Here is a 116,007-nt window from a genome sequence, read left to right on the forward strand (position 1 = left end):
TGTTTTGCTCAGTGGATAGAGCGTTGGCCTGCAGACTGAAGGGTCCCTGGTTCGATTCTGGTCAAGGGCACAGGCCCGGAATTTTGGGCTCGATCCCCAGTGGGGGGCCTGCAGGAGGCAGCCGATCAATGATTCTCTATCATCATTGGTGTCTCTATCTCTCTCTCCCTCCCACTTCTTGTCTGAAATCAATAAAAATATATTTAAAAAACAAACAAACATAAATTTCCAACTTGGTCTTGGGGGCAAAAAATATCTAAGACCTCATCCTTGATTCCTTCACCTGAAATCCAAGCACCTAAGCTGCTTTCTACCTCTTAGCTTCACCTTCCTCCCCACCCCCTCACCCCCCATTCCAGAGGAGACAGGGGGGCATGAAGGTTGAAGATGAGGAGTTTGCTGCCCCAGGGTTGCTGGGGCATAGGAATATCCAGCTCCAGGGGATGGCCGTGGTCCTTATCCTTAGTCTCTGCAGAGATTCTGCTTCTCATCCTTCTAAAATGCGCCGCCCCCAACCCCCGCCCCCACAACAGTATGAAAAGTCTTCCTACCTGCAGCAGAACACTCTGGGCCTGGTTGGGGGATCTTCTTGACTCTGCCCTCTGGCAGGGCAGGGGTTAATGGTGAATTACAACATATCTCTGGGCTGAGTCACCTCCCACTGCCACTCCCCCCAGTTCCCCTGATGTTTTATAAAGAGGACCAGAGGCTAGAAAGTGCCAAGAACTGGAGGCAGGAGTGCCCCTGCCCCCCATCCTTGCTCTCTCAGGCTCCCAGAAATTTCAGGGCAGGGGCCACAGTCAGCCTCTGGAGCTCCTGTGTGGTGGGACCATGAACTGGCGGCTGCTGTGGCTGGGCTTCCTACTTCCCATGACAGTCACAGGCCGGGCCCTGGGGCCTGCAGAGAAGGAGGCAGCAGTGGTGAGTCCCCTGGGCAAGAGGGACCGCAGTCAGGGGAGGAATTAGGGTGCTGTTCCATGTCCCATCCAAGCCTCCCTCCTGACCGCAACCTGCCTGCCTTTCCCTTCCTTCCTCGACTCCATGATCTATCCATGCCCATCTTCCTCTCCTCCCTCTTATTCCACCGGAGCCCCTTTCCTTTCATCTTCCACGTCTGTCCCCTCCTATCCACATGGTTCTGTTAGGTCACTTAGAGGCTTTACCCTGAGACTAGCCCCCTCTTTTACCCCGCTAACCCCTGCCTCTGTCATAGGATTACCTTTTGCAATATGGGTACCTACAGAAGCCCCTAGAAGGACCTGATAACTTCAGGCTAGAAGATATCATGGAGGCTCTGAGGTGAGAGATCATAAAGCGCATGCGTCAGGGTTGAGGTTGCAAGGCCTTTCCCTCTTCTTGTCCCTTCCTCTCCCTAAACCCACCTCTGCCTGGCCCAAATCCATGCTGGGATCTAGGGAATGGGTGGTCATGACTGTGAGGGTGGTGGGCACGGGGTGCGATGGGGATTCAAAGATGAGCAGCAGCCATTGCATCTTCTGAGGCTCTGAACACTCCTTTGGAGGCTCCACATGGTATTCAAATACTGACATTGAGTCGCATCCCAGAGTAAGTATAATTTATATGTAAAAGTATGAATTGAGTTGAGTTGGGTTTGAGTTGTTGACATGCTGTTGCCTTTTTGTAGACATTTAATTCATCATTCATTTCTATTTTGAAGTTTTCTTTTTATGTTTTGGATCCAATGGATCATTTTTTTCTTTTTGGTCTCACATCTGTTCACAATCCCTTGAAAAGCCATGGTGCCTGCAGTGCCTGATGGATGAAGTTGCCTCAGAGCAGGCTGGGCTGGGAGTGGTATCCAGCCAGGAGGGGAGAAGTCTGAGAGAGGACAGGTCCTCAGGTGGGAGCAGTGGTGGGAGAGTCTTCAGAGCAGGGGATCAGGACATGCACGCAGAGCAAGTTAGATTGCAGTGGTGGGGTGAGGGGAAGGTTACACCAAGGAGAACCTTACCCGAATAAGAGCCTGGAGATGGGGAGGTAAGGTTGGAATATTGCCATAACTCCAGAGCAAAGAGAAAGTCCAATTTATGGCAACTGGACACGGGAGTGAACCCATCAGCTTCAGAGATTCTCGGCTATCACTTTGGGCGGTACGGAGCCAAAGAGCTTTCCTCAGACCCCCAGTCATTCCAGATTCCACTACCTTGCTGGACCTACCCTTCTCCCTCTTTTCAGAGCTTTTCAGGAAGCGTCTGAGCTTCCAGTCTCAGGTCAGCTGGATGAAGCCACAAGGGCCCGCATGAGTCAGCCCCGTTGTGGGCTGGAGGACCCCTTCAATCAGAAGACCCTTAAATATCTGCTGCTGGGTGAGGCCTGAGCCTGGGAAAGGGGGGATAGGCAGAGGTGGCACGGACAGCCTGGACTAGCTCAGTGCTGAATGGGTGGTCGCTTGATTGACCATCACATGGCTGGAGGGTTGTTACATAGCTTTGCTGAGTGAATGCACAAAGTCAGCAGAGCTCTCTGGTTGGCAGAAGGATTTGTGTTTCTAATCTATTTCATGGTCCAATAACCAGGCCGCTGGAGAAAGAAGCACCTGACCTTCCGCATCTTGAACCTGCCTTCCACGCTCCCACCCCACACGGCCCGTGGAGCACTGCTTCAAGCCTTCCAGTACTGGAGCAGTGTGGCCCCCCTGACCTTCCGGGAGGTGAAGGCTGGCTGGGCTGACATCCGCCTCTCCTTTCATGGCCGCCAAAGCCCGTACTGCTCCAATACCTTTGATGGGCCTGGTAGGTACCAGCTCTTGGCTCTCACCAAACAGACCTCTGAGATTTTCTCTGTCCCCTTGAGCCATGGACTCTGGAACCTTAATGTTTAGGCTGATCCCTGTGCCCATCTACCCCTACACTCTCTAACCACCTTCTAACATCCCCTTGGGGAGCAGCTGGACCCTGCTCAAGGCACAACCCAGAGAGGACGGGGCCAGAGGAGAGAGTGGTGGGGGGGTAACTTAACAGAGTGATGGGCATCCCTGTAAGAACTGGGTGGCGACGAGGGAATCCGAAAGAAGAGAGCGAGGTATCCAAGAGACAGTGACCAAAGATGGGGGATTTTATGGGAATGGAGTAATTGGAGTTTATTACAGGAGCTCTGACCTCTTTCCTATCCACCTTTTGCCTTTGTCCAGGGAGGGTCCTGGCGCATGCCGACATTCCAGAGCTGGGCAGCGTGCACTTTGATGAAGATGAGCACTGGACTGAGAGGACCTACCAGGGCGTGAACCTTCGCATCATTGCGGCCCACGAACTGGGCCATGCCCTGGGGCTTGGGCACTCCCGATATACCCAAGCCCTCATGGCCCCTGTCTACTCTGGCTACCGGCCCCACTTCAAGCTGCACCCTGATGATGTGGCAGGGATCCAGGCTCTCTATGGTAGTCCCTCCCCTAGTGATCAGGAGGGTCAATCTGATAAGCATCTTCAGGTGTGAAGAGGCAGTTCTAAGCTCCATTGAGGGAAATGGCTTAGCTTATTTCTCTTCCTCCCGCCCAGTTGTTCAGACTTCTATTTTCAGGGACTGTTTTTCTGACACTTGCACATCTAATCTTGCTTTGGGGCCTGTCTCCCCTCAGACCCATTCTTGGGGATGAAGAATGAATATTCCAACAAACCTCCTTCCTCCTAAACCAGTGATGGCAAACCTTTTGAGCTCGGCGTGTCAGCATTTTGAAAAACCCTAACTTAACTCTGGTGCAGTGTTACATGTAGAAATGTTTTGATATTTGCAACCATAGTAAAACAAAGACTTATATTTTTGATATTTATTTTATATATTTAAATGCCATTTAACAAAGAAAAATCAACCAAACAAATGAGTTCGCGTGTCACCTCTGACACGCGTGTCATCGGTTCGCCATCACTGTCCTAAACCAAAACATGTCTCCTGCTAACATCAATATGATCTTGCCTCCCACCAAGGGAAACTCTCTAGGATTCCCTTTCCCCACCTCTATGGGGCCTCTGAGCCAAACTTACAGAGGAGTGAGGAGGTCAGGAGTTAGAGTTCTCTCTCTGAGCAGCATTACATTACCTTGCAGGCAAGAAGAACCCTGAGACAGAGGATGAGGAAGAAGTGACAGAACTCATTGTACCCCAAGTGCCCACAGAACCCAGTCCTATGCCAGATCCCTGCAGTGGTGAACTGGATGCCATAATGTTGGGTGAGGCCCTTCCCTTCCAGGCTATAGGCAAGCAGTGAGGACAGCCTGCTGACCTTGAGACCTGGACAAATGGGAATGACGTAGGATCACTGCAGGAGCAGGCAGGAGTTAGTGGTCATAGAAAGAGGCATGTGGCATGGGGAGGGGGGGGGGGGAGGGTCCAGAGCTAAATTAAAGATGGGCCAGGTAGGCATTTACCTCAGTTGCTGTAAGAGCCACATCTGGAAATACAGCAAGATGGAGAAAACTGTATTAACTGGATGTCTATTAGAGAAGGTATTATACCTGCATGGAAGAATAACTTGGAAGCCACTGGGGTGGAAAGTGAGGTCCCCCAAGGGGGAGCAGTTATCTGCAAGGTTTTAGTTTTGCTAAGCGGACCAGACCTCAATTGCTCTGAACAACAAAGGAGAGGCTGAACTCTGGGTCCTCTTTCTCTGTCTCCTTAATCTTACTGAACTAAAGTTGGATGAATTTTTGAGGAATCAGGCTGTGGGAGAAGGGAAAATTATCAGCCTGCCTGAGGTGGCCGTCTTTTTAATTTGTTGACACACCTTTGCTCTCAGGGCCCCGTGGGAAGACCTATGCCTTCAAGGGGAGCTACGTGTGGACTGTGACAGACTCAGGGCTGGGTCCCTTATTCCAAGCATCTGCTCTTTGGGAGGGACTCCCAGGAAACCTGGATGCTGCCGTCTACTCTCCTCGGACACAATGGATTTACTTCTTTAAGGGTAAAGGGACTAGTTTATGTGTCGTACCTGAGAGGGCCTACCATCAAAGAAGCCATAAAGGGGAGGGAGCGGTGAGAAGTTTCTGAGAGGGTGCAAAGGAGGAACCAAAACTACCAGCTGAAGACGGAGGTGACTTGTATGTTCTTGTATGTTCTCAGGAGACAAGGTGTGGCGCTACGTCAATTTCAAGTTATCTCCTGGCTTCCCCAAGAAGCTGAATAGGGTAGCACCCAACCTGGATGCAGCTCTCTATTGGCCAGTCAACCAAAAGGTGTTCCTCTTTAAGGTACATACTTCAAATCAAGGGCAAATCCCTTCTTAGGATGGGTGGGCTACTTCACACGGAGAAGCTAAGACTTGTTTCTAAAGGGAGTTTTGTAGCTGCTGTGGACAGAGGGTAGGTATCTGGGGTCCCTAAGCTGTCTGCTCATGCTCCTCTTTTCCTTACCTACCCCATGCCTAGGGCTCCGGATACTGGCAGTGGGATGAGCTGGCCCGAACTGACTTCAGCCACTACCCCAAACCCATCAAGAGGTTGTTTACAGGAGTGCCAGACCAGCTCTCAGCTGCTATGAGTTGGCGGGATGGCCACGTCTACTTCTTCAAGGGCAAACAGTATTGGCAGCTCAACCGGCAGCTTCGAGTAGCGAAGGGCTATCCCAGAGATATCGCCCACAACTGGATGCACTGTCGTCCCCCAATCCCAGACACTACCCCATCAGGTGGAGACACCACTCCCTTAGCCACAGGCCCTGACCACTCAGTCACAGGAACAACCTTGGGTACCACTTCCTTGTCCATAGATATCACCTTGAACTCTGACCACTCACCCAGAGACACAATCCCTGGCAACGTCATCCCCCCAGAGGCCTAAGGCCTCAACCAAATATCTCCTCACTGGACTGCAGGTGCTGCCGCAGGGACATGGACCATAGACCTCAGACCTCTAAATGTCCCAGCTCTAACCTCCATTCCCCTGTGCTCTGGGTCAGCCCCCAACTCTATCCATTTCTTCTCATCCTAGATAGCACTTCTAACTGCGTTACCTACTCTCTGGAAAACAGTGGTAGAGAGGAGGTGTCAATCAGGCCTGACAGGAGGCAACAGCTGGGAAGCTGAATACTTGGGTCCTGTTCTTCCTAGATGGAGTGCAAAAAAACAACAGCAGCATGGCCAGTAAAATGAGCAAGGGTTTTGGAATCCTTGAGCATAACATTGGCTGCTTTATGACTTAAGCAAGTTAGTTAACCTTGCTGAGCTTCAGAGTTCCCATCTGCAAAATAAGGTTAATACCAATCCTGCAGGGTTGTTGCATTAAATGGAATACTATATGTGAAGTGCCTGACAGTGTCCGGCACATTTGTGCTTAATAAAGGCTAACTCCATGTTCATAAGAGAGGACTGAACAACTCTTCCTCTGGCTGTGTGTGTGTGTGCGTGTGTGTGCGTAGCTCCTACAGTAGTCCAGTCTGCTAAGGGAATCCTTATCAGATTTTTGGTGGACAGAGAACTTGTCAGCATGGCTACCTCTTTGCTTTGGGATGCAAAGAAACAAAAGAGCAGCAACAACAGAGGCCAGACTCCCTGATTCAGTGTTTAATTAATGCCACTTTATTCACATGTTCTTCCTCCCTCTCATCATAGCCTTGCCGCCTAGGAGAGGGATATATCTTCCTCCACGATATCTTCCTTCATGCCGTCGGGGGAATCAGGGAACTGACTTTGAGGGGGAGAGTCAGAGTGGGGAGAGTTAGAATGGACTAGTGGCTGGGACAAAGTTCTGGTTAAGGAAGAAATGAGCATCACCTACAAAGAAAGGCAGAGAAGGCACTTGTCTCCCATCCAGCCCCGCAGACCGGCTCCTTTGGGCAAAGGGCAGCACTCCGGCATGTGGGCCAAGGCTCCCTCCTGGAGCAAGAAGCCAGCTTCTGGGAGAGGCGGGGGCTGAGCCAGGCACCGCCCATGCCCTCCCCACATCAAGAAGAGACAGGGAAGCACCACGGAGGACAATACCCCCCCTGAGGTAGGAGAAGGGGGCTGAGCCTATGGGGCCTGGGGGGAAAGGCTAATCAGGAATCCAACTACCCCCGAATGAGGAGCCTGGGGATTGGGGGACCCTGGAGCTCCTCTGTGCCCTTCTCCCCATCAAAAGCTATCAAGTGCCCAGCCAGTGTGGCTCTGTGGTTAAGCATCAACCTATGAACCAAGAGGTGGCTGGTTTGATTTCAGGTCAGGGCACATGCCCCAACTGTGGGCTTGATTCCCGGTAGGGGGTGTGCAGAAGGCAGCCGATTGATGCTTCTCTCTCATCGATGTTTCTATCTCACCATGCCTTCTCCATTCCTCTCTCTCTAAAAATCAATAAAGACACGTTAAAAAAAAAACAACTATCAAGTGCTTTAGGAGGCTTCCTGATTTTCTACAGTTCCTACAGAAACAAAACCCCTTATTTTACCATTTTGTGGCACACTGAAGCCGGTATATAAAAGGCTATCTGGGTAAGCCCCCCCCCCCCTTGACTTGGAGGGAATTAGGGAGTCAGTTACTTTAGGGAGCAGGGCACCTCTATTATTGGACAGACGTAGCTACTCATACGTCCATTCCTCTCCCCTCCCCAAGATTCCTCTGTATCTGTCTCTGAAACCTATCCCTACAGATCTGGTCTAGGTTGGAGCACAGATTCCATCCCCAGGTCTAAGAGGTGGGGAAGTCTGTGTGTGAGTCCTGTGGGCTCAGGTCCTGCCCACCTAGTGCTCCCAGGCCCTTGCTAGCGGTATGGGGTATCAGTGGAGGTTTAGGGTCAGGTCTGGGTGGAACCAGAAGGTGTGGTGAGGGGTATAGTGGAACCATAGTCAGAATCCAGGTCCAGGATGGTGTGGGGGGCTGTGGCCTGGCTGCCTGGTCCCAGTTGGCGATCTCGAAGGCTCTGGAGATAACTCTGGAGGGGCGCAGGGCAGAGAGGACAGAAGGAAGGGCCTGGGTCAGTCCCCGTCCCACCCTGACTATCCCATGTGCCCTCTGCCCCAGCCCCCAGGATGCCCCCTCCCCACCACTCACTGGAGCCAGACTGTCCGCAGGGCTCCGGGCGTTGGTGGGGAGCTGCCTCCGGTAGCTGCCCTCACAGAGCCCCACCCCATGGGGGGTCCGGCGCCACTTGGCCTCTTGCTGACGGATCCGAAGAAGTTGGAGATGCCTTCGCTGGTGGCTCAAGACCACTGCTTGGGAGGGGGCGATACAGACTGAGGGGGGCCTCTTTAGACCCCAAATCCCACCCCCAAACACACTCACTCTCTAGAGAAATCCATTTGATCTTGTTCTGGCTCTATCAAACCTTGTGTCCCCCTCATCCCCTCCTTCCCCCAGTTCTTCTAAAAGAAACTCTTCTTTGGAGTCTTCCTACTCTCTTCCTCCTGGACTTTCCTGAGATCTTCATTATCTTCCATAAACTGCCTCCAATAAACAACTTTCCCATTCCCCCTGACAATTTTCCTTCTCATTCCTACCCAGACTTTTGGCTCCTCCAATTCTAACTTCCTTTCAACGTCCTGCCCCATTCTCCTCTCTCCTCTCAAGTGTACTTCCCCCCTTCCCCTCCTCAAGTCCGGGACTTGGGGACATGAGAAGGCACAGGCTGGCTGCTTCTGTACCATGGCACTAACTCACCATTGGCGTGGCCTCCATGTTCCTCATCCATGAGCTTCCACTGGGCCAGGGCCCCAAGGGCCCCCAGGGCCGGCCAAGTCCCCAGCAAGACCCAGCTATACCAGCAGAGAGGAGGCAAGGCCGGAAGTGCCTGCAAGCGTTGGCCCAGCCGACTGCCCAGTGCCAGCCCTTCCAGGAAATAGTCAGCACAGGCCACCAGCACCGCAGCACCCAGCAGGGCTGTGCCCAGAATGGTGAATGGACGTGGCCACCGAAGCGTGAACAGGGCTCCCAGCAGTGCCAGCCCCACTAGCCCCCCAGCCGGTACCCAGGCTGAAGGCGGTTGGTAGATGGGTTCGGTGCCCAGCAGGGCCCCGGCGCCCAGGGTTAGGCCTAGCAGGAGACCAGTCAGGAAGAGCCCAACACTGCGAACCAGCATGGTGACCAGGCCGCAGAGGAGTCCGATGCCCAGCGCAATGCCCGCGCTCACCTCCAGGCTCAGCTGTGTCTCTAGCACTCGCTCCTTGTGGCATAGCAGAAAGATCACCAGAGCTCCTGATAGCAGGCCGGAGAGAAACATCACTGCCTTGAAGCAGCGGTACCCTGGGAAGGGAGGCAGGAGGCACTGAGAGGCAGGAAGGGCTGAGGGGAGTCCACAGGGATGACTGCTGGTGAGCAGAAGAGCAGAAGACAGGAGCAGCACACCCAGGGATCTCAAGGCAAGAGGCAGAAAGGAATAATATCAGGGAGGGCAGAGACTTCTCGGAAACTGTGAGGGGATGGGAGGGAAAGAAGGAGATAAGATGGCTGCATTGAGGGGAGTAAGTATAGAAAAAAGGTCTAGTCCTTCCAGGAATGGTAGATGGGAAGAAATCAGCCTAGGCTGATTCAGGTTACTGGGGAAGGGTGAAGAAGCCTTAAGCATGGATGATAATTTGGGAATGGAGTTTTGAGGTAGAAGGCACGGGGAAGGCAGGCGAGAGTGCCAGGGGTCACAGCTGGAGGGCATGGGGGGCAGATAAATAACAAGAGCTGGCAAGAGCAGCATGGGCACACTGAAGGTAGGCATTGCCTGACAGTGTACTAGAGGTAGCCCAGGAGCAAAGGAGAAAGTTAACAGCATCCTTGAGGGGGACAGCCTTGGGCAGCTGCCCCCCAGAACCGTGGCTCTGCCCTCACCGAAGCAGCAGTAGATGATTCCAAAGCAGCAGCAAAGAGCACACACCAGGGCAGGTGCCAGTTCAGGATTGTCCTGGGGTTCCAAGACACATCTTGGGTCTGGAGGCTCTGGGAGTTGTTGATTAAAGGGCCTGGGGTCAGAGGTCATGGCCAGGGGCAGCAAAGCTTCCTCCATGGCAGGAAGAGAAGGTGGTCACAGAGGGGGAGGTCAGTGTCAGCTCCTCTCATCCATCCATGAATGTCTCGAGGGGTTTGGGAAACCTGCAAGGGAGTAGGGGGCAGCAACTCAGGTGCCCATGAATTTTGAGGACTTTGTACCTCTATTTCATTTGAAGAAAGCCCAATTTCCGGAGGGAGCATGGCCCTATTGGGGTAACTAAAAAAAACTTACAGGATTGGGTCGAGGGGAGCCAGCTGGCTCTTCACCACCCTCTGCAACAAGGACACTAACTAAAACGTAAATGAAAATCTTATAAGGGGATGAACCTTTTTTTGCCCCCTAACTTTCCAGGGTGGGATGGGAGGAGTAGGAAGTCCTAAGATCTGTGGCGGGAGGAGTCCAGGGGCACTAATGGGACTACAGCAACCTGTTCCAGCTGCAAAAAGAAAGCTTGCCCCCACCTGCAGCTGGGACTCAGTATGACCACACTGGACTAGGAAGGGTGGGGTTGATAAAAGGGGGAGAAGGAGCAGAAAGAGGAGAGAAGGGTGGGGTCTCTGGACGGGCTGCTCCAACCCCAGGGGAGAGGGGGGAGTGGCAGGAACCAAAAAAGTTTGGGGCAAGGAATCCACATTTGCCATGGTTTCAAGCCTCTGCTTCTTGGGAGATGGAGCTTTTGGGGGAGGGGCCTCCGGCCCGTCCAGCCCCAAGGACCCCCATGGAATTAGCAGGCCCCTGGCCCACGATCGGTTCTGGTAGCCTCCTGCTCCTCCCCTCAGGGCACTGGGACTTGTCCTGTCCCTCCCTTTCCCCAGGCGATTGGGGGCTGACAGTGGGACTTGAACTCGGTTCCTGCGAGGAGCACACGAAGGAGGGGCTGGCATGGGGGCACTGTGGGAGTGGGGTGGGTGGGTGCAGCCACATCCCTCCAGCTGTCTCCTTCTGGACATCACGGTCCTAACAGGCTGGAGGGTTGGTTTGGGGAATCCCTGGGGTTCCTCTCCTCAATTCTCTTGGAAGCCTAGGGACCCCAAACAAGGAGAGGTTTGGGAGGGGGTGTTCACTACTCACCACCCTGCCAGGCTGAGGAGAGGAAGGGGGTAGAAGTGCTTCCCTAGACCCCCAGCTGCATCCCTGCCCGGAGGTCCTAGGTGTCCGGGCGGCTGTCGGGCGTCGGCACCCCCAAGGCCACTCAGTTCGTTGCCCCCTAAACTCTTGCAAGTCGTAGCCCAAGCCCCGTGAACTAAAAGCAGCCAGCTTGGGGGGGTGGGGGTGGAGGAAGGGGACAGGGCGGGGGTGACATCACGGGGCGGGCCCCTCCAACTCTTCCCCTTGTGTGTGGGGGGAACACAGTTTGCCTGCTGCTTGAGGCTGGGAGCGGAGACCCCCCCACCCACCATAGCAGGGAAGGGTCCTGGGTGCACAGGAGGTTTGCGGAAAAGTCTCTGAATACTTGGGCGGTGACTCGACAATGGGAAGCTTTCAGAGCCCCAGGTGGGGTCTCGGCGCCCCCCTCGCTTTGCCTTGGTTTCTCCCACTTCCCAGAGAATTGGAGTATTGTCTTCTGGAGGGCCGGGTGGTCGGGACTGGGGATTTGGGGCCGAGGCTCTCGCTGCTCTGGGGCCGCCGGCGAGGGGTGCATGGGTGGCCGAGCTGGCGGAGTAAGGCGAAGTCTGAAAGGAGGGCTAACGAGAGAGGCGTGTGCAAAGGAAGGGACCGACAGAGCGGGGACCCGAGCCGGGTCAGCGTGGGGGAGGGTCGCTGTCTGCGTCCGCCGAACGGCTCGGTATGCAAATGAGATGCAAAGCAGCCCGCGGCGGAGTGCAGGGGTTTTGGCTCTCCGCTCAGGGCCTGCTACGCGCGTGGCCTCGGACCCCGCTCCGTGAGGGGGCCTGGAGCTGCGTCCAGAGGGGCGGGTCCGGGCCGTGATAGCTGCAGTTATACGGGGCGGTTCGCCAGCTGGGTCAGAAGCCGGGGAGGCCGAGGGTTGCTGGGAAAGAAGGGGCAGTGCTAGGGGGACCAGGGCGGGGGCTGGCCCGGGGTGTCTTCTCTTGGAGAGAACATGATACAAAGGAGCCTCTGTCCTCAGCCAGCAAGGAAGGGGTCAGGGCGGTGGCCCCTCTATGCTCCCTAGTTTTGTCTGCAAGGGAAACAAACTATGGCTCAGAGGCTGTCCTCTATCTCCCAGTCTCGGAAAAGCCCACAAATCCAGCCAGAGGGACCCTAAGAATCTGTCCCCAGACCGCAGGCGCTGCTGCAGCACCCACTTGCTTCGCTTCCAGGGGTGCAACTTGCAGGGATTCTACTTCAGCACACGGAGGGCCGCAGCAGAGGGCCCTTTAAGGGGCGGCACCCGCGCTCGCCCAGGACCGCCTCCTGATTTGACACACGGCTCGCTAGACTGGCTCGCGCTTCAGCCAACCGCTTTCTCTTTTCCTTCTTGTCGCTTCCGTGGTGACCCCGGAAGTGAAAGTAGGCGGAGGTCGGCGTTTGCGGCGGGGACGGAAGGCGGAAGCAGAGCTTGAGCGGGAGGCGGAGCCGGGGGAGCCGCTCTCTCAGCTCCCCTGGCTCTGGGCCCAGCAGCTCGAGGGGGAGGAGTTACCGCCGCTCTTCGGTACGTTACCTTCTCCCCGTCTGCCCAGGCTCAGGGTTCCCTGGTTGTCTGTCTTAGGGGCAACCCCAAGCTCCGCCTCCAGGTTTTCTTTAAGGGCCGCAGGGTCCCCACCCTTTTCAGGCAGCCTACAGCCCTCCCTTCCGATCGTTTCTCCGTTTTTCCCTAGAGTGATCCCAGGACCACACCCTTTGCAGTACCTCCCTCTTTTCCGGATTCAGAGCTGTAGCTTTCGGGGAGAGAAGAAAAACTTAGGTGGAGTTGGAGGGAGGGGGCAGGGAGTGGTGTTGTGGTTTAAGTAGTATTGGCTTATTGCTAGAGGTAATAAATGCCCCCAAAGAACTTGGGAAGGCAAGGGAGGTGGATGCATTCTATATACTATGTATAGTCTCAATTTAACCCCTTTCTTGGACCTATCCTTGACCCAACTTGATACTTTGTTACAGGCATTAGAACTTACAATGATGGCTGTGACCTAAAATCTTCAGGAAGCCAGGGGGTCATGGCCCAGAAGCACCCCGGAGAAAGACAGTCGTGTGGAGCCCACCACAGTGGTGGTGCCTCGCTCGGGACTTTAGGACCCTCTCTGGACCCTGAAATACTTTCATTCTCAGGACTCAGGGACTCAGCGAGGCCTGCTCCAAATGGTACCCGCTGCCTCACAAAGCACTCTAGCCCTAAGTACACACAGCCCCCAAACCCAGCCCACTGGTCGGATCCAAGCCATGGCCCCCCAAGGGGTCCAGGACCCCCTAGAAATGGAGAGGACCCTGATCAGAGTGAGGCATCTTCAGAAGAAGAGTCAGGAGTGGATCAGGAACTCTCAAGAGAGAATGAGGCTGGGCACCAGGAGGATGAAAACCCTTCTTTTCTTTCCATTCCATCTGCTTGCACCTGCCAGGGAACCCCTGGAATCCCTGAAGAGCCTTACTCCGGGGGAGGAGATCACTCTTCTAGCAACTTCTGCCACCATTGTATGTCTCCAGCTTTAGGAGAACATGAAGAGTTGGAAGAGGAATATGATGATGAGGAGCCCAAGTTCCCCAGTGATTTTTCTCGTGTGCCCAGTGGAAAGAAACCTCCACCCCGGAGACAGCGGCACCGTGTTGCAGCCAAGGACGATACCTGGGAGGGTGGACGCAGGGACCCCAGGTCCCCTGGTCGACATCGGCTGGGCCGGAAACGAAGTCAGGCAGATAAGCGCAGAGGCTTGGGATTATGGGGAGCAGAAGAACTGTGTCAGCTCGGACAAGCAGGCTTCTGGTGGCTGATCGAACTGCTGGTATTGGTGGGAGAGTATGTGGAAAGTTGTGGCCATCTCATCTATGCATGCAGGCAGCTGAAAGGCAGTGATTTGGACCTTTTTCGAGTCTGGGCAGGAGTCTGGGCAGGGCGACTGGGTGGCTGGGCCCAGGTAATGTTCCAGTTTCTGAACCAGGGGTTTTGCTATGGGGCAGGGCTATTCACCCGTTTTCTTCGGCTACTGGGTGCTTTGCTGCTTCTGGCTCTGGCCCTCTTGTTGGGCTGTCTGCAGGTGGCCTGGCAGTTTCTTGTGAGACTGGGTGACCGGTTAGGCTGGAGGGCTAAAGTCACCTGGCTCTTCTCTTGGCTGGATTCTCCCACCTTGCAGCGTTGTCTGATTGTGCTGAGAGAGAGCAGGCCATGGCAGCAGATGGTGAGAATGGTTCAGTGGGGTTGGCTGGAGTTGCCTGGGGTCAAACAGAGGACTAACGGACAAGAGAATGCGCCTGTAGCTAGTGGTCGCTATTACCAGCCTGAAGAGGAAGTGACTCGACTCTTGACCATGGCTGGGGTTCCTGAAGATGAGCTAAACCCTTTCCACGTCTTGGGGGTTGAAGCCACAGCATCAGATGTTGAAATGAAGAAGGCCTATAGGCAGTTGGCAGTAATGGTGAGTATCCTTCCCCCCCCCCCCCCCCCGTTTCCTATCCATCTTGAGCCTATATTTTATTTCCTAATTTTAGGGAGAGTAGAATAAAGGGAAGGCAGAGAAGAAAATCAACTTTAAGCTGAAGAGTAACTTTAATTCTTAGAAAAGAGTCATAAGAACTTTTTTATTTTTAAATATGTTTTTATTGATTTCAGATAGAGGGAGAGAGCTATAGAAACCTCAGTGATGAGAGAGAATCATCAATCGGCTGCCTCCTGCATGCCCCCAACTGAGGGTCGAGCCCACAACCCAGGCATGTGCCCTGAACGGAATCAAACTGTGATCTCCTGGTTCATAGGTCGATGATCAACCCCTGAGCCACACCAGCTGGGTGAGATTCTTTTCCTTAATGAAAAGAAATGAATTGGTATATCAGGCAATGTTGGACTCACTCACTTTGAAATGCTGAGTTGAAGTCCCTCTGCCAGGGTGGAGAAGAGGTCTATTCAGAAAACTTGTCAGTTCCTCTCCCTGAACAAATGAGGGGTGTTTCTGAATATAGGGAAATTCAACCATCTGTCCCAGAATGGCAAGTGTGGACCTAGTATGGGACAGTTCGGGGAGTGCTTGTGAGTGATTATTCCAGGACCAGGTGAAAGAAAAGCTATTTCAAGACCAGCAACCCAGCCTGACCGGCGTGGCTCAGTGGTTGAGCGTCGCCTATGAACCAGGAGGTCACGGTTCAATTCCCAGTCAGGGCACATGCCCGGGTTGTGGGCTTGATCCCCAGTGTGGGGCGTGCAGGAGGCAGCTGATCCATGATTCTCTCTCATCATCGATGTTTCTATCTCTTCCCCTCCCTTCCTTCCTGAACTCAATAAAAATATCTTTAAAAAAAAGACCAGCAACCCGGAGTGGGAAAGGGAAGGAAAATGGAATAAAAATCAGAAATATGTGCAAATGTATGTCATATATGAAAATATGGCCTTAGCTGGTTTGGCTCAGTGGATAGAGCGTTGGCCTGCGGACTGAAGGGTCCCAGGTTTGATTCCAGTCAAGGGCATGTACCTTGGTTGCGGGCACATCCCCAGTAGGGGGTGTGCAGGAGGCAGCTTATCGATGTTTCTCTCTATCCGTCTTCCTCTCTGTAAAAAATCAATAAAATATATTTAAAAAATAAATAAAAAAAGGAAAAGAAAATATGGTTGCTTTTATTAATAAAAAGTGAGTGGGAGTTGTGATACACCACATGCTTGAGGGAAATGATTTAATATAAGTATGCAATCAAATTGCTATTAGAAGTTAATATTAGATTTCTATTTTTAGATGATTCTATTTCTGTACAAGTGAAACTATATTATGAATATAAATAATGTGTGTAAATTGCACAGGTGGCCTGTTTGACCGAATGTATGTAACTAGATTGGTACAATATCACAGTGTGCAGATTACTTCAACAGTTGCATGACACCAAAGGAATGGGCAACCATGGTTTCCATTAACCATTCAGGGCACAATAAAGTACCAGTCCTGCAACTTACAAGAGGACTAAATTAATTTGGTGGGAAATGCATGCCCCTTAGTTGATAGCCTGGGATATTCTTAGAGTGGGGAACAAGTGCTTACATTCAAATAGTTACTAATAGTAGAGCTCTTTTCTCACCTTCATGTCTTTTTTAGCAGATATCCTCGTTTGTGGAATATCAGTCTCCCAAAAAAATATCATTTTCAACTTACTTCTTTGGAGTAGAGATGATGTTAAGTTACCCAGTCCTCAATACCCTGCCTCACACCCCAGAAATCCCCCTTGTTTTCCATCAGTGTGTCAGTGAGGTTCTTTTATAGAATCTCTCACTGCCCTTATTAGGCCCTAGAGCAGTGGTTCTCAACCTTCTGGCCCTTTAAATACAGTTCCTCATGTTGTGACCCAACCATAAAATTATTTTCGTTGCTACTTCATCACTGTAATGTTGCTACTGTTATGAATCGTAATGTAAATATCTGATATGCAGGATGGTCTTAGGCGACCCCTGTGAAAGGGTCGTTCAACCGCCAAAGGGGTCGCCACCCACAGGTTGAGAACCGCTGCCCTAGAGTGACCATGATTACAAGGCTGTTCAATAAGCCTGGGAATATGGGAGATTTAACAGCATTCTGCTTATTTGGCATCAGTCAAGAGACCAGCTTTATCTCTGTATTTTGGAGGAATGAGGATGGGAATCATAAGCAGTAGGAAGAGAAGTTATTGTTTGTCTTGGAGAAAGGTTGAAAAGGGAATAAAAAGCCTGTATCATAATATGCTATTTCATTTCTGGGACAGAAAGGCAAACTATTGTAGGAAGTTTTGAGTAGATATGAGAATTTTCTAGTTAGAAAAGTGAGAATGTAACATCTTTGGAACTCTTATTTTATAACTGACAATAAAGTTTAAATGTGAGGAATTAGTATATATGTGCCAGGTAGGGTGACCAACCATCCCTGTTTGCCTGAGATTGAGGGCTTTCCTGAGACATGAACTTCACTGCTAAAACTGGAACAATCCCAGGTGCACTGGGATGGTGGATCACCCTAGTACAGATTCTGTGATGTATTCTTCACATGTATTCTCATTTAATACTCCCAACAATCTATGATAGATAAAATATTCTAGGTCATGTAGCTAATAGTGACAGAGCTGTGACTTGAACAGAGGTCTCTCTCCAGAGCCAGAGCAATTATTAAGCTATATTGAGAGGAGAAAATGGCGGCCAAATAGGCAGACGTGTCCTGCGCTTGTCCTGGAGCATTCAGTGGTTCTCAACCTGGGCTGCACATTAGAATCACCTGGGAATCTTTTCAAAAATCCTGATTTCCGGGCCTCATCCTCCGGAAATTCTGTTTCTTTGTTACTAATGTTGTAGCCCCAGCCCATAACAAAAAACAGAATTTCGGGAGGATGAGGCCCAGAAATCAGGATTTTAAAAAGATTTCCAGGTGATTTTAATGTGCAGCCAAGGTTGAGAACCACTGACATAGAAGCAACTAGCCGGGTGCGGTGGCGCGCGCCTGTAGTCCCAGCTACTCGGGAGGCTGAGGCTGGAGGATCGCTTGAGCCCAGGAGCTCTGGGCTGTAGTGCGCTATGCCAATCGGGTGTCCGCACCAAGTTCGGCATCAATATGGTGACCTCCCGGGAGCGTGGGGGGGGGGGGGGGGACGGGACACCAGGTTGCCTAAGGAGGGGTGAACCGGCCCAGGTCGGAGACAGAGCAGGTCAAAGCTCCCCTGCTGATCAGTAGTGGGATGGCTCCTGTGAATAGCCACTGCACTCCAGCCTGGGCAACATAGCGAGACCCCGTCTCTAGGGAAAAAAAAAAGGAAGAAGCAACTAAGTTGGAGAGCCAGAATTGGTGAATTAGACACAGCTGATGAGACAGCAGCCAAGAGGGGCAGAGGACGCCTGAAGAACTGTAGGATCAGGGATCTGGGCTGGAGAGAGACATGCGACCACCAGGCTGAGGGTCAGGAGGAAGCTGCACTGCACCAAGACCATGTCCCTTGGGGACAGGCGTAACATCCGACTGTGGAAAGAAGTCCACAGGGCTGCTGGCGGTTGGGGAATCTAGATCTAAGTCCACGGCAGAGAGAGGCTGCACCCAGAAAGGTGGCATGAAGAGCTGCCCAAGCAGCGTGATTCCGGGGATGGGGGCAGGGTAGAGAAACTCACAGTCTCTTGAATGTTTTGCCTTTGTTTGTCTTCAATAAAACCAGTTCATAGGACCTTTCAATTACAAACAGTCACCTGAGGCTGCGATGCAGGTAGAGGTGATTTGTGGGGCCTGGGGAGAGGCTGTGAGGAAAGCAGAGCAGGAGAGGTGACCAGGAATCTGGCACTGAGACATTTGTGACCTTCCAAACCATTTTTCTCCTGAAGAGCCAGCTCCTGCCAGCAGCCTCAAGACAGCTAATAATGCCACACCTGGCCCACATCTGGAGTTTTCCCAAGGAAACAAAGACTCTGAATAGCCCCAAAGAGCCCTCAGGGACTGGGTTGAAGAGGGGCCAATCAGTTCCGGAAAGCAATACAGCATCACCCCCACGTAAAGCCTATCAGAAACAGGAACAAGACAGGGATGCCCACTTTCATCACTCCTGTTCAACACAGTACTGGAAGTGCTAGCCATAGCAATCAGACAAGAAGAAGAAATAAAGGGCACCCAAATTGGAAAAGAAGAAGTAAAACTGTCATTATTTGCAGATGATACAATATTACACATAGAAAACCCTAAAGATTCCATCAAAAAACTACTAGACTTGCCCTAACCTGTTTGGCTCAGTGGATAGAGCATTGGACTGCAGACTGAAGGGTCCCAGGTTCGATTCCGGTCAAGGGCATGTACCTTGGTTGTGGGCACATTCCCAGTAGGGGGTGTGCAGGAGGCAGCTGATCGATGTTTCTCTCTCATCGATGTTTATAACTTTCTATCCCTCTCCCTCCCTGTAAAAAATCAATAAAATATATTTAAAAAAACCCAAACAAACTACTAGACTTAATAAATGAATTTGGCAATGTAGCAGGATACAAAATTAACATCCAGAAATCTATGGGGTTTTTTAATACACCAATAATGAACTCACAGAAAGAGAAACAAACGAAAAGAAATCCCATTTACCATTGCAACAAAAAAATTAAGATACCTAGGAATAAACTTACCTAAGGAGTTAAAAGACCTGTACTCGGAAAACTACAGGATATTGAAAAAAGAGATAGAGGAAGATATAAACAAATGGAGAATATACCGTGTTCATGGATTGGTAGAATCAACATCATTAAAATGTCCATACTAACCAAAGCAATTCATAGCTTCAATGCAATCCCCATTAACATACCAATTTTTCACAGACCTGGAACAAACTCTCCAAAAATTCATCTGGAATAAAAAAAGACCCTGAATACCTGCAGCAATCCTGAGAAAGAATAACAAAGTTGGAGGGATCACAATGCCAGATATTAAGCTATATTTCAAAGCCACTGTTCTCAAAACTGCCTGGTACTGGCACAAGAACAGACATATAGACCAATGGAACAGAACAGAGAACTCAGAAATTGACCCAAGCCGTTATGCTCAATATTTGACAAAGGAGACAAGAGCATACAATGGATTCAAGGCACTCTCTTTAATAAATGGTGCTGGGAAATTTGGACAGATAAATGCAAAAAAATGAAACTAGACACCAACTTACACCATACACAAAAATAAACTCAAAGTGGACAAAGGACATAAAGGTAAGACAGGAAACCATAAAAATCTTAGAAGAATCCATAGGCAGCAAAATATAAGAAATATGTTGTAGCAATATCTGCCGATACAATTCCTAGGACAATGGAAACTGAAGATAAATGTTTGGTGTGTGCAACAGGAAATATTTCACTTTCAGAGAACAAGAAAAATAGGTTTAGTTGCATTACACTTATTAATTTGTGCAGTTATTCAGTGTCTGGTAAATTAATGTTCAAGAAAAAATATTAATTTTTATTAAAATGTTCAAATTTTATGTTAACAGTTACTCATTTATTTCAGCCCTTTGTATTCAGCATGTTTCTATGAAAATTGAAGCTTCTGTGTGTTTTTTTGTGGCCCACATAAACTTAAACCTTGTTTATTTGGCCCATGTTAGCCTTTGAGTTTGACATGCTTGTCCTAAATAGACATATTTCTAAAGTGCACATACAGAAGGCCAAGAGACATGAAAACATGCTCAAAGTCACTAATCATCTGAGAGATGCAAGTCAAAACGACAATGAGGTACCATCTCACACCTGTCAGAATAGCTATCCTCAACAAATCAACGAACAAGTGCTGGCGAGGATGTAGAGAAAAAGGAACCCTTGCGCACTGCTGGTGGGAATGCAGACTGTGCAGCCTCTGTGGAAAACAGTGTGGATTTTCCTCCAAAAATTAAAAATGGAACTCCCTTTTGATTCAGTAATCCCACTCCTAGAATATATCCCAAGAAATCAGAAACACCAATGAGGATATATGCACCCCTATGTTCATAGCAGCACAATTTACAATAGCTAAGATTTGGAAACAGCCTAAGTGCCCATCAGCAGATGAGTGGACTAAAAAACTGTGGTACATCTACACAATGGAATTATCACACTGCTGTAAAAAAGAACTCTTAATCATTTGAAACAGGATGAATGGACCTAGAGAGCATTATGCTAAGCGAAATAAGTCAGTTGGAGAAAGATAAATATCACATGATCTCACTCATTTGTGGAATATAATGAACAACATAAACTGATGAACAAAAATAGATGCAGAGTCATAGAAGCATCGAACAGACTGTCAAACCTCAGAGGGAAGGTAGGGGAGGACGGGTAAGAGATCAACCAAAGGACTTATATGCATGCATATAAGCATAACCAATGGACACAGACAGTAGCAGGGTGAGGTTATGTGCTGGGGGGTGGGAGCGGCTGGGGAGAGGTCAATGGGGGAAAAAGGAGACATGTAATATATTAAACAATAAAGAATTTAACTTTTTTTAAAAAACTATATTGACTCTCCAAAAGGGAGTGAAAAAGAGCCATTTGACATGATTTGTATGTGTGTGTGTGTGTGTGTGTTTTAATAGTTTATTGACTTTTTTTAGAGAGGAAGGGAGAAAGAGAGCAAGAAACATCAATGTGACAGCTAACATTGATCAGCTGCCTCCTGCATGCTGCCTACTGGGTATTGAGCCCACAACCCTGGCATGTGCCCTTGACCAGGAATTGAATCAGCAACTTTTTGGTGCATGGGATGATACCCAACCACACTGGCCAGGGCTATCACTTAACATAAGGTTTTGACCCAAGATGGGGAGAGGTTTGGAATGGATTTGTGATGAATTCTCTTTGTTTTGGTAGGTTCATCCTGACAAAAATCATCATCCCCGGGCTGAGGAGGCCTTCAAGGTTTTGCGGGCAGCTTGGGACATTGTCAGCAATCCTGAAAGGCGAAAGGAGTATGAGATGTAAGTTGGAGCTAGGAAATTGTCAGGTGGCGTAAATGAATAATCTTCAATAGCAGAGGTCCCTAGAGTTGCGGGTGAATGCCCTCTCAGGTGGAGAAAATTGCTTGTCTTTCTAGTAGGCAAAAGGCCTTTAAGAGGCCAACAGATCTGTCTCCTTTTATAGCTTGTTCAATACCCTCTGATTTATAAAGCCTTTCTTCTCTTAGGAAACGAATGGCAGAGAATGAGCTGAGCCGGTCAGTGAATGAGTTTCTGTCCAAGCTGCAGGATGACCTCAAAGAGGCGATGAATACTATGATGTGCAGTCGATGCCAGGGAAAGCACAGGTATGAAATAGGAATGTAACAGCCACAGTTTAGGGCAGTGATGGTGAACCTTTGGAGCTCGGCATGTCAGCATTTTGAAAAACCCTAACTTAACTCTGGTGCCGTGTCACATATAGAAATTTTTTGATATTTGCAACCATAGTAAAACAAAGATTTATATTTTTGATATTTATTTTATATATTTAAATGCCATTTAACAAAGAAAAATCAACCAAAAAAATGAGTTCGTGTGTCACCTCTGACAGGCGTGTCATAGGTTCGCCATCACTGGCTTAGGGTTTAGGAAGCCAAAGACCTTCTTTGTATTATTGGTAGTTGTGGGATAGAAATGGTGAGTAAAAGAACTCTTGGGTTTCCACTTCTGTCATATTGTAAAGAGATTGGGGATTCTAATTAGTAAGAAAAAAAAAAAAGACAGTCCAGTGGGTGTGGCTCAGTGCTTGAGCATTGACCTATGAACCAGGAGGTCATGGTTCAATTCCTGGTCAGGGCACATGCCTGGGTTGCGGGCTTGATCCTGTATGGGGCGTGCAGGAGGCAGCCAATTAACGATTCTTTCTCATCAGTGATGTTTCTCTCTCTCCCTTCCTCTCTGAAATCAATAAAAATATATATTTTTTAAAAGACATTTTTTACCTTTAAGATAGAAGATTGAGAGAAGGGTGTGCATAGGCATATGTAATAACACATAATAATGAGACTACAGAAATGTCACAGGCTTGACAAATTATTAAGGAATTGCCCTTCTGTTGGGTTGCAGGAGGTTTGAAATGGACCGGGAACCTAAGAGTGCCAGATACTGTGCTGAGTGTAATAGGCTGCATCCTGCTGAAGAAGGAGACTTTTGGGCAGAGTCAAGTATGTTGGGTCTCAAGATCACCTACTTTGCACTGATGGATGGAAAGGTGTATGACATCACAGGTACACTTCTGTTCTGTAGAAATACAGGCTCATATATGCTTATATGATGTATTAGCTAATTCTTTCTCATGTGTGCAGAGTGGGCTGGATGTCAGCGAGTAGGAATCTCCCCAGATACTCATAGAGTCCCCTATCACATCTCATTTGGTTCTCGGATACCAGGCACCAGTGGGCGACAGAGGTAGGTGGTATTTCTTTCAATAATCTATCCACTATTCTAGTTCTGAATATGGTGCTTAGGACACCTAGATGTCTCACCCTTTAAGAAGTTTGGTAGCCAAACCGGTTTGGCTCAGTGGATAGAGCGTCTGCCTGCGGACTGAAAGGTCCCAGGTTCGATTCCGGTCAAGGGCACGTACCTCGGTTGCGGGCACATCCCCAGTGGGAGGTGTGCAGGAGGCGGCTGGTTGATGTTTCTCTCTCATCGATGTTTCTAACTCTCTATCCCTCTCCCTTCCTCTCTGTAAGAAATAAAATATAAAAAAAAAAAGAAAAAGAAAAAAAAAAAGAAGTTTGGTAACTGACTCAACATATCTTTAACATAGTTACCTGTGTTTGACTTTGAATCTCTCTTGCCTCATTATTCTTCTGTTTTCCTTTCAGAGCCACTCCAGATGCCCCTCCTGCTGACCTTCAGGATTTCTTGAACCGGATCTTTCAAGTACCCCCGGGACAGATGTCCAATGGGAACTTCTTTGCAGCTCACCCTGGCCCTGGGGCCACCGGAGCTTCCAAGCCCAACAGCACAGTACCCAAGGGAGAAGCCAAACCGAAGAGGCGGAAGAAAGTGAGGAGGCCCTTCCAACGTTGACACTTGTTTTCTTCTTTCCTCAAATCAATGTCAGGGAGTCAAAAGGGCTGTGTACAGCATAGGATGGAGTTTGATTTATTTTTAAATATTTTAAAAAGGGAAACTTTTAAGCTCAAATTGTTCACTCAGTACTTGTAGGAAGCCCCAGAACCACTCTCCCTCCTCCACCGGTACCCAGGAACTGAATCTGGTCTTCTGACAATACCAAAGAAATAGGGGGTGGCTACAGCAAAGAACCTAGGGCATGGACCTGGGCAGGACAGTATCTCCCAGAGGAGTGTGGGAACTGGGTATTTCCCTAGGGTCTGTATGCCTTTGTCTTGTCTTTTGCTTCTACAGCAGATGACTTTCCCTCCTCTTTTTAAACTATGAGTCTATCTTATTTCTTGACCCAGTTCAGGGCTCCCTCCTGAATATACTAGTTAGCCCAATACTAGTTAAAAGACAGAACAAGAAAGCATGTAACTCTAATTATAGGAGATAGAGTTCAGAGAGTGGGAACTCTGAATTTTTTCTGTCACCTTGTGGGTAACTGTCCAACTTCATGCTTGTTTCTGCAGGGATGGCCAAACTAATAATTTTAAAAAAATCAGACTCATGCCCTCTGCCCTTGGGTGAGGGGAAAGAATAAAGGGGTTCCTGGGAGGCCCCTTATGATCCAAGGGTTTGTATTTTTTTAAGTTTGTTGATATTTGTATGTACATAACTATTTAAAGCCAGGGGATTATCTTTCTATAAATATGTAACTGGCAACCTGTTTCTTCCCTCTCTTCTTTGCCTTTATAGATAGTGTCCTTTTTCTCATTTGAAAATCCTTTCTCTGAGTGTTAGCTGGGAGTGAAGGGCACCTCCTGAACCGAAGGAGAGGGGATAAAAAGTACCTTAGAAAAGTTTTGTGTATTAAGTCACTGTTCCATCTTTCTTCCCCAGCCTTATGAGGACATCTCCCTACCCTCCCTGCTGACCAAAGAGTAGCCATATCTGAAAAAAAAAAATGACCTTTATTATGAGGGAAATACACAGCAAAACAGAGCTGGAGGTAGTGGGGGTGGAAGACATGGGAAAACCAAACAAGCTGCCCAAACATGGCCTCCTGTGGAGGAGAGTGATTTGTCCCTTACCTCATCTGCCTTTCCCGATTCAAAGAAGCCTGCTAGCAGGGCTACTCCCAGGGAGCCCCATTTTCCAACCAGTTCTCATCCTGGGAGTTTTGGAACAGTTGTATAGTTCTCAGGCTTCCAAGAAAAGGAAGACAGTATGGAGAAGGGAAAGATGTTACAGCCTTTTGTTCCAATGTTGTCCCCAGTCCCATCTCTCAGTATTTATTGATGCCAAAGAGACGAACCCCATGGAATTGGGGCAATTTAGGCAGCAGTACGCTGAGCAATGAGGTTGTGTTGATGAGGAAGTGAGCAGCATCATACTTGGTGTAGAAGCTGGCTAGGAGGTAGCTGGGAAGAAAAGAAATAAGTTGAGTGAAGCTGGCCTTTCCAGTGACTTTCTCTTCTATTTTAAATGACCAGTTTTATTGCATGTAGTCCTAGGATATTTGAAAATATCCTAGAGGTCAGGGAGATAATCAGCACCTTTAACTGGAGATTTGTATGTTAGTTTGTGTGTTTAATAATTGTTAATGACATGTGGCAAATGACAGCTGAAGCAGTTTCAGCCTGTATCACTGTTAAGTCCTCTGTGCTTCCACTCCCCAAGGCCAGTTTTCACAGATTTACATCAGTTCTGCCTTAATTTATTCACATCTTTTGGAAATGTAAAATCATTTGGTTTTACTTGGTTTTCTCAGTCCCATCTCCGTTCTCCTATCACCAAGGAGGCAGCAAGGAATGCTTGATTATTGCTTTCTACTTTTTACTGCACTCCCTAGATTTAGACCTAGTATACCATAATATCTTTAAAGGGTCCAAGTGATTAGTCTGCTTTTTTTAAGTTCCTCTGTGGGCCTCTGTACCTGGCATTTGGAGCATTTCCCATATCTCCCACTGGACTCACAGTACAATAGGAGAGATGCTGAGGAATTTGCGGGAAGAGGTAAATTGGAGCCCGTAGTCCATCTGTTCCCAGTGTGTCAGTAGCCGAGCCTTTCCTTGGTCAGGGGTCTCAAAGGGTGTCCCTTTCACCGTATGTAGGAAGACATACATGGCCTGGGAGGAGAAAAGGGAGCAGTTTGAAGGGGCAGCCTATGGTCCTTTAGCCCAAAGATTAAGATCCCCAAAGGAAGGCATATCCCCAAATAATTGGGGATTTTATTTTGTTTGGGAAAGGCCTGGGGTGGGTATAGGGTGTGTTTAGCGCTCACCAAGTTATGGATGACGTTGGTCAGGGTCCAGACAACAGGAATGCTGAAGAAGGGGATGCTGAGTAGCACCACATGCAGGAGTCCTACCAAGATGATGTAGGCCAGCCAGATGCCCCGGCTATTCATCACTCGAGTGTTGGGGTTTACTTCGCTGTGTGCTACTCCCACATTCATCCTACCACAGTGGCGGATCAGGCAGGAGTCCACCTGTATTTCCTCTCAACCCCTCTTTGATTTTTTTGCCCCCACATTGTCTCCTGAATAGCTCAAATCCCCTGAACTGTAGTGGGAATGAAAGAACATCCCCAAAGAAAAACTGAAGACTTGGGAGGTAAAATACTTAAAAGGCAAAAAGAGTACTCTCTACATCTTAGAGACACATGGTAATCTTTGATTCTTATACTTCAGCTTGAAGGAGTAAATCTAGGCTTGGGCACCTACTTAAAGGAGCAAGGGAAACAAGTATTTCACTTTATTTCCTGAAGTTGTTAATAAGGAAGCCTGAAGAGGTTACATACACCCATAATTCCAGAAGCAGGTAATGGGAAACAAGGATTCACTAAGGAGGCAGGAGGGGGTAAAGCTACTTCCAATCCTCACCTTTACTCTGGGGCTTGCCCGACCTCTCATCCCCGTGGCATGTAGGCAGCCAACATCCCAATTCCTCCTCTCAAGCGTGGGGCATTGGGAGAATTTACCCAGGGTTTTGGGTTGAGCTAGGAAGGAACCTAAGTTTGGCGCCTCCAGTTGGAGCCCTAACCTCAAATCCAAAGGCGGCTCAGATCGTCTGAACTTGGCTCCTTAAAATCGTGCTAAAGTTGATGTCCAGTTAGGAAGCAGCTCTTGCCCGCCCCTCTCTACCTAAAATTCGCTAAACCCTAATACTGAACCTGCCCGATGCTTTTCCCAGCTTCCATCTCTCGTACGTCGGCTCCCCTCTGGTTCTCTCTCGGTATTTAACTCACCGCCGCTCCAACCCCCGCCGCCGCTTTCGCCTCCCATCACGGTTTGCCTCCCACCATTTTTGCCGGGCACCCCTTTCCAGTCTCCCGTAAACCCCTACCTGCAAGCTTCAGAAGCTGATCGGCGAGGGGCGCAGCTCTCCCTTCTATACCTGTGGTCTCCAGGAAGCAGCCGCCCACGCTTATCTGCTGTCTCCCTATTGGTGAAACAGGGTTAGCGCTGCCGCCATCCATTGGCTGGGGGGTGTGCAATGAAGACGCCCAATTGGTCTCCATTTCCGTCGTTTGGAAGGCGCAGAACCCGCCCCTCTCCCTGCCCCACCTTTTGAGAGGTGGGGAAAGCTGGCTGGAGGAGTGAGAGGACGGCAGCTATTGACTAATGGGAAGAGTTGATGGTGTGAGGTGATAGTAAGAGTAGCGGTGATTGGTTGACCCTGCGCCTGGGCGGGAGCTGCTGGAAGCGGAGGCTGCGAGTGGGGGCCTAGTGGAGTGGAGGGGTAACAAGATGGCGGCAGAGACGGTGGAGCTGCATAAACTGAAGGTACTGTGAAGGAGGGCAGGGGCTGACTTAGACTTTTTCTGGGGACTGAATTCTGGGAGTGGCTTGTGCCCTTTCCGAGGTGCTCTTCTTGTAGGCTTTTCCACTTTTTACCGGCTCCCTCCTTAGTTCTTCCTCACTACGCCTGTCCTAATTTCCCATGCTCCTCACGGTTTTATTGTATCTGTATTGTTTTTTCGGCTCTCTGCTTCATTGTTGTGTCGTCCGTCATTTCTCCACCGGGTTGTGTAAGTGCCTACAACCAGTTCTCTCCTCATTTCTCGTCAGAGCTGCATTACGTCAGTGGTCCCACCTCTCTGCCCCATGCCGCACCGTGCACCCCTTTTTCTTCCCTGGGTTGATGCTTTCCTCTCCATTGTCCCAAGCTGATTCCCGTTAGGATATGTTGGCATCTTTATTTCTACCTATTTAGGTCTCAAAGTGATCCAGAAAATCCACTTTTTTTTTAGATGGGGTTACGCCCCCCCGGGGGGGTGCGCCTTTGAAACCTGAGGAGGGGCTTAGAATACTGGTCTCCCCATAGAAACCTGGGGTTTAGGAGATCTTTAGAGGTAGAAAAGGCACAGGTAGCTCGGATTTAAAAGTTTCTCTCACGTGGTTCTCCCCCGGCCAACAACCCCCCTCGCCGCTCCCTACCTACTGCCAGACAGACAGCTCGCTTGGAGCTGTAATGTTTTGGAAAAACATTTTCAAGGTTAGGGTTATCTCTGTCCCATTTCATGTCGCGGATGGACCTTGCATCTCTGGGTATCACCACTTGGTGACACTCTCAATCACCTGTTCTAAGATGTGCCTTGGCTATCTTGGTAGTCTTATCGCATTTATTTTCCTGGAAGAAAAGAGTAATTTCTTTTAGGGTAAATTATGAGAATACCTTGATTAGTTGACCGTTTGTGGTTTCGCAAGTAGTTTTTCCATTAAATGTTTTGGTCACATCATCCTGGGAATCTTGGACAAACCAGACTGACTTAGCTGAAAACTAATCCTTTAAAGCTTGTTTAGCTTATAAACAAACAAAAGTAAGGAGAGTTAAGGGTAGGGAGAGGTCCTTTTAGTCACTTTTTAGTTGACATTGATTAGCTTTTTTTGTGAAAGCTGATAGATTTCTTACTCTTGGATTCTGAACTGTACTAGTGGGTCTGTGTTATTCTGGAGTTACTGTTAACTTGGTACTGAAGTGTGTAGATTATATCTGTGGTTTCATATTCCCACAAGTAAGACAAATTGAGCAACCACTTCCATTATATGTACACTTATGTAAATTGTGGTACCATACTGTTATGTATGTGATAAAACACACAGAAAAGGAATGTTTCAGTAAATGAGATAAAAGGAAATATGAATAGAAGGTAAAATATTTTCTTCCTATTAGTCCCATTTTGAAACCCCTGGAGTAAGGTACCAGCCTTGTGACTTACCTTCATGGATTTGGTTTTGTGTATGGAGTTCCTCCTTCCATAGAAGCTGTATTTGTTTGGACCATATTAACTTTTATTTTGATTGGATAATGTCCTCTGACCTGATTTCAGGTATTAAGAGATCATGAGGCACCCCTGACAGCCTAAAAAGTAAAAAGGATTCACTCTTTTAATCACATTTGCTTGTCTTTGCTTTTTCTCTAGAGCACTTCTTAACCTTTTGGAGGTCACAGATATCTTTGAAACTCTGATGAAAGGTATGGACCCTCTCCCCAGAAAAAGGCATGTACACATACTTTGCATGCGATTTGAGGGGCTTCATAAAATTACCATGTAGCCCTGAGGAGTCCATGGACCTCTGGTTAAGAACCCATGCCTTTAATTCTGACTTCTAGGACAGTTAATGTTTGGTTCCACTGTTGATCTTGATGGAGTAATCCTGGCTTGGGTTGACTTAGGGCAGTGGTCGGCAAACTCATTAGTCAACAGAGCCAAATATCAACAGTACAACGGTTGAAATGTCTTTGAGAGCCAAATTTTTTAAACTTAAACTATATAGGTAGGTACATTGTTATTAACTTAATTAGGGTACTCCTAAGGCTTAGGAAGAGCCACATTCAAGGGGCCAAAGAGCCGCATGTGGCTCACGAGCCGCAGTTTGCCAACCATGGACTTAGGGTTATATCTTTTTTCTTAGTCTTTCCATTTTTTAAAGAAATTTAGATGGGGCCCTCAGAGGAAAGGAACAAGCTTTAATATAGGAAGGAAGAATATCTGGATTGGTAGGTAAGTCCACATCACCTGCAGAATTCTAAAGATTTTGTAGAAATGCCATCTGAATTCATTTATAGAGACTGAATTGTGGGTGAAAATGCTTTGAACTGTAATAGTACCAAATTTCCAATCAATGGTGAGAAAAGAGACTACTGCAGAGGAGAGAATGAGAAGGGTCTACAAGTGCAAGAGTGTTGAAAAAGTCAGAGGTAATTTTGAAGCATAAAGTGCATATATGTTAGTGGCTTAAGATTGTAAAGGGAACTAGATGAATTGTGTGACTACAGTGGTAGATTGAAGTGATAATGAAAAGGGCCTTTTAAGTTGCGTATGGCATTTGGTTTTTGTCATGTAGGCAGAAAGTGGGGAGTCTTTGGAAATTTTTAAAGAAGGAGCTGATGTGATGCATGTGTGTTCTTTTGGCAGTGTGGAGGATGAGATCTGAGAGGGAGAAATTTCACCAGTTACATTTTTATTATTCACTCCCCTGCTAAAACCTTTTACCTTTATACCTGCCAATTTTCCAGCTTAGTTTCTCACACTCCAACCACAGTGGCTTTATTTTATTTCATTCCTCAGAATGAACGTGTTCATTAAGTGCTAACATTTAACAATAGCATTTACTATGTGGCAATCACTGGTCAAAGCTGTTTACATACATTAACTGATTTAGTTTGCACAATAACTCTGGAAAGGAAATGCCTCTGTTATCCCCATTTAAAAAAAATGTTTTTATTTATTTGAGAGAGAGAGAAAGGGTGAGGAAAAGAGAGAGAGAAACATCCACGGCTGCCTCCTGCAGGCCTCCTCACTGGGGATCAAGCCTACAACTCTGGCACGTGCCCTGATCAGGAATCGAACTAGCAACCTCTTGGTGAAGGTGTGTGGGACAATGCTCAACCAACTGAACCACACCTGCCAGGGCTATTTTAAAATCAGGAAAACATGGAAGCTTAGAGAAATTAATTGAATAACTTGCCCTAGGTTCCACAGCTAATGAATGGTGGATCAAATCCAGGCAGTTTATCTCCAAAATTTATGTTCTTAATCGCTGTGCACCACTACCTCTCTTTACCTCAGAACCCAGAATCTTTACACATGCTTTTTGCTGTGGTGCTGCTGCCACTCCCTGTTCCCCACATCTTCATTTAATTAACTGCTAGTTGCCTTTCAGTAGTCAAACATCATTTATCCAAGGAACCCTTAGGTGTAGGATAGGTTCTCTCTACCCACACATCGACAGACTACTTTTTAAATGCCTTCATAAGACTGTACTTTTTTAAAAAGTTAATCAGTTAAGTATTATGTATATGATCATTGATTGCCTTGTTTCCTTACTAGGTTGTAAGCTTTATGTGGACAAAAACTCTATCCGTTTTGCTTATGACTATTTCCCTATACCTAAACTAATGGTTTACATGCAGGGGGTACCCAGTAACTATTTGTTAAGTGAATAAATTTAGTAAGACCTGAAATAAGGTAGTGGCTACTTGGAAAGGAACAAATTTAAAAGAAATTTGGGATATAAAATTGTAAGTATTTATAGATCAGTTAGATGTGGGAGGAATGAAAGATGACTCCAAGATTTGAGTAGTGATAGCTTTAGTCTAGTTTGGGAAGAAGAGAAGAAGCCAGTTTTGTGCAATAGAGAAGATAAGTTCACTTTTGGGCTTAAGTGTCTTTGAGACATGCACTTGGAGATGTTTGGTAATCATAAAAAAACAAAATAAAGAAGAAGAAAAAATACATGCTCTGGCTGAAGCTTCTAAGTGTTTAGAATGTCAGCCTTCCATTCCGGGTCAAGGGCATGTACCTGGGTTTTGGGTTTGCTCCCTGCTCCGAGTCGGGTGCGTGTGTGGTAGGCAACCAGTTGATGTGTCTCTCTCACATTGATCTTTCTCTCTTTCTCTCTCTCTCTCCCTCCCTTCTTCCCTCCCTCCCTCCCTCCCTTCCACTCTCTGAAAAGCAATGGAAAAAAATACCTTCGTGTGAGGATTAACAAAAAAAAAGGGAGAGAGATGCCTGGTAATCAGTTGGAAATGTGAGTCTCCTGCTCAAGAGTTGAAAGCTGATAATAAAGGTTTGGGACTTACTCAAAAAAATATTTATGGGTGCCTACCATATGCCAGCTCACATAGGTACTGGAGATAGAGTAATGAACAAAGTAGACAAAATTCTTCCTGTTGTGGAGTTTATGTTTTGCTGGGGAAGGCACAATAAAGTAAAATGTATAGTGTCAAATAGTAGTAAAGTCTGTAGTGAAAAATAGGAAAGAAGGATAGGAAGTACAGTGAGAAGAAGGGTATTGTAATTTATAATAGGGTGACTAGGGAAGGCCTCATTGAGAATATGATGTTTAAGCAGAGACTTGAAGGAGTGAGCCTTGTGCATAGTGTAAGAGGACCTTATAGGTGATTGTTAGGATCTGGCTTATACTCTTAGAGATAGGAAACCAATAGAAGATTTTTGAAGAGAGGAATGACATGTTCTGACTTAAATGTTCAAAAAATCACTGACTACCTTGTTAATAAACTATAATAAGATGCAGGGACTGTAGAATTTTTACAATAATCTGTATTTAAAAAGACCAGAAGGGATTAGATCCTAGATATATTTTGAAGGTAGAGCTGACTGGATTTGCCAGTGATTTGATTCTGGGAAGTGAGAAAACCTTTGATACAAGTGGGATGAGAAGGCCAAAGAAGGAATCTTAGTGAATATTGGTATTGACAGGTTGAGTGGAAGAAGAGCTAGCAAGGAGGCTGATGAGGAGAGGTAAGAGGAAAATGGAGAGTGATAGAGCATGTACATGAGAGCAATGTCAGCATCTTGGTAGTTAAGATTGAGCTTAAATCAGAGAGACCTGAGCTCCACTATTTTCTAGCTATATGATTTTTTTAAAAATTATTAAATCTCTTTAAGCCTCATTTTCTTTATAAAATAAGATCATAATACCAACTACTTATGTTTGCTGTAAGGATTAAATAAGGAAATAATATTCAAAGTTTAGCCCTTAGTCCAGTGATGGCGAACCTTTTGAGCTCAGTGTGTCAGCATTTTGAAAAACCCTAACTTAACTCTGGTGCCGTGTCACATATAGAAATTTTTTGATATTTGCAACCATAGTAAAACAGAGACTTATATTTTTGATATTTATTTTATATATTTAAATGCCATTTAATAAAGAAAAATCAACCAAAAAAATGAGTTCACGTGTCACCTCTGACACGCGTGTCATAGGTTCGCCATCACTGCCTTAGTCTGTCATGTATTAGTACTTAAAAATAAATATGAGTTCCTGTTGTATGAAATGTTATAAGTGATATGAAATGTCTCTGCCCTCAAAGAGTTTACAAACCATATCAAGAGATAACAGATGAAAAAGATTTGGATCAAGATTAGTAAACAGAAGAAATCACAGGGCAATAAATGATTAATGGTAAATGTGTTATTTGAGCTATTGATTGGTCTTTTCTCTGGAGGTTGATAGAATGGAAAATGCCTTATTGATACTGAAAAATATATAAATTAATCTTTGAATAGGTCATTTATGTACAAGTTCACAATTCTAAAGGTACAAAAAGGTATATGGTAGTGTTTCCTTCCTACACTTGTCCTCAACAAGCTTCTTCTCAGTATTAATTTATTTGTTTCTTGTCCAGGCATCTTGTGTATATACATCACATGGAATGGGGTGTGTGTATGTGCATTATTTTTTTACATTAACATTAAAGTTAGTATCCTGTATAAAGTGTTCTATAACTTGGTTTTTAAAAGTAGTCTTATTGAGATACAATTCACATACCATACAGTTCACTCAATATCCTTTGCTTTTTAAAATGTTTTAAAGTCAATTGCATATAAAAATGGGTAAGATATGATATTATGAGTTATCTCCTAGTGTATGAGCAGAACCCACCATGTAATAACTAAAATAATACAATATGTAAAAACTAGAGGCCTGGTGCACAAAAATTTGTGCATTCAGGGGGGGTCCCTCAGCCCAGCCTGTGCCCTCTCGCACTCTGGGATCCCTTGGGGGATGTCCACCTGCTGGCTTAGGCCCGCTCCCCAGGGGATCAGGTCTAAGCTGGCAGTCAGACATCACTCTGGCAACCCAGGAGCCCTCGGGGGATGTCCACTTGCTAGCGGGGAGCAGGCCTAAGCTGCAGTCGGACATCCATAGCGCTGCTGCGGAGGCGGGAGAGGCTCCCGCCACCACCGCTGTGCTGGCAGCCATCAGCCTGGCTTGTGGCTGAGCAGAGCTCCCCCTGTGGGAGTGCACTGACCACCAGGGGGAAGCTCCTGCATTGAGCGTCTGCCCCCTGGTGGTCAATGTGTGTCATAGTGACCAGTCATTCCCAGTCTTTCTGCTGTTAGGGTCAGTTTGCATATTACCCTTTTATTATATAGGATGATATGTAATATTTTATTTGACCAAAGAGGGGTCATGGAGGTGCTGAGAAGATTGCTGCATGAGCCAGAGACCTTGGGGTTAGGAGCTGGGAGTCATTTGGGGGTGAGGGTAGGGGCCTGAGATTTAGTGATCAAGACAATAGTAAGATCAATGGTCAGCAGATACTATCCATGTAAACAACCATTTGTACCAATCTGTCAGCTCCAAGTCTAAATCTGCATCTTAAGCAAAAACCATCTCTAACTGTACATTTCCCTCTCATCTGGAAGTTTTTATAAACTTTTGCCTAGCCACAATTTTGGGAAGGAAGGAAAAGGGGGAAACAACTCTACTAGAAAGTTGAACTTTGAATTGCGTGAATATTTACCAAAAATATTTACCAAAATCAGGGGGGGGAAAGGAATTGAGGCCTCTGAGGAAGACTGTATTGCTTTGTAGACAACCAGCCAACACTGTCTAAACACACACACACACACACACACAAATATATTTAAAATGTTGTGATCTCTCAGTGTTGGAGTTACATAAGACTTAGTTTCCTCTATACTTTTCAGAATTTTTAGACTATTCTATTGTGATATCTTATCTAATAATAGACAAACATGGTAATTAACCATACCTCCGACATGCTTCCCATTGGCTAATCAGGGCGATATGCAAATTAACTGCCAACCAAGATGGCAGCTGGCAGCCAGGCAGCTGAAGTGAACAGGAGGCTTGCTTGCTCCAGTGATGGAGGAAGCCAAGGTTCCCCGCCTGCTGCTGCTGGCCTCTGAGCTGCGCTCTAAGAAACAACGTTGCAATTATAGAAGCTAAACAAACCCCAGAAATCTGCTTTCAGCCAGCTGGGCCTCAGAGCTGGAGTTGCAACAGTGTTTCAATTATAGAAGCCAAACAAACCCAGATACCTGTTTTCAGCAGCCGAGGTCTCAGGGCTGGAGCCGAGCCTCAGAGCTAAAGCCGGCTCTCAGCTCCAGTGACAGCCATAGAAGGTAAATAAATCCCAGAATAAAAAAAAAAAGAAAAAAGGAGAGGTTGGGAGCTTCAGTCACCCACCAGCCTGAAAACAGCCCTCACCCCTCACCCAGACTGGCCAAGCACCCCAGTGGGGACCCCCACCCTGAAGGGGGGGTGACCAGCTGCAAACAGACATCATCCCCTCATCCAGGCTGGCCAGGCACCCAAGTGGGACCCCCACCCTGATCTGGGACACCCTTCAGGGAAAACCAGCCGGCCCTATCCCATGCACCAGGCCTCTATCCTATATAGTAAAAGGGTAATATGCAAACTGACCCTAACAGCAGAAGGACTGGGAATGACTGGTCACTATGACACACACTGACCACCAGGAGGCAGACGCTCAATGCAGGAGCTGCCCTCTGGTGGTCAGGGCCCTCTCACATGGGAGGAGCTCTGCTCAGCCACAAGCCAGGCTGACGGCTGCCAGTACAGTGGTGGTGGTGGGAGCCTCTCCTGGGAGCGAGCCTAAGCCGGCAGGTGGTCATCCCCTGAGGGGTCCCAGACTGCAAGAGGGCACAGGTCCGGCTGAGGGACCCCCCTCCCCCCCACCACCAAGTGCACAAATTTTTGTGCACTGGGCCTCTAGTATGTGTGTGTGTGTGTGTGTGTGTGTGTGTGTATGTGTGTGTATGCCTAAGCAACCGAATGACCGAAGGCCTGGTCACTATGCCGGGCCCTGACCACCGGGGGACAGATGCTCAACACAGGAGCTGCCCCTAGTGGTCAGTGCGCTCCCACAGCCAACATCCTGTGGCCTCTCTCCCCGGCCAGCCGCCCCCCCCCCCCCCCAATCAGCCCCGATTGGGAGGCTTGCTGGCCAACCTCCTGTGGTCCCTGTCTCCCCTACCAGTCAACCTCCTGCGGCTCTCCCCCGCCCCCCCCCCCCCCACCAGCCAACCTCGCACAGCTCCTCCCCCCTGCCAGCCGGCCCCCAGTAGGCCTTGATCACTGGCCAGGCTGAGGGACCCCACCTATGCACGAATTCGTGCACCGGGTCTAGTATTTATATAACAAAACAAACTTTAAGAAGTGTAACCAAAATAAAAAAGACTTGTTCTTCAGGGAGCTGAAAGGAAATCAAAGTACCAAGGTGGGAAAGATCAAGATTCTTACTTAAAGAAAAAAGAGCCGAAACCGGTTTGGCTCATTGGATAGAGCGTCGGCTTGCGGACTGAAAGGTCCCAGGTTCGATTCCGGTCAAGGGCATGTACCTGGGTTGCAGGCACATCCCCAGTAGGAGATGTGCAGGAGGCAGCTGATCGATGTTTCTCTCTCATCGATGTTTCTAACTTTCTATCTCTCTCCCTTCCTCTCTGTAAAAAATCAATAAAATATATTAAAAAAAAAAAAAGAAAACAAAACAAAACGATTCTTTCTTAAGAAATGGACCTTAGAGATCAGTTAGAGTTTAAATTCTAGTTTAATACTATTCAAGTATGGTCCACAGGCCAGTGCTTGTCCATGAAATGTTTGTTACTGGTTAGTGATAAATAAAATTGAGTAATCTTTTAGAAACTTTTATAGCAATTTGACATCACTGCTACTACATTGAAGCATACAATTATTTTTCTAGTAATTGGTTTTTATTGTCTTCTACAAAAGTATCAGTCCATGACCTGGTTGGGATATTAGAAAAATTTGTTAGACTTATCAATCTACCTATTTTTTTAAAAAAATATATTTTATTGATTTTTTACAGAGAGGAAGGGAGAGGGATAGAGAGTTAGAAACATTGATGAGAGAGAAACATCAATCAGCTGCCTCCTGCACACTCCCTACCGGGGATGTGCCTGCAACCAAGGTACATGCCCTTGACTGGAATTGAACCTGGGACCCTTGAGTCCACAGGCTGATGCTCTATCCACTGAGCCAAACCAGTTAGGGCTCAATCTACCTATTTAAAAATATCTGTGAAATTCAGAAATCTGAGAAACAATGATTCAGTCTAATTTTGTCTAAACCTACACCTAGTGTCTAACATTATAAAGTGCTTACTAGGTGCCAAGCACTATTCCAAATATTTACTGGTTTAATCTTCATAACTTTTTGGTATAGGTACTGTTGCATTTTCCTCATTTCATGAGAAACTGAGGCACAGAGAGGTTGAGTTATGCACTGAAATTTACACAGCTGTTAGTGGTAAAGTTAGAGTTTGAATCCAGATAGTCTGGCTTTAGAGGCCATTAAGACTATGCAGCCATTACACACTTTTAATGGGTGATTGCCTAACATTTCTCAATAGAGAGTGCTGTTGACTTGTTGAGTAGGACAGTTCTCCACACACAGGGTGGGGCAAAAGTAGGTTTACAGTTCATATGGAAAATAATACATTGCCTGGCCAGCGTGGCTTAGTGATTGAGCATCCATCCTATGAACCAGGAGGTCATGGTTCGATTCCCGTTCAGGGCACATGCCTGGGTTGCGTGCTCGATCCCCAGTGTGGGCTGTGCAGGGGGTAGCCAATCAATGATTCTCTGTCATCAGTGATGTTTCTATCACTCTCTCCCTCTCCCTTCCTCTCTGAAATCAATAAACATTTTTTTAAAAAGAAAATAATACATTAATAAACAAGAATACAAGAATCTGGACAATGTGGATGAAATAGGCAAATTCCTAGAAAAATAACAATCTCCCAAAACTGAATCAGGAAGAATAAAAAATCCTGAATAGGCCAATAACAACTGATGAAATAGAGCAGTAATCAAAAAACTCCCACTAAACAAAAGCCCAGGTCCAGATGGCTTCACGGGAGTTTTTCCAAACATTCAAAGAAGAGCTAACACGTATACTCCTCAAACTAATTCAGAAAATCCAAGAGGAGTGAACACTTCCAAACTCTTTTTATAAGGCCAGCATTATTCTAATTTCCAAACCAGATAAAGACACTACAAAGAAAGAGAATTACAGGCTAATATCCGTGATGAACATAGATGCTAAAATCTTCAACAGAATATTAGCAAATTGCATCCAGCAATATATTAAAAATATCATACACCATGACCAAATGAGATTTATTCCAGGGATGCAAGGCTTGTACAATATTCACAAATCAATAAACGTGATGCATCACATAAACAAATTGAAAGGCAAAAATCACATGATATTATCAATAGATGCAGAGAAAGCATTTGGCAAAATCCAACATATATATATATACTAGAGGCCTGTTGCATGAAGAGATTCGTGCAATAGGCCTTCCCTTCCCCTGGCTGCCAGCACCGGTTTTCCTCTGGCACCTGGGACCCAGGCCTTTGCTCTGGCCGGAGCCTTCAGTCTTTGCTCCACCGCTTGGTGCCTATGTATGCAAAGTAATCGCCATCTTTGTTGGGTTGATTTGCATACTGTTGATTGGCTGATCAGTGTAGCGGGAGGATGGTCAGTTTACATGTTTGTCTATTACTAGGTAAGATGGCTAATATGCAAAGAATCCCTTCAGGAGTTCAACTGGGAAACCGGGAGTTTAATCGCTTGCTATGATGTGCGTTGACCACCGGGGGGTGGCGTGGAACAAAGGAAGGTCCCGGCTGGCAGCTGGCAGCCGGGGCTAGAAGGCCCCAGTCAGCAGCTGGAAGGCCAGCGATCAGGTCTAGGGACCCTAACCACGCATGAATTTTGTGCAGCGGGCCTCTAGTTTTTGATAAAAACTCTTAGCAAAATTGGAATAGAGGGAGCATATCTCAACATAATAAAGGCCATATATGACAAAACTACAGCCAACATCATACTCAATGGGCAAAAACTAAAACCATTTTCCCTAAGAACAGGAACAAGACAGGTTGCCCACTTTCACCACTCCTGTTCAACATAGTACTGCAAGTGCTAGCCATAGTGATCAGACCAGAAGAAGAAATAAAAGGCATCTGAATTGGAAAAGAAGTAAAACTGTCATTATTTGCAGATGACATGATATTGTACATAGAAAACCCCAAAGACTCCATAAAAAAACTACTAGACTTAATAAATGAATTCAGCAATGTAGCAGGATACAAAATTAACACCCAAAAATTGATGGCTTTTTTTATACACCAATAATGAACTCAAAGAAAGAAACTAAGCCCTAGCCAGTTTGACTCAGTGGATAGAGCGTCGGCCTGTGGACTGAGGGGTCCCAGGTTCGATTCTGGCCAAAGGCACATACCTGGATTGCAGGCTCGATCCCCAGTGGGGGGCATTCAGGAGGCAGCCGATCAATGATTCTCTCTCATCATTGATGTTTCTATCTCTCTATCCTTCTCCCTTCCTCTCTAAAATCAGTAAAGATGTATTAAAAAAAAAAAAATCAATCCTATTTACCATTGCACCAAAAAAATTAAGATACCTAGGAATAAACTAAGGAGGTCAAAGACTTATACTCAGAAACTACAGGACGTTGAAAAAGATAAAGGAAGACATAAACAAATGGAATAATATACCGTGTTTATAGATTGGTAGAATCAACATCATTAAAATGTCCATACTACCCAAAGCAATCTATAGATTCAATGCAATCCCCATTAACATACCAATTTTTCACAGACCTAGAACAAACTCTCCAAAAATTCATCTGGAATAAAAAACGACCCTGAATAGCTGCAGCAATCCTGAGAAACAATAACAAAGTTGGAGGGATCACAATACCAGATATCAAGCTGTATTACAAAGCCACTGTTCTCAAATCTGCCTGGTACTGGCACAAGAACAGACATATAGACCAATGGAACAGAACAGAGAACTCAGAAATTGACCCAAGCCATTATGCTCAATATTTGACAAAGGAGACAAGAGCATACAATGGATTCAAGGCACTCTCTTTAATAAATGGTGTTGGGAAAATTGGACAGATGCATGCAAAAAAATGAAACTAGACACCAACTTACACCATACACAAAAATAAACTCAAAATGGACAAAGGACTTAAAGGTAAGACAGGAAACCATAAAAATCTTAGAAGAATCCATAGGCAGCAAAATATCAGACATATATCGAAGAAATACCTTCACCCGTACGGCTCCTAGGGCAATGGAAACTAAAGAGAAGATAAACAAATAGAACTACATCAAAATAAAAAGCTTCTGTACAGCAAAAGAAACCATCAACAAAACAAGAAAGCCCACTGCATGGAAGAACATATTTGCTAATGTTATCACCGATAAGGGTTTAATCTCCAGCATTTACAGGGAACTCATATAACTTAACAAAAGGAAGATAAACAATCCAATCAAAAAATGGGCAGCGGACCTAAATAGACATTTCGAAAGGGGACATACAGAAGGCCGGGAGACATATGAAAACATGCTCAAAGTCACTAATCATCTGAGAGATGCAAATACAAACAACAATGAGGTACCATCTCACCCCTGTCAGAATGGCTATCATCAACAAATAACAAGTGCTGGCAAGGATGCGGAGAAAAAGGAATCCTCTTGCACTGCTGGTGGGAATGCAGACTGGTGCAACCACTGTGGAAAACAGTATGGAGTTTCCTTAAAAATGGAACTCATCTGGTTTTTGAACAGTTGCTAAGTTTTGAATATAATTGTAGTACTTTATAGGTGTATCTTATTTCTTCTAAGTTGACTATTTTTGGCATATTGTTCTCCCTGAAGAGCTCCCCTTTCCCTCAGTTTAGTTCTATCAGTAATCCATAAATTCTTCTACTTTCTATTGCCTGCAAAGTTGATAAGCCTACCTGTTATATCTCTAGTCAAGTTACTGATTTTAAAAATCTGCAACAGAAATCTGTGGAATACAATTAGATATTTTTTCCATTTTAATATAGATCTTTTTTTGTTGTTGTTAATCCATTTAGAAAGAGTGAAAGGGAGAAGGAAAGACAGAAACATCAATGTAAGAGAGACACATGGATTGGTTGCCTTCCCCAGGTGCCCCGACTGGGGCCGGGAATTGAGCCTGCAGCCAAGGTACATGCCCTGTGCTGGAATTGAACCCATGACTTTGGTCCATAGGCCGATGCTGTGTCCACTGAACCAAACCAGCCAGGGCTTGAATTGACTCACTGTTGATATAAAGCTGGCTAACACATTTACCTAATTCTACGGTGGTCAGATTTGAACACCTATTTATGGTAGATTTCAGTAAAGGATCTGGGATAACAGAAGAATCTCCTTTTTTAGATAACTAGATTTTATACTTAAAGATTAATTATCTTCATTAACTATCTGGTACAGTAATTTTGGGGGGGGGGGACTATACCTTTTTCTCTTCTCAGAAATGCTAAAGATTTGTAATAATAAATAGTTGCATGAATATATAATTTATTAAAGTAGGATATTTATCTTTACCATATGTTAGAAAAGTCTTCTTGTGGATCTAGAGCAGTGGTTCTCAACCTTCCTAAGGCCACAGCCCTTTAATATACTTCCTCATGTTGTGGTGACCCCCAATTTCATTGTTACAAATTGAACATAATTAAAGCATAGTGATTAATCACAAAAACAATACGTAATTATATATGTGTTTTCCGATGGTCTTAGGCGACCCCTGTGAAAGGGTCGTTTGACCCCCAAAGGGGTTGCGACCCACAGGTTGAGAACCGCTGATCTAGAGACTTGGTGGGATTAAGAGCAATTGTTTGGGATTGAACTTTCTTTTCTTTTTCTTTTTTGTGAGAACTACAGTTGACCCTTAACAATATGGGTTTGAACTGCTCAGGTCCACTTATACTCAAGTTTTTTGTTTTGTTTCGATAAATACAGTATGGTAAATGTAATTTCTTTTATGATTTCTTAACATTTTCTTTTCTCTAGTTTACTGTATTGTAAGATTATAGTATATAATAATATACCAAAAATTTGTTAATTCACTGTTGATGTTATTGGTAAGGCTTCCAACCAACAGTAGGCTATTAGTAATTATGCTTTTGAGGAATTCAAGTTATACGCAGATACTTGATTGCATGGGTGTCAGGACCTCTAACTTCCTGTTCTTCAAGGATCAACTCTCTTTTTTTTGGCCAGGTACATTCTGTAAATTAAGGAAAAGTTTTATTTTTTTTCAGCTTGCTGAATTAAAGCAGGAATGTCTTGCTCGTGGTTTGGAGACCAAGGGAATAAAACAAGATCTCATCAACAGGCTCCAGGCCTATCTTGAAGAGCATGGTGAGTACTTTGTGGAGACAAAGAGTGGTTTGATTAAGGGTATTAATTTTTAGGCTCTGCTATATGGAAGATTTCTTCTTTTCCTTTAGATTGTTGGTAATGTAAACTGTTAATTAACTATATCAAGAAAACTCTTGGTTATCCATAACAGTGGTCTTAATGCAAAAAAAAAGCCACTCCCTCCCCCTTTTTAAATACATTGTAATTTTATTTCAGCAAATTATTTAAAAGGAAGTATGGTACAACAATACCATTAACCTGTGAATTAGAATATTTAAATTCTAATTCCTTTTATGCCAGAAATTTACTAGGTAACTTTGGATAGTCACTGTTTATTTCAGAGAGGAAAGGAGAGGGAGAGAGAGATGGAAACATCAATGATCAGAGAGAATCATTGATTTGCTGCTTCCTGCACGTCCCACTCGGGATTGAACAGTGACCTCCTGGTCGACACTCAACCACTGAGCCATGCTGGCCAGGCAGTACTGTGTTGTTTTAAAGATGTATTTGTTTGGCTTATGGCTGTGTTGTCATCTAGTCTATTAATTCTAATTTCTATATAAAATCTACCACATTTTAATTCACCCAGTGATAGACACCTCTGTTGCCCCCTGAACTACTACTTTCATGTTCCTTCATATTCCTTTGTAAGAGTCTTTCTGGGTTATATACGCAGGAATGGGTTGCTAATTAATATATATTTATGATGTATACTTAATATGACTAAGCACTGCCAAATTACTTTCCAGAATTGCTCTATATATCTATAGAGTGCGTGATGGTTCTTGTATAGCTTTCACAGACCTAAACTTGGTGTACTATCTTATCAAGTAGCCTAATTTTTGCTAATCTCCTGGTTGTTTCAGTTTACATTTCTCTAATTATTAAAGAGTTTAAACATTTCTGTGTTCATGGTTCTTTGTGTTTCTCCTTTGTTTGTTATTCTTTTAGGATTTATACCATTCATTAGTTTGCAAGCCATTTCTTTTAAATTCTACTCCCTCTGTCCCATAATAGTAGCAGTTGATGAATGTAATTTGTCCCATAATAATAGTAGCAAAAGAAAATAAATATAGAATGCAACATTTATTATAAAAAAAACTAGATTAAATTAAACAATAAATTAAAAATAGTACTCCTAATTTTTATTTTGAGTGTTCAGATAGTTTCTGGATTTTTCAATAATTTCGTTACTGCATTTTAAATTTGTAGTTAGGATCCGTTGGCTGCAAAGCTTTGCTTTCCCAGTATGCGTGAGCTTAAAATTATTGGAGCCATCGTTCTTCATTGCTTCCAGCATAACTTGTTGAAGTGACAGAAACGTAGTATCCAGTATTTCAGGAGAAACATTATCAAAGGCTAACATGGCGCCTCTTCTGCTAAGAGGAATATGTCTAAGTTTTTCAAGTTGTTCTCCATAATCTTTGCATTTACGTCCACAGTTTTGTTTTTTCAAAGAATCAACATTAGCATAAGATTCTCCTTGACAGTTATTTTCGGAGGCACGTTTCCAAATTCTTGATGTGGTCATTCTGTTGCACTTAAATTGTTTTGCAGTTAACGTAATTGCACCTTTCTGCAACTTTTCCTTTTTCTTTTGATGCATCAAGAACTGGACAATCGCAACTCGATCTTTGCTTGAAAACTCTCTTTTTTTCATCTTACTTTTACAATGGGTTGATATTCAACTGAAATAAAATAATTGATTTCAATCAGCGGATGAAATTAGAAAAATAGTTATAATTTGTAATAATTAGATTAACCTAAACATTGAAAGATGTGTCAAAACAAATGACAGACGTCATGAAACATTGATTTTGATTGAAAGCTTCGCAATTTTGCGCTACAACATAATTTACAGCTACATTCGTCAATAATTCCCGTTTAAATACTCACTTGCTACTATTATTATGGGACAGAAGGAGTAGTAACTATTCCCTTGTTGGTTTTAGACTAATATCTTTGTCATTTGTTTCCTTTTCCATGGTGTTTTTCCTTAGTTTTTAAAAAAATCTGCATTTTTTTTTTTTCATATTACATTAAATAAAATGATTTTAGGGAGCGGGGAGAGAGAGAGGGAGAGAGAGCGATGTGAGAGAGATACATTGATTGGTCTCCTCCCATGTTCCCTGACAGGGAATCGAATCCACAACTTTCCCGTACACAGGGCGACGATGCTCCAACCAACTGAGCCACACCAGCCAGGGCTTTCTCATACTATTTTTGCTTTTGATTTTTGTGTGTGTGTTTAATATATATATATATATATATATATATATATATATATATATTGACTTCAGAGAGGAAGGGAGAGGAAGAGAGAGATAGAAACATCAATGACAAGAGAGAATCATCCATTGGTTGCCTTCTTCATGCCCCCACTGGGGACCAAACCTGTCACCCGGCATGTGCCCTGACCAGGAATCAAAGTGAGACCTCCTGGTTCCTAGGTCGATGCTCAACCACTGAGCAACACTGTCATGGCTTGCTGCTTCTTTTTTTTTTTTTTTTTTTTAATTTTAGAAATCTTTCCCTACCACTAAATCTTAAAGGTATTCTCCCATATTACTTAATATTAATATTTAAATTTGATCTCATTACATTTAGTTCTTCAGTTCAGCTGAACTTCAACTTTGTACTAATGTTAGATGGAGAAAACAGTTTTATCTTCTCTGTGGAGCATTTTTACCAGCATTAGTTTTGCCTTCATTATTGAATTGTATTTTGGGAAAGCAAAATGATTATAATTTTAGCCTGAGTGAAGTGATCAATATGGTTTTGTAGCAGGGCTTGACCTGAATATTTTAATATTCTTTAGCTGAAGAGGAGGCAAATGAAGAAGACGTACTAGGAGATGAAACAGAGGTGAGTTGGAGAGAATAAGGTTGATCACTGACATGACAGTGTGTCGCTACCTTGGCAACATTGCTTAACATCAGTCATTACAGGGCTTAAATACTAACTTGTTAAGGGAGTGTAGTGGGGGAATAAAAATTCTGAAAGACTGGTTCATTTTAGAGTTTTCACATTCTTCTACTGATAGGTTTTTACTCTTGATTTATATTAAATATCCTGTTTCATTTGATTTTAGGAAGAAGAACCAAAGCCCATAGAACTGCCTGTTAAAGAGGAAGAACCCCCTGAAAAAACTGTTGATGTGTAACTATCTCTTTTTATAATTTGAGTACAGAGCAGACAATTCTGGTTTTGGGGGTGGGATATTAGTGTTTCATTTTGTTTAACTTTTATGTGTTCTTGTTGGCTTTTTCATCTCTCAGTAGATCATACATTTTCAGAAGAGTCTATTTCATTTCAAGTATATGGTCTCAGTGAAGCAAAGTAGTTTGTCTCTGGTTTATGTAATAGGTAATTAGGACCAGGAAGTTTTAAGCTCAAGTTTAGGTCTTCTAGCCTTTGTTGTATCACCATAATAGATAATTCTCTGTATAGCGAATTATACAAATTCTCTGCATATAAGGAATTTTGTAAGGAAGGAGAGTGCTGAGCAGAGATTTTGCCTCTCAAGTACACTATTCTCTATACCGTTTTGAATTACAATAGAGGAGGGGAGGACAAAATACTAGAGTGGAAAGTAGATCTTGATTTATTTAAACTATCCCACTATGTTATCATAAACATTTTTTATTTGGGGCTCTTTCTACAAATGTCTGGCCATCTTATTCTCTAGCACCGTGGTTGGCAAACTGTGGCTCACGAGCCACGTGCGGCTCTTTGGCCCCTTGAGTGTGGCTCTTCCTCAGCCTTAGGAGTACCCTAATTAAGTTAATAACAATGTACCTACCTATATAGTTTAAGTTTAAAAAATTTGGCTCTCAAAAGAAGTTTCAATCGTTGTAGTGTTGATTTTAGCTCTTGACTAATGAGTTTGCCAACCACTGCTCTAGCATATTAAGAACTGTTGAGTCCCTTTTAGCATTTTTGTTCCTCATAGCTGTGTTAATGCATTTAACTATAAAATGCAATGTATAGACTAATGAAAAGCAAACAGGACATACACACAAGTAGCCCTTGTTTTCACCCCCATCTGATTTCCTAGAGGTTTTCAGTATATTCTTTTGTAATGTATTACATGGTATGTGTATATACGGATACATATGGTTACACACTGTGCATATTGTTGGTTTCTTGATTTTTTTTCACATCTGGAGATCTTTTTTTGGAACAGTTATCTCAGGTAATGCTTCCTTTTTTTTTTTTTTTAAATCTTTATTGTTAAAAGTATTACATATGTCCTCTTTTTTTCCCCCATTGGCCCCTTACAGCTCACCCCATCCATGGGTTATGCATGTATGCATACAATGTCTTTGGTTGATTACCTCCCACCCACCCACCCTCCTGCGCCTTCACTCTGAGATTCCGCACTCTGTTTCATGCTTTCCTGTCTCTGGGTCCACTGTGTTCATCAGTTTATTTTGTTCATTAGATTCCGCATATGAGTGAGATCAGGTGATACTTGTCTTTCTCTGACTTATTTCACTTAGCATGATACTCTCCAGGGCCCTCCAGGCTGTCTCAAAGGGTAAGAGATTCTTCTTTTTACTGCTGAATAGTATTCCGTGGTATAAATGTACCACAGCTTTTTTATCCACTCATCTACTGAAGGGCATTTGGGTGTTTCCAGATCTTAGCTATTGTAAATTGTGCTGCTATGAACATAGGGGTGCATACATTCTTTCTGATTGGTGTTTCGGGTTTCCTAGGATATATTCCTAGAAGTGGGATCACTGGATCAAATGGCAGTTCTATATTTAATTTTTTGAGGAAACTTCATACTATTTTCCATAATAGCTACACCAGTCTGCATTCCCACCAGCAGTGTACTAGGGTTCCCTTTTCTCCACATCCTTACCAGCACTTGTCATTTGTTGATTTGTTGATGGTAGCCATTCTGAGAAGTGTGAGGTGATACCTCATTGTCATTTTAATTTGCATCTCTCTGATGATTAGTGACTGAGCATTTTTTATATGTCTCTTGGCCTTCCGTAGGTCCTCTTTTGAAAAGTATCTATTTAGGTCCTTTGTCCATTTTTTAATTGGATTGTCTTCCTTTTGTTAAGTTGTATGAGTTCCTTATATATTTTGGATATTAACTCTTCATCAGATGTATCATTGCCAAATATGTTCTCCCATACAGTGGGCTCCCTTTTCATTTTGTTGATATTTTCTTTTGCTATGCAGACATTTTTTTATTTTGATGTAGTCCCATTTGTTTATTTTCTCCTTAATTTCCTTTGCCCTAGAAGATGTATCCGTAAACATTGCTACAAGAGATGTCTGAGATTTTTTTTAAAATATATTTTATTGATTTTTTACAGAGAGGAAGGGAGAGAGATAGAGAGTTAGAAACATCAATGAGAGAGAAACACCGATCAGCCGCCTCCTGCACATCTCCCCACTGGGGATGTGCCCACAACCCAGATACATGCCCTTGACCGGAATCGAACCCGGGACCCTTGAGTCTGCAGGCCGACTCTCTATCCACTGAGCCAAACCGGTTTTGACGAGATGTCTGAGATTTTGCTGCCTATCGTTTCTTCTAGGATTTTTATGGTTTCCCAACTTAAATTTAGGTCTTTTATCCATTTTGAGTTTATTCTTGTATATGTTGTAAGTTGGTGGTCTAGTATCATTTTTTTGCATGTATCTGTCCAATTTTCCCAACACCATTTATTGAAGAGACTTTTTTTTTTAAATCACCTCCCCACCCCCACTGTCCTCATCTATAGATGCACGATTTTTGTTCAGTGAAGAGACTCTCTTGACTCCACTGTATGCTCTTGCTTCCTTTGTCAAATATTAATTGAGCGTAATGGCTTGGGTCGATTTCTTGGGTCTCTGTTCTTTCTGTTCCATTGATCGATAGGCCTGTTCTTATGCCAGTTCCAGGCTGTTTTGATCATGGTGGCTTTGTAGTATAACTTGATATCTGGTATTGTGATTCCTCCAACTTTGTTCTTCTTTCTCAAGATTGCTATAGCAATTCGGGTTCTTTTTTGGTTCGATATACATTTTTGGAGTATTTGTTCTAGATCTGTGAAATATGCTGTTGATATTTTAATAGGGATTGCATTGAATCTGTTGATTGCTTTGGGTAGTATGGATATTTTAATGATGTTGATTCTACCAATCCATGAACACGGAATATTCTTCCACTTGTATATATCTTTTTCTATCTCATTTTTCAACATCCTGTAGTTTTCTGAGTACAAGTCTGTTACCTCCTTGGTTAAGTTTATTCCTAAGTATCTTAATTTTTTTTGGTGCAATGGTAAATGGGGTTGTTTTTTAAATTTCTCTTTCTGAGAATTCATTATTGGTATATAAAAAAAGCCATCAATTTTTGGGTGTTGATCTTGTTTTTGCTACATTGCCAAATTCATTTATTAAATCTAGTCATTTTTTAAAAAATATATTTTATTGATTTTTTACACAGAGGAAGGGAGAGGGATAGAGAGTTAGAAACATCAATGAGAGAGAAACATCGATCAGCTGCCCCCTGCACACTCCCTACTGAGGATGTGCCCACAACCAAGGTACATGCCCTTGACTGTAATCGAACCTGGGACCCTTGAGTCCACAGGCTGACACTCTATCCACTCAGCCAAACTGGTTAGGGCAATCTAGTCATTTTTTGGTGGAGTCCTTAGGATTTTCTATGTACAATATCATGTCATCTGTGAATAATTAGAGTTTTACTTCCTCCTTTCCAGATTTAGTAGTTATCAGCTTAGAGCAGTGATGGTGAACCTATGACACGCCTGTCAGAGGTGACACACGAACTCATTTTTTTGGTTGATTTTTCTTTGTTAAATGGTATTTAAGTATATAAAATAAATATCAAAAATATAAGTCTTTGTTTTACTATGGTTGCAACTATCAAAAAATTCCTGTATGTGACACGGCACCAGAGTTAAGTTAGGGTTTTTCAAAATGCTGACACGCCGAGCTCAAAAGGTTCGCCATCACTGGCTTAGTGTCTTATTCTTTCTAGCAACTAATAGTATTCCATTCCAGGGGTAAACAGTAATTTCATTGGTCTCCTGTTGATGGACATTGAGATTATTCATACTAGCAGAAAATGCAGTGCTACATGTCCTTATGCAGTGTTTTTATACTTATGCAAATATGTTCATAGGATATATCTCTGGAGTTTCTGCATTACAGGGGATGTGCATGTAATGTTTTATTAGATTTTGTCAAATATTACTGCTTTGAAAACCTTTTAGTTATCTTCCATCATAGGGGCTTGTGTTTAGATATAATGTTTTTTATTTTTATTTTTTTTAATATATTTTATTGAGTTTTTACAGAGAGGAAGGGAGAGGGATAGAGAGTCAAACATCGATCAGCTCCCTCCTGCACACCCCCTACTGGGGATGTGCCTGCAACCAAGATACATGCCCTTGACCGGAATCGAACCTGGGACCCTTCAGTCCGCAGGCCGACGCTTTATCCACGGAGCCAAACCCATTAGGGCTAGATATAATGTTTTAAGAAAATGTTTTATGGGATAGCTTTAAAACTGAGATGTTTTTGGGACTTCTGGGCAAGAAGCAATATCAGGTAAATACAGTGATAATTGGCTTGTGTGGTTTAAAAATAATGAAATTTGGACCTGGTCGATGTGGCTCGGTTGGACATCATCCCCTGCACCAAAAGGTTGCCTGTTTGATTCCCTGTCACGGCACATACACAGGTTGTGGGCTCTGTCCCCAATAAGGGGATAGGGAACATGCAGACGGCAGCTGATCAGTGTTTCGCACTCTCTCTCTCAAAAAGAAAAAAAATCAATAATAAATATTTTGAAAAGTGAAGTTTGAAAATTTGTAAAAGTTCATTATTCTTAGGACATGTAAAATGTGTAATTTGTTTAAAGGGTTTTAATTTTATTAATAATTTCTAAACAGGGAAATTGAATGTGTGGGGTGGTGGTGATTTGGCTTTTTGGAGGGAAGTAATGGTTAGACTAAACTATGTATAGTACATGCCCGGCTGGCATGGCTCAGTGGTTGAGCGTCCACCTACGAACCAGGCAGTCACGGTTCAATTCCTGGTCAGGGCACATGCCCTGGTTTTGGGCTTGGCCCCCTACTAGGGGGTCATGCAGGAGGCAGCCAGTCAATGCTTCTCTCTCATTATTGATGTTTCTATCTCTCTCTCCTCCTTTCCTCCTTGAAATCAATAAAAATATATATTTTTAAAAATATGTACAGTTCAGTGAAGGTCTGAGTCCCTATAGTTTAGACAGTGGTATGTGACTGTGTGTCAAAAATTTTTCAATGAAGAGATGAAATTTCCCATGAGTCCCAGAATGTGATGTGTTTTTATTGCTAGTGATTAAATGCACCTGAGGGGGTTAGAATGGAACAGAAGGAGGGTTCCTCTTTGGGGTTCCATTTCTGCTATGAGGTGAACTGCAGTGATTGTGCTTTAAGACAGGAATGTGAAGAAAGTCATTAGCCTGGGGTTGGTGGAGAGGACTGCTTTCTTAATGGCATTGGACTTGAAGAAAAACATAACTTCAGTGTCCCTTTTTGCCTGAACAAGACAGGGAAGGAAGAGTGACCAGGAGTTGGGAAGAATTCAAAAATTTCTTTACAAGTCAGAATATTTAGGGCTAATTTAGCTCCCTTGAACATTCAATAGGAGACCCCTTACTTCATCTTTGGTTTGATAGTCTCCAAAAATATTCCTCTTTCTAGTTTGATGTTTTTTTCTTTTTTCATAGTCAAGTCAGTTCAGTATTGTAGGACTTAGTTATGGTCAGCAGGGGGCACCTATTGCTTATATGTCAGTTCAGGGACCTCCAACAAAAGGATGTAGGAGAGAGTAAGTTCCTGTTCCAGAATTGCTTCCTCTGAAAATGCCATTAAACCATTACTACCTTTCAGGGCATCAAATGGGAAAAGTGTCTGGGATATTGGAACAAAAGCCGCCCATGTCTCTAAATGAGGGACCTTAATGAGACTGGTTATGACCCACAGTTTTATGGGAGTCGTTTGGTGGAAGGTTAATTCCCTTCCATTTATCCTGGGTACTTCCGAACTTTGTCTACCGCCCCTGTGGTCCTCCTCTTTTGTTTTCTCTTAGCCTTTTGACTAGTAACTTACCTTGTTTTCCTAATTCAAACTCCCCTTAGCCTTTTTTCTTCCCACTCCTTTTGGCATTTTTATTTGTCCCATTTTGACTGTTTCAGCTGAAACTACAGTCCCCATGGGAAATATAAGGGATTTGTAAAAGAAACCAGAGCTTGTAGAGCACACATTGTTTCTGTGATGAAAATTGAGAGCTGATATTTAAATGAGGGTTAGAGGACTAGTTAGAGTCCAGAAGTAAATTTAAAAGTTCCTAAAAGTAAATAAAATGGTTTCCCGTATCCTTTGAGTATTTCCCTTCAGCCCAATATATATATCCAGACTTCTTTCCTGGTAACTTTCTTATACTTTAGCAAAGTAGCTTAGTCTGTTATTTGAACTCTTATCAATAGATGACAGTTCAAGGAATTGAAGTTCTAATGCGTTTTAAGGTTTTTTGGGTTAAGAAGGGGTGGTAGAGAGATATGGGACAGAAGACATGATTTAGGTAAATTCTTATACAATTCTAAAGTTTTGGTTTAGAATGTCAGTTTTCTCATTTTAAAAAACTCTTTTCCTCTTTTTCCAGGGCAGCGGAAAAGAAAGTAGTAAAAATTACATCTGAAATACCACAGACTGAGGTAGGTATTCTCCCTGGGAGAAGAGCAGGCCCTCTATACATATATCCTCCTATTTCTTACCCTTTATTCTATCTGTATTATCACTTTAAAAATTTTTCCACCAACTGCACTTGAGAAAATATTTCGGCTGGCATAGTCATCGTTGAAACCATAGTCTTTTTGTATATAACACTGTACCTGTGGTCTTAGTGGTATTTCTCTTTAGGATGTTTACAAGCTAGGATTGGAGCTTGGGAGAATTGTACCTTGGGAGAGATGAAAAGTAACAAGGGAAGATATCACCCTTAAGTTATAACTCACTAGCTGGTGAGATTGAAATTTCTGTGGGATTCTGTCTTTAAAACTCTGAAACTAGGTTCCAGTCGAGATCTGTGTTCTTTTATATACCCTTAAAGTAAAGGTGACATAGGATATACTGCCTCATTTCTAACTGAAAGCATACCATCACTGTTGGAACCAAGTTGTTCCTTTGATCCCTTTTCAAAGGTCAGCTAGACACAGCTTTTTTTCTTCTTGGCTTCATGCAGATTGTGGGTTTTGTTTTATTTCTTTAGTTTTTGAGGATGTGAATGTAATAATAGTCTTTTTGTGTTTGCTTTCTGGAAATGGCTATTGACTTAAGCGCTCAGATGGATATAACCTGATATCCTCTAAGATTGTCAGTATTCTCAGTTTAGATTTTAAGAAATTATTCCTCATGTTCTAAAGATAAACTTCTAAACAACTTTTCTCTTAAGAGAAGAAAACCAGAAATTAAATTTTTCTTTTCCCCTTCTTTTGTCCATTATCACTTAGAGAATGCAGAAGAGAGCTGAAAGATTCAATGTACCTGTGAGCTTGGAGAGTAAGAAAGCTGCCCGGGCAGCTAGGTGAGTGTCCCCCGCCTTTTGGACCTGAGATAATGATAGTATGAAGGTGAGGGGCTATGATTTTAAATATAATTGTTGACTTTAATGAGGATATAGGCCTTGGTGAAAAGAAGCTTTTTTGGCTCTATTCAGAACTCTGTTGATTTGGATATAGTAGCTATAGATAGGTTTTATTATTGAGCAGGGTTTTTGTAATAGGTAAAAGTCAGGAACTGACTAATACTTCTGATAAGGCTTCCTTTTAGCTTATTATTTGGACTCTTGGTGAGAAAAAGAGTAAACGGAACTTCTTTCATGGGGTTGTTAGAATTAGCTAATGATTGCAAGGCTTGAGATCACAAGCAAGAAGTGCCATATGTACACTTGACACGGAGACCAGGAGTGTGAACAGCTCCCTAAAATTTAGCTTGTTTTTCTTTCTACAGATTTGGAATTTCTTCAGTTCCCTCAAAAGGTAAGCATACAGAAACTTTTCTGAGAAAGTTATCTCTATATTCTTACTTTTCTCGCACACAGATTTTATTTCTCCAAGTTAAGGTAAACTTACTAGCTTTAGAAGCCTTTGAGAAGTTGTAACATTTACCTCTTTGCTTTAGGTAAAACTATACGTAAGCCTTCCTGGGCAATTTAGAGAAGATACTGAAGAGAATAGGAAGAAGTACCAACATTTGTTTTTTCTTTTCTTGGACATTTTCAGAGAAGTTTCTAGTACCTCACTCATTCTGTTGTCTCAAATCAGTATATAATTATTATGTACCTGTCCATTGTTATTCTGCCTCATGTAGTGGTAAAGGGAAAGAGTCTTTTTTACCTCAACAATCTTACTTCTAGGAGTTTACAAGGAAATAAGCAGTGTAATATACAATAGGGAATTGGTTAAATAAATTTGTACCATGGTATAGTAGAAGGCCATGCAGATGTTAAAAATGGTATTGAAGAATATTTATCAGGAAGATATTAAGTGAAAAAAGAAAGTTATAAAATTTGCAGTAGATTGTCATTTCCTAGTGCACGTATGGCTAGGAAATAAAGGAAATATACTAAATTGTTAATACTCATTTTCTCTGGTAGAATTTTGAGTGACTAAATCTTGTCTGTTTTTAAAATTTCTACAATGAAAAAAATTTCTACAATGAATATGCATTTTGTAATAAATTAGGGAATAAAGGTTATTGGTTTTTTTAAATATACACATATATATATATATATTTTTTTTATTGATTTCAGAGAGGAAGGGAGAGGGAAAGAGATAGAAACATCATTGATGAGGAAGAATCATTGATCGGCTGCTTCCTGCACACCCCACACTGGAGATCAAGCCCATAACCCCAGGCATGTGCCCTTGACCAGAATCGAACCTGAGACCCTTCAGTGTGCAGGCCGACGCTCTATCCATTGAACCAAACCAGCTAGGGCAGGTTATTATTTTTTAAAAGGACATAATCCCCATAAAATTTAAATGAAATCTCCTAATCCAATCCGGTCTTCCTAGTGACTTGTTTGTAGTTTCAAGTGTGTTAAGAAAATATCCTCTAAAAGACCAGAAAAATTCTGGCCACTATCAGTATGTGTTTTAGAAATAAGTTATTTTCTAGCTTTTAGTTATGTCAAGAGAGAGATAATAGGATTGATGATAGTACAACAAAATTATTTAAGACATTAGGTGGTGCAATTTGAAGAAAGAACAAAAGTTAAGATGAATACAGTCTGAAAAGTAAACCTGATCAGTAAAAATAATGTATAGATAACATTTACAGTGTTACCGTAACTCTGACATCCTAGAATTACAGAGTAGCTCTAAAGAACAGAACAGCCTGGCTGGTATTGCTCACTGGTTAAGTGTTGACCCATGAACCAGGAGGTCACCGGTTCGAGGTCACCGGTTCGAGGTCACCGGTTTGATTTCTGGTCAGGGCACTGCCCAGTTCTGGGCATGCAGGAGGCAGCCAATCGATGTTTTTCTCGCATCAATGTTCTGTCTCTCTACCCTCTCCCTTTCTCTCTCTCTAAAAAAATCAATTAAAATGTTTGAACAGAACATTTGAAAGGAGTTTTAGTGTTATGAGTGAGAACATAAAAACATCTAAGAGTTCCTAGCACATGGGTTATGGTAAAAGTTGAATCCATACATAAATGCTTACATTGGAGAGTTACAGAACCAATGACAAAATTGAGATTGCTTAAAATAAAATTTTGAAAAGTTTTAAGTCAGTAATTATTCACTAGATTAGGTTTGATCCTATAGACCAGTTTACTACTTGCTTCTTAGTGATAATTTCCAGACAGAACATTATCTTAAAGAGGCCATAATTTTGCCCAGCTGGTGTGGTTCAGTGGTTGAGTGTCAACCTATGAACTGGGAGATCCTAGGAGGTCATGGTTCCATTCCTGGTCAGGGCACATGCCCACATTGTGGGCTCCATCCCCAGTGTGGCATGCAGGAAGTAGCCGATGAATGATTCTCTCTCATCGTTGATGTTTCTACCTCTCCCTCTCCCTTCCTCTCTGAAATCAATAAGAAAGTATATTTTTTAAAAAGAGGCCATAATTTTAACTCATGATAATAGCTCTGCTCTTTTTTCCAGATATGAATTTCTTTCTCATTTTTTAACAGCTTTATTGAGATATAATTCGTATACCATACAATTCATCCATTTAAAATATATAATTTATTGGTTTCTTTATATTCACAGGGTTGTGCAGCTATCATCACAATCTAATTTTAGGACATATCAATCACCCAAAAACAAAACCCTGTACTCATTATCAGTTGTTTCCCATCCTGTCCCCCTAAGCAACCACTGATTTTTTCTTATGTATATATAAATTTTCCTTCATATAAGTGGAATCATATGATTTGTGGTTATTTGTGACTGAATTCTTTCACTTAGCATAATGTATTCAGTTGTTGTAGCATTTATCAGAACTTCATTTCTTTTTATTGTTGGGTAATATTCCATTGTGTGGATATACCATATTTTATCTAACCATTCATCAGTTGATGAACATTTAGATTGTTTTCACACTTTGGCTATTATGGATAATGTTGCTGTGAACATTCATATACAAGTTTTTGTATAGATAAATGTTTTCATGTCTTTTGTGTATATACCTAGGCATGGAATTGCTGAATCATATGGTAAACTATGCTTTAACTTTCTGAGGAACTGCCAAACTGTTTCCAAAGTGGCTATACAGATATGGTCTCTAGATGCAATCTGCCTTTTACTTCTAATAAAGGAGATTTGTCATATATATTATTTCTATGCTGTCTGACTTGATTTGAAGACTATGAGCTTCCTTTATGACTTTTTAAAATATTAAATAAAACTCTCTTTTTTTAGGCCTGTCATCTGACACCAAGCCTATGGTAAGAAATCTTATTTTATACCTTGAGAGCTAACACTTAACTCTATCCAGTTAGTATAAAAGTTAGAGAGACTTTTCCTCCCCAGGTCAAAGGAAACTGAGGTCATATGAGCTTGGTAACTGTTTTCAGTAATGTTTGATGTCCTGAATAAAGAGAATTGTTAGAGGTTCCGAGAGGTCAGGAAAATTTCCATGTCTTCAAAAATACTATAGACATCCCCTTTCCTACCACTCCTCTTGAACAAATGAATAGATTTTGTTAGAGGACAGCCCAATTAACTCTTTGTTTTATGGTACTGCAGTTTTAGGCCTTGTCCAGTGGCTTTGATAATGTCTAATTCTTAATTACCACAAGAAAATCTGTGAAAGCAACTTAATGAGTTCTATTTATAGATACTGGTATTTTTCAACACTCCTAGTAAATGTAAAATCAGAATAAAGACTAGTAGAATAAGACACTTCTGGGCCATTGTGACTAGTAGGCATGATTAGAAAATGAAAATAAGTGATGTGGTGAAATATGTTCAGTTTGTCCTTAGCTCAGTTGGTTGGAGTGTCGTCCTGTACACGGAAAGGTCCAAGTTTGATTCCCGGTCAGGGCACATATCCAGGTTGCCGGTTCAATCCCTGGTTGGCATGTATGGGAGGCAACCAGTTGATGTTTCTTTCTCACATTGATGTTTCTTTCTCTCTGTCTCCCGTTTCCTTTCTCTAAAATCAATAAAAACATATCCTCAGGTGAGGATTTAAAATATGATAATAATAAAAATAAATAAAATTTTAAAGGTCAGTGTTTACTATAAAAAAAGAAATATGTTCAGCTTTATGGAATTCTGCTTTTGTGGTTACAGTTCATTATTTTTAGTGGTAGTAGTAATGAAAATTTTCCAAGTACTTTTACCGGTGTGTCCACATACATGAGTATTGCTCAGGCTTCAGAAGAGGCTTGGCTGCAGTGTCCTTTTCTGTGGCAAAAAGAAGGTTGGGTTAGACCCCAGTGAGACCAATGAAATCTCCATTGCCAACTCCCATCAGCAGATCTGGAAGTTGATCAAAGATGGACTGATGATCTGGAAGCCTGTGATTGTCCATTCCCCAAGCTTGATCCCTGAAAAACACCTTGGCCTGCAAGAAGGGCAGGCATATGGCTGAGGTAAACCAAAGGGTACTGCCAGTGCTTGAATGGCTGAGAAGGTAGCCTGGATGAGGAGGATGAGAATTCTTTTCCAGATGCTTAGAAGATACTGTGAATCTAAGAAGATTGTCCACCACATGTATCACAGCCTGTTCCTGAAAGTGAGAGGTAACATGTTCAGAAACAAGCGGATTCTTATGGAACACATTCATGAGCTGAAGGAAGGCAGACGAGACTCAGCAAACTTCTGGCTGACCAGGCTGAGGCCCACAGGTCTAAGACCAAGGAAGCACGCAAGCTCCATGATGAATGGCTCCAGGCCAAGAGGGAGGAAATCATCAAGACTCTGTCCAAAGGGGAAGAGATAAAGAAATATCCACCTCTCTTACCTGTACATAGTGGCCTCAGCAATTACATGCATTAATCATTCAAAATATCCTTCCTCTACCTAAAAAGAAAGAAAATGTCCTAAATATGCCTATGATAATCTTGATATATCAAGGCTTCCAAGAAAATTGAGTAGGGTACTGGTGGTAGATTTGTCTTCTGAAGAAAGTACAAGTGCAGTGATGATATCTTTTTGTTAAGAGATAGAGTTAAGAACTATTTGCAGAGACTATAGGAATTAATGATTTTGGACTGTGAATGAAGGACTTGTTAGGAGGTGATGATTTAGACATTTGTTTGCTTTTTCAAGCAGTGTTTGTCCTACTTTGATCTTAAACCCTCATGAGGTTCTTGCCACCTTTGATGAATGAAGGTGGTAGGGCCGACTCTGTCACTGCATTCCAAAAGAAGCCTTTTAATAATTAGTGGCATGGACGGGTGCTGCTTTCTGTCCTAATTTGGCACATAGATTATCTTTGATGTTGTAGGCTTATTTAACTCTTATCATTGGATCATAGTTTCTGCCTTCTGTATTTTCTGTTTTGGTTTTTTAAAATATAGGTTGGTTTTTTGTTGGTGTTTGTTTTCCCCCATTGTTTTTGTAGGTTAACCTGGACAAGCTAAAGGAAAGAGCTCAAAGATTTGGTTTGAATGTTTCTTCAATCTCCAGAAAGGTAAAGTACTGCTTTTGCAATGTTAGAACAGCTTAGGGACTACCAGGTTAAGAATGTAACACTTTGTTTCACACAGTCCTTTGGCTCTCATCTCCTCTCACTGCCTGCTGATTGTATTACAGAAATTGTTTCACAAAGCTAATTGGTCCCCCAACCCAGATTGTTTTCATAACTTCTACTTAGGCTGTTTGAGCATGCTCTGTATTTCTCTTGGTTGTCGAAAAAAAAATTTTTTTAAATTATTATTTCCCATTTGAGCATGGAAATATTGAGCTCTTTGGAAATTCATAGGAAAAAATTGACCTGACTGGTTACTGGTTATATTTTTGCTCAGGAAAAAAACTGAACACTAAGAAGTAAACACTTGTACCTGCAGTGGGAGGAGTGGGGGAGAACCACTCATAATCTTGCTTACAGCTATGTTTCATCTTCCCTTCCTTTTGTGTTTACCAGAAATACAACATCAGCTCTGTGTGCTCAGTTTGATGCTGAAACCATAGGTGTTCAATAGGAGTATTTGCTGGTTTGTGTGAAATATTTACAATTTAGGAGTCGAGAGAAAGGCAGAGTATGTGATTCTTAAACCACGTGCAGCTTAATTGGGAAGAATTATTATAAACCCAAAGTCATTTGTGTTTTGCTAGATGGCCAAGGGAAAGGATGCTTTGGATGTGTGGCCCTGGATCTCATCTATCTCCTTTTGTATATGACGGTTAGGTGTCTGAGAATCTCAGCAATAACTTCACTCTTCTAAGGAATTATGTATGTTCGTATGTTCCATCAAAATGAATTAAATTGAACATTGTACCTCCTACTACTCGGCTCACATGGACACATTCCTGAGAGGAATTTGTCCCTCACATATACTGTCTGCCTGAGTTGTTTTGTGTGTGTGTGTGTGTGTGTGTGTGTGTGTGTGTGTGTGTGTTGTTGATATCCGAGAGGAAGGGAGAGGGGGAGAGAGATAGAAACATCAGTCATGAGAGAGAATTCTTGATTGGCTCTGCCTCCTGCATGCCCCTTACTGGGGATCAAGCCTGCAACCCAGGCATGTGCCCTGACCCGGAATTGAACTGTGACCTCCTGGTTCATAGGTCAACACTCAATCACTGAGCCACACTGGCCAGGCCACCTGAGTTATTTTGATAGTGTTTCAATTCAGGGACATCAGCTTTTCTTTTCCTTTCCCTATAATCTTTCTCCATATTTGACCTGATTTTGCCAGTCCATGAGTAGAACATGAAGGAGATACCTTAGTTGATTTTGTGACTTTGAGCAAAATATTAAACTTATTTGATCCTCATCTATAAAAATGGGAATAATGCCCTGGCTAGTATCTCAATGGTTAGAGCGCCAGCCCATTCACTGAAGGGTTGCTGGTTCAATTCCCGGTCAAGGGCATGTACCTGGGTTGCAGGTTCAGTCCCCTGCCAAGTTAGGGCATATGCAGGAGGCAACCAGGCAACCAATCGATGTATCTCTCCCACATCGATGTTTCGTCTCTTTCCTCCTCCTCCTCTCCCCCTCCCCCTCCCCCTCTCCCCCCTCCCCCTCCCTCTGCTGTGCTGGCAGCCAGCAGCCTGGCTTGTGGCTGAGCAGAGCTCCCCCTGTGGGAGTGCACTGACCACCAGGGGGAAGCTCCTGCATTGAGCGTCTGCCCCCTGGTGGTCAATGTGTGTCATAGTGACCAGTCATTCCCAGTCTTTCTGCTGTTAGGGTCAATTTGCATATTACCCTTTTATTATATAGGACTAGAGACCCAGGGCACAAAAATTTGTGCGCTCGGGCGGGGGGGGGGGGGGGTCCCTCAGCCCGGCCTGTGCCCTCTCGCAATCTGGGACCCCTCGGGAGATAACGACCTGCTGGCTTAGGCCTGCTCCTGCGTGGCAGAGGGCAGTCCCAATCCCTAGGTGCAGCCCCTGGTCGGGCTCAGAGCAGGGCCGATTGGGGAGTTGGGGCGCCACCTCTTGTCATGCACAGAGCAGGGCTGATCGGGACGTTGCGATGCCACTCCTTGTCACACTCAGGGTAGGATCACTTGGGGAGGTGGCAGCGCCACCCCCTGTCATGCACAGAGCAGGGCCAATCAGGGGGTTGGGGCACCGCCCCCTGTCACACACAGGGCCGATCAGGGGGTTGGGGCACTGCCACTGTCACACTCAGGGCAGGGCCGATGGGGAGGTTATGGCTCTACCCCGTCACACACAGAGCAGAGCCCGTGGGGGGGGGGGGGTTGGGGCGCCGCACCCTGTCACACACAGAGCAGGGCCGATCAGGGGGTTGGGGCGCCGCACGCTGTCACACACAGAGCCGCAGGGCAATCAGGGGGTTGGGGAGCTCCCCCCTATCAGGCACAGAGCAGGGCCGATCAGGGGGCTGAGGCACCGCCCACTGTCACACACAGAGCAGGGCCCGTGGGAGGGTTTGGGGCGCCACACCCTGTCACACACAGAGCAGGGCCGATTAGGGGATTGGGGTGCCGCACCCTGTCACACACACAGCCACAGGGCGATCAGGGGGTTGGGGAGCTCCTCCCTGTCAGGCACAGAGCAGGGTTGATCAGGGGGTTGGGGTGCCTTCCCCTGTCAGGAACAGAGCAGGGCGGATAGGGAGGTTGTGGCCCCGCCCCCTGTCACACACAGAGCCACAGGGCGATCAGGGGGTTTTGGCGCTGCCCCCTGACAAGCTGATCCCGGTGCCAGGAGGCCTAGCGGCTCCGCTGATCCTGGTGCTGGGAGGCATATTACCCTTTTACTATATAGGATAGAGGTCTGGTGCACCGGTGGGGGCCAGCTGGTGTGCCCTGTAGGGTGTCCTGGATCAGGGTGGGGGTCCCCACTGGGGTGCCTGGCCAGCCTGGGTGAGGGAATGATGGCTGTTTGCAGCTGGTCCCACACCCTTCAGGGTGTGGGTCCCCACTGGGGTGCCTGGCCAGTCTGGGTGAGGGGATGATGGCTGTTTGCAGCTGGTCACACACCCTTCAGGGTGGGGGTCCCCACTGGGGTGCCTGGCCAGTCTGGGTGAGGGGCTGAGGGTTGTTTTCAGGCTGGTGGGTACTGAAGCTCCCAACTGCTCCTTTTTTTCTTTTTTTCTTATTCTGGGCCAGCTTTAGCTCTGACTCCAGCTCTGAGGCCTCTGCTGCTGAAAGCAGGTATCTGGTTTGTTTGTGTTCTCTAATCGAAACACTGTATCAACTCCAGCTCTGAGATCCCGGCTGCTGAAAGCAGGTTTCTGGGGTTTTGTTTAGCTTCTATATTTGTAACTATGTTTCAAACTGCAAGCTCAGAGGCCGGCAAGGCAGGCGGGGAACGGTGGTTTCCTTCATCACTGAAGCAAGCAAGCCTCATGTTAGTTTCAAGCTGCCGGCCGCCATCTTGGCTGGCAGTTAATTTGCATATCGCCCTGATTAGCCAATGGGAAGGGTAGTGGATGTACGCTAATTACCATGTTTCTCTTTTATTAGATAGGATAGTGGTAATTGGCAGAACTCTGACTATATGAGCTCTGTTCTCTAAGCACATTCATTGTCACAAATATGTTCTAGAGTAGTGTTTCTCTCAAGTTCTGTGGCAAAACTAGCTATTTTTTTTTCCTTGACCAGGAATCAAAACCTCAACCCTTTTGTGTGTGGGGAGGTGTTCCAACCACTAAGCTACCAGCCCAGGCAAAGACTAGCTTTTTTAAATTTCTAGTTTATTGCAGAGTGGTACTTTTGTAGAATACAATAAAATTAAAATGTCACAGCAATGTTAAATTACTCTAGAAGTTTCTAAACACTCCCAATTTCTGGATTTAACTGCAGAGTGGTACCAAACAGTTTGGGGACCAGCACCACGAGGCAGACCACATTTTGAATAGCACTGTACTAGAGTATATGATTTCTCCCAGATACCACTTTGCTTGGAGGTTTGTAACTTTTTTAGATGTCTTCTTTGAGTATAAGTTCCATATACATTGATCATAATTCCTGGTTTTCATAATCATCCTCATTTTAACAGTTTGCTCTAATTTTCCCCATAAACCACTAAAATGACCTAGGAAATGTTGATATTTTGTTGTCTAGACTGCTACTGTCCAGTAGAACTTTCTGTGGTGATAGAAATAGTCTATAGAATATTGTTCTATTTAATAATCTGTTATCTAATATAGTAATGAGCAATATGTGGTTAGTGACCACTTGAAATGTAGCTAGTGTAGCCGAAACCGGTTTGGCTCAGTGGATAGAGCGTCGGCCTGCGGACTGAAGGGTCCCGGGTTCGATTCCGGTCAGGGGCATGTACCTGGGTTGCGGGCACATCCCCGGTGGGAGATGTGCAGGGGGCGGCTGATCGATGTTTCTCTCTCATCGATGTTTCTAACTCTCTATCCCTCTCCCTTCCTCTCTGTAAAAAATCAATAAAATATATTTAAAAAAAAAAGAAATGTAGCTAGTGTAACTGAGGAACTGAATTTTTAATTGAATAGCCACATGTGTATTAAACTACTCAAGTCTAGTTTATGTCTCCCACACAGCTTTTATACTTGGAAGTAGCATAGAACTCCTTTATCAGATCACATAAATTGAATTCCTGTTTTTGTAGCCCAGAATTTTTCAGTACTTGTAGAATATAAACAGTTTCATTTTTAATTATTTTTTAAATATATTTTTATTGACTTCAGAGAGAGAGAAATATCAATGATGAGAGAGGATCATTGATTAGCTGCAAGTAACTTGTTTCCTAGAACCTAGTGTCCTATATCCAAAGCCTGAAATTGCAAACTGGATATATTCTCAGTGACAATTGCCTGTTTCAGTCTTATGTATAACTGTTCTTTATCACCAGAGCTGATTTTCTACCTAGTATTTGGTTGGTTGGCCAAGGTAGTGACATGATTAGGTTTATTTTTATGGAACAGCCAGATCAGCATTCTGTCCACCTTATTTTGGGGTCCTGGATTCTAGTATAACATCCTCCTACGTAATTTAGACACCTGCTTTAAGTTTTACGGTTCTTTAGGCACAGATCTCATTCATGTAGAGATGATGCCAATACTGGTAAGTTAGGAGATGGTGTGGAGATGCCTCTTCTTCATCCTAATATCCTAAAAAGTACAATGAGAAACCCACCTCCTGTCATCTCCATTGCACAGGGTTTGTGTTTACTTGATCCAGGTTAAGACTCCAATTGCTTGCTTATTTCTCTTCAGTAGATTTTGCTGCATATATAATAAGTATATATTTATTATATATGATAAAGAGGGAAAGTGTGAGAGGAAGTGAACCATGGATTAATAGTATTTATGGCTGATTTCTTTTTTAACTGTCATAATCTGATCATATTTTAGATTTATAGCTTGACCATATTATAAAATTGAGGGCACTGAATCTCAGCTATTCTTCCTAAGCTGACTTTTGTATAACTGTTCATATATTCCATTAGTATACTATGCACAAAACCTCTTTTGCCTGCCCAAGAAAGGCCTGTCCATTCATGTTTCTAGCTTAAGTCTCAGTGAATAGAATCCTGTTGGTTTAGGATAATGGGAAGTGACAGGGCAAAGAATGGCACTGGCATTTATAGACATTTTTTACACAGGAGGTTGTAAATTGTCCCTCCAACTCTTTGGGCTATTTGAGGCTAGAATGGCATGCCTTTTCTCATATAAGTCTCATGGTGACTGTGGCTTAGAAACCTCCCACCCTTCAAACAAAACAGAACCCAGATAAATAACCTCTGCCTGATTGGTTCTGATTGATCACCAGCTAGGTTTTTAGTCTTGTGCTCTACTGGTTGTTTTGTTGTTTTCTGTCACTTTGTCATGCCTCCCAAGAAAAATAGTGTTTGGGTTAGTTCTATTGGTGAAGGACAGCAGTTGCCTGGCACATAAGAAACTCATCTCTGAAAGGAATGAGAGATGGATAGAAGGAATAGGTGGGAAGCCAGATCAGTTGATATACTAGGTGTACCAGTTAGTAATGGCAGATTTTGTAATCTAAGGAAACACGATAATTTCAAGAGAAACATCAAAAATGCTTTATTCAATGTAATGTCCATCGCTATCTACACATTTTCCCCATCTTTCAGGCAACTTGTGGATACCGTCCCAATAGAACTTTTCTTGTTTTGAGGCAAACCATTCAGAGACCCAATTTTCCACTTCTTCATATGTTTTGAAGTGCTGCTCAGAAAGTGCATGTGTCATCGATCGGAACAAGTGGTAATCTGAAGGAGCAAGGTCTAGTGAATACAGTGTGTGGGTTAATACTTGCAGGCAAGATCTTTTAATGTGTCTTTAACTGGTTTTGAAGTGTGTGATGGTGTGTCATCATGAAACAAAATTACTTTGCCGTGTCTTCTGGCCAATTCTGGTCATTTTACGATTAAAGCATGGTTCAAATTGATTATTTGTTGTCGGTAGCGATCAGTATTAACGGTTTCACCTGGTTTTAGAAGCTCATAATACACCACACCTTCCTGATCCTACCAATCACAGAGCATTGTCTTCTTTCTGAAGCGATTTAGCCTTGCAGTCAATGTTGATGGTTAACCTGGATCAACCCATGATTTTGTGCGTTTGGGATTCTCAAAATAAATCCACTTTTCATCGCCAGTCACAATTCGATGCAAAAAAGACTTTCGTGCCGTTGAAGCAACATTTTACTGATGACTTTTCAGTTTTCCATTTGTCTTTTGTTCAGTTGATGTGGCACCCGTCTTCCTTCCCTTAAAATCTTTCCCATTGCTTGTAAACGATCGGAAATTGTTTGCTGAGCAATGTTTAATCTTTCTGCAAGTTGTTTTTGAGTTTTACACGCATCTTCATCCAGTAATGCTTGTAATTGTTGGTCTTCAAACTTTTTCAGTTGACCTCAATGTTCTTTGTCTTTCACATCGAAATCATCACTTTTAAAGCGTTTAAACTTGCGTTCACAAGTATCTTGAGATGGAACATGTTCACCATAAGCTTCCTGAAGTATTCAGTAGCACGTTTCTTCAAAATAATGAATTAAAACTTCCCGCACATGCTCTTTTTTTTTTTTTAATATATTTTATTGATTTTCCACAGAGAGGAAGGGAGAGAGATAGAGAGTTAGAAACATCGATGAGAGAGAAACATCGACCAGCTGCCTCCTACACATCCCCCACTGGGGACGTGCCCGCAACCCAGGTACATGCCCTTGACCGGAATCGAACCTGGGACCTTTCAGTCCGCAGGCTCACCCTCTATCCACTGAGCCAAACCGGTTTCGGCCACATGCTCTTTTTTTGGCACGAAATTCGACATTTTTAAGCGTGAAAATATCTGTTATGTTAACACCTTCAGAAAATTTGACATGAAGTTTTGAAGCTTTCTATCAATACAACAAAATAGCATACATATCAAATTGCATATATAGCAACATATGTGTAACTCCATCTATTGAAAAAAATCCACATTATTAACCAATACACCTAGTATAGGGTGGGACAGAAGTAGGTTTACAATTGTATTAGAAACACAGAGTTTATTCTGGTATTATTATTTATTAATCATTTTCCATGTGAACAACTGTAGACCTACTTTTGCCCTACCTTGTGTATCAGTCATAGGACATCAGTTTTGGTAAAAACTTAAGTCTGGGCCTAGAGTTATAGTGTTAACTGAAGTAGCTGATTTGAGTTGTTTTATTATTAGCACATTTGGGAAAGTAAACTTGATACTTTAGGTCTAGGTCTTACAGGAAATCCAGCTGGGTTAGTATCTTTTAAAAAAAAAGCCCAGCCCTAGCTGGTTTGGCTCAGTGGATAGAGTGTCGGCCTGTGGACTGAAGGGTCCCAGGTTCGATTCCGGTCAAGGGTACATGCCCTGGTTGCAGGCTTGATCCCCAGTGGGGGGTGTGCAGGAGGCAGCTGATCAGTGATTCTTCTCATTGATGTTTCTCTCTCTCTCTCCCTCTCCCTTCCTCTCTGAAATCAATAAAAAATATATTTAAAAAAAAAAAAAAAAGCTCAGGCACTAAGTAGAAAAGCATGTGTTGCTGCATCCATTAGAGCGATGAGAGAGAAACATCGATCAGCTGCCTCCTGCATGCCCCCGACCTGGATTGGGCAGAAACCTGGACATGTGCCCTGACTGGGAATTGAACCGGTGACCTCCCTGCATGGGAAGACGCTCAATCCACTGAGCCGTACCAGCTGGGCTGCTGCTTCTTATTCATTAATGGTATTAGAAAATATAAACTTCTTTTTTTTTTTTTAAATATATTTTATTGATTTTTTACAGAGAGGAAGGGAGAGAGATAGAGAGTTAGAAACATCGATGAGAGAGAAACATCGATCAGCCGCCTCCTGCACACCCCCTACTGGGGATGTGCCCGCAACCCAGGTACATGCCCTTGACCGGAATCGAACCTGGGACCTTTCAGTCCGCAGGCTGACGCTCTATCCACTGAGCCAAACCGGTTTCGGCGAAAATATAAACTTCTTGTATCCCTATTAATCTTAATACATTTTCCTTACTTCTCTACTAGAATATTAACTGGGTTTTCCCTACTTATAGCTCTCAGATAGGTAACTATGCTAATGATTTATCTTAAGGCTTATGAACTCTGAAGGCTGTTTTCCTCAGATTTGTGATTTCTGCCAGTTTCTTCCCTGTTAATGTTGTGTTAAGTTACACAGTGTCAGAATATAAAGGTTGAAAACAAACTATCCCTCCACTGACCACTTCTTATTGATGAGGCTGGGAGCTAGAAAATTCTTGGGTGGCTGCAGTGATTACTTTTATGAGCCTTTCATATCTTCTATAATAATAAAAGGGTAATATGCTAATTAGACTGGACATCCTTCTGGGACTAAGCCAGGGCTGCAGCCGCCACAGCTGTGAGGGAGGGATCTAGGCAGCTGCCTCACTGCAAAGGCCTACTCTTGCACAAATTTCCTGCATTGGGCCTCTAGTAATTACATATTTTAACTCACCCATTGGTTGGGAATAAACCACTTCAGAGTGAGAGAGAAATTAGACCTACCTTGTGTTTTGTTAATCCGCACCCAAGGATATTTTTTCCATTGACTTTTTTTTTTTTTTTTTTTTTTTTAAAGAGAGAGAGTGTGGAAAGGAGGGGGAGAGAGAGATGCACACACACACTGATTGGTTGCCTCCTGCACCAGCCCCAACCGGAGGCCAGAGATTGTGCCTGCAACTGAGATACCTGCCTTTGACTAGAATCAAACTTGAGACCCTTCAGTCTGTGGGCCAATGCTCTAACCACTGCCGTGTTTTTGATGAGCTTGTCACTAAAATGTGTTGAGATATCAGAGGAAGCTGGGACAATGAGTCATTTCCAAGCACAGGAGGGCACTGTCTTCTAGTATTCGAATCCCAGTGGCTAACCAATGGCAGTCTGGTCTCCATTCACTCTCTTTTAGAAGGCCTATTTGATTATATCTAGACTAGTAGCCCAGTGCATGAAATTCGTGCACATTAAAAGGGAATTAATTAGCGGAAATATTTTAATATTGCTACTTGCCCTTTCTCTATGATAAAGTGTGAGAGATGAAAGGAAATTAGTAAAATGTATATGAAAATAATATATAAATTTATTAAATAAACAGTAACAAAAGGATATAACAACAACAGAGGCATGATATGAAAACAACAAAAACATGATATAAAAACAACAGTGATGCAAACAATGACTGATAAAGTGATTAAACTTATTCTGATATCTCCCTGTACACCACATTAAGAGTGAAAACCTTTGCCCTAACTGGTTTGGCTCAATGGATAGAACGTCGGCCTGTGGACTCAAGGGTCCCAAGTTCGATTCAGGTAAAGGGCATGTACCTTAGTTGCGGGCACATACCCAGTAGGGAGTGTGCAGGAGGCAGCTGATCGATGTTTCTCTCTCATTGGTGTTTCTAATTCTCTAGCCCTCTCCCTTCCTCTCTGTAAAAAATCAATAAAATATATATTTAAAAAAAAATAGAGTGAAAACTTTTCAGAGTGCTTGACTAATTTCCCTTGTGATGAAGTATTTAGAACTTTAACTTTAATGTCACATGCTCTTCGAACCCGATAGAAAACAACATATAACTGACCATGTGCGAAAATGGGTTCACGTAGGAATATGCCTACTCTGTCTAGAGTTTGTCCTTGTGATTTATTAATAGTCATCACAAATGCTGGCATCACAGGAAGCTGTCGTCGAATCAATTTAAATGGGATCCCAGTGTCAGATGGGGACAAATCAGTTCTTGGAATCAGAACAACCTCTTCCTCTGCAGATCCTGTTAATACTTAAGTTTCGATAATGTTAGGTCGTAATCTTTTGATAATAAATCTGGTACCATTACAAAGACCCCGTGCTTGAGGTCTTTGTAATGCTATTGAGATTTCTCAATAGCATGATGATTGCACCCACTTTCAATTTTAATTTATGACACAGCATTCCCAAAGGAGTAATACTATTAAGAAATTCAATGCGAAAATTTTCCTTTTCAGCATCATCTGTAGAATCAATGGAATCATCACTCAAATATGTGTGAAAATCTCCATCGAGTATATCTAAAATTTCTTCATTTACTGTTTGAACATGCTCATTTTTTGGACAAAGAATTGCACGTTTAGATATATTTTTATATTATCTATAGATATAGTATTTCTAAAGGTAGCTTCAATAATAGATCCATTACAAATCATATCACAGGGGATTTCAATAATATCCATTCCTAAATGAAAACTGCTATCAAGTTTGCCATCTCCAAGTTTTTTTTGTTTTTTTTTTTGTTTTTGTTTTTTTTTTTTATGTGTGGCATTGTGTATTGAGTAATTTTCTTTGGCTTACTGTTGGGGTCCAACCCCAGCAGGTCCAGGGGTTCCAAAGGTGTGGACAGAGTTGGCGAAGAAGGAATGACAAGGAGGCAGCATTCAGTTGATCAGCATGGTTGAGTTCTCTCGCCTGGTTCTATCCAGGATCTCCAGCCAGGTTCTGTCCAGGTTCTCTTGCCATGTTCTCTCGATAGGTTCTCCAGCCAGGTTCTTCTCGCCATCTCCAAGTTTTACTAACCATTCACTATAAGCAGTATCCTCTGATCTCATATTTGTTGTAAGAGACAACTTTGTGAAACATCCCCAAACATTGCAGTACTTTAAACTCGTTTGTACTATGTCTGATCGCATAGCATGCGGTACAATACTGAGACATTGTCGAAAATCCCCTCCAAGAAGAACTTCCCCACCAAATGCAACATTCAAATTTCTCTTAGTAATTTGTCTATGGCGTTTATAGCATGACTGGATTCCATGGTGCATTCATCAATAATGAGAAGTTGGGCCTTTTTAATAGTTTTAGCATCTTCACTGTTTTTTTTCGAGTCTAGAAATTGAAGTTTCATTTAGTGCAGAGGTTCTCAACCTGTGGGTCGCAAACAATGAAAATACATCCTGCATATCCGATATTTACATTACAATTCATAACAGTAGCAAAATTACAGTTATGAAGTAGCAAAGAAAATAATTTTATGATCGGGGGTCACCACAACATGAGGAACTGTATTAAAGGGTCGCGGCATTAGGAAGGTTGAGAACCACTGCACGCACTGGTAGGGTCGCCGAAGCTCAGCCCATTTGGTTTTCCAGATGACCTTATAAATTCATAATTCTTTACCCCTTTCGGACTCGTGCGTTCTTTCTTAACACACACCTGTCTTGCTGCCTTCTTAGAATTCAAATAGAGAAACAGAAAGACACTTTTAAACCAGAGGAGTTCAGTAAAGGAAGAACATGCCAAAACAAGTTCAGGGAACAGCTCAGGTATGTGAAGAAAAAAGATAGGCAATTATGTTGATGCACACAAAGGTATTTTTTCCTACAGAACTGATACGGAGTTAAAAGAGAGAATGTCAATAAAGTGGAGAGCAGGTAAATGTTAAGGACCATGTGTTTCGCTTGTCATTTAGAGTGCTAAAGAGGGCCATCATGTAAGGCCTCTCATCTTATATATAGTTCTGTTCATTTCCAGTTTTCTTTCCTCAACCATTTCATATCTAAGCATGAGCATAATAGTGAAAATTCTATATATAACTGCATCCCTCTACTCTATAACTTAATAAACTCCTCCCTCAATAAATACTTCCTAAAATCCAGACACTGAGCATTTCAAACAATCTCAATAACACACATTCACTGCTAGGGACTTAAAAAGATTCAATATTTGATACGAACTCCAAATGTGGAACAATCTGAAAGTACATTTCTATTTTTGTCCTAAGAATCTGCTGTAGGGATGAGAAGGTAGATTTGGTTAAAATATTAATTTTTGAAAATGTGGGGAAAAAGCAGCAAAGGTACAGGAGGGGAGGAAAAAAGTTAACATTTTCTAGATCTTAATAAGATCTCAGATTTTATTTAAAAGAGGCTCTTTGCTAGTTTGCAAACATCACCCACCACCAAATATCCCCCTATAAAATCTCCCAATCTGATACCCTGTCTCATCCCCATCTCCATCTCCAAAATACTGAATTTTTTCTGACCAACTTTGGCTATCAAGCATGAAAAGCAACTTTGCTATTTTGGTGAGTATATTAAGAAAAATGAATTGTCATGTAATTATTAAACCTGAAATGAACTGACCCCTAAAAATAAAATATTACCTCTCCCAATCAGTGTCAGCCCAAAGAACAGTATTAATCAAGTATTGAAATAAATCTTAAACATTCCTGTACTGGTACACCTCTCACATCATGAGGAGCCCTTTGAACACCAAAATTCCCCCCTCCCAGCAAAAATAACAACACATACACACACAGATTTTTTTAAAAAGAAAAGAAAAAAAAGCCCAAATTTCTTCTCCCATGCAGATTTCGAAGGATGGACAGACGTGGATTCAGATAGTTCACATTTCACTGTAGCCAAGAATATCTACGAGTGATCAGGCAGATATTGTTCTGCTTAGAAAAGCCAGGCCAGCTACTGATCACTCCCAAATTAGACATACAACTCGACAACCAATCATATGTAATATGATTGACAGGTGGATTTTTTAAATTATTCATCTTATATACTGAAGAGTACTTAAAAAAAAAAACACAGCACAAAAAAACAACAACCCGACATGTGAAGAATAATCCCACCCCAAGAACTTAGTTGGCCAAAAACAACTGAAGGATATTTAAAAGTAAAACAGACTCAACAAAACCCAGCATTCCCCTCCTTTCCCAGGCTATGTTTACTCTTGGAGCAAAGACTACAGGGAGACCAGAGAAAGGCATAAAACTTGTTTTTTATCAAAGTTATCAGTTCTGACATGTTAGAAGGAATGCAAAGACATTAGTGAGGGTGGGTATTGCACAGGGGAAATAGAAAAAAGTGAGTTTTTTATCTGACTTTTTTATCTATTCTTTGGGTTCAAACTAAATGAACAAAATCAGAGAGGGAAAAATCAAAAAGGTACAAGATCCTAGTGGTCTCAACTATGTACCTTAGGGAAGAATAAGCCCTATATAACAAACTTCTCAAAAATCCAATTTGTAGCCCTGGCTGGTGTAGCTCAGTTAGTTGAGCATTGTCCAATGCACCTAAAGGTTGCTGGTTGATTCCCGGTCAGAGTAAATGCCCAGGTTGTGGGATTGGACCCTGGTAGGGGTGCGAATGGGAGGCAGCCAATTGATGTTTCTCTCTCACGTTGATGTTTCTCTCTCTCTCTCTCTCTCTCTCTCTCTCTCTCTCTCTCTCTCTATAAAAACATTTTTTAAAAAGACCAATTTATAGTAAACAGGGCAAACCACCAGCCATAAATGTTAATATAGCATCAAAAATTTCAACTTGCTTCTCCCAATTTTTGAAGCTTTTCCTCTTAAAGTGTTCAATTTCTATTCCTAATACTTCATGTCCAATTTTTCTTCATACCCAGCGAAGTAAAAAGTGTGTGCTTGAAAGTTAAGGCACAGTGGTAGAGTAAAAGTTGTTGAGCAAAGAAAAACCTGACTCCTACTTCCCTAGTTAAAATTAGAATACATTTTCAAGAGCCCTGGGCAGGGGAGAGAAAAATTCCATTCTGCTTCTTTGCTCTTCAAAATTCCTATAGCCAAGTGGTTTAACAGCAGTTGAATGGCACACATAATGACATCATTGATTGGACCCATAACAGAAGGCAGTGAGAAGAGAGGGTGGGAGGGGGAGGGAATGAAAAGGGAGGGAGGTGAAGATGTATTTGTGTTACAGACAAAAGACAAGTTCTGTTCCTCAGCAGGGACAAATGAAGAACCAGATGAGGGTATAAACTGAGGTCAGAGAGTTTCCCCTATTGTTTCCTCTTTAAACAGCCTCACCCCTAAAGGTGTATTCCAGTGGTTGGGTAGAGAAACAGCAATATGAAAAATGCCAAATATTTATTTTCAAATTATTATGAACTAGAAGGGGATTTAAAGGACTGGTTAAATTTGGTTGGTCCTAAAATGCTCCAAGAAATACTGAAGGCTATGTGAGGTTGGGTCTTGGTTTTTCCTTAAAATTCATCCTTTCTGATAGCCACTCTCAATCACTATATCTATCTATCATATACATAGCCCATTCTTATTTTCTTGTGGTTAATATAAGTTAAAAGAATACAAATAAAAACAAAAAAACCTCACCCAAGGAGTGAGGATATTTTTTCCATCGATTTTTAGGGAGAATGGAAGGGAGGGGGTGTGGAGGGGAGAGGCAAAAGAGAAACATCAATTGGTTACCTCCTGCATGTGCCCTAACTGAGGGCAGGAATCAAATGGAACTTGCAACCCAAGTACATGCCTTGGCTGGAAATTGATCCTGTGACCCTCTGGTGCGTAGGTCAATGCTCTAACTACTGAACCATACTGGCCAGAGCAAGAATACAATTTTTCTTTTCTTTTTCTTTTTTTTTTTTAATATATTTTATTGATTTTCTACAGAGAGGAAGGGAAAGAGATAGAGATGAGAGAGAAACATCGATCAGCCGCCTCCCGCACATCTCCCAGCAGAGATGTGCCCTCAACCCAGGTACATGCCCTTGACCGGAATCGAACCTGGGACCCTTCAGTCTGCAGGCCTACGCTCTATCCACTGAGCCAAACCGGTTTCGGCAAGAATACAATTTTTCAAATGGAGAAATCATTTTGGGAAAAATGATAATCTGGGATGAAGAGGGCCCTAGCTGGTTTTGCTCAGTGGATAGAGCATCGACCTTCAGACTGCAGAGTAGTTCAATTCTGGTCAAGGACACATACCTTGGTTGTAGGCTTGATTCCAGCCCTGGTAGGGTGTGTGTGGGAGACAACCAATAGATGTGTTTGCTCTCACGTTGGTGTTTTTGTCTCCCCCTCCCTTCCACTCTCTAAAAATCAATGGAAAAATATCCTCAGGTGAGGATTAACCAAAAAAAAAAAAAAAAGAAAAAAAAAAGATGAAGGGGAGGAAGGGATTAATTCCTTCATAAGCCCTTGATCAATGAAATATAATGACTAAGAGGATCACACAAGTTTTTTCCATCTACAGCAGTGGTTCTCAACCTTCCTAATGCCGAGACCCTTTAATACAGTTCCTTATGTTGTGGTGACCCCCAACCATAAAATTATTTTCGTTGCTACTTCATAACTGTAATTTTGCTACTGTTACGAATTGTCATGTAAATATCTGATATGCAGGATGTATTTTCATTGTTACAAATTGAACATAATTAAAGCATAATGGCCGAAACCGAGTTGGCTCAGGGGATAGAGCGTTGGCCTGCGGACTGAAAGGTCCCGGGTTCGATTCCGGTCAAGGGCATGTACCTTGGTTGTAGGCACATCCCCAGTGGGGAGTGTGCAGGAGGCAGCTGGTCGATGTTTCTCTCTCATCAATGTTTCTAACTCTATCTCTCTCCTTTCCTCTCTGTAAAAACTCAATAAAATATATTTTAAAAAAAAGCATAATGATTAATCACAAAAACAATATGTAATTATATATGTGTTTTCCGATGGTCTTAGGTGACCCCTGTGAAAGGATCGTTCGACACCCCCCCAAGGGGTCACGACCCACAGGTTGAGAACCGCTGCCTTAGAGCCAGCTGTGATTCTTTCTAACTTTCCTTTTCCTTTCAGGTCCCTGCCGCAGAGATATCCTGTTTGTAGGAATCTTAAACTTTTTAGGAAGGCCCCTGCTGCTTTTGGGGGGGGGGGGGGATTGGGTTGTGGTAACAGCCTTCTTTAGACTTGGTGAGGAATTTTTCTTTTAATGTTGGTCTATATTCAAAGCTATTTGCAATTGTTACCAACTATAGCTGCACATAAGAGTCCCAGGGGACCCTTTTTAAAATTTAGCGCCTTAAGCTCTTCCTTTTGAGATTCATATTTATTAGTTTGGTGAAGCCAGAAATCTGCATTTTAAAATATTAGAGGTGAAAAGAGTCTGTTTTCCTAGTGCTCATTCTAAATGTGTGAATGCTTAGGTAACTGTCATCCTTTATTCTCTGTATATTTTGGCCAAGACAACATTTACCTCCCCTCAAACATTTTTAGCTTTCTTGACATTTCTTCCAAATTGTGCATCGCTTATCCTTAAAAGCAACAGCTTTTTGGCTTTCAAGGGAAGGGAGGGGTGCGGACTTTTAATAGAAATGTGGTTTCCAGGGGGGTCTCAAGTGTGAAGCCTTCATTTCCTCCACCTGCCTTGCTTTGTCCTACAATCAATTACTGTAAGACCCAGATGACCTCTTCTGGGGTCAAAGAGGAGTGGGGGTTGGGGAAAAGCTTGATTTAGACAAGAGAAAGAAAAAGTGATAGGAGCTAGTGACTCAGAAGAGTGTTTGGTTCTGTGCTGTTTGGGAACTTCAGATCCATTGAAGATAGGAGATAACAGTTCCTGGTGGTCTTTATTCTGGTGTAGTTTTAAAGTTTCTGACACCTAGAAAATTGATTCTGATCTCACAGTTGAAAGATTGTTGAGAGTAGGTAAGCTGGTTGTTCTGGAAAGTGTATTAAGTTTATGTGTGGGGGGAGTGTTGGAATGTCTCTTCACTGTGTATTGTTGGTGCTAACTGTACCCTTTCCTGGTCTTGTCCTTCATTTATAGTCCTCTTTTAGGCTCTGTGTACTGGTTTTTAGGACCACCCCATGTTCTGTGGTCTGGCTGGCATAAGGCTCAAGGGTTAACATGTACAGATGAATTTCAGAAACGGGGTCAGGGAGGTGACAGCTGTGTGTTTAAGCATTGAAGTGTTTCTGAGAGAAAAACCATCAGTTGCTGTCATTCACCCTGAGAGTATGAAATTGGAAGCTCGCTTACCCTGGAGTGTTTCATAACCTTTACCTCTGGGAAGTCAAGGCCATATCATTATTAATCCACCATCTCCTGAAAGCCCTCAGGCTCTGCTTTTCATCTTGCCATCAGTCACGTGGCAGTGAGAGTCAAGATGTGACCATAAGGTTCCCTCTTTTCCTTTTTGCCTCATTCTTCCCTTACATTCCCTTGGAAAATCAGGTTGAACTGTTAACATAGTGTGGTAATTCATGTACAAAAGGGGACAGTTATTTGTTATTTTTGCAAAATGTGACTATCTTAGGTCACTATTAGCCTCTCTTCCATCACTCCAGGGGAAAATTTTTGAGAAAATAATCTTCTGGAATAAGTAAAGTGGCAGAGTTTAGGTCCTGATGGGAATGTATTAGAGACTTTTACATTGAACATTGTTGGATGTGAACAATAGCTCAGTCATTTCGGAGAATGGCCAGCTCCAACTCATAGCAGTACCTAAGCTTCCCTGAAATGTCCCTTCCTACTTGTAATGATAAGTCTAACTGAATTCTTTTTGTATATATTTTATTGATTTCAGAGAGGAAGGGAAAGGGAGAGAATTATAGAAACATCAATGATGAGAGAGAATCATTGATTGACTGCCTCCTGCACACTCCCAACTGGGGGATCAAGCCCGCAACCCAGGCATATGCCCTTGAACCTGGGACCCTTCAGTTTGCAGGCTGACTCTCTATCCACTGAGCAAAACCTGGCCTGACTGAATTCTTTAGATTTAAATTCTGCTTCCTACACATGATGTAAGTGAGTGAGCTTGTTGCACTGACCAGGAAAAATGCCTGGTTTGGTTAATGCTTTTGGACTCCTCTAAGAATAAGTGAGTATGTCTCTTAATTGAATTCAGAAATACCCTTGCTTTGTGTTTTGGGAATTACTGAGTTCAAATTCCCTAAATAAGCCTGGGTTACATTTGGGTCACTGTTCTGTTTCTTCTAGTTTCTCTTTATGATCCAGAGTGGCACTAGTAATAAGATTGAAGAAAGTGAATGCTTTCAACACACAGTCCATGGGGTGATATTGCTAATTAAATCAAAGTGGACTCCTTTTGGCAGAGCAAATAACCCTAGAACACTAAGCTTAGAATAGTAGTATTTATTGTATTCAGGTTAAAATTAGTAAGTTTTGAAAAATGTTCTCTTGAATTTGAATCTTGAAGACATAAGTTTGGTTTGGAAGATAACAAAGGTAGGATTCCATTTTGGGTAGAGAGCAGCTTATCCTTGGTACTCTGTCATAAAAAGAGGCAATAGTTTTAGAAAGTACATCTACGCTATTCAGGCTGCCAGTTACTGTAGTTGGCCTTCTATTTGGGACTTAATTCCTGGCTACAGTGTGTATACCATGGAAACCTATGACAAGAGCCCTTAATTTAAAATTTTCTAGTTATTTCCTAGTACCTCTTTATCCTCCTGGGACAGTAAGGTATTTTTAAAATAAATGTCATTATATTTAGAGAAAAATAAGTTGTTGTTTTTTATTCCTTACTCAAGGATATGTTTTTATTGTTTTATTTTAGAGAGGGAGGGATGGGGGGAGGGAATGGGAGAGAGAGAGAGAGACAGACAGACAGACATTCATCAGTTGCCTCCCATATGCACCCTGACTGGGGATCAAACCTACAACCTGGGTATATGCCCTGACTGGGAATCTTTGGTGCACAGGACAACACTCCAACCAACTGAGCCACACCGGCCAGGGCCCAGGGTGAGAGGAATAAGTTCTTAAGGGTACAGCAGCCACCCTGAAACTAACTGCACTTCATATTGTCTGCTAAGCCTCTACCTGGGATCTGGTGTTGGATCTCGTGTTTTTCTTTCACCACAATACTCTGGCCACACCTTCCTTTTTTTTTTTAATTGACTTTAGAAAAGAAGGAAAAGGGGGGGGGGGGAGAGAGAGAGAGAGAGAGAGAGAGAGAGAGAGAGAGAGAGAGAAACATCAATGTGAAAGAGATATATCGATCAGTTGCCTCCTGTATGCACCCAACCAGGGATCGAACCCATAGGCATAGGCCCTGGCTGGGAATTGAACCTGCAACCCTTCAGTGCAGGGGATGACACACCAATCAACTAAGCCACACTGCCCAGGGCTGACCTCTCCTTTGTAATAGAATATTAAAAATAGAAATAATTTCGCCGAAACCGGTTTGGCTCAGTGGATAGAGCGTCAGCCTGCGGACTGAAAGGTCCCAGGTTCAATTCCGGTCAAGGGCATGTACCTGGGTTGCGGGCACATCCCCAGTGGGAGATGTGCAGGAGGCAGCTGATCGATGTTTCTCTCTCATCGATGTTTCTAACTCTCTATCTCTCTCCCTTCCTCTCTGTAAAAAATCAATAAAATATATATTAAAAAAAATAGAAATAATTTCAACATCACTTCCCAGAGAGAGATCACACAGTTGGCTTTAAACCTTATAGTCAATAGAAAGAGAACACAGTTAAACAGTTTAGTTATTCACAGGATTCAGAAGGTGAAAACTAACAAATTATTCAGCAAAAGCATAATTATTTTGGGTCTGGGGACCAGAAAGAAAATTTTCCCATGGGTCCTCATAATGCAGTGCTATAATGAACAGTGGCACACATCTTTACAATAACTCAGTTGTGAATTCATAAGCCACATGAGTTTAAGGATCTGTGTTTTATTCATCTCTCTATTTCTAATGCTAATACAGTGCCTGAGCGTAAGTAGATACTCAGTGGATATTTGAATGAATAGTAGGTGAATGTATTAATTTTACAATTCTAGTGTTATTGAATTGTTAATAGAAATTGAAGTCAGGTAATTCAGTGAAAGCAATTTCTCAGAGGCCTTTATAGCTGTGGTCGCCAACCGGTGGTCTGCAGACCACTGGTGGTCCATGAGATCTGAAAGGTTGGCGACTGCTATTTTGGAGTACCTGGGATTGGGTCCACAAAGTTAGATATTGGATCCTTGCTCAGTTCCCTCAGATATTTCCTTATATAGATATCTATTTTTAGTAGTTATTAATTATTAGGGATGATGAAATCAGTGAAACTTGGCAGCATAGATTTTTTTTAGGTTTCCAGAAAGAGAAGATGGTTAATAGCACTTGGTAGAGAAGACTCTGGTTTTGTTCGGTTACTGTTCTGCCACACTTTTTTTTTTTTTTAATATATTTTTATTGATTTCAGAGAGAGAGAGAATCATTGATCGGCTGCCTCTTGCACATCCCACACTGGGGATTGAGCCCATAACCCGGGCATGTGCCCTGACTGGGAATTGAACCATGACCTCCTGGTTCATAGGTCAACACTCAACCACTGAGCCCTGCTGACCCGGCTGTTCTGACACACTTTAACCCTAAATTTAGTCATTTGCCCAAATACTGATTTGCCTTGCAGCTAAAATAAATTTCCTTGTTGCCTTGGTAAGGAGTGATTCTTACGAACTTTCGGTGACTTCACTTTTAATGAGGAAGAGGAATGTAGGGCATTGTTAGCTTCAAATCGTTACTTTGTTTCAAGGACCAGGGGGAATGTTTCAATAAAACTAATATCTAATATTTATTGAGTTAACTATATGTTAGTTCCTAGGCGCTGAGCACATTCACACATGTAATTTGTATTTGTGTCTTGAATTTCTCAGTCTTTTCCCTCAGCAAGTATTCTTTTCTGTATATTGCCTGAGGATTTTGCAACTATAAAAGGGAAACAAGGACAAAAGTGATTTTTGGAAAGTTGAAAATGTCTTCTGATGGGTTCCGTTTGGAACTGTCTTATTTCATAATGGAAAATACCATGATAGTAATTCATGGGGATATTGGCTTTATTAACTATGCATCATGCTTTCTGTCCAGTGCTGCATACACACACACACACACACACACACACACACACACTAGAGGCCCAGTGCACGAAATTCATGCACTGGGGTGGGGGGGGTCCCTCAGCCCTGCCTGCACCCTCTCCAATCTGGGACCCCTCGGGGGATGTCCGACTGCCGGTTTAGGCCCTTTCACAGTCCAGGACTGCTGGCTCCAACCCCTCACTTGCCTGCCTGCTGATTGCTCCTAACCGCTTCTGCCTGCCAGCCTGATCACCCCCTAACCACTCCTCTGCCAGCCTGGTCGCCCCTAACTGCCCTCCTCTGCGGGCCCAGTCACCCCCAACTGCCCTCCCCTGCAGGCCCGGTCCCCCCCAACTGCCCTACCTCCCCTGCTGACCTGGTCGCTCCCCAACTGCCCTCCCCTGCCGGCCATCTTGTGGTGGCCATCTTGTGACCACATGGGTGTGGCCATCTTGTGCGTGGGGTGTGACAGTCAATTTGCATATTATCTATTTATTATATAGGAGGCCCAGCACACGAAATCATGCGTGGATAGTGTGCCCTGCGATCAGGGCCATCTTCCACCCGCTCACCAGTCCGCAGTCCTGACCCGCCGCCACCCACCACGGTTCCCTATGGTTCCCCATTGGTTCCCCATTGGCCATCCAGCAGTCAGAGCCTGCATGTCAGAGGGAAGGACCAAGAGGTCGGCTGTTCTGCCCGCTCACCATTCCCCACCTTTCAGTCCTGCCCCGCCACCACCCGCCCTGGTTCCCTGTGGTTCCCTATTCGCCATCCAGTGATCAGAGCCTGCGGGATGCAGGGAGGGACTGAAAGGTGGTCAATGCACCTCGTAGCGATGGGTCGATCGGTCATTCTGGTCGTTATGCCCTTATGGTCGCTGGCCTTTTACTATATAGGATAGACTCTCTTCTTTTACACAATTCCCTTTTTCATTTTTATCAATGAGCTTTTAAAAAGAAAAGACACCGCTGGGAAAATAGGATTATTATGGCATCAGCCATTTGGCTTGCTATTTAAATCTTGAGTAACAGGATGGAGGAAGTGAACTACATTGATCCATATATTGATCAATCTGAACATCCAATGCCTATGTTTAGTTAGTGAGGTTTCTTTTCTGATTCTGGATGCAAATTGTATGTTTTTAGGAGTTTTCATTTAATAGGAAATAAGGGCATTTCAGATTCCAGCACTAGTCTTCTGACACAGGAGAATGCATGGGAAGAATTAAGAGTTAGTGGTTGAGACTTTGCATGAGAGGGTTGGGGGTACGGGGATGAAGAACGGAAGGGTTTGTAAATGCATATGACACTGAGCTGGAGGAGTCAGTGCTGCCTGCAGATGCATAACCCCATTTGTGCACTTGAGCATGACCTGGGAGGCATTGGCCTGACGAATGCAAAGAAAGATGCGTTTTGATCAAGGTAATTTCCCTCAGATGGGTCTCACCATCCCATGAATCAAAACCTGTCAGCAAGGAGCTAAAGATGGAGTGAAGTTTATTGTACGATTGTCTCCATGCGACACCGTCACGCTAGAAGGGTCAAGTGAGAGAGATCATTAGAACTGTGTTGATTTACTGGGCCTGTTGTGCATTTTCCCTGCAGGGCAAGAAGGAAAGAGGCTTTAGGAGGGGAACTGAGGGCCTCTGGGTGGTGAGGAAAGAGCAGGCATGCACAAAATAAACCCTCGCTGCTTTCTGTGGGTGAGGGCTAGGCAGGCTGTTTGTAGGGAGTGGGAAGTGGGGGGGCGGGGTGAGGGGGGTGGAATCTGTATTGTTGTTTTTTTCACCTAGAGCCCCTGGTAGATTTAGAGCAGATGTTCTGCCTGGATCTCCAGGAAAAGCACCAAAGATGTGATTTAAAAAGGAAGCTTGTAGGGAAATCTCTGATTCTATCCTCAGTGGCTAAAGAAGTATATCCTTTCCCTCCTCCTATTCTTTTACCAAAATTCCCATTTCGGGATATAGCAAAATAGGGAACTAGAAGAAAGGTTGTCTCACACATTCCTGATGGACTTTGTGATGAGATTTATGAAGGGAGTGGTCCTAGGGTTTGTGCTGAGAGAATGGCTGGGCTTCAAGAGTGGCATTTCCCTCTCTGTAATTTGAACTTGCTGAAGTACCCCTAGGATTGACTTGAATGGGAATAAGTACATAGTGTGGTAAGTTTAGCAAGATATGGTCTAGTCCTGCCTCTCTTCAATAAGATGGAATGTTCCTTTTATTTTCTGCTTGGCCTGGAGACAATGAAATGGAGATTAAAAAAATTTTTTTAAATATATTTTTATTGACTTCAGAGAGGAAAGGTGAAGGAGAGAGAGAAACATAAATGATGAGAGAGAATCATTGATTGGCTGCCTCCTGCACACCCCCGACTGGGGATCTAGCCTGCCACCTGGGCATGTGCCCTGACTGGGAATCAAACCATGACCATCTAGTTCATAGGTTGACAGTGAGCCACTGAGCCACGTTGGTTGGGCTAGAGTATCATTTTGAAATTTCCATTTATATCCCTTACTCACTTTTAAAAATATATTTTAAAATTGATTTTAGAGAGAAAGGGAAAAGGAAAGAGAAACAATGGATCTGCTGCCTCCTGCACACCCCCTACTGGGGATCGAGCCCACAACCTGGGTATGTACCCTGAGCCGGAATTGAACACTTCGTGCACAGGACAACGCTCAACCAACTGAGCCATACCAATTATTCACTTTTATTTTAGTAATGGTAGGCAAAACTTTGCCTAGTAAGGAAAAATGTAGAGAGGCCTATCTTCATTGGAAACTCTCCTAATTCTTTAATTACAGTTCAACAGATGAAATAGCCAGTTAGCCAGAATTAGAAACAAATTTGACTGAGAAAATCTTTCATATAAGATAACTAACTAACTGGAGCCCTGGCTGGTGTGGCTGAGTTGGTTGAAGTGTTGTCCCATACACTGAAGGGTCATGGGTTCAATTCCTGGTTAGGGCACATACCCAGGTTGCAGGTTTGATCCCCAGTCGATCCCTGGGTCAGGGCGTGTATGGGAGGCACCAATCAGATCGATGTTTCTATCTCCCCCTCTTCCTTCCTCTCTCTTTCAAATCAATTTTTTTAAAAAGATTAGTAACTGGAGTCCATTCCTTAGATCCCCTGTTAGTTATAAAATGGAGGCATTTGTTATGATAGAAAGGGAATAGGATCCTAGCATTGACCCAAGTTATTTGAGTGATATGGAAGTCGTTAAAGTAGTTCACAACTTAGCTAAGGGTCCTTATCTTCATCCTTTGGAAATTAAGCATTCCTTCCATTATTGTTTTTTTCCACCTATTCATATAAAGATTTTTATTTGCTTCTATTATTCCAAAGAAATGCTTATATCAGATACCTGAGGATATAGTAAAGGTGGGTTCTTACACTTGATCTTAGCCAAAAGGCCGAGAAGCGATGTAAAGGTGGGTTCTTGAGTAAAAATGTTCTGGGCTTCATTCCTGGCTCTGCCATTTACTATGTAAGACTATTTGTGAGACTTTGGGCAAGTTACTTAACCTCTCTAAGCCTCAGTTTTATCTATTAAATGAATTTAGTCAAAGTACATACTATATATGTCATAGTACCTACTATTTTTAAAATTGCTATAGAGAGAAAATATTGTCACTCAAATCTTAGTGACTATATTATTATTTTAATTTATGATTATTAAAGTTAAGGACAAGGTACTTCTTTTACTATTTTGTTGTTGTTAATCTTCCCAAGTATATTTTTTTCATTGATTTTTATAGTGAGTGGAAGGGAAGTAGAGAGAGGAGAGAGAGGGAGAGAGAGCAAAACCTCAAGGAGAGAGACAACAAATCAATTGGTTACCTCCCGCACTGGCCCCAACTGGGGCCAGGGATTGAACCTGCAACCGAGGTACTTGCATGGGTCAGCGCTCTAACCACTGAGGCTATCGACCAGGGCAAGACAAGATACTTCTTTTTTTCTTGAAACTTGGCTCGGGGTTTTGTGTTTTTTTTGTTTTTTTTAAGGCATATGCTGGGCATCTGTTTTGTTGTTGTTGTTGTTTTATTATTGATTTCAGAGAGGAAGGGAGAGGGAGCAAGAGATTGAAGCATCAGTGATGATAGAGAACCATTGATCTTCTGCCTCTTGCACATCCTCCTCTGGGAATTGAGCCTGCAAACTGGTTATGTACTTGACTGGGAATCTCACCGTGATCCCTGGTTCATGGGTCTATGCTCAACCACTGAGCCACACCAGCCGGGCCTAGCTCAGTCTTTTATAAATAGCTTAGATTACAAAAGTTATGCACGAACTATTGCCAAAACTGGTTTGGCTCAGTGGATAGAGCGTTGGCCTGCGGACTGAGAGGTCCCAGGTTCAATTCCGGTCAAGGGCATGTACCTGGGTTGCGGGCACATCCCCAGTGGGAGATGTGCAGGAGGCAGCTGATCAGTGTTTCTAACTTTCCATCTCTCTCCCTTCCTCTCTGTAAAAAAACAATAAAATATATTTTAAAAAAAAAAGTTATGCACGCACTATGGATTTTGCTGGTGCTTAAAATGAAAGGCAGAAAAACTATGTGCAAGCCCTAGACAGTTGCTCAGTGGTTAGAGCGTCAGCCTGAGGACTAAAGGATCATGGGTCCAATTCCAGTCAAGGGCTCAAACCTCAGCTGCAAGCTCAATCCCTGGGAGGCAATCAATCGATGTGTCACTCTCACATCAATGTTTCTCTCTCTCTCTGTCTCTCCACTCTCCCTTCCATTCTCTAAAAAAATCAATGAGGAAAAAACAGTGAAGGATTAACAACAACAACAAAACACTATGTAAGCAATATTCTGTTCTAGCCCTGGCCGGGTAGGTAAGCTGATTAGATCATTGTCCCGATACTCTAATCTAAGGTTGTGGGTTCAATCGCCAGTCAGGCAGGGCACATATAATAATCAACCAATGATAACTTATATGTTGGATTCTTCAATCCTTCATAGCCACCAACCTTCTTCTTAGCTGCTTTCTTACTCACCAGAAAGCAGGTGCAGCAAGAAGGAGAAAATGAACATGTTTCTCAAGCTGAAAGAGCTCTGAATAAATAGTTTGAAAGGATTTGAAGTTAGGTGAGTCAAGGAACCAGTCACCTCTCTAAGAGAGAGATGTTCTGGACCTTTTCCAAGCATCCAGGAGACTGATGCTGCCTGCCCTGTCAGCTTATAAATTAGAATAGAAGCTGGCCGTTCTCCGAGAACTGTGTAAAGACTGAGCTGCTGTTAACATCCAGTACTGTTCAGTGTAAGAGTCTCATACGTATTCCCGTCAGGACCCATACCTGCCATTTTATTTATCCCATTTTAACAGATATTTTCTCATTTTCCACCTTCTCTGCAAACCCAAGTCACCAGTAATTTAAAGCTCAGCCCTAGGATTACTGAACATCTAAACTCAGGTGGGCTCTCTGGATTTCTCGTTCCCCTGCCCCCCCAAACTTGGCACATCTAGATATAGAATCTATCCTCTTATATACCTCAAGAGACCCTTACATGCCCACCCTCACCATGGGCCAGGAGAGTTTCTTTGGTAATCAACCTAAGGTCAAGTTAAAAGAGTTCAAACAAACTTTTGAACAAAGCTGTGTGGTGCTCCTGAGCTGGATTTTTTAAAATCCCAAGGATTTATATTCCTGCTTTCTGTAGGCATTGTGTCTCTGGGTGTCTCAAAACCCACAGACTCAAAAGGAAAAGCAATCCAGATACCTACAGAAACATAGGAATTTTTTAATACCTCTACTGTCCACCCCAGCCAAGAAGTTGCCTTTGTTCCTGTGATCACAGGAGCCATCTCTTCGGTCAAAAGCAGGGCAGCTATCCATCTTTGCTTGTTCAATTTGTTTAACCAGCCCTAGCTTTGTAAACGACAAATATTTTTTCAGCATAGAAATTTACTAGTTTGTTTTTACTCGTCTTATGAATATTGAGGCCCTACTTATTTTATTTTATTTATTTATTTATTTATTTATTTATTGTACTTATTTTTTAACAATCTCATTTCTGTTAATTTCTGGTTTACAGTACTTTTGTTTCTATGTATGAAGGTTTAAAAATAATTTATTCTTTTTTATAAATTACAAGAACAACAAATTTCACCATTGAGTAAAAGTAAAAACTGGGATTCTGGTTGTTGTTGTTTTTTTTTTCACCTAATCACATAAAGATTTTTATTTGCTCATCATAAAATCTAGTTGTGTAATTAGGATTTTTGTTTAAATTAGTCCAAAGTGGCATTTATGAACTTAGTTGTAGGCTGCTGCACTGATAAACGAAAGTGTAAAGTTGGGCCTGGTTTTATTTCATTGGTTTTCCAATATCTAATGCTCATGGATTAAATTCTGGAAATGTTCCAACTATAAGGAAGGAATCTGTTGGATTCCACTACATGTATGCTCCTTGGGTTGGATGCAGAAGGGATGAAACACATTTTGCCGGACCCATGTAGACAGATACCACAAGATACCTCCAATTCCACCAGAACCTTTCACAAATTGGGATCCTTCTTGTGACTTACCTGTAACACTTTTCAGTGTAACTCTAAATTTTTTTGTTATCCTTACATGAGGATATGTCTTTTATTGATTTTTTTTTTTTTTTTTTTTTTTAGAGACAGGGAGAGAGAGAGAAACATCAATGTGAGAGAGAAACATCGATTGGCTGTCTCCTGCATTCACCCCAACCGGGGATTGAACCCGCAACCCGGAAATGTGCCCTGACTAGAAATTGAACCCATGACCCTTCCGTGCACAGGACAGTGCTCAACCAACTGAGCCACACCAGCCAGGCTCCACATTTTTTATAGTTGTTAGCAAACCATTCCAGCAAGGGCATACTCTAAATTAGTTCATGTTTTTATCCTCTTTGTGAAATGAGATTTATCCTTCTCTAGTTCTCGTTTGAGGATTTAAAAAAAATTATAAAGTCAGCTGATCCAGCTAAAATGAGACCAGCTGCTGTCTTAGCTAGTTTCCGAACACAATTATGTATAACTGACCTCCTCTACCATGCTTCTTAGGGAAGTCCATAGTGAATATATGCAGGACTTCTCTTTTGTTTCCTTGGAGTGTGCCAAAAAGTACGCCACTATAGTCTATTACAATGAAACCAAACTTGCTATCATCTGAAAGTAGTGCTATAAGAGCCTCTGTATAGACTTTGTCATACAAATGTATGAATTGGTTTGAAATATTCAGTCAGTGTTGACTTTCTTTTCCTTTACTTCTGTTATAATTATACCACAGTAAACCAGGCCATTTGGAGGTACTTTGTTTTAAAGTTTGAATCTTTGTTATACAGATGTAATGGCTCCCAGGCCTGAAAGATGGCTTACTCATGACTTTAGATCAGTGATGGCGAACCTTTTGAGCTCGGCGTGTCAGCATTTTGAAAAACCCTAAATTAACTCTGGTGCCGTGTCACATACAGAAATTTTTTGATATTTGCAACCATAGTAAAACAAAGACTTATATTTTTGATATTTATTTTATATATTTAAATGCCCTTTAACAAAGAAAAATCAACCAAAAAAATGAGTTCACGTGTCAGAGGTGACATAGGTTATAGGTTCGCCATCACTGCTTTAGATTAAATTCTAAACTAACTCATCTGCTAACTTTTTTTTTTTTAATTGAGGGAGGGAGAGGGGAGGAGGGGGAAGAGAAAGAGAGAGACACAGACATCATTTACCTCCCATATGCACCAAGACTAAGGATCCAACCCAAAACTTGGGTAAGTGCTCTGACCTAGAATCGAAATCCCCTACCTCTTGGTGCACAGGGATGCTCTACCCAATTGAGCCACACTAGCCAGAACCAACAGACTGCTAACATTTTGCCGTTCCTGAAATCTGGTCTTTAGTAGGCAGGATCAATGATAGCATGCTTGTGCCATTGCCATGAGCGGCCCCCAAGTTGTTTGTTTTTTATTTTTTTAATGAGTTTTATTGATTTCTATAGAGAGAGGGAAGAAGAGAGAGAGAGAGAGAGAGAGAGAGAGAGAGAGAGAGAGAGAGAGAGAGAGAGAGAGAGAGAGAAACATCAGTGTGAGAGAAAAACATAGATCATTACCTCCCGCATGCACCCCGACTCGGGATCATACCCACAACCTGGTTATATGTGCTGACCAGGAATGGAACTGGACACTTACCCAACTGAGCCACACTGGTCAGGGCTGCCTTGAAGTTCATAATTCGTTTCGTGATCTTCCGATCTCCCTGTTCCTGTCAGCTGGGGTCATCCACCATCTTTGAGGCCTTAAATTTTTAGTCATTTTAGAGACAAAATGCTGTATACTAGCTTATTCAGTTTCTTATCTATTTTTTTCTGTTTGTGTGATCCTTAGTTCTGACCATAAGTTACAGTTTTATTCCCATTTACCTTATGAATGGAGGCTAGCTGTTTCAACCTTTTTCTTTGTCCCTGAACAGTCTGAAGATGACGAGAAGCTGAAAAAGAGGAAGGAGCGATTTGGAATTGTCACAAGTTCAGCTGGAACAGGAACCACAGAGGATACAGAGGTAAAATATACATAACTGCTTCATAGAGCCCTTGAAGGGAAGTGAGGATGAACAAACTGAGTGGAGAAACACTAGTATTTCCCTGGCCTACTTCTTAAGTGCTCAGATGAGAAGATCTTTTGTCCTTTGCTTGATAGCTGTTTCAAAATATGGTACTTTCCCCCCTGGCACCGCATCAGTATATTTTACTCATTAGATTCCACATATATCATGTGATGCTGTCTTTCTCTGACTGTTTTATTTTACTTACTATAATAATCTCCAGGTTATGGTACTCTTCTTAACCTCTGTTTCATCATCTGGGATGTAGAGATAGTAATACCTACCTTGAAGTGGTATTTTTTTTTAATATATTTTATTGTTTTTTTACAGAGAGGAAGGGAGAAGGATAGAGAGTTAGAAACATCGATGAGAGAGAAGCATCGATTCAGCTGCCTCCTGCACACTCCCCACTGGGTATGTGCCCGCAACCAAGGTACATGCCCCTGACCGGAATTGAACCTGGGACCCTCCAGTCCGCAGGCCGACGCTCTATCCACTGAGCCAAACCAGATAGGGCTTGAAGTGGTATTTTAAGCATGAAATGTTTCTATGTAAAAACAGATGATTCTGTATAGAATGCTTGACATAGCACCTGTCATATTGAGAGTATTCAGTAAGCAATGTCTGATAATCAGCCAAGCATATTTCTTTCATCATTTAATGAAGCCCATATCCAGCCCAGACACAAGTATAGTTGTGCCTAACTCCCCTCTGGAATAGGACAATAGACTCAAATGAGGTTTCTTTTTCTTATCACTTTATTTGCAAATAGTTTCTCAAAATGCCAGAGTGGCTTTTTTATTTTGAACATAGTGACTTATGTTAAAAAAAAAAGACTTAAGTTCATCCACATTCCAGCTTCCCCTAGAATAATAACTCCCATTCACTGACCCTTAAGCTTTGGAAGACTGCTCAGGACATGGACAGACAATATTGATTTGCTGATTTGAGAGTATCTGTAATGGAGACCAAGTATCACCTGAGGTGTACATAAGGAACAATTGAAATAATAAATGTTTTGGACTATAGAAATTATTTGGGTGGAAAGGAGTTTAGAATGTTCTTTCTCCCATTTAATCCAAGTTTACTTCTTTCCATCTACCTCTGGAGATATCCTCTGAATATTTATTAACTTATATACTGAAAATCTTAGGAATTTTTTTTTTATGAATAATAAAAATAAACCGCCTGGCTGGTGTTGCTCATTGGTTGAGCATCAACTCATGCATGAACCAAGAAGTCACAGTTCAATTCTTGGTCGGGAACGTGCCTAGGTTGCCAGCTCAATCCAGTAGAGGGTGTGCAGGAGGCAGCCAATCAATGATTCTCTCTCATCCATGTTTCTCTCTCTCTCTAAAAAATCAATTAAAAAACATTTAAAATAATAATAATAAACCCTGAAAATTTTGGAATTTGATCAGTTTATATCTTCGCTAGGAAAAAACTAGAGGGATTTGTGTTTTTTATGCTAATTCAGAATAAATCATTACCTATTGTAAGTATCTCCTTACTTATTGATTTTCCAGGATGAACTAGAAGTAAACCATAAATCTAGGCTTGTTTTAAATCTAGTTTAAATTACTCCCTTTTCCCAAGGAAACTGTGTTATGCTCACTCAGCTGGTACATCTGGCCTCTCCAACATAAGGCGGATGAGGATTTTGTTGGGTGGCAAGGAATATTGGCGTTTGTTGGGAGAGTCATTGTATGTAAGGAAGAAGTAACTTCTGAGGCTCATGGAGTTTACATGAGCCAGATGACTTTTTTTTTTATTCCAAAGAATTGTGTCAATAATCCAGGTGGAGTGGTCTGGGCCTGTATACACTTAGCTTTTCTTTTTAATCTAAATTAAACCTCCTGTGTGAATGAAATGAAAAAGCAGTCTCCCCTTTGCTGGGGGCAGTGGTTGGAATGAGGTTGGATTTGGTGCTGTTTTGTGTCATTCTTTCCTCCGCCCCTCCCCATTTTGTGCCTTCTCTCCAATGTGTCCTCCCTTAAGAGATCATATTGGGGACTCACCTCTCCCCGTTTATTACATTGGTATTGAAGATTTTATGCTCTTTGTATTTAGAGGCCTAGGAATAACTGCTCTGGGGGCCTGACTGTCCAAAAGGGCATTCCCTTCATTTCCACCAAATAGCATTGGTCAACCCTTTGTCCTCTGAAATCTCCCATCTCCCCAGCCTGTTAAGAGTCCACTATTTCGAGACTAACTTGCTACAAGGCTGAATGGTCCTCTCTCCTTAAGGCATCTTTCCATTTTCTACTACTACTTTTCTCCTCTTTTCCTCCTGACCCATCTCTTTATAATCTTCTCCCCTCTCATCCTGCTTTTTCACCAAACCTCCCCAGCTCTAACTGGATAACAAGAGAAATTCAGAAATGAAATCTTTGGCTGCCAAGCTTAAGCCTGGGCCTTCCCTCCTTCTTCAACCATGTGACAATCCATGTGAATTTGGATTAAAGCAGCCAGGAACCCAGGCCACTGTTGTCTTACAATCTAATTTTTCTCTTCTTGCTTTTTTCTTATAGGCAAAGAAGAGGAAAAGAGCAGAACGCTTTGGGATTGCCTGATGAGAAACTCCTAATGCTTTCTGTTCTTCAGTGGTTTCCATCTCTGACTCCTTGGCCACATACATACCTAAATACACAGTCATGTGCCTAGGTGCTGCCTCGCAATGAGAGAGCATGTACCCCAGGTACATCCGTGAACTAAATAGCAATTTGACTTACTGCTGTTCCAACTTCAAGATTGTTGTTGTTGTGTTGTGTTTTTTAATTATTATTTTGCTTGTTAATAAAAATCATTAGAAAAGAGAACAGTGTGTTTTATTAGGTACTCCTTTGAGTTCTTAGAGCCAGATTCAATCAGATATGGGGATCTTCAGGGACATTTATAGAGAATTAGCCATAGTCTTTTACCCATTAGAAAAGAAGTTAAGGAAAAGGATTGAATCCATCAATATATTTTTTTTATTTATTTCAGAGAGGAAGGGAGAGGAACATCAATGATAAGAGAATCATTGATTAGCTGCCCCCTATACCTCCCTACTGGGGACTGAGCCTGCAACCAGGGCATGTGTCCTGACTGGGAATTGAATAATGATCTCCTGGTTCATAGGTCAACACTTAACCACTGAGCCATACCGGCTGGGTTGAGTCCATCCCTTTAAGTCTATTTATATTCTCTCATGTTTACAGGCATCCTTTTACCTCTTTATCCTTCATGAAGAGGCCAAGTTTTACCCTGAGTCTTTGCTTCTCCAGGTTCATGTGACCCATTGGTATGAAATAGGGAGAATACCGTGGGTTTTAAGAGGTGCAGAGAATGAAATACAAGGGCTAATGATTGGTAGTCTCTTATAGAATGGAATCCAGAAGGATCTTATTTTCAAAAGTGATCTGATGTGATACTCTCTGGTTTCAACCAAAGCTAATATATGGGACCCTGTTGGTAGGCAGTTCAGGAAAGGAGATGGGCTGGGTACCCCTCAGAGCTAGAAGAAAGTGTAGGGAATCAAAGCATGACAGGATGTCAGAGGTGTTAAGCATTATTGCCTAGATCAGTGGTTGGCAAACTGCGGCTCGAGAGCCACATGTGGCTCTGGCCCCTTGAGTGTGGCCACGAAGTTTCAGTCGCACTGTACGTGCGCGCCCGCACGTGGTATTTTGTGGAAGAGCCACACTCAAGGGGCTGCAGTTTGCCAACCACTGGCCTAGATCATTGGAAACATAAGCAGTGGACAGGATGCTTCTACTTTCTAATGTGCTAGTTTGTCTTCTGTTGCCGAAGTATACTATTGCAGCTTTGGCAGTAACATTTCTTAAATATTACTAAAATCCATTTTACTTGCTGCGCCTCCAACTTAGAAAGGTTTGGCTCTCCCTAAGCAGGCTGTGTGTTTGCATTTGGTTTCACATAGATTGAGACCTGCTATTTAATCTTTTTTGATGTGTTGGTATAAGGTTTCTCCCCTTAATCTTTATTTCTGGACCTTCACAAGGTTGGTTTTTGTTTGGTAATAAAACTTACGAGCTTGACACCTTTACCTGAAGACTTTGGTACCATACTCAGATGCTGTGTTGCTGTGGTGTAATTTCTTGTTCCCATTTCTACTGAAACCTTCTGCCTTATTTTGTGAGGAGTAGGTAAAAATTTGATCCTCTTCCTAACAAGAATTTCTTCCCACAAAGTGTTTTTGGTTGCTGAGGAGGGTAGAGACCTAAGTTTAGACACTTTAGGAAAACTGCCTTGGAGAGCAGATCCAAAGATTAACCGTTTGTTGTACATTTTTGCCCCATTCTGAGACTTTGGGAAAGTGAACAGACGGGAATTCTGTAAATGTTTCCTTCCCTCTGGCCTCTTCTGTCTGCCTCCCTTTTCTTTTCTCCAGGCCTTGATTTGAGACTAATTTTTCCTCTCTCTACTCTGAAAACAAAAACAGAGTTAGTTCTGTTTTGCAGCTTGAGAGAGGTTATAGATTCAGTAAGGGTTTTTTACCCAAGGATGATAAAAATTAGTAATAGGTAAAGGGGGTGGAGCATATGGTGTTAATGGAGTGAAACAATGGATACTTCAGTGTTTACCCCCTTATTCTCTACTGTATATCTCCTTATCTCTTTACCTCCTGGTTCATAGGTCAACGCTCAACCACTGAGCCACACCGGCCTGGCTCAGTCCATCCCTTTAAGCCTATTTACATTCTCTCAGATTCACAGGTATCCTTTTTCCTCTTTATCCTCCATGGAGAGGACACTTTACCTCCTTATCCTCTAACCTTCCATAAAAGCACTTAGCCTTCTCTTTCTGAAGTCTAATCATTCTTTCCCTGATTCAACTCACTTTCCCCAAATCCTTGAGAGTGTGAATTTTTTTACTAACCTTTTCATCTCATTCTAGCAGCTGTTCTTATGTTGGTCAGAAATCTCTCATCTCCAAGCCTGATCACCAAATCCTCCTCTTGTCTCATAGTCATTCTACACATACTTTTTGAGCATGGATAGATCAAGATGCCTGTCTTTTCCACTAATTTAGTCTTTAAATAGTAAGCCCCTTTTAAGACATTAATGGGCACCCAGGCTTCCAATCCTTTCTCTGGGATCCAAGTACCTTTCCTTCTTATCCCCCAGTCTCACTAGTGTAGCTGATCCAAGATCCAGGTGTGGTTAGCTGACTGAGGCTTTCTTTTTCTGTCCTGAAGCTGTGACATTCTCTGCATACCTGGAAGCTCTTAATGAGGGAGTCTATAAAAGATGTGGAGGGAACTAGCTTCCTCAGCTGTAAATCTGCACCTTTTTATGGTTCTCCAAGGATCATTCTTTTTTTCTCCACCATCACTCCAAACTCCTTCCCCCACGCCAACTCCTGGGAACTTCTGAAGATTCAAGGTTAGAAGCTTCTGTGGGGGTAAGGGGTATAGAAAGATGTGAATAGGAGCAGGATTTCTTGATATTGAGCCCTGTTTCCATGTCTGACACGAGAAACAGATGAAGGGGAAGGAAAGAACTTAACTGTTCTCCCTGTTGTATGAGGGCCTCTGATAGGTAATGTCATTCACCTGATTATTGAAATCCATCAGAAACTAACCTCTGCCTCTCTTGCAACATGTCCACACTTGTTTTTAAACTCCAAAGAAATTACCAAATAATGGTGGAATTCACACCTTTGCAGACCCTTTGAGCCCAGGGTGCTCCCAGCTTGCTTTTCTCAACTACTTCAGTGCAATTCCTTGTTCTACCACACTAGCTCTACTGGCTCTGAGACCCTGGACAAATTAATTATTCTGTGACTCTCTCCAGACCCTGTACCAACAACAACCCTGTGAAAATTGATGTTATGTACTCGGCACAATTTTTTTACCATAGTTTGCATAGTATTCGTTCAATAAATATGAAATCTTAATTTTACTAGGTTATTTACAGTGAGAAGATTTTCTTTTCCCCAAGTAGGTCCCAGCTAAAGGGTAAGGGATTGAGTGGATTAGGTTGAGTATGTGTATGTGTGTGTATACTGCATATGCAGGTACAATGTTAGGAGGTTCAGAGAGTGGAAAGAGGTAGGAGTCTAATTGCTCCCTTACCCCCAGCTCATTGGTAGGAAAGCTGACATTGTTGCCTGGGGCAGACTTCCCTGCTTCAGCCTCACTAGAGAGCAGAAGCTGTAAATAAATGCCACTGCCTGTGGTGCTTAGCTTGGAGCCCCTGACATCCCCAAATGGACAGATAGAGTATAGGCTAGCTACTCATGCATTGGGTTGGAGGATGTTGGGGATAAAAGTCATCTTGCGGTTTCTTCTGAATGCCCTCTCAAAGCAGGAAACAGCAGTAGGGGGAGAAAAAAGTCTTAGCTCAGGTAAAATGCTAGGGGTAGGTGTGGATACAGCAGCTCCTTGGGAGGACAGTGTGTAGCACTTTTCTCCTCTCTCAACCTCGGTCTTGTAGTTTGGTCTGAGGTGGGGTCATTCTGAAGATAGACTAACAAAACAGGAATGCATGGTGGCATATTAAACCTTCCATGGCCCTGTCCCCCCATTCTGGATCAGATCGATGTTACAGTAGCTTTTCTTCCTTTTTTTTTTTTTTTTAATGTAAGTTAGGGAAGATTCCTTTGCTACACCTAACTCTTATGCCTTGGAAGTATGCTCTAGGCCAGGGATGGGCAAACTTTCTGACTCGAGGGCCACAATGGGTTCTTAAACTGGACCGGAGGGCCGGAACAAAAGCATGGATGGAGTGTTTGTGTGAACTAATATAAATTCAAAGTAAACATCATTACATAAAAGGGTACGGTCTTTTTTTTCAATAGTTTTATTCATTTCAAACGGGCCTCCGGCCTGCGCGCAGGCCGTAGTTTGCCCACGGCTGCTCTAGGCTCACGGGAGACATTTTTGAGATGCTTAACCACTTTTGGTGCACTGGCAAGGTGAATGGCCATGTTAGCTTGGCTTGTGGATTTTGTAAAACTTAGCTGAGGAACCCTAGGATCAGGGAACTGCAGAATAGGGTAAACATTAGCAGGATGGTCTCAAGAGAACTTTTAGATCTTCCATTCTTAGGAAGCTGGGAGAGGGTTTTGTAATCTTTGGGACTGTTTTGATAAAGCTCTCTAGAGAGTTGTTGTTCTAGGTCCCCTCCCTTGGTCTGCATGTCCCAACCATCATCCCAGATGACAATAGTGGTTTTCCCTTGCTCCAATGACTGCCATCTTCTTAGTTCTTGAGCACAAGGTTCCGTCCTCCCAGATCCTCTTCTGTTCCTGGTCTGAGGTATAAATGTTCGCGCTTAGTTAGGGAGAAGAGCTCATCACTGAATTCTAAATTCTTTGACTGCTTTTATTTTTCTTTTTTCAGGTTCAAGTGCTGGATTGTGTCATGTGACCATCCCAAAAATCAGAGCACCCTATGGCCATCTTTGCCCTCTGTCACATAACTTGAAAACTGCCTGATGGCCTTTTTGCAATGGTTCCCTCCAGGAATCTTTGATCTCAGTGAAAAGTTCTTTCCCGGTGTTCCAGTGCCCATCGGCCCCATACTCCTCAGACACCCTTAACAAACAAAGGCAATCACGCACACAGTGTAACAAATACACAAAGTAAATAATAATTACACTAATTACGATCTGAGGGCACTGGTGAGGTCCACACACATCAGGAGGTGGGAGGGGAGTGCTAGTTTCCACGAGGCCGCTGGGCTATGCCCCCCCGGCCTTTTCGGGGGTGGAAGAACCAGGGAAAGGAGACTTCAACTCAGGTTTATGTTCATAAGAGAAATACCCCCCCCCCCAAAGGTCTTTATTTGGTGGTATTAAAGGGGCATATTCTAAGTGTCCCCAAATCTAATGCCCCAACTCTATAGAATTTGTAGAGGGAAGTCATCTGATACCTATTGCCAAACCCCCACCCTGTGCCAAGATCAAGAGGCATGGGCATTTGACCTTGGAGAAGGCATCTTCTGTTCTTCACTGCTCTGTTCCTCTCCTTTCACCAAGAAAAAGTGAATGGTGTTGCCGGTTCTCCAAGATTGGGCCAGAAGGAAGGATAAAGAATAGAGTCAGAGAGGAGAGGCTGGGGGATTAGCGTAGCTGTTGTATGTGAGGAGGCAAGTTGAAATGCTTAATAGGCCCTGCCCATTCCTATACTGAAACACCATATCTCACTTTTTCACTATGTGAATGGGAATAAGATACTAAAGATCACCAACACCACCTTCCCAAGGGTGGTCACATACCTTTGCCCCTTCCACTGGCTGGACCAGGTGGGAGAGTCATGCTCTTGGGAAAATCAAGCCTTCCTGGTCAGCTCTCCAGCTTGGGCTTAACTTTGTTCAGTACCGTTTGTATCAAGAACCGTAACTACTGACTCGACTGAAGAATAACAATTTTACTGAAGGTTCTTTCCCCCTCCTCTCCTGACCCTCTAGGCTCTTGCCTGGAGCCAAGAAGTCTGGTGGTGAGGTATGGGTAGGGTGTGGGTCAGGAGATTCTCAGCTCCTTGGCTTCAGGCACTGTCCAGCTGGGAGGCAGAGGGGAACTTGTACTCTGAAGCCTGTGACTCCTCTAAGCCTCACATCTCTTCACCACTACTCTGGTGCCCTGGTTATCTGTCCCACAGCGAGAGGTATTTTATGTCCATAAAGTGCCCGTGGTAAGTGCTCAGAATTCATCTCTTGGCTGTGGCGGGTGCTGCTATTTTTCATTCCATCGAGGGGAAGAAACTGAGGCACAGTGAGTCCAGAGGAGGGCGGGTCAGGATTGTGGGAGGAGTGAACAGGCCCAGCTCGTGACTTGGAGTGGTAACCAATCCCTGCCTGCTTCCTAGCCTTTCAAACAAACCAGGGAGTCTCCAGCCTTCCCATCCTCTGCTCTAATTGGCCTTGTCAGGTGCTTTTACACACTGTATTGTCCCCATCCCTGCTGCCAGGTACTGCTAGATTCCAAAAATAAAACATAAAAATAATTATACACTCTGCTCCCTTATTCTCCCCCCCTTCCACCCTGAGCTTTGGGGTTGAGGAACTAAAATGTCCCCCCCTCCAGAATCCCTTCCACCTTGGTCTGCTGGCTCTATTCCTTAGCCCAGAGCAGTAATTTGGATTCAGATGCCCTGTAACCATCAGCCTCCTCTCTACTTTCTTAACCCCTCCTAACCCTTCCCAGACCTCTCTATACTCTTCTTTTTATTGACCTGAAGATAGAGGCTGGGAGCAAGGGCATTCCACAGGCTCTTTGGTCTCTCTTTTGGCTGGTGGGAATTTGGGCATAAACAGGCCACACCCTCTAGGTAAATAACTCAGTACTATGAGGGTAGATCTGAGTGAGTTTAGTGGCTCTCATATAGATCCTGGATGTTGAAGGCTGGCTCCCCCAGCTCCTAAACCGTAACCGCTTACTGTTTCCGTGACTGCTGGCAGTTCCACCCCTTTGGCTCAGGAAGGTTAATTAAGTAGGGTGATTATGGATTGGAAGCTTCCCCATATGTCAGCCCTCTTGTCCTTTACTCCCGTTCCCAACCCTAGAGGCTTTATACAAGTGCTTAAGTAGGTGGGTATTGAGGGAGGACAGGGTTTAGGGAATAAGGGACAAATGGGGCACAGTGAACAGGGGCCCTTCTATTTCAGTAAAGCCAAATACCAAAAAATGAAAAGTCACAATAAATAAATAAATAATATCCCAAAATCCTCACTTTTGCTCCTGCCCTCACTTCCCTTCCCATGGCCACTGCTAGAGAGAGAGAAAGGGAAGAACTAAGAATGGATTTTTTGATTTCCTTTCCTACTGAAAATGGTAGTCAGGGGGTCTCCCCAAAACAGATCAAGCCCCTCACCTTGCCAGTGGAAGAAAGGAGGCTTGGTATGGGGCTTTCTCATTACTCCCTTTCAGTCTCTTTCTCATTATCTCTGCCTAGTCTGTCTCATCTGCCTCTCCATCCCGTCTCTATCCCTCTGCTCTACCTCTCTCTCTGTGCCTCTCTGTCTTCTTGCCAAACCTTTTCACCTGCAAACCTCAAACACTCCCCACCTGACCTGTCCCCTCCTCTTCTCCCTTTCCCCCAAACCCCTCACCCTTCAATCCCCAACCTGCCTCCCTCTATTGTATTGCACGCTGCTTGGGCAGGGAACAAGATGTGATGCTCATGAGAAGAGGTGGAGGGAGATCTAGGGCCTGTGGGGGAACTGGGTCAGGGCTGGGATCTGGGGGTAGGGTCTGTGGAGGCGGCATCCTCTGTCCTCCACCTTAGGAGCAGCCACAGCGATCCACCACCATGCCAGGGATCTTGCCGTAGATAATCTGCTGCTTGTCATTGAAGTAGAGCATGTTGATTGGGGACATCTTGGTGGGAGTGCAGCAGGGCCCAGCAGAACCTCTTGGATTAGCCTGTTGCACCAAGTGGGTGTGTGGATACTTTTGCATGAACATGTACTCGCACTGGCCCGAGCAGTAGTTGGCCTTGTAGCGTTTAGGTGCGATGATCCAGTCCCAGCCGAAAGCCTCGAAGTCCACTGTGAGGGGATATCGGCAGCAGCGGGACTCACTGGAGTGCTCATCGCAGTCCAGGCCCAGGTTCCGCCGGGACCGCTTCGTGTTCTCCAGGACGCGAAGCTCCATGAACGGATGCTGGGACGGGAGAGGAGAAAGAGCTGTGACAGAGTCCTGAAGGGTTCGTACCCGGTGTTCTTCCTCACCTGCCCTCAACGGGGGCAGGGGAACAGAGACCACCTCTCAGCTTTCCCACTGCTCCATCCCCAGCCAGGGTCCTCTGCCCACTTTTCTTGCCAGCTAGCCCTCTCTCCTTCAATTCACCTTTCCTAATTCCTCCCCTGGCAACCTAACTCTCATCAGCCCCTTGGCCAGAGGCCTCATCAAGAGTCCATTTTTGTGTTCCCACGGATCTCCCATTAACTCACACCTTCAACCAAATCCAGTTTTCAGCTGTTGGCCTGGCTTGGATATCTGAAAAGTGATAGTTGCCACTCCCCTTCCCTCCCAAACTCCTCCTCTAGAATCAGCTTCTGGCCCCAGATAAATAATGCTAGTCCACAACCCTCTTCACATTCCTGATCTACCTTTTCCAACATCCCACCTCCTCAGGGCCAGGTTACACATATCCGCCACCATCTCAGGCTCCCTGCTCACCAGCCCCTCAGCTCCTGGCCCCAGAGAGGTGACAGCCAGGTCTGTGCCACTGGGATCAAAGGCGTTGATCTCGATGCCCCAGTTGCTCTGTGGCTGGCGAAACCAGCTGTGTAGCACTTGCTTGAAGTCGATGCTCTGCCAGTGGCCGGAGCGGGAGTGCAGCTCAATCTTGAGTGATCGGATACGGATGTGACGTCGGCCTCCCCCACCTCCCCCAGGAGTCCCTTCCCCAGTTAGGGGTTTCAGCCGCAAGATCTGAAGGTAGACTGTGGCTGGGCGGGGCACAGGCCGTAGATACACCCACAGCTGGGCCTTTAGTACCTTCGTGAACATCACCTTGGGGCTGAAGTGGAAATGACAGCAGAGAGGGCTGCCGTCTGTCTGCACCGCAGGGTCCGCTGATAAGAGAGAAGGGGGTACAAGGTTAGCAAAAGTGTTTGTGGAGGAGGTCAGCAGTCCTGGGTGGCACTGGCAACTTGGAGTCCTCAGCCTGAGTTTTCCAGTTCTTCACCCTTCTCCCATGCCTGTCTTGTTGACTACCGTGTCACTGATACCCAGAACAGTGTCTCCTCTTTTCCGCTGTGAGATGACTGACTGCTCTATCGGGTCTTACTGATCTGTACCCATTCCCTAATCCAATTGCCCTAATGCATAGGTTCTCCTCTACCAGATAACCTGCAAAGGTGGTTATTAGAGGATTCTTCCATCCACAGTCTTCCCTTTCTCCAACTTTCCCCAACATGTAGGGCTCTAACTTCTGAACCTTTGATGTTCTTCAAAGAAGCCAAACCTCATATCACACCTGCTGTCCTCAGGTCACCTTGTCCCAGTTTTGCTCTGTTTTGTCTGGTGGCCAGGTGGGGAACCTGTTATAGCATCCCACGCCCCCCCCCCAAACACACACACACAATATAAAACAAAACAGATGACCTCAGAGAGTGGATAACCCATGGTCCAGATAGAGAGCATGGGCTAAATTTATTTCATGAAGTAAATCAGATCTAGGCTTCCTGGCATCATTCACACTAGAACTAATACGCCTGGAACTAACACGAACTACTCAAGCACTCCTGTGCATTTGACTCTCCCATTAATGTCTAGCTGGAAACCAGTTTCCTCAGCTGCTTCCTCATCCTCATCACTGTTACCACCTCAGCTTTTGAGAGGGAAAAACTACCTCTAAGTTGTTTCCTCCTACTTGCCCAAAGCATCAGAAATAATATTCAACACACCAGATGAACTGTAATCAGTCTTTTCTCCCTTGAGCTTCCTGTCCAGTGCCAGCAACTCTTTGCAAAGGTTAACATCCAAACTTTACATTTTGGCCCATTTCCCCTTGTTCTGGACCCTAAATTGATTCTTCTTGGATCTAAAAGATGATGCTTAATATTTGCCTCTGCTTCCATTGCAGCTCCTCTCAGTTTCCTTCCTAATCCCTGAAGTCAGTTGGAAATGCCTTAACCATGTTTTCATTGGGCAGGAATAGCCATCTCACTCTAAATGGACAGAGAGGAAGACTCGGGAAGGAGCTTCCAGAGCCATGTAAGAATGATTAGGAAGTCAAGTCCATATGTCTCGTGCCCAGGTCTCGGAGTTCTGCGTAATCGTGGAGGACTTAGCATCTGCGGTTGGTCTCCCACCAGCATTCCCCCACCCCCACCCCAGAAGAAGGAGGGTCCTCCAAGTGAGATGGGGAGGAAAGTGCTTAATGATCTTCATGTATTCAGGACACAAGACACCAAGCTCCTCTGCAGCTTCCTTCCCCTTGGTTCTGTTCTGAGATCCCAGGGCACTGGTCGTGTTCCCAGTTACTCTCCCGCTGGAGCTGTGGGGTGCAATGGGGTAGGGTTCCAAAGTGGAAACTCAGAGACCAGGAGCGCTGGGCAGGGGAGCTGCTGGTGAGATGGGGGCAGCGACAACCCAACCAGCACACTATGCCTCATTGCAGCACAAGGACTGTCTTCTTTTCCTGTGTCTTCACCATGAGGTCCTAATCCCCGTGCATGTGAACACTGTTGATACTGTGTGTTTTGCTCATTGTGGCTTCAGTGCCTCCGTAGTACCAGGCAGTGTTCACTAAATGCACGCTGACTGAGCTCCCTAGCCTCCCAATCTTAGATGGTACAGGCCAGTGCCGGAAAGTCCTTCCTGACATCTCAGCTCTGTCTCTGACTATGATTGAAATGGGTTTCATCACTGCCTGACTTCTCATTGACCAGCATCTGACCTTACCCACCAAACTTCTCAGTGAAACAGACAATGATCCTTGCTCCATAGGAGTGCTGAGCATTAAATAAAGAACCTGAAAGTAGCAGGAGCTTCTCAGGAAATGTTGGTTTATTGTTAGTTTCCTAAGCTGGCCCCAGGACCCCGTCCTCCCAGGTCTCTAGGCAGAGTCCCCCGTCCCCACCCCAGGGAATCACCATACACTTCTCACCCAGTGGATGTGGGGACAGTCAGGTCCTACAGGGGACAGGACTAAAACATTGCGTGGAAAAAGAAAAGTAAAGAGGAGATGAGAGACTGGAGATGGTGAGGGAGATAATAGAGAGACTGTTAGGGATGAAGGCAGGGTCGAAGAGACAGACAGGCAGAGAAATGCAGAGGAGAAGGAAGAGAAGGGAGGGTCACGGTAGAGGAAGAAATCAGCTTGGGATTGGGAGACTACTGGGTGAAAAGGGGGAATTTATAGGAGCGGGTGGAGGTTAAGCAGCAAAAGGAGGGTGGTAGGTAAGCCCAGTGGGATGAAGAGAAAGGACAGAAGGATACGCTGGGAGGAACAAAGGAGAACCAGGTAGAGCCACGGAGGGAAGCAGGGGGCTTGAGAGAGTCCCCAACACATACATAGGCCCAGCTCCCAAGGGGAGGGGAAGGAGCCACATCTGTGTTGGATTGATCGGGTTGGTGGCAGGCAGCAGGTCAGGTTTAGTAGGCGGTGCTGGTCTGGAGAGAGGTCATTGCACTATTTTCAGCAAAAGCCCAACCCCCTCACTGCTCACCACCTCGCCCTCCCCGCCCCCCTACTCACATACACACTCTTCTAACCCCGGCTGGAAGGCCTAGGGGCAGGAGGTTGGGCTGAGAGGACGGGGCCTCTTGGTGTAGGGAGGAGAGAGAAACTGAGGGGCTGGGCTTGGCTCCCAGAAGGGCAAGGGGGCTGGGTTCCCAGGATGAAGGCTGGGGTGGGAGAGCCTAAGAGGGTGGAGGGAACTAGGGCAGGCACTGCAGCCTAGGAGAGGTGGGGGCTGGGGTCCAGGGTTGAGGACTGGGGGAGGGGAGGAGGGGGAGGGGAGCGGAGGCCATCTCTGCTGACAAACACCTCCCCCGATTAGCAGAGCACAAGTCTCTTATTAAAGCGGGTCCCTGGGGATTAGACTATAAAAGTCTCTTTTTCCTTTTCCCCTCTCTCCCTCCCCTCCCCTCCCCTCCACTCCCCCTCCCTCTCTTAAGAGCTCAGCTTGGCTCTTAAAGGGGACGTACAACACCTGGCCAGAGACCCAGTCCCTAGTTATCCACGTCCTGGGGTGGCATGAGGGTGTCCTTCTCTCTTCACCCGTGACCCAGCCTAACCTGCACTTCCCAATCCAGGCATGCGGAGTCCTAGCCGTTCATTTCCCGCACCCCCTTTACCTGGGCTAACTCTGGACTCGGGCCCATTGGTTAAGGGATGCTGGGGGTAGGAAAGAGCAAGGGAAGCCCACGGCTCTATCACCCATCTGGAAATCCTCACATACGACTCCACATAGGCCAGGGGACCTTTCCCCTGTTCATCGCCCAGCAAACTCTTTTCCAGAATTCCTCTATAACTGTTTCACAAACCCCCACCCCCATCGCTGCCCCCAGTCAATAGCGCACTAACCCTAGCTTCTATAAAGCAAAAGCCTTCAGAACAGAAGGAAGACTGAGGGAAACCCAAGCTCAGATCCCAAGCCGGCACCTCCACCCCACCCCAAAGTAAATGTCCTAGTTCTTTGAGTCTTCTTTTCTTTACGACCCTGACCCAGTGCTGTGGAGTTAGTCTGCAGAAAAACTGGTGGCGGCGTAAGCACTCTGCCTCCCAGATGCACACCTGGGTTCCTGTGCCTCTCCCATGGGGGTGGGCCACTAGGACTCCCCTCAGCCCCCAGCTTTTTATGACCCATCTGCCAATAAAACATCTCCCCCTCTTCTGTTCAGAGCCATAAAACCAAACAGTTGTGTGTGTGTGTGTGTGTGTGTGTGTGTGTGTGTGTGTGTGTGTGTGAGGGAGGGGGGGTACTTTGCCAAACCTCTAAGAGGGCCTGGTTCCCTGGAGGTGGGGGGGTGGTGGGCGTTGGGGGGGCCTTCGTGGGGGAGGGGAAAGGCAGTGGTCTGACCCTGGGGAGAGCAGGGGAGTTTGGGGATGTTGCGGGGAGTGTTGGCTGGATTTTCCAGGCCATAAAATTTCAAAGCAGCACAAGTCTATTAACATGTTCATCTTTCCTCTGGCCAGGGGCTTGGATGCCTGGTTTCATCCCCCTCCCCATGTATTTCTTTCTTTTTCTCCTTGGGTCTTCCTCTCTCTCCTCAAGTGCGGGTGCGGGTAGGGGCGGTGAGTAAGGGGTGGAGCACTCAGGTTTGAGCCGCCAAACCCGTGCCGGTAACCCCGGCGCCTGGAGCGGGGTTCTCTGGGCCAGTCAGTACCCAGAAGGCACAACTTTCCTGCCCCTCAGGGAGCCCAGGTGTCAGAGGGCTCCTGGCGGAGGGAGTGCCAGGTGGGCTACGTACCGGGACAGACACGGGGCTTTGGGATCGCGTTCCTGGGGGAGGGAGAGGCGCACTCCGTTCTCCGGAGCCCGGGGGCGCGTCGCGGAGCCCGGGGTTGGAGCGGGTGCCGAGTGGGTGCCGGGGGCATGGGAGGCGGAGAGCACGGCAGCCCCGCCACGACCGCGGGGCCGGCAGCCTCCGACTCCGTCCCCAGCCCCTCCACCGCGGCTCTTCAGGACTCGGTGCTGTCCCTCCCCGCCCGCGGCCGGCCCCGCTGCTCCGGACTCCCGCGCGCACGGTCCTCCGCGCACACCCGGGGCAGGAGGCGCTGCCCGGCGATCCTCGGGGCTGGCCGCCCCACCCCCTCCAGGGACGGGGCGTGCACGCCACTCCGCGCTCACCTCCACCGCTAGAGAAACTTACACGGAGCAGCCCCCGCCCCCCGATCCGTCAAGTTTCCGCAGCACAGGCTTCCGGGCCGGAGCCACCGGAGCGCCCGGCTCCCGAGCAGGAGGCGCTCACTTCCCCGGAGCCCGGGTCGGCACCCCGCGCCGCTCGCGCCCGCCCGCCACTCACTCTCCTGGGCCATGCTAATGACAGTCTCCGTGGTGGCGTGGTACTCGTCCTCCTCCAGGAAGTCCTCGGGCTGCAGCGCGTCCCCCTGGAAGTCGTGCAGGTCCAGGATCTGCTGCAGCGGCGGCGCCTTGGGCAGCAGCTGCTTCACCACCTCGCGGCTGATGTTGGGCGCCTCCTTGAGCCTCAGTTTGCTCAGGATCTGCGACTTGATGCTCTCCAGGCGCAGCTCGCGGCTGTGCTGCCGCCACACGCACACCGGGCAGCCGTCGGGCTCGGGCGCCGCGGACGCGGCCGGCCGGCTCGAGCGCTCCCCCCCGACCCCCGCCGCCGCCGCCGCCGCCGCCGCCACCGCGGGTCCCTCGGCCGCCTCCCCCCGGGGCCGCAGCTCCAGGGCGAGGAGCAGGAAGCCCAGCAGCAGCGGGGCCGCGAGCACCATGCTGGAGGGGAGGGGAGGGAGGACTGGGGGGCGGGGACGCCGGAGTCCCGCGGGGAGGGGGCGGAGGGAACAGGGAGGGAGGAGGAGGGGGTCCCGGCGGCGCGGGATTGGGGGCTGCCCGGCCGAGGGGGACCCGGGGGGGCCGGGGGCGGCGGGCGCGCGGGCGGGGCGGGCGGGCGACCGGGGCGGGAGGCTGGGGGGGCCCGAGCCCGGGCCAGGCCCTTTATAGCCCCGGCCCCCGTGTCGTCAGCGGCCGCGATTGGCTGCGGAGCCAACAAAAGAGGCCGCGCTGTCATCCGAGGCGAGAGAGGGAGCCGGAGAGAGCCGTGGAAGAGGGAGAGAGGGCGGGAGCCGGGGCCCAGAGCGAGACGGGGAGACCGCGATCTTGGGGTGGGGGGCAGAGCGAGTCAGCGACCGAGGGGAGACAGAGAGAGAAAGAGGGAAGGAACCGATCGGAGGAGCAGAAACAGAAAAAGCAGGAGGAAGAGGAGAGAGACAAAAGGGAGGCGGGGAAGAGGGAGTCGGAGGGAAGACGCGGGAGCAGAGACTTAGCTCGAGAGACGGGTACGACTAGCAGCGGAGTTAGAGGCGGGAGAGCCAGAGGCAAAGACCAGGAGAGACTCGGGGAGGCGAGAGGGGCGGCTAGACCGGGGAGAGGCGGTCCGCAGAGCCGTCCTCCGGCGGTCAGGTGTGCGGAGCGGTGGAGCCGAGGCCGAGGAGCTGATGGGGCAGGGACCGGACCCGGGAAAGCGGTGGTGGAGGGAGAAAGCAAGGGAGCCCGTGAGGAGGCCCGTGAGGAGCCCAGAGGATCGAGGGAGGCAGAGCTGAGAAGACAGGCGCCCGGGGAAGGAGAGACAGCACGGGGACAAGAGCCAGCCTAGGGGGAGCACGGAGAGCCTGATGGGGAGGAGGGGGAGAAAGCGAGTCCAGAGGAGCCCTCGCTTAGCCCAAAGATGTTTAAAGGAGCCATGGCCCGAGCCAGTTTGGCTCGGTGGATAGAGCATCGGCCTGCAGACTTAAGGGTCCCAGGTTTGATTCTGGTCAAGGGCACATGCCCGAGTTGCGGGTTGCGAGCTCGATCCCCAGTAGGGGGCGTGCAGGAGGCAGCCAATCAATGATTCTCTCTCATCATTGATGGTCATTGACGTTGAGCTCTCTCTCTCTCTCTCTCTCTCTCTCTCTCTCTCTCTCTCTCTCTTCCTTCCTCTCTGAAATAAATAAAAATATATTTAAAAGAAGAAGAAGCCATGAAGGGGAGCCTCAGGCTGTCTCATCAGGGGAATCAGAAAGAGAAAATGGAGGGATTAGACATGGGGGTTAGCCAGAGAGACCAGGAGCTGAAGAGGACAGGGACAATCTGAGAAGGTGGAGAGGCGTGTGGGAAGCCCTGAGACCAGAGGAAGACTTAGAGCTGGGAAGAGGTCATGAGCTTGAAATTGAGGCTTGAAAGGGATAAGGTAATTAGCAGGTTGGAGGAGGCAGGAGGGGGGCGGGATGGGAGGAAGCAGTGGTGAAGACCACTACGCTTGCAGAGGAATCTGTATCTCTGGATTCCTAGCTATACTTTAGTACCTGCAGGGTCTTAGAAATCTGAGAAGGGGCCAGTAGTTTTAGGGGTGAGAATAAGGGAGACATCTGCCCTCAGGTGCCTGAGGTGGAGACAGCACGTTGTAGAGAGGGAAGCCCAGATGTGGAACCAGCCCCAGGCTTCAAGTGTGACCTTGGGTAAGCCAGAGGGCAGAGTAGAAGACTGCCAAGTACTCAAATGCTCCCAAAGTGCTTAGCTTCTGGTTCTGGGTACCTCTTCCCAGGCCTCAGTTTCTCCCGGCTTATTTCTCGACCCTAAAGCCCTGGAGGTCAATAGACAACCAATAGATTGGACATGTTTAGGAGACTGGATCTTGCTGGTTTCCTGGCATACACAACATTTATTGAACCAATGGGAGAACATAATTGGGTTTCCCAGGCAGAATAGAGAGACACTGGGTTCCTCTCTGGATTAGAACCCAATACAGTGTCTTAAAGTTGTCTTGATGAAGCACTAGGTATAAGGACAGAGTTGGACTGGGAGCTGGAGTGGAATGAAGGAATAAATTGGTGATCTAGGCGTGAAAGATGCCAAGATAAATAAGATAGTCCCTTTCCTTAGGGAACGTATAGACTAGACAAGACACTAGGTGAACAGTACTGGCCAAATCTCCATCCGGAAGTCGCAAGGTAGCTCAAAGATTAGACGGGATAACTAGAGAAGTTCTCTCCCTCCCCCTAAAATGCATCCCCTTCCTGATGTTTTTCATTTATAGTGAATGACATTTAATCATCCAGCCCATAAACCTGGACGAAGCCTTCATTTTCTTTCTCTCTTTTTAAATTGTTTATTCATTAATTTAAGAGGGAGAAAAAGAGAGAGAGGAAGGAGAAAGAGGGAGAGAGACATCGATCTCTTCTTCCACTTATTTATGCGCTCATTGGTTGACTCCTGTATGCACCCTAACTGGGGATCAAACCTGAAACCTTGGCACATTGTGATGACAGACGCTCTAACCAACTTAGCTACGCAGCCTCTTTCTCTTGATCACCTGAGTCTTTTTTTAAAAAAATATATTTTATTGATTTTTTTTACAGAGAGGAAGGGAGAAGGAGAGGGATAGAGAGTTAGAAACATCGCGAGAAACATTGATTCAGCTGCTTCCTGCACACTTGCTACTGGGGATGTGCCCGCAACCAAGGTACATGCCCTTGACCGGAATTGAACCTGGGACCTTTCAGTCCGCAGGCCGACGCTCTATCCACTGAGCCAAACTGGTCAGGGCCTGAGTCTTTTTAAAAAAATATATATTTTATTGATTTTTTACAGAGAGGACGGGAGAGGGATAGAGAGTTAGAAACATCGATGAGAGAGAAACATCGACCAGCTGCCTCTGCACACCCTGTACTGGGTATGTGCCCGCAACCAAGGTACATGCCCTTGACCGGAGTCGAACCTGGGACCCTTCAGTCTGCAGGCCGACGCTCTATCCACTGAGCCAAACCAGTTAGGGCGATCACCTGAGTCTTTGTACAAGTTGTTTCCTCTTCCTAGAACAACTCCCCGTCCTACCTCACCTGTTCACACGCACACACACAACCTCTTGGCCATATTCACTTCTTGCTCAGTTCTCAGTACAGATGAGATTTTAGACATGTCTTCGAGAAGTCCATTCCTGACTCCCAAGTTTAGAGTAGATGCTCCTCCTAGCTCATCTGCACCACTTTGTGTGCGTATGGGGGTTAATCACAAAGCTTCTGGAATTAGGCTGCCTGGTTTCAAGTTCCTGTTCTCCCCTTTTCCTGACGGTGTGAACTTGGCTCTATGCTTCAGATTCCTCACCTATAAGATGAGGAAAACAATATTGTATCTATTCCATAAGATTACGCAGATTAACTGCCTGGCACACAGTTTCAAATGAATTCATTAGTCATTACTGTTAGCCCAACTTACCACCTTACTTTTTATTTTATTTTATTTTTATTTTTTTAAAAATATATTTTATTGATTTTTTACAGAGAGGAAGGGAGAGAGATAGAGAGTTAGAAACATCTATGAGAGAGAAACATCGATCAGCCGCCTCCTGCACATCTCCCATTGGGGATGTGCCCGCAACCCAGGTACGTGCCCTTGACCGGAATCGAACCTGGGACCTTTCAGTCCGTAGGCCGACGCTCTATCCACTGAGCCAAACCGGTTTTGGCACCACCTTACTTTTTAAGTTTATTTATTTTTTATTGATTTCAGAGAGGAAGAGAGGAGAGAGAGAGAGAGAGATAGAAACATCAATGATGAGGGAGAATCACTGATCGGCTGCCTCCTGCTCACCCCCTACTAGGGATCAAGCTCGCAACCTGGGCGTGTGCCCTTGGCCGGAATCAAACCTGGGACCCTTCGGTCCCCAGGCTGATGCGCTATACGCTGAGCCAAACTTGCTAGGGCCCACCTTACTTTTTTTCCCCACCGAAGTATTCTATTCTTAACTGCTTTGAATAAAGAATGAATGAACCCTGCTGACTGGATCTGGTCAGAGCTGGGTTGGGCAGAGAAAACTGTATTTATGGTCATGAGGAGTTATGGGTACCTGCCAAATACCAGAGAGCAGGAATCAGGCACAAATTCTGAGACAGAAAGATTTCCACCTCCTGGTTTCCTCCCCAAGACGTCCAAGACCGCACTTAATGCAATGAGTAGGGAAGACTGCCATCTGGTGTTAGATTCTGGAATTGCTACTTCTTGGAATGGGACTAAACGCCTTTTTTTTGTTTTTTTCTTTTTGTTTTGAATTCCTTACATATTTTCACTTTAGATTTCTAGCCCCAAAAGTTCTATAACATAATGCATTAAGCCTTGTTCCTCTCTCCCGAGACCCAGTCCCGAGAGGAGAGCCCTGCTGCCTTTACGGAAAAGGAGTTGGGAGAGCTGAACATTCAGATCCTTCCTCATCCCGGTGCAGGCGAACCAGGGTTTGGGGCCCCGCCCACTGTCCTGATCTCCCTGGCAACTGTCTTCTGGCCGGGGGTGCCGCTCTTCCTGCGTTACCCAAGCAACCTTCAGGCCCGCCTCCTTCAAGGTCCTGACTGGTTCATAGAAAATGTGGGTCGGGACCTAAGGGAGGCATTGAGGTTTGAAGAGTGCGAGCTGCCGGGGAGAAGCAGGAGGGTTTCAGTGGGCGGGAATGAGCTATCGGGAGCTGCTGAAGGAAAGAGGGGCTTGCGTAGCCCTGGTAGAGGGCCCATTACATCCCCAGGGAGGGGAACTGCAGGCCCTGGGCGCTGGTCACCAGGCTTCAGGCCAGAGACACCTGGGCCACTCTCAGAGCTGACCCCAGAACGGGGACCACCGTGAGGAGACGGGACTCCTGCTTGCCTTATCCCTCACCACACAGGACACACACGCACACACGCACACACAAACACATGCACACACGCACACACACGCGCGCGCACACACACGCACACACGCACATGCACACACGCACACGCACATACAGACTGCCTGTGCAGAGCTAGGCTCAGTGGGGATAACTCAGAATCCCTAGTTTTCTCTCTTCTGCATTTCCCCCCCTAAAGACCCTATTTTTAGGGTCAGTGGACTCATGTCCAAGGCATGGCAAGTCTTTCCAAGGAGGGGATGGGTGGGCTGGGTTACTGAGAAGCAGCTGAGGGAGAGGGGCTTCCGTACAGGGCTTGCTTCCCCCTCCCCCACCCCAGCACAAGCCTCTGGGGGTGTGGTGAGGGGAGGGAGACTATTTTGGGCTGGGGGTGGTCTGTTGGTGGAATGGACCTCTTCCAGGTCTCTGCCCACACCCCCCCCCCCCCCCCCAGAGGACCTCACTGTAATTACCATCCTCTCCACACCACATTCTAAACCCTATAATTACCCTGCCGGATCCGCCCTGTTACCAAGGCCCTCGGAGAAAAGTTGGAAGTTGGGAGGAGGGCGCCAAAGAGTTAGTGTTTGGGGAGAGGTGGGATACAAGTGGGGGACTCCCTGAATCATTTGGAGCCACATCTTCCTTTGCCTCTGGCCTCCTGGAAGACACCCCCACCCCCATCATTTTCCACTTTTCCTCTTAGGGTAGACCCAGCCCTCCAGTTCTTTCCCACCTTCACTCTCCCCTTCCCAGGCCTACCCTCCTCTGCCTGCCTACCCTCCTCACCCTCCTACTGCTCCCTCTCCAGGCCTTTGCTGGGGTGCTGCTTGGCATCAGCCAACGCTGGCCCCATTGACAGCTATGCGGGCAGGAGGCACCACTATTCCAGCTGCTGGCCAAGAAAAGGAGGGGTCCGAGTACAATGCGTACTTCAAGGACTTCAGAACACGGGCAGATGTGCTGACCCCGGAGGTGACGGAGCATGACCTGGGCGGCCAGGTGAGGGCCACTGTTGGGAAGCAGAGGGAGCTGGAGATAGGAATGTTCAGAGGGATTCAGTCTCCAGAAGAGGGCACAGGGCAGTGAAGGTCAAGGCTGCTGGCCCATGAGGGGTGTGTGTGTGTGCTCTCATCCATTCAAACCCTGCCTCATCTCCTCATCCCTAGTTTCTTGAGCTATAAAACCACATTCATGGGGAGGAGTCCAACCAGTTGAGAAGAGCTGGAGTGAATGCCCCAAGGCCTGCAATGCCCTGCTGCACCCCCACCCAGCATCCACGACTTCTCTTTGTGTGTTTTTAAAATACATATATATATATTTTTTATTAATTTCAGAGAGGAAGGGAGAAGGAGAAAGAGATAGAAACATCAATGATGAGAGAGAATCATTGGTTGGCTGCCTCCTGCATGCCCCACACTGGGGATGGAGTCTGCAACCTGGGCATGTGCCCTGACCAGGAATTGAACCATAACCTCCTGATTCATAGGTCAACGCTCAACCACTGAGCCGTGCCAGCCAGCCAGGACTTCTCTTTGTCATAGTTCTCCACACTGCATTTTAAAATCAGTGCCTACAGACTGTAATCACCTTAAAGGCTGGGCCACGCTTACTCACCTCTGTATAGTCCCAATGCCTGGCATGTTTAGGCTTTCAGTAAACAGATGAATGAATGAATGAATGAATGAATGAATGAATTCCTCCTCCGTCCCTGTTTCCCTGGTTAGGCAGAGGGCTGTTCCTCTCAGCCCCAAGGAACAGAAGCCTGAGGTAACCACCCTCCCCAGCATTGCCTCTCTCTTATTTCTCCATGTTCATTAGTTGTTTGGGTCTGTGACTCTCAGTGGAGACCACTGTTCTCCTGAGCTGGTCCTGGACCGGAACCACACAGCAGCCAGCAGCCAGCAGCCGAGCTCCTGGTCCTGGCAGGATACCAGCGGGGCATCTAGATTGACCCTGATGGCTGGGAGGCGGCTGGGACAGGAGCCAGGCAAGGGTGGGGAGAACTGGGGGCCCGAGGAGCATGGAAAGGAAAAGGGCAGGAAGGGAGGCGGAGCCCTGAGGACGGGCCTGGCCATGGGGGCAGGATCTGGTGGGGCTGGAACTGGAGCGTGAACTGGGGCTCTGGGCTGAGGCCAAGCTGGGTAGGAGGGGCCAAAGGGGGCCAGATTGTCCCTCTGAACCCTTGGCAACCTTAAGGGTGTGTGTGGAGTCTAGATATTTCTCGAAATCATTTTCATTCCCATGAGTCTAAAAACAGGGTATGATAGCCCTAGGTTTGGCTCAGAGGATAGAGCATCGGTCTGTGGATTGAAGGGTCCCGGGTTCGATTAGGTCAAGGGCAAGTTCCTCCCCAGCCAGGGCCCTGGTTGGGGCGCATGCAGGAGGCAACCAGTCGATGAGTTTCTCTCACATCGATATATCTGTCTTTCCCTCTTTCTTCCACTCACTCTGAAGGATTAAAAATAAATAAAAATAGAGCATGATAAAGCTTTTATTCTTTTACTATTACTTCCCGCCCGCCCGCCCTCCCCCGCCTTCCCTCCGAGATTCCGCACTCTGTTCCATGTCTCTGGATCCACTCCGTGCATCAGTTTATTTTATTCCTTAGATTCCACCTATGAGCCAGATCATGTGATACTCGTCTTTCTCTGAATGCCTCATTTCACTTAGCAGGATACTAAAGCTTTTATTCTCAAGGTAACGAAACTGATCCCATCATTTCTCTGAGATCCTCACAACCACCCTGTGAGGTGAGGAAGGAGTAGCTTTCCTTCTGCCCGATGGGAGCTCAGGGGCGGGGGAGAGCTAAGCAGCCACCCTTCCTGGCGCGTGAGGGGCAGAGCCTGTCTCCTGCCAGGGCTCTGCCCTCAGGGGCGCCTTGCTGGGGGCGGTGGGGCACTCGGCACCGGTGTCTGTGCGTCAGGACCTGGCTCTCCCTCCAGGTGGCCTCTGAGTGAGCGGCTGAGCCTCTCCAAACCTCAGTTCCCCTGAAGCGAGGATGTGAGGTGGTGCAGATGATGCTCTCCTGGCACCACGGTGCAGCCTGTGACCCAGTCTTGCCCCAAGAGCTGGGGGAGTCCGACTGGCCACCACAGAGACTCCACCAACCAGCACCTCAGCCGTGCTGTCCCCACTGAGCCAGGGCGGGGTATCTTCCTCTTGGGGCTGCCCTCAGCCCTGGTGCTCATCAGGGTCTCTCCCTGACTTTCTGGGGAGACTTTTGGGGGGTGGGAGGTCCGTGAACCTTTCTACCAGCATGACCTGCAGAGCCATAGCTTTTTTTAAAAAATATATTTTATTGATTATTTACAGAGAGGAAGGGAGAGGGATAGAGAGTTAGAAACATCAATGAGAGAGAAACATCGATCAGCTGCCTCCTGCACACTCCCCCACTGGGGATGTGCCTGCAACCAAGATACATGCTCTTGACTGGAATCGAACCCGGGACCCTTGAGTCCGCAGGCTGACACTCTATCCACTCAGCCAAACCAGTCAGGGCAGTTTTTTTAAAAAAATTGTTAAGAGTATTACATATGTCTCCTCTTTCCCGATTGACCCCCTCCCTGGCCACTCCCACCGCCCCATTGGTTATGCTGATATGCATGCATACAAGTCCTTTGGTAGATCTCTACGGCCCCCCCCCCCCCCCCCACCAGAGCCATAGCTTTTGATCTAATTTTGCAGTCTGGGAACTGCCATCAAGCACTGATGCTTCCTCATATCCAAAACTGGGGACTCGATTTAACTCTCAGGCCCCCAATTCAGACCCAACCTCTTGACATGAAATTGCAGCACTACCTTTCCTCCCCTCCCCAGCGAGAAGGCCTTCATGCAGACGCAGCTTCCTTTCCTTCTCCCCACCCGTCCCTCGTGCCTTTGTTCCCATCTCATATCCCCAACCTCTCCCATGTTTTCCACCCTCCTCTAGTCTCTCCTCTATCTCCTCATCCTGCCCCCAACTTTCCTCAGCCTTTCTCTTTCCTCCCCTCCTTCCCCTGCCACCCCCCATTTGGTCTCTGCGGGTGGCAGTTCTGAATTCCGGGGCCTATCCTACCAGGGCACCTGTGAAGGGTATTTTAGGAACGGCTGAGTCTCCTTTCCGAGCAGGCCGCTCCCCGTGGGGCCTGGGCAGGGGGCCTAGGGGCCCTGCTGAGTGGAGAGCTGTCTGGGCTCCTGGTGTGGGTGTGGGCTTTAGGCGGCCTCGGGCACTGGCACAGGCTGTTCTGCATTGCAGTGGCTCTGGCCAGCGCCCATGCGCTCTCAGAGGGCACCACCTTCACTTGGGACACCTGTGGCTACCATGCCCTGCTGCTGGCATGGGGTGGAGGCTTTCAGTAAACAGAAAGAGCTGGAGGGCAGCCTGGCTCTGCTGTGTGGGGAGAGACAAGGGAACCCCTGAGTCACCTGGGACTTTTCCTACTTCCTCTGCCCCTCCCACAGATAAGCAGTCACTCAGCCCTTTAATTTGCCTCTGAAATGCCCCCCGGGACTTGCCTCCTCTCTGGCCCCAGCCTTCATCAGCTCTCCCCTGCACTGCGGCAGTGATGTCCCAGCTACCTTCCAGAACACCTGACATCCATCCCTCCTCATTTTGATAGAGACCCAATGCCAGTGCAGTTCACCCGTCGGTAACTCCCCACACGCCCCATTGCCTTTAGAACATGCCCGGCACACCTTCTATGTTCTCAGCAGTCTTGTTACCTAGACTGTCTTCTTTGTGCTTCACCTAGTGCTGTGTGAAGTATTCCAAAGCAAATTGCAGATATGAAATTTCTCCATGAATATTTTAGCATGCATCTTAAAAAAAAAAAAAAAATAGCCGAACCGGTTTGGCTCAGTGGATAGAGCGTCGGCCTGCGGACTCAGGGGTCCCAGGTTCGATTCCGGTCAAGGGCATGTACCTTGGTTGCGGGCACATCCCCACTGGGGGGCGTGCAGGAGGCAGCTGATGGATCTCTCTCGTCAATGTTTCTGGCTCTCTATCCCTCTCCCTTCTTCTCTGTAAAAAATCAATAAAATATATTAAAAAAAAAAAAAAAAAAGAGTAGCCTGGCTGGTGTGGCTCAGTTGGTTGGGTGTCACCCTACACCCTGAGAGGTTACTGGTTTGATTCCTGGTCATGGGGTCAGGGCACAGGCCCAGGGTGCTGGCTTGTACTCTGTTAGGGGTTGCAGGAGGCAGCCGATGGGTGTTCTGCTCTCACATCAATGTTTTATTTCGCTCTCTCTCAAAGAAATCAATAAAAATATTTTAAGAAATAGAGTAATTTTCCCATATAATCATGCTATCATCACAGCTAACAAAAACATGTTCTCATGTCTAATTCTCAGTTCACATTCAAATTTCTCCAGTTGTTTCCAAAATATCTTTCACTGTTTGTTTGTTTAAAGATTCAAGCAAAGACCCAGCATTATCCTTGGTTATTATCTGTCTAAAGCAGGGGTGGGCAACCCCTGGCACGCGTGCCAAACATGGCATGCCAGTAACTTTTGCTGTCACGTGAAACCCTCTCTTATAATCTTCCATTTACAATTTTTTCTTAATATCGACTTTTTTATTTTTCAGATACATTCAGTGTAGGTGCATCTTAGATAAATAAATAATTTTACATAACAAGTTATCTTAAAGACCATAGACATGGATTGACGAGCAAGGGGAAGAGCAATTTCAATAGTGTCGAAAACGAACTATTGAGGACTTGGAATGCCATTCCAGAAAACTTTTTCTGTTTAAAAAACTGCAACAGCATTACTCTCCATGTTTTCATCCAGATACACTTGTGAATCTTTGTTCTCAGTGATGAATTTTGTTAAGTCTCGTAATAGGAGTAGCCTGACGGATGAAAGTAGTAGCTCGTGCATATCTCTGAAGGTCACAAAATATAAACCTGATGTAAAACCTCTGTCATCAGTGATGCAGCAGCAAAAGTCCCACTGATAATATCAAGCGGAGTCATAAAGTTTTCTGTCGGACTATCAGTGTACATGTATACATTAAAAAATAAATATATTTTTCATCATCATATACTGTGTTTTTGTCGCTCGAATGAATTTTATTATTTCTTCAAGGTTCTTCACATACGAACCCCTTAAGAGATATCAAGTAGGCGTAACATTTCTCAAAAAATTAGGGTTGGCACGCACTCACAAAAAGGTTGCCCACCCCTGGTCTAAAGCTTCTTAATCTTGACTTCAGGCCCTTTCCTCCGTGCACCTCTCGCCACATCCATCCTGCGGCCTTCGGGCCCCCATCCCAACCTGCCATGGAGTCAGTCCTTGTTTCCACTTGGCCTTCCTGGTCCCTGGAACGGAGAGCGCGCTCCGGCCTGAAGTCCCTTTGGAGAGCACCGCGCCCCCCCACCCCCCTCTGGGGAGTCCTTTCCTGCTC

At 44.9% G+C, this 116,007-nt stretch overlaps 6 protein-coding genes and 1 pseudogene across 10 annotated transcripts; 4 read left to right on the forward strand and 3 right to left on the reverse strand.

The window, feature by feature from the left end:
- The first annotated feature begins 727 nt into the window (after positions 1-727).
- On the forward strand, positions 728-6,321 carry MMP19 (matrix metallopeptidase 19). The gene is made up of 9 exons (XM_081115021.1): positions 728-921; positions 1,214-1,299; positions 2,197-2,327; positions 2,538-2,753; positions 3,152-3,397; positions 4,061-4,183; positions 4,750-4,914; positions 5,073-5,200; positions 5,378-6,321. Exons 1-9 carry the CDS (start codon positions 832-834, stop codon positions 5,786-5,788), a joined length of 1,596 nt encoding a protein of 531 aa, XP_080971147.1. The 5' UTR covers positions 728-831; the 3' UTR covers positions 5,789-6,321.
- A 183-nt stretch (positions 6,322-6,504) lies between these two features.
- On the reverse strand, positions 6,505-9,996 carry LOC308536023 (transmembrane protein 198-like). 2 transcript variants are annotated; one of them, XR_013997324.1, is made up of 5 exons: positions 9,736-9,996; positions 8,578-9,159; positions 7,972-8,129; positions 6,725-7,852; positions 6,505-6,634 (listed from the first exon to the last, which is right to left on the reverse strand). XR_013997324.1 is itself a non-coding variant. In XM_081115031.1 (4 exons), exons 1-4 carry the CDS (start codon positions 9,908-9,910, stop codon positions 7,715-7,717), a joined length of 1,053 nt encoding a protein of 350 aa, XP_080971157.1. In that variant the 5' UTR covers positions 9,911-9,996; the 3' UTR covers positions 6,506-7,714. The 2 variants fall into 2 exon arrangements, 1 of the variants encoding a protein (XP_080971157.1); XM_081115031.1 differs by having other exon boundaries at positions 6,506-7,852.
- Positions 9,997-12,393: 2,397 nt separating this feature from the next.
- On the forward strand, positions 12,394-24,208 carry DNAJC14 (DnaJ heat shock protein family (Hsp40) member C14). Its single transcript, XM_081084427.1, has 7 exons — positions 12,394-12,509; positions 12,953-14,418; positions 21,291-21,397; positions 21,604-21,723; positions 22,484-22,644; positions 22,723-22,825; positions 23,248-24,208. The coding sequence occupies exons 2-7, from the start codon at positions 13,009-13,011 to the stop codon at positions 23,453-23,455; spliced, it is 2,109 nt and encodes a 702-aa protein (XP_080940553.1). The 5' UTR covers positions 12,394-12,509; positions 12,953-13,008; the 3' UTR covers positions 23,456-24,208.
- A 229-nt stretch (positions 24,209-24,437) lies between these two features.
- Positions 24,438-26,909, reverse strand: ORMDL2 (ORMDL sphingolipid biosynthesis regulator 2). 2 transcript variants are annotated; one of them, XM_081084428.1, is made up of 4 exons: positions 26,833-26,909; positions 25,770-25,944; positions 25,463-25,614; positions 24,438-24,906 (listed from the first exon to the last, which is right to left on the reverse strand). In XM_081084428.1, the coding sequence occupies exons 2-4, from the start codon at positions 25,941-25,943 to the stop codon at positions 24,771-24,773; spliced, it is 462 nt and encodes a 153-aa protein (XP_080940554.1). In that variant the 5' UTR covers position 25,944; positions 26,833-26,909; the 3' UTR covers positions 24,438-24,770. The 2 variants fall into 2 exon arrangements, with proteins under 2 accessions (XP_080940554.1, XP_080940555.1); XM_081084429.1 differs by having other exon boundaries at positions 25,422-25,614; positions 26,833-26,888.
- Positions 26,910-27,074: 165 nt separating this feature from the next.
- On the forward strand, positions 27,075-91,918 carry SARNP (SAP domain containing ribonucleoprotein). 2 transcript variants are annotated; one of them, XM_081084430.1, is made up of 11 exons: positions 27,075-27,272; positions 41,917-42,016; positions 44,835-44,881; positions 45,108-45,175; positions 51,701-51,752; positions 52,548-52,621; positions 53,047-53,075; positions 55,966-55,991; positions 58,118-58,186; positions 87,719-87,808; positions 90,382-91,911. In XM_081084430.1, exons 1-11 carry the CDS (start codon positions 27,237-27,239, stop codon positions 90,421-90,423), a joined length of 633 nt encoding a protein of 210 aa, XP_080940556.1. In that variant the 5' UTR covers positions 27,075-27,236; the 3' UTR covers positions 90,424-91,911. The 2 variants fall into 2 exon arrangements, with proteins under 2 accessions (XP_080940556.1, XP_080940557.1); XM_081084431.1 differs by lacking the exon at positions 58,118-58,186 and having other exon boundaries at positions 27,192-27,272; positions 90,382-91,918.
- LOC308512252 (large ribosomal subunit protein eL19-like) lies at positions 56,486-57,549 on the forward strand (annotated as a pseudogene). Its single transcript has 2 exons — positions 56,486-56,583; positions 56,923-57,549. The product of its transcript is annotated as a large ribosomal subunit protein eL19-like (transcript).
- Positions 91,919-95,195: 3,277 nt separating the features above from the next.
- GDF11 (growth differentiation factor 11) lies at positions 95,196-104,716 on the reverse strand (the record flags this gene model as incomplete). The annotated part of the gene is made up of 3 exons (XM_081084432.1): positions 95,196-98,460; positions 98,980-99,377; positions 104,281-104,716. 3 exons carry the CDS (start codon positions 104,714-104,716, stop codon positions 98,080-98,082), a joined length of 1,215 nt encoding a protein of 404 aa, XP_080940558.1. The 3' UTR covers positions 95,196-98,079.
- Positions 104,717-116,007: the final 11,291 nt, after the last annotated feature.

Source organism: Myotis nattereri (assembly GCF_964212035.1).
Source record: "Myotis nattereri genome assembly, chromosome: 2".
Lineage (NCBI taxonomy): Eukaryota > Metazoa > Chordata > Mammalia > Chiroptera > Vespertilionidae > Myotis > Myotis nattereri.

Bases quoted from the DNA above. Each gene is read 5' to 3' on its own strand.
- MMP19 (XM_081115021.1), top strand. From the start codon at position 832: ATGAACTGGCGGCTGCTGTGGCTGGGCTTCCTACTTCCCATGACAGTC. The intron at 2,328-2,537 runs GTGAGGCCTGAG...TCCAATAACCAG, and splicing joins CCTTAAATATCTGCTGCTGG to GCCGCTGGAGAAAGAAGCAC. The intron at 4,915-5,072 runs GTAAAGGGACTA...GTATGTTCTCAG, and splicing joins ATGGATTTACTTCTTTAAGG to GAGACAAGGTGTGGCGCTAC.
- LOC308536023 (XM_081115031.1), bottom strand. From the start codon at position 9,910: ATGGAGGAAGCTTTGCTGCCCCTGGCCATGACCTCTGACCCCAGGCCC. The intron at 8,130-8,577 runs GTGAGTTAGTGC...CCTCCCAAGCAG, and splicing joins ACATGGAGGCCACGCCAATG to TGGTCTTGAGCCACCAGCGA. The intron at 7,853-7,971 runs GTGAGTGGTGGG...GCGCCCCTCCAG, and splicing joins CTGCGGACAGTCTGGCTCCA to AGTTATCTCCAGAGCCTTCG.
- DNAJC14 (XM_081084427.1), top strand. From the start codon at position 13,009: ATGGCCCAGAAGCACCCCGGAGAAAGACAGTCGTGTGGAGCCCACCAC. The intron at 22,645-22,722 runs GTACACTTCTGT...TCATGTGTGCAG, and splicing joins AAAGGTGTATGACATCACAG to AGTGGGCTGGATGTCAGCGA. The intron at 22,826-23,247 runs GTAGGTGGTATT...TTTTCCTTTCAG, and splicing joins GGCACCAGTGGGCGACAGAG to AGCCACTCCAGATGCCCCTC.
- ORMDL2 (XM_081084428.1), bottom strand. From the start codon at position 25,943: ATGAATGTGGGAGTAGCACACAGCGAAGTAAACCCCAACACTCGAGTG. The intron at 25,615-25,769 runs GTGAGCGCTAAA...TTCTCCTCCCAG, and splicing joins CCAACGTCATCCATAACTTG to GCCATGTATGTCTTCCTACA. The intron at 24,907-25,462 runs GTGAGTCCAGTG...TTTTCTTCCCAG, and splicing joins AGCATCTCTCCTATTGTACT to CTACCTCCTAGCCAGCTTCT.
- SARNP (XM_081084430.1), top strand. From the start codon at position 27,237: ATGGCGGCAGAGACGGTGGAGCTGCATAAACTGAAG. The intron at 52,622-53,046 runs GTGAGTGTCCCC...TTCTTTCTACAG, and splicing joins AAAGCTGCCCGGGCAGCTAG to ATTTGGAATTTCTTCAGTTC. The intron at 87,809-90,381 runs GTAAAATATACA...TTTTTCTTATAG, and splicing joins GAACCACAGAGGATACAGAG to GCAAAGAAGAGGAAAAGAGC.